Below are 144,179 nucleotides of genomic sequence, written 5' to 3' on the forward strand. Positions count from 1 at the left end.
GCCTTCCTTTGTTGTATTCTCATATGCTTGCCATTTGGAATTTCTCTATGACTATCTTTATATGCTATTACAAATGTTCTCTCTTATAGTGTCCATCACTAAGTTCAATGGATTATTGACATGAATGGTTTGACACATCGATTCCACTTGCATTATTGGATAGGCTTCTTATGAAATGGAATTGTAATTTTTATTTATTTTTGAAAATTGAATCATTAAAAATATTTTAAAATTAATAATAATATATTTTTTATTTAAATTGTGAAAGTAAGGTTATCTTTATATATATGATTTATTATTGGATCTACCAAATAATATTTAGATTTAGAGCTAAGTTGAATCACGTGTCTTGCTAAAAAGTGGTTTTCTTTCATTACTTCATTGTATGATGTGAATTTTCATCTATTAATGCTGATTATGCAAATGCTCCATATAGTGTTGGTTATGAGGAAAAATGTAGCTAGTGATGCATGCAATGTATGGGAAAAATATATTGGTATGGTTGGTAGTATGGAAATTCACATGCAAATTCATATTGCAATGGTCAAGTGTATGCAAACAAGAATGTTTTCTAATGCATCTGGTACTCCTAGTATGTCAAGTATACATGAGCGACTAGTTAACTAGATGCAATGCATATTAGTTGGTATCACTATGCTTAAGAGGGAAAAAGGCCTAGAATCTAGTGGAGGATTTGAGGCAAGTAAAGTAAGAGGTAAAGTCATTGTGTGCTTCTTGGTGAAGCTTCAGCATTTTTTCACCCATGAAAAAATGCTAGTGGATGGAGGAGGCTAATCTAGTAGATTATCCTTAGTGATGCACTTTACCTTGATGTGTTTTAGTTAGAGCTGATTTTGGATCGGGCCCTTTCAAGCTCAATAGAGTATAGAAGGTTCAAAGTATTGCTTGATGCTCAAGGGGGAGGTTACACCTCCACTTCCCTATTGATCGACATTCGAGTAAGTAGTGGATCTCGGATGTACTTTGTTTGCATCCAAGTTACTATATGTTGATAACATTTCTGCCATTGGGATTACTGTTTAGTGCACTAGTCACTATGAGTTGGTATGCACATGTATATGGTTTGCATCTAGGCTTTGAAACTATATATTTACAAGGTTACTAACATGTATGGAATATATGGAATGTATAGTTGGATGTGGTGTACATTTGCAAGGCATGTATGGAATACATGAATGGTATGTAATGTACATTTACAAGTGATGCAAAAGAAGTACAATTGCATAAGTTATATGTGGTTTGGAGTTGATGTATGCTTTATATGACTATCATGTGATACATCATTGCTATGAGCTTCAAGATAGCAAGATGCACCGAAGAAAGAGCCAATATGGCAGTATGATGTTCCAAATGTGGTCATAAGCAAACGACGTTAGTGGGGCATTTGATACATATGCACAACCGACTTAGAAGTGCCAATCCAATGCTTTTTGGATAGCAAGGCATGTATGTAATTATGGGGCAGCTAGGGTACTTGGTGGTGGCACTAGTTTCCATGCTATGGTTTGTCAAGGACCGCATATGGGATTGTATGGCACAAGTCCTTATGGTATGCATCAACCGATGCATGGTGGACAAGGCCCAATGTATTCGAGTATGACTGGTCATATGCATAACCCTATATATAGCAATGTTGGTGTGATAAGTTGTTCTATTTCATACATATATATAAATATGGTCTACTTTCAAAAATTTGGACTCTCATCTTAGATTTGCACTTTGTGGTGTGTTCAAAATCTATACTTTTTTCATTGCCTTCTTCAGATGTCTACCCTCGTCTACAAATATTACCTTATATAAACAATTCAACTATGTCTCAAAGACAAATTCATCTATGTATCGTTAGATTCCATTATGTGTAGGAGCCTTGCTCACGTTGTTGAGTGGCTACTAACTCTCCCCCACATGGATTCATCTAGTCCAACATTTGTAGAGATTCAATTTGGGTCTTATGTCCAGTGTTTCTTTTTGGGGGGGGTTTTAGCCCCAATGGAAGCATTCTTAATTAAAAGAAAACATCCTTCACGCATCTTGCAACATTGGGAACATCATGGGTTCATGGATCTTTCATCCTTGATTAGGGTGCATCAATCGTGCCTTGGCATTATTGTGTCCAAGGGATAGAGATTCGCACATCAGTTTCTAATTCAGGCGACTAAAATTATATTTTCTATTTCATTTCATATCTTCGTTCATACAAGTCTCTTGCTAAGGTGATTTGCATGTTTGTTTTAGGAAAAAGGAAGTTTGGAAATATCAATGTTTGCAACCATGAATGTAAAATAAATATGCAAGCATTGCCGCTACACAATGTCACGGATGCTCCTATGCTTCCATTAACAATGTCCATTTACGAAGGCTCCCACAGATAATGTCCCTTTATGGAAGAAATGACATCTTTTGTTGTCTTTTCGTTGAGGCTTTGCTACATTTCGGTTGTGGTAGTGTTCTTTATCTACAATTTTGGCTTTACATTGATCTATCCATCTATATTTATGGATGGGCTCTCCTTTCGTTGGTCTATAATGTACTCTTTGCATTGTGATTTGAGAGAGCCTTGTAATATTGACCCTTGCTTTGATTTGGAAATATTAGACGCGAACATATATTTTATATTATACGGTGTAATGTAAGCGTTACAAAAAAAAAAAAAAAACTCTAGCAAGGGAAGGCCCTTCTAAGTTGAGGAGGGTGGACGTATCTCTGGCCTCAAGCTGATCCACCATGCATAGGACTTTCCAAAATGACTTGTTTTTCTGAAAGATAGACACCCAAGCAAAATTGGGTAGATTAATGCCTCTAAGCCTATTAGATCTTAACTCCCACAAAGTCTGGAGAGTGGTGATGCGTATCTTCTATAGCCCTAGCAATTTGACGTGAATCTGTGAATCTATCGGACCCAAGACACAGAAATTTCAAGCTTCAGTTGTGTTGTATTGTAGCCCAAGGCGCGGGAGCACAGTGTTCCATGTAGTTCTGGCAAGACACCCATCCCAAAAGACGTGCATGAATGTCTCATTTTCCCCGCAAGGGCATTGAACATCTACAATACCGCGATTACTGATATTTTCAGCAGTGATGAAGGCTCCTATTAGCACCTGCCAGGCAAATACTCTGTCACAGAGGGGCAGGTCCAAGCGACCACAGAGACATGAGAATTTGTTTCAGAAGGTCTTGTGTGAGTTCCAAATCCCATAGCTTTCGAATTCTTTCCACATCTAGTAACTGATATTCCCTTAGGATTAAGCATCCTTTGGAGTTTAGAACTTTGCTTATACATTTATCCTTAGTCCGCGGAGTCGCCAGTGATTGATTTGGAAATATTGCAGGTTGAAGTTTGTGTGTTTATGCGGGCAGCAGCGCACATTTAAAAAGCAACTATTTTCAGAAAAAGTTTTTGCCGGGTTAAATGTGGAGCGAGTGATTCACACCGTGCAAAGCACTTAAAGGGGTGAGGGCACCAGGAATGGAACCGGCTGCGTGCACTAAAAGAGCATCTGCCGGCTACTTGAGCTGGCAATAGGAAATCGGTTTTGGTGTGAAGGGGACCTCGGGGCTGGGCAGCCGTTCACGAACGGACTCGGGACGGAGTCTTGACGGACTCTTGAAAGCGCAGGCATGGGGGACCTTGCGGGGTTGTTGATTGCAGGACCATGTGGCGGGCCAAGTTTGCCGTGCGCGCCTGCACTCCGTTTCGTCTCCGAGGAGGACGGCCTTTCTGCTGCTCCCGAGCCTCGCCTGTGGACGAGAGCTTCACCTCCAAGCACGTCACGCCCGATGGCAGGGTCTTCCAGTTTGCCACCGTCATAACCAAGAAACTTGGACAGGGGGACTCGGCCCTGCCTGCCTGGGAGCATGCCTGCTCCCTCGTCGGTGCAAGTCCTCCCACCCTCGCCGTCACGTTTGTCTCAAAACTCACAAAGTCCGCTCTCGCTGCCGTTCACGAACTCGCGGGCCAGTTCCCCCACGGCAGCACATCATCATCTGCTGGCCTGCCAGATGAGCATTTGCACAATCACGCAGACGAAGCTGGAATGCCAAATCCAGTGCCTGCGGCATCCTTTCCTAATGCGCAACACAGATTAGCACCTTTGCCTCCTTTCGTTGGATGTGTTGCCCGTTTCCATGACAAGACAGCATTGCCAACATCCATTATAAAAGGCAGTACCGAACTAGGAGATGATCTCATATGGTTAGACGATGGCGATGATCCTGACGATACAGGAGTAGGAGATTCGCGTAATGAACAGCATGACGTCCCGGAAGATGTTGAAGGAGGTGGTTCAACCACATTGAAAAGCGATTTAAAACCGGTGATTACTGACAGTAGTGATGTCACACCTGTGTCTGCGAACCAGCTAACTATGGAAGATGAGGGTACATATTCTGATTGGGAGGATTTGGTTCAGGAGTATGAACAATTGAAGCTAGATTCTGAGGTAACACAAGATCCGGAAGAGGAAGATGAGATAGACTTTGTTCTCCAAGAAGTATCCTTTAAAGAAGGTAAAAAGAGTGTGAAAGAAAGTATAGCAGGTTTTTGGAATCAATTTTCTCATGCTTCTCCAGCTGCACACTCAAGGTCTGACAAGGTAATTTCAAATGCTGCTTGTCAGTCTAGACAGGCAGGCCAGGCCATATGTCAATTGGTACAGGAAACTGACAACTTAGTAAATAGAAAGGAGAACCAAGGATTTAGACGAGTGTTGCAAAATGACAAAAACAATTATTCTGGCACAAATGGAAAACTTTGCATTGTACAATTAAAAGGTCTAGAACAGGGGAGTTTTCAAGAGGTCATTGATAACAAAGTGAAGGAAGATAAGAAAGATTCTAACAGGTACACTGGAGTAAATGATGAGATTTATCAGTTAGTACTATGTGTTGGACACATGCCAGGAGTGAAAGCAGCAGGATTCTTCACAAGGACAACGGCACTGCCATGGCTCCCAGACCTGGCCAATGCAGTGACTGTCAATAACCCCCACATGCTGTTGTTTTGTGCTCCAGGTATGGCATAAAAATACTCAAAGAAGGCTAAACATCATGCATTTAGTATGTTCACCAATAATCTAGGGTTGGGTTTCACACATTTCAAAGGACTATGTTTTTGTCTGTTTTAGCCTCTGTTTGAGTCCTGAAATTTCCTGAAATGTGGATCTTTTCAGCAGCATATAGTGAATTTGAAAGTAGTAGTACAAATTTGGTAGCAAGAGATGTTGAAAAGTACAACTCTTAAGCAATGATAGAACCGCATAATAAAGCAAATAGAGATTGACATAGAAAGGCATAGAACACTGTACCGTGATGGAGAATGGGCTTTTCTTTTCATTGGAAATAATAAATTCATGATTTTAAGCTTCCAAAGCCTAGAATTGTCTCTCACTCAGCCTGAATAAAGTTGATGACACACAACTGTGAGAATCCTCCATCACAACATATTCTTTCAAGAGGAAATCATCTCACTCCACTTGAATAGAGTTGATGACACGCAACCATGAGTATCCTCCATCACAACATATTTCTTCAAGAGGAAATCCAATCAAAACTCTATTGGGAGGGGGTTTGGGGGAAGGCATGATGATGGCTCCTTGGTGTGCTGCCATTGCTTCAGTCACTTGGTTGGAACGTAGTAGTCATGTGACTTTGGAACATCCTTTGTAATTAATATACTTATCCATTGTGAAAAAGAAAGAGATCCACATGATAAGTATAATCGTTCGAGGGTATGACTTATTATTGATAAATAAAGAAAAATAAGGCTAAACAATATAAAGGTGATGCAATCAATGTGTATAAGAGTTGTTGGTCTTGAGTTGTTTTGTCATGTCCACTTTTCCTCATATGGTTATATTGGAGGATCTCTGTCACGAGGATGTGAAATTTTATTGCTTTGCTTAGCATTTGATTAAAAGTTAGTCAAATGTGCTAATATGACTTGCACATGTGAGGTACAAGTTATTTTTTTTATAGCGTGGGATCCAAGACCCTGAGATATTAGTTGGTGCCAAAGGTAAAAGTTGTAATAGTTTATGCATGACAGGTACTAGTTGGAAAGATAAGCTGGAAGCAAACTCTCTAATAGCTCCTAGAGTGTGTTGTACCTCGAACAAGTCTCAAAACATAGTAGGTAGTTCTAAATGTATTGATAGTAGTAAACATAGATCAGAGTGGCAAATCTGTCCGGACCAGGCTGATCAGTGAAGGAGGCAGCAGGTGGCCTGCTGGGCAGTGAAAATTCAAGGTAGCAGCTCTGAAAATGCAGGCTGCAATGAAAAGCAAGCCTAGCAGGCTGGGCGACTGATCTTGGATGTGGCATAGGTGCTGGGCACACAGCAGTTTGCTGATGTGGCAGGTGGCTGCGAGCTCTGGACAGGATGGGTAGCAATTGTTAGCTTCGAATAGGGTGGGTGGCAATTGTCCGGAGCTAGCAAGTGACTACTAGCTCGAGATAGGATGGGTGGCTGAAACCAGCCTTTCTCCTTGGAGAGGGTGGTAATAACCTGATTACTTAATAATTACAGCAAGCAATTAAAGCACATAAATTGAAATGCACAATATATCACTTAAATCTTGGACAATGGACAGTGTGTTGACCCTAAAACTGGCACCCCTTGTGGTATTTCTTCCTCTCTTTTATTGCAGATGGATAGAGTATACTAAGATTATTTGATCTTCTCCGATGATGATCAAAGTGGCTCTTGTTGTTATAGATGATCAGTAAGTTTTCAAACCAATTTTGCTCCTTGGTTTGCTCAGGGATTGGCCTTGAATTGTGCTTCTTGGGTGAAAATTTAGGCCCAAATGTTTGGTGGCTGAATGGCCACTTGAATCTCTTGAAATTCTTGATTCTAGTGATTGAAATTCAAGTCTCAAGGCCTTCATTTTTGAGCATGTTTCTTGATGTGGTTGTCAAACCCTAATTTCTGCTGTAAATTAGGATTTATAGTAGAGATTGATCAAAATCTCCACCTCTAACAGTTGAATTTGCTGGAAGTTGTTGAGGAAGAACGAGAATAGGCTAGAGGATGAGAGAGAATGTTGAGAAGAGAGAAAATTCCGATTTTCTTCATGTAGCGTATAGGAGAGGTGAAATTTGCATAGTGTTTTGTTTTCTGGACTCTTTTAGATGTCCTTAGCTTCTCCACCCTAGAACGAACTCTCCTTCTCCTTCCAGTCTCCGCCAGCTTTTCTCATTTGTATGGGCAAGTTTTGTGGTTGCCTTCCAAATCTAGTTTCCAATATTATCTAGTTTTATTAAAATTAATTTGATAAATATTTATGGCCCAAAAAAATAATCAGACTAACCAATAATTAAATTGGCTAGGCTAATTTGTTACCCAAGTAGTCCTAAGCACTCATTAGCCTTGGAACTAGCATTAATTAATTAATTAATGCCAATTCCCTAGTGTCACCGGACACTTCTGGCTAATTGAATGTTCTAGGTCAAATTCAAATACTAGGCACCACTTTATATGTGCCAGGTATAACTTGTTATAACTTTTGTTTGGCACCAACTGATATCTTGGGGTCGTAGGTTTCACATTGTGAAATAACTATCTTGCACGTCACATGTGCAAGCCACATTTGCACATTTGATTTTTTTTAAATCAAATGCTAAGCAAAGCATCAATATTCATATCCTCATGACAATGATAGTTGTTAGATAAGGTGTGAAGCAGTGGAAGCAAAGAGACAGTGTTGTAATAGACTGCAAGAACACAACAAATAGATAACACTGCAAGAACACAAGAACTTAAAGAGAATAGGCTTTGGAAATGAAATCTATATATAAAGGCTCAAGAGCAATACAAAGGTATGGGCAATGAATCAGTGGTAATCTAGTCTCCCTCTCTCCAGATGGAAGCAATTGTGTTGAAGGATGAGTATATGAGTGAATAATTGAGGAGGAGGGAGATTGAGGAGGAGAGAGCTTGCCTATAAATAGGTAGTAATAATGCTAGACAAATGACTAGTCGGCTAGCTAGAAATTGGCACAAAGCAAATTGGCCAGCTTAGAAACTACTTTGGAATAAAAAATGAGATACATTGAAGTGCATAGACTCTAGTACTCACGAGATGTACTTTGCTAACAATAGCTGCACAAAATAAAGGCAAATATTGGTGATGATTAGTAGCTCTGAAACATGGCTATGAAGGCGGGTGACAATTGGAGAAGGCTGGACAACACTTCCCGAACTGAGATATCCACTAATAGGGGTGTGGACAAGAGTGGGATGTAGGCACCAGAGCTGATGGATGATGATACTTTGATGAGGGATGCAAGTGACTATGCAGCCCAATCATTTATGGATGAGGAACATGTGAGAGTGCACAATGGAAAGAGGAAAGTGAACACAGAGAAGAGACAGAGAGAATGCAGGTGAGAGAAGGAACAATGTGATTGCAATGGCTAAAGGTACAAGGCTGCAACAGTCAGCCCCAACATGCAATTGTACGTGTGAAACCAACCTTCCTCCTCGGATAGGGTGGTAAATAACTTAATAAAGCACTAATTACAGTAAGCATAAAATTCACATAAACTGAAAATGCACACTTTACCACTTTAATCTTGGACGTTGGACACCCTATTATCCCCAAAATTGGTGCCCCTTGTAATATTTCTTTATCTTATATTGCAAATGAAAGGAGTAACAACTGAGATCCTTTGATCTCCTCTGCTAATCCAAGTGCCTCTTGCTGTCAAAACTGACCAATAACCTTCAAACTAATTTGCCCCTTGGTTTGCTTGGGGATTGGCCTTCACCTTGCTCCTTGAAAGACAAATTCATCCCCAAATCAAATATTGGCTGGTTAGTCTCTTGAATCTCCTTGAAATTTCTCAATTTCAGTTGCTAGAATTCAAGTCCTAGGCTCTCAATTTTGAGGACACATCTCGAGGCAATTGTTAAAACCCTAATTTCTGTAGTAAATTAGGGTTTGCAATAGAGATTGACTGAAATCTCCTTCTCTGATGGCTCAAATTGCTGGAAAATGCTGAGATAGCTTGAGAAATGGTCGGGAATGAGAGAGAATGCTCTAGAGAAAGAAATTTTAGAGTTTCATAACGAGAAACATTGAAAAACTGCTGCTGCCTTGCTCAAACAGCCATGGAACCTATAGCTTAGGACCACCAGAAAGACTGCTGCCCTATCCTATATGTTGTCATCTGTACTAGAAGGACATTGGGCTGTTGTCACTTTCTCTTGGAGGGCTCCAAACTGCTATCACATGCTGTAGGACTAATTGCTAGTGGTTGTAAATCACAACAGTAGTGTCTCTTTGCTCTCTAACAGATACCTTCTCGCTCACAATGGCTGGAATAGACTCCACTAGCCCCTAAAAACGTTTTTTTCACTTGCATGGGCAAGTTTTGCCAAGTGGCAGCATTCTAATCCCATATTCAACATTATCTAGCTTATTAAATTAATTCTCAGAATATGAATTTTGAAAAATAATTTAATAATTTTTCTAGTGCTAAAAAAAGTAATTTCATTATCCAATAATTAAATTGGCTGGCCAATTTGTCTTCCAAGTATCCTTAAGTAGATATTGACACTTAGACTTGCATTAATTAATTATTTAATGCCTAGTCTCTAATGTCATCACTGCAAAAACGAGTTGTATAGTCCTTTGTCCGTGCTTTCATTTTGAATAACATTTGATGGTACCCCATTGGCACTTGTCCTCAATAACTTTTGCCAATGTATCCCATTGGCACTTGTCCTCAATAACTTTTGCCAATATCCCCCATTGCCAAAGCTAGGATTGTCCATTTAACTTTATGTCACGTGCGCAACTTGAATGATACAAACTTTAGTGTCCAGAGAACATGAAGTTAAAAACTCACGTCCTTGTGATAAGAACCCCTCTCAACCATGGATGTCGATGCCAAAGAAGAAAGAGAAACGTGATGTCGGTCTTTGTGTGGTGCTAAAAACCATAAAGAAGCATGAAGATGAAGCACACTGTACTCTAATTGAAAGAGTTAGGGAGAAGTAGCCATCGTGGTAGCTTTGAGAAATGCCTAAAGATTCACCTTGGGAGGGAAGCTTGCATGCTAGTAGAAAAGCAAGTCTCTAGGTAAGATGGAACCACAAAGGAATGGTGAGCAACCCATGTCTCCAACCTAGGAAGGACCAATGTAAACTTGTATGTTACGCCTATATTGAAATACGAAACCTTGAAAAAGAGATGAGAATTTGCATACTAGAGTCTTATAGTGAGATGCTTTGGTGCTAAAGAAAAGAAAAGAAAGTAAAGAGAAGCTAAAATGAAGAAGTAAATAATAGAGTAATAAATGTATGAATGCAACTGAAGACAAATGAAAGAGAATTCTAGAGTAAAAGTAGCCTAGGGACAAAATAGGCTTGACTCATTAGCCTAAGGAACTAAGAGTGCTAAGGAATGCCAGATGGAGCCTAGGGTTACCTAAGGGTCCTAAAGGATACTAGCCTAATTGTGTGGTCATTGTTGCATATATCCATTAGCAAGTCTTTGTTAGTGAACCTCATGGCAAGGTGGAAAGTGGTCCTAGGTAGAGGTGCATTAGGAGACCTCGGAATGGTCGCTAGAAGTGCATGTGATGAGAATCTAATGTAGTGGGCATTGGAAAAATAGAGAGAGAGATGAAATGATATATTAATGTCTGAAAAAAGGCCAAAATGACCTATAAGACCATATTTTACAATGATATGTATGATGTGTTAAGAAACCCTTCACCATTCAACCGCAGTTTGTGTTTTTGCATTTCTGCATTTTGCGTTTAGGGTTTGCAGCCCCAAAAAGGGGCACCATCCTAGACTGAGTGTGCCTATTTATAGGTCACTCTCTCATTCATTTCTCACGGCAAATTCATTTAGTCCGTCACCTCTTCTCTCAAGACTCTCCATTGCCCTTACACCCGTTCAAGAGGACATTGTAGTTCGCGGTTTGTGGCTGTCATCATCATCTTCCTTGTGCTACGGCACCCTTGTTCCCTTGTATCGCATTCACTCCATTCATCAGATCATCATTCTGTTAGCAGTCATGTTTGTCATGCCTTGTCATCTCCTGCCTGTGAGCCTCAGTCTGAGTCAGATGAGGACTTTAGGAGCTCTGACTTGTCTATCACTTGTTTTGACGGAGGAGGTAGCTCATTCTAGAGCACTCAGATGTGCATTTCCCGGGGCAGTTTCTGCATTCATCAGCCTGCCTCACCTGTTGGACATTGTCCACCCTTTCCGGGATTTTTTTGAGCATTCCTGGCATTTTTACCAGCATTAAATGCTGGTCAGATCAGCATTAAATGCTGGTCGGACATATTTATGGCCTCAAATTTCAGGTCGGCCAGTTTGTGGGTTTTTTGGCTATTTATAGCCATTTCCCACTTGGCAGTCAGTTGTATTATCATCTTCCCTCCTTTGGCAGGTGCACACTCCGACTCCGTCATCTTCCTCCGTCTTCGGTGCTGCCATCATCATCAGCCTGTTCTGGTGCCCTCACTGACGCTCCGGGCTGCGTGCAGGGACTGATCAGTCCATTTCAGTGTATTCAGCATTCATTTCAGTCAGTGCAGATTTTCTTCCTTCATTCTCTGCTTTCTCTCTCCTCTCCTCCGTGTTCGTGTTCTTCTTCCATTGCGCACTCTCACATGGTATCATCGCCAAACTGAGAGCATGGAGGTCTTCATCGACTAGAGAGACACCACACCTATCATCTGTTGCTGCCCCCCTTCTCTCCAACAGCCAGGCGGCCCCTCCAGGTGGTCTGAATATTTGCGTTTGCTGCATAGGTGGTCTGAATATTTGCGTTTGCTGCATCAGCCCCTTCCAGAGGCTGCCACGTCATCAACCAGCCCCTATCTACTTGCGTTTTCAGCTGGGCGGCCTTCTCTTCAGCTCGGCGACTCCAGTACAGGCTGCGTTTTGGTGCCTGGCAACTTTCCCTCCGGATTTTGTGCCCTACACAGCTGCGTTTTCACCTCCTGGTGATAGGCGACCTGATTTCCTGGAGTTTGGTGGTTCTTCTGGTGGTCATTCTTCGGCATCGGCACAGTTTTCTTTGGTGTTTGGTATTTTGCAGATTGGAAGATGTCTTCTCATCAGTTTACAGGCTTTGATGACTCAGATGATGAGCTTTTGTCTCGACATTCATCTGAACGGAGGCGTGATTTCTATCACGAGGACCGTCGTCCGGAGTCTATTCCTCATTCTCGTCCCCCTTCTATTCATGTATCTCAGCGATCCCCTTCCAGTGGGCCGACGATGCAGCCTTTGGTACCCCCTGTACAGGTACCCGTACTTTCTCAGCTGCCCAAAGAGGACCGGTTGGATGGCTCCAACTTTTCTCTATGGTCCTGCAAGGTGGAGTGTATCTTGGACTCCTTCGATCTTTGGGAGCTTGTTTCTGTTCCTATTCCCCGGCCTTAGGTGGATCCCGCAGATGGGACATCTATGGATCGTGCAGCCTTATGGGATCGGCTCAATTCTAGAGCCCGATCTTTCCTCTTTCTGAGTTTGCAGGATTCTATCCTTGTTCATGTTCACAGGTTGAAGACTGCAGCAGATGTGTGGAGAAAGCTCGCGTCTCTCTATCAACAGAAGACGTTTGCCCACCGGATATCTCTTGAAAAGAAGTTGCGGATGCTCGCTATTGATGATAGTCCTTCCATGAAGGACCACATCAACAGATTACAGGATATGAGGGATGAGCTTGCATCTCTCGGTCGGACGATATCTTCTGAAGACATGGCTATGATTCTCTTGACTCAACTGCCATCGCCTTGGTTTGATGTCTTCTATACCAGCCTTCTTACATCGAGGACCCGTGAGAAGCTTCTATGGGAGGAGCTATCCCCGCTTGTCTTGGAGCATGACGAGCGACTCAGAGAGGTCAGTGCTAGTGGATCCGACTCCAGTAGAGCCTTTGTTGCAGTTTCGGGAGGACAGAAGAAGAAGAAGAAGTCAAAGGCTAAGAAGAAGGACAGTTCTTCAGGCTCTGACTCAGATTCAGAGAGACCGAAGTGCCCACACTGTGGGAAAGGGACACATCCCGAGGAGAAATGTTGGAAGAAGTACCCTCACCTTCGTTCGGGAGCGAACGGTGGCTCTACATCGGAGCCTTCTTCTACCTCTACACCAACTGTTACCCATGAGTCAGTGTTCCTTCATATCCATGCTTTGGAGGAGGATCCTTCTTCCGTGGTTGCAGTGTCTTCTGCGCAGCCTTGGTTAGTGGACAGTGGTGCTTCGAGTCATATGACTCCCCGAGGTGATTTGTTACAGGATCTCCGTCCATCACAGGGTTCAGTCACTGTTGGTGACATTTTATCGGTGCCTATTAGTGGTGTTGGCACATTGCCTTTGTTTACCGACCGACCTTCGAGCTCCTTTTCACAGGCCCTACATGTTCCGGATTTGGGCCTTCCCCTCCTCTCAGTTTATGGTCTTACGAGGCTTGGCACACGCGTGGTCTTCACCGAGCATGCCGTTGTTATTGAGGATTCTTTTACAGGAGCTGTCTTATCTACAGGTTGGCAGGAGAGCGGGCTTTATAGGCTCCATTCCCCTTCTTTGATGCAGGGTCCTCCGAGGCAGTCTATTGCTACACCCGTTCCCGCTTGTGCACCTTCTATTCCACAGGTTCCTTCCCATCCCCCACCTTCTCCTCCGGTGGTTCCCTCGTACCTCCCATCCCTTTCAGAGGGGGACGATCTCGGTGATGCGGCTGTGGATTCCCTGGCCCCTAGTGTTTTAGAGGGGGATTCCCAGGATCGTGAGGAGCTCCTTCAGCGGCAGTCTACATCGACGGACTTCATTGACCTTGGCATTCCTCTTGCCACCCCAGGATCCGTTTCTCCCTTGGCCTTCAGCCACATCCAGGATCTGAGAGGGGGTGTTAGCAGTCATGTTTGTCATGCCTTGTCATCTCCTGCCTGTGAGCCTCAGTCTGAGTCAGATGAGGACTTTAGGAGCTCTGACTTGTCTATCACTTGTTTTGACGGAGGAGGTAGCTCATTCTAGAGCACTCAGATGTGCATTTCCCGGGGCAGTTTCTGCATTCATTAGCGTGCCTCACCTGCTGGACATTGTCCACCCTTTCCGGGATTTTTCTGAGCATTCCTGGCATTTTTACCAGCATTAAATGCTGGTCAGATCAGCATTAAATGCTGGTCGGACATATTTATGGCCTCAAATTTCAGGTCGGCCAGTTTGTGGGTTTTTTGGCTATTTATAGCCATTTCCCACTTGGCAGTCAGTTGTATTATCATCTTCCCTCCTTCTTTGGCAGGTGCACACTCCGACTCCGTCATCTTCCTCCGTCTTCGGTGCTGCCATCATCATCAGCCTGTTCTGGTGCCCTCACTGACGCTCCGGGCTGCGTGCAGGGACTGATCAATCCATTTCAGTGTATTCAGCATTCATTTCAGTCAGTGCAGATTTTCTTCCTTCATTCTCTGCTTTCTCTCTCCTCTCCTCCGTGTTCGTGTTCTTCCGTTGCGCACTCTCACACTTTCCATTTATCAGAGTTTCTTCTCTCTTCTCTTCTCTTCTCCATGTTTGCCGAGTTCACTCCATGTTTCTCTTTGCAAACCCTATTGTCTCGCTGATATGTCATCTTTTGACATGGTATCAGAGTTGGATTTGCTCAAACAGTGGCAAAGATCCTCCACTCTAGTGACGGCAAAGACGGGTGGCGGGTTCGGCATCCACTTCTCTTCTTCGTCCGCTACATCAAAATCTCGTTTTTGCAGATTTCAGATATTTTAGCTTGCTGCCCACACCCCCGACGCAGAGGACATTGCGGTCCAAGCTGGCCATTGTTGTCTACAACAGTTTGGTGCCTATTTTCAGCCTATCACACACTGTTCGGAGCTGATTTCAGCATGCTAACTGTTGTTGATGGTTTTTCCTGGGTTTTTAGTCTTTCTCTCTTCTCCTCATCAGAGAAGACAAAGACAGGTGGCGGGTTCGGCATCAACATTTGATTTCTCTATTATTTCCACTGCGCATTGGGAGATATCCTTTTTCTCCCTCCCACTCTCCCTTCTCCAGTTTACCACACCGGTACCATGGCGTCTCCACCGACAGATTGCCAGTCTACTGGGTGTTTCTACTACAGCAAGAACGGTCATTGTATCAATGACTGTCGACATCGACCTTTGCTCCCCATCCCTCGGAGTACATGTGTCTTCCACTAGGCACTCCTTGTGCCACCTCTCCTTTCTAGGCCACAGAGATCGTTCTGCATCGGCTATTGGAGTATTATGCTCAAGGCAATAAGCCGCACCCGACACGCACTAAGTCCTTTCGAGCACACGGAGGCTCTAAGACCTTACGAGGCGATAAGCCCTCTTGGAGACCACCCACAGCGTGGAGGTTTCCTCCTCCTACTTTTGGGTACAGTAGCTTCCACGGCCCACATCTCCTCCACAGTCCACTCTCTTGAGAGCCTGTGACTGTTCCCCACCCTTGGCTCATCCTGAGCCTCCTTCTTCACCCTTTTCCACTCAGGTTCGAGAGGCCACTTCTGGGTGTTTTTCGGCTTCTTCTTCCAAGCCTCAGATACTTTCGGCACAACCGGTGGCACTTCCTTCATCATCAGATGCTTCGCAATCGGTGAGGTATGAGTGGTTGGATTCTCTTTCTCTCTCAGACTAGGATCCAGAGGGGGATTTTCTTACTTTGCCCTCAGAGGGGGGTTTCTAGTTTTTCTTCAGCTTCAGAGGAGGCTCTTACTTCTACTCCTTTTGATTCAGAGAGGGACCCTATGTGCCATGAAGTTCTTCACACACCACCACCTTTCACTTTCAAGGAGTGGCTCTCCTTTGAGCAGTCATTTCCTCTACTCATACCCAGGATCTAGAGGACCTACTTAGTTCAGGGCCCTTGGATCTTCAGCAGTGACTTGGTGACTAGGCCTTCGTATTTCTCCCAGCATGGAGTCACGGACCTAGTGGCTTCTCTCTCGAGGTTGAGTTTCGGGTTCTATAGCTAATCATGTCTCCTAATTATCTTCAAAGGTCTCCTTTCGGATGGTATTCTCCGATTACAAGGTGGATCTTCTTTGTCCCTTGGTCAGCATGGAGCCATCTTTGGAGATTGAATACGGGCATATCCTTATGGTTCTCGGCACTGTCCAAGTGGCACCTGCTGCATGAGCATTCTTCAGCATGTAGCATTGCATCTCCACCTCACTCTTCTCTTGTTCCCCTTTTTGGGCCTGAGAGGGGGTGTTGAGAAACCCTGGACCATTCAACCGTAGTTTGCATTTTTGCGTTTTTGTGTTTAGGGTTTGCAGCCCCAAAAAGGGGCGCCATCCTAGATTGAGTGTGTCTATTTATAGGCCACTCTTTCATTCATTCCTCACGGTTGATTCATTCAGTCCGTCACCTCTTCTTTCTAGACTCTCCACTGCCCTCACACCCCTTCAAGAGGACATTGTGGTTCGTGGTTTGTGGTTGTCATCATCATCTTCCTTGTGCTACGGCACCCTTGTTCCCTTGTATCACATTCACTCCATGATTCAGATCTTCATCATTCCATTCATCAGAGTTTCTTCTCTTTTCTCTGTTGTGGAGCTCAGCTGAGAGTGATAGAAGTTTGAGAAGAGTGTGTGTGTGTCGGTTGAAGAGAGAGAGACAGCAGAGTCAAGTACGATTCGATAAGAGTGTACCAACAATGTGTTGGTACACAAAGAATAAAATATATTTATACTTAGGGCACGTAAAGGTGCATTCACATGTACAATGTGTGTGTACTATACACGGAGGTTAAACCGGGCCTTTATCCCAACATTCTCTTCTCTTCTCCATGTTTGTCGAGTTTACTTCGTGTTCCTTTCCGCAAACCCTACTGTCTCGTTTGGTACATCATCTTTTGACATGATGCAATAATTGTTTGACAATGGTAAATGAAAATGTAATAAACCGTACAAGAAAACTAAAAGTTATGAGGAAGCGAAACTCTAGTTGATCAATAGAAGAACTCTAGATGATACAAGCTCATGGAAATATAGAGGGCTTGTGACTATAGCTCGGGTAATAATCTCCTGTACTTGCCTATGGAAGTGTCATCGATGCTTGTGTTGGGGTTTGGGATGTTTTTATCGGCCAAGCTAGACGGCTCCATCAATCAACACCCCCCCCGTGTATGTGCAGATGATTGAGACTATGGCCGTGTTGAAACCTTTGGGGTGTCTCTCATGTGGAGATATAAGTTGCCTTTGGATGGGGCCTCGACGTCCTAGAGCTACTGTATTCCCAAGGAGCGAGTCACAAAGCCATGGTATCTCTAAGAGGAAGGGACCTGGTCAACGAAATCCATGACACTAGATAGTGGCCCAAATCTGTCCCTAAATAGATAGTGGAAACGGCCTTGGATCTCCTAGTATACTGGGCATTGACAAATATAGTGCTTCTGTGTCTCTAGCTCAGTAACATTTGGCATAGGTGCTCTTTTTCTGGTATCTGTATCTGCCAATCTCAATCTTTAATTGGTGTGAAGAGGTGCATAGTTGACCAATAGCACATTTGATCCCGTGTGAGAGGTAGGTGTCCATGTATCTCGGGCGAATGATAAATCCATCATGTATAGTATGGAGAAGATGATGTCTGTAGAAAGCCATCTTCATCCCTAGCACCTGCACTGGTGCCAACCATGTCCTCTTGACATCTAGCTTGGTGAGATGATAGATCCATCTTGATAACCTTGCCAATCTCTGAGCGACTCAAGATAAGCGATGGTGCATCAAGGGTGTATTGGAAGGGGGTAGCTTGTCAATGCTAAAGCCATGTAGCCCAAACCAAGTTGACATCTGTGCATACTAACATGAAGTGTCATCCTCTTTGGCAAGCTGTCGAGAGGACTCAAGGGCTAGCCATGCATATCTATGTTTGGGCAGATCCCACAGGTTCCACAGGTTGTGTAAATATATGATTGATTGGGTGAGGGCCTCCACTACAACTGGAGTTGTTGCTAGCTCAACTCTGATGATCTCATGTGATACCGAAGCCTTACATCTAATCATCCTAGAAATCATGGATACAAGTGGCCTCTCCATTGACCTTCATCCATCATATGTGCGACCCAATCGGCTCTAGTGATCTAGACTGGAGCTCGATACTTGTACTCCATAAAAGCAATGTGGACGTAACTAGTCTATCAAAGAGCCACATCTTGGTGCGGGGTTTTTGAAATTGCACCTATGAACACATCCTCTCCAAGCTACCTAATGCTGCATAGCCTCAGGTCACTCTAGTATTTGTTGCCTCACTTATAGAGAAAGTGGGACTTGTAAATAGCACTCCCAAGAATGTATATGAATCCACATACTCCAACTCCTCTTGTCCATATGTGAGTTTAGGTGCTAATCTCCTAACCCATTGTGGTGTAGTGTTGAACACCATCACCTTGGTTTTACCAAGGTTCATTGAGAGCCCACTATCTAGTGCTTGAGAGTAGTACATCTAGGTGTCTTTGTAGTCCTTGTGGGGAGTTAGCTATCAATACAATATCATGTGCAGAGGTATCGAAGTGCTAGCTAATGGAGCTTCTCTATCCCCTCCTTGGGATATGTAGTTAGCAATCCCACCAATTTATAGGCCAAATAGCGTCGGAGAGAGGGGACATCCTTGCTTCACCGCAATGGTGGAGTGAACACGAGTTGAAAGGCCCTCGGGTGTCCCTACTCTACCTACAACCCTCTCATATAGTGCCAAAATCCCCCAACTAAGCTCTTTAGGTACTCCCATAGCATGTAGTTAGTGTATCAATTTGTCTCTCGGCACAGTGTCAAAGGCTTTGTGGAAATCCACAAAGCAACAATAGATCCGTCAGCCATGAGCCCTGCCTCCTCAGTGAACTGTGAGGATGTGATCCAATGTAGAGTAGCCTTTCCTGAAGCCAGCCCGGCTTCAGCCCATCCCTGTGCTCTGAGCCCCCACATCTCGGTCCATTTTCTTAGCCCTTGCTCAAGGATGGAAGCATATAACTTAGCCAGTGTGTGTCTAACCATAATAGTCCGCTAGGTAGAGTGGGATCTCCTGACTTGAGGATATGTACAATGGTGTTTATGTTCACATTCTCTAGGAGGCCTTCACATAGCTCTGTTAAACATTGAAGCTAGGAACTTTGCCACCAAGTCTCTAGCATGGATCAAGTGCTTAGCTATTAATCCATCATGGTCATGTGCCTTACCTCTGCTAAGTCTGTCAATAGCCTCATGAACTCTGCTCTTTGTAAAGAAGGTGATGGTCTCTGGGCAAGGCTTTGGTGGATTGGGGAAAGGAGGCTGGCCTACTACTATGTAGAGGTTAGGTGCATCCTGCTCCCATGTACACAGTGATGTGATGGGTGTAGTTGGACAATGCCCTTTGAGAAGCTGCTATGGCTCTCTATAGACATGCCTCAGGAATAGTTGGTATAAGCCTCTCTCCAAGTGGGATAGTAATGTTGTCTTTTTCCACCGTACGAGGCATCTAATGATCAACTGTGCCTACTATTGAGTAGTGGATCCCAATGCTACTTCTCTTTGGAGGCAAGTTTTGGTCTCGTGGCACTCATCATCATACCAACTCTTTTGAGGTATCACTCTGGTGGAGGCCCTATGTGTGGGATTGGAGTGTAGAAAGGCTGCCCTTGCTGTTATGTGTAGAGCCTCACTAAACTGCTGGGTGAGCTTCTGTACTGGAATGTCAGGGTTTGTATCCTGTAGTAGTCCGATGAGCTCTACCTCATAGATATCCTTTGTCTCTCTGGAGGAGAAGTACCTCAAATATCGGTGCGCTATATGATGGGTTTGCACATTGGTAAATTGTGGCTGCCTAGCCTGTCAGATGGACATCTAGCTTGCTAAAAGGCCGCCCAACAATGTGAGTGGCAAAATGCAAATGTGCTGCCTCCAAATTTGGTAATAATGATGATTGGAACCGTGAACAAGTGCTCCTCTTCAAGTTCTCCGGCTCCCACAGGTGGCTTTGATACCATGTGAGAGTGCGGAACAAAAAGAGGAAAGTGAACATAGAGAGGAGACAAAGAGAGAACACAAGAGAGAGAAGGAATAATGCGACTTCAATGTTTAAAGATACAAGGTTGCAAGAATCAACCCCAATACATAGTTGTACGTGTTAGTGTGGATGTTTGACGGTAGCAAGGGGATGAGAGAATGAGGAGGGTTGGCTGATCACGAAGGATCAGTGATGAATAATGGATAATGAAAGTGGGGGGACAAGCCGCCTATATATAGACAGGAAAAACCCTAAATGTGGTCAAATCCCTAAAAAATAGCCAAAAGTGCTAAAAAAGAAATGACTAATGTGCCCTCCATCTAAAGTGTCTAAAACACATAAAATGATAGACAAAATACAATGTCAGAGCTCCTAATGTCCTTGTTTGACTCAAATTGAGGCTTACAGGACGGAGATGACTACACAAGACACACGACTACTAATAGAAACTTCACCGAATCCTTCAAGATTTAGAAGGCAGTTACTTTCTTGAAGGAAAATGCATTGTAGTGGTGGTCCATACTCTTGATGCAAGGAAGAGCACCGTCAACATGAGTACAATTCAAGCAAATGTTTGCATTGAATTGGTTGACAAGTACCTTTGAGGTGGACATCATGACAGCTTGGAATAAGCTTGATGCGAAGGAATGAAATAATTTAGAGCAATACAATAAGGAGTTTTGGGATGCATTGTTGCGTTACTTCTTATCGTCCGGTACTCCTTCATGAGTAAGTGGAAAAGTATGTATGTGGGCTGTCCAAAGGAATCATGGATTTTTGCATAAAATCCACTGTATCTAACTTGTCTCAGCTCATAGAGGTTGTTGCTACAACGGGTGCTTTGTTGCATGGGAAGGATTCCGGTTCATCCCTTGTTTTTTAGGACAAAAACTCTACGAGAAGTTGAATAAAAAATTGTCTAAGGTTGAGAAAAGGGGAAGATCTAAAAATTAGCCTAAAAAGAGATCAAAACAACAAAGAAAGGGTTGGAAATCATTGGCACAACATAGGGAATTAATGACAGTAAATAAATGTTTTATTTGTGAACAAGAGGGTCACATTGCAAAGGACTGTTCCAGTAGGTAGCAAGCTGGAAAATCAGAAAATTAGGGATATTCTATGGGAAAGAAGCCCAAAATATTAGTGGGATTGGTGCTTGATGTTGTTAATGATCGGCCCAATGATGATGCTACTGAGTCATGCATAGCATGGGGCAAAATCAATAGCATGCATTGATATTCTTTGATAATGGTGCATGAGCCAACTTCATCTCTACAGACATGGCAACGTGTCTAGGCATTAGAGAGGATGAAATGCAACCCATGGGGGAAGTTGGAATGGTATGCAAAGGCCATGCAGAGCTTGTCACACCACTACTTTAGTTGCACATTCAAGGATATGTGGGCAGTGAGGGTTGTGATGTGCTGCTTGGTATGTCATGGTGCCATTGTATGCATGCAGTGATTGATTCACATGCAAAGGTGATCCTTATTCAGCATAGGGGCAAGACCTATACACTTGATGTAAAGTTGAAAGGGGAATGTGTCCCTGTTGTATCGGTTGTTGCTATTTTTGAAGTAATGAAAAATAATCTTTTAGCGTACTTGATTTTTACTAAGGATAAGATTGATAATGAAAATGTTGGTAACATATCAAAGTTAGAGAGGGATTGCCTTTCATTTTTGGAAATGTATGTTGATTGCTTGTAATGAAAGAGACCTAGCTAGCCTAACTAAGGAAGAGAAGAGAGAGGACTGCAGGAGAAAAAAAAGAGGAGAGAGAAAGACAGGGAGAAGAGAGAGAAAGAGAGGAAAGGGAGAAAGAAGAAGAAGAAGCCATGAAAGCTTGTGAAGGTGAAAAGAGAGATTCTTGATAATTCCGTGATGCCTCAGAATACCCTCTTACACCTTATATACTGTCAGTGTGACTGGTATGTTCCCATGCCATGTTTTCGTGTCCCCCGGTTGTTATAAACCATCCCGTCTCGTAGAGTTTTTGTCCTAAAAAACAAGGGATGAACCGGAAAAGAAAAAGTGGGAGCTCCCGAGTACGACTCTGCGCATGATACAATGGCAATAAGCAAGGGCGGCGGGACAGAGAAGAGAAATGGGGCGCCAAGGGTGTGAGATATGGGAGACCATATGGGAGGGTCTCGCCCGCATTATAATCCACCATTTCATGATAGACAAGACCCTGGATGGGGTGGACAGCATACTGTCCCGTAGGGGTCTGCTGTAGGAAATCAGCCATAACTTTGTGTAAAAAACTCCGAACGGGACAAGTGAGGTGTCGTTACGAAGCCCACGAGGTGTACTTTTAGCCCATGTGGGTGAAGGGGGGCTGAAAATATGCCAGGACCAAAACCGTTGTAGAACAGATGGCTGTCCAGAAGTAACTAGTGTGCTGTCCAAGACAGTATGGCTGGAGAAAAACAGCCATAACTTCCTCTAGGAAACTCCGATTGGGGCAAGTGAGGTGTCGTCGCGGAGCCCTTGAGGTGTACTTTCAGCCCACATGTGGGAAGTGGGGCTGAAAATGTGTCAGGACCAAAATTGGTGCAAAACAGTTGGCTGTCCAGACCCAGACTGCAGCCCAAAACAGGGGGTTAAGTGTGGTTAAGTTCCAGCCAATACAGCCTCCTTGAGGTGTGGAAACTCATCCAAGATAGAGGCTGGGTGCCAAGAAGCTTCCTCTGTTGGTAGGCCTTGCCATTTGATTAAGTATTCATGAATAGAACGGGTACGGAGTTGCTTTTTACGCTACCCAATGACCGCTTCGGGAATATATTGAATAAGGCCCTCCTCATCTATGGGGGGTAGCTCCTCTGCATAATCTTTGGGAGTGCCAATGAAAGGTTTCAATTGGCTCTCATGGAAGACATTATGGATCTTAGTAGTGGGAGGGAGTTGGAGACGGTAGGCCAATTCCCCAACCTTCTTAATGATTGTGTAGGGCCCATAGTAGCGGTGTGCCAACTTGTTGCAAGGTTTGCTTTGCATTGTTGAAGTAAAGCTTGCATGCGGTCCAACTCTTCTTTTCCAAGGTTTAATTGAAGATCACGGTGGGGAGGGGCACCAGATAACCATACAATGCTTCGAAGGGGGAGACTCCAATGCGCGAATGAGTGGAGTTGTAAGAAAATTCAGCCAAATGCAGCCATACATCCCAAGAAGTCTGCACATTATGACAAAAATGTTGCAAATAAGTCTCAAGCCACTTGTTGACTTGCTCGTTCTGCCCATCCGTTTGGGGATGATAGGCTGTAGACGGAGCCAATTTGGTCCCCATGGAGCTGAAAACTGTCTGCCAAAACCGACTCATAAATTTGGTGTCCCGATCATGTACTATGACGCGGGGCAAGCCATGCAACTTAAATACATACTCCATAAACTGAGTGGCAACTTGAGATGTTGTAAACTGAGATTTTGTAGGTATGAAATGGGCTGCTTTAGTGAGCCAGTCAACTACAACATAGATGCTATTCCAACCCTTCTTGGTTGTAGGTAAACCGGTGATAAAATCCATGGTAATGTGGGTCCATTTGGCTTCGGGAATAGGCAAGGGCTGCAATAATCCACCTGGTTTAAGAGTGCTATCCTTATTTTGTTGACAAGGCACACATCTAGACACGAAGTCTTTAACATCTCGCCATAGGCCTTTCCAATGAAAGCTTTTTGAAATGCAGTCATATGTTTTGAACACTCCTAAGTGGCCAGCAATCGGTGAAGAATGCATCTCTTCAAGTATCCTTTTGGTAAAAGGAGAGGCATGGGGATTTACGATATGGCCATGGATCCAAATGAGGCCATTGTGGAGCTGATATTGAGAGTTGTCATCCATAACACCTTGCTGTAATTTCTGAAAAAGAGGGCTGAATTCAGTATCAAGCAAGTAGGCCTTTTGGAGCTCTTCAATCCAATCATGGTGGAGTTCAGTGATAGATGAGACCTTGCATGCCCACATGTGAGAGAGTGCATCAGCCACTATATTGTCCTTGCCACGGGTGTGGGTGATCTCAAAGTCATAGTTTTGCAGGGTAGCTACCCATCTACGTTGTTTGGGAGTGTGGTTGGGCTGAGTCAAGAAGTATTTGAGCACACAGTGGTCACTTTTCACTTTAAATTTATTGCCATACAAGTAGTGGTGCCACTTTTTGATAGCATGAATGACTGTCAACATCTCTTGATCATAGACGTGTAGCTCTCTCTCTTTATCATCCAATTTCCGGCTCTCAAATGCTATTACACTGTGTTCTTACAGCAAGACTGCACCAATACCCCTTCCACTAGCATCACATTGAATGGTAAAATCCTTTGAAAAGTCGGGGCATACGAGGATAGGGGTTGAAGTGAGCAATGCTTTCAGCTGCTTAAAACTGCGATCGGCCAAAGCATCCCATAGGAAGGTCTCTTTTTTCAGCCTGTCAGTTAATGGTGCTGCAATTGTGGCATAATGGCGAATAAATCTCTGATAAAAAGACGAGAGGCCAAGAAAACCACGGAAGGAGGTAGTGATAGTGGGCGTGGGCCAATCTCGAACACACTGCACTTTCTTAGGGTCAGCTTGGATACCTTTCTTACTAACAATGTGTCCCAAGTACTCAACCTCTGTTTGCATGAAGACACACTTGCTTTCCTTGGCAAATAACCAGTGATCTCTTAGTATATCAAAATTTGTTTGACATGCTTCAAATGCTCATGTAGTGACTTGCTGTAAATAAGTATATCATCAAAGAATACCAACACAAACTGGAAAAGCCATGGCTGCAATATTTTGTTTATTAGGCTCTGAAACGTGGCAGGGGCATTAGTGAGCCCAAAGGGCATAAGGAAATGGTACAAGCCACGGTCAGTCCGAAAGGCTGTCTTAACTTCATCACCCACTCTCATTCTGATTTGGTGGTAGCCTGATCGCAAATCAACCTTGGTGAAGTAGCGTGCTCCCTTGAGCTCATCAAGCAAGTCATCGATTCGAGGGATGGGGTATCTATTTTTGACGGTGATCTTATTGAGATCACGGTAGTCAATGCACAATCGGAAGGATCCATCCTTCTTCTTAACCAATGGAACCGGGGAGGCATAAGGGGAAGAGCTAGGCTCTATGAATCCCATTTCAATGAGCTCCTTGACTTGCTTAGCTACTTCCTCTCGCTCACATTTAGAGAGCCGATATGGGGGTTTATTGATGGGCTTGGCATGGGGCTCCAAGTCAATTGGGTGATCCATGGATCTCTGAGGTGGGAGAGTGGTGGGGGGTTGAAATAGGTCCTCATATTCTGCCAAAAGTGCTTTTAGTGCTGCATTTTGCTTCCCTAAGGTGTGCTGGTCATCAATATCCTTATGCAAATGCAAGACAAAGATTTGTGAGCGTTTCTTGAATTCGTTTTTGAGTTATAAGCTGAAAATCTGCAATTTCTTTGATGCCTTCTAAATGTACAAGCTGCCCATGCATTACAAACTCCTTATACAACTGAGAGAAGTCCATAGAGATTTTTCCCAAGTATTGCAGCCAATCACAACCTAAAACCACATCCACGGGGCCCATATCAAGGGTAATTAAGTCCACCTTTGCTGCATAATTTTCGGCCAACGTAAGAGACACTTGTGTGCATACATGAGAGCTTATTTCCTCACTTCCATTGGCCACTTGAACCTTAAGAGGTTGTTGTAATTCAGTAGGAATACATGTCAAACGGGCAAGAGTCGATTTATTCACAAAATTGTGTGCTACCATTGTCTATAAGAATGTATACATTCTTGCCATCAATGTTATCATATACCCGTAGGGTGTTCGGGCTCCTAGAGCCGGTCCATGCATCCATGGAGATCGAGCAAGCTGATATAGTGGTAAGTGTGGGGTGCAAAGGGTCATTCCCAAGCATGCCATCTATGGGGCAGCCACCGGGGTCAAAAGGGAACCCATCCGGTGAGTCATAAAACTGATCGGTGTCAAGATCCTCTTAGTATTCAGCATTTTCAGCAAGTGTCATCATGGGAGAGGTGTCATGTGAGTCCTCTTCCAACTTGTCACTATCTTCTAACACATACATGCTATTAAACTTGAGAATGGCGTTCTTAAAGGGGCATTTGGATGCATGATTAGTCGTGTACTTATCCCCACATTTAAAGCACAAGCCCTTAGCTTGCGATCCTTGACAACCTCGGGAGGAATGAATTTTTGACCGTTAGAACTAAAGCCATTCCGTGTCTTATTTTCAGCATACTTTGGGTCACTTTTGGAAGGGGGTGCTGTCCCAAAATTGCCATATTTCCTTTCAGCATTAAAAGTGGGGTAGATAGGGATTTTGGGGCTGCCATTTCGTGCATTGTTGCTGCGGTAATTACCAGCATATGGGGGTTGCCTAGTAGGGTATCTTTGCTGTCCTGCAATTGGCTGCATGCCCTCATTGCGACGGTATTTCCGACCATACCGTTCAGCCAATTCTATGGTTGCAAATAAAGTGGCTAGCTTTTGAGCCATTACATTAGCTGAAAGATGCGCATCTAGCCCATAAATGTATTTATGCAATTTGGCCTCATCACTGACGGCCTCAACATACATGGATAGGTTCATAAACTGGTTGGTATACTCCCTCACAGTGAGATTTGGCTGATTAAACTGATACCATTGCTTAGCCAAACGTTCTTTCTCTACCGGGGAGACAAAAACTTGGACCATATGCATCTTGAAATCTTCCCAATCATGAAACTGCTGGTTTCCTCTTTGAATAAATCTCTACCATGTGTGGGCAAAACCCTCCAGGTGAAGGGAGGCAAAAATAATCTTTGCCTCGTCAATACGGGGATAAATGAGAAAATAGGCTTCCAATTTAAAGGTCCATTCCTCTAATTCAGCCGGGGATGAGGACTGCCCATTAAACATAGCAAACACAATCTTGTCACGCAACTCATTTGGGCCTTGCTGTCCATGTATGCCATGTGCTACATGCTGCCCATGTATGTTGTGCTGCTCATACATGCCTTGCTGTCCAAACCCTGGCTGTTCAAAATTTCCATGTGGGCCATGCTGCCCATGCATTACATGAGGACCAAATTGCACATTAGGACCTTGCTGTCCAAAATGACCATGTTGCCCATGCATTAAATGCGAACCGGGCTGAGCATTGGGGCCTTGCTGCCGAAAACTGCCATGTGCATGCTGCCCATTGCCATGTGCATGGTGTCCATGTACACCTTGCATTCCATGCTGCCCAAAATTTGCATTAGGCCCTTGCTGGCCATTCCCATGAGTGTGCATATAGCTTCCATTACGAGGGAGCTGCTGTCCCAAGGATGGGCTCGAAGGGTTCGTAATGGGGGAGGGAAGGATGGGTTCATCATGTCGAGTGGAGGGCTCGCCTGTCTCATAAGTGCTATGGGGAACGCCATGGGTGCCACCAAAACCTTGTGGGTTACGCCCGGTCTCCAAGGGAGGGGGGCGGTTGGCCTCATGGGGAGGGACATGCTCCTTGGGCCGATTCGAGGAGGGTGCGATGGCGGGGATGAGGGTGCCCATGCGCTCGATGAGTAAGTCAATCTTGGCCATCATCTCAGAATGATGATGATCTTGGCGGGTTTCCATCTCCCTATGGGGTTGTTCCAACTCTCGATGTCGGTCGGCATGACGGGTCTCATGTTGGCATAGAGTATGGTTAAGCATAGACAAGCGGTCCATCTCAGGGGCACCATCTTCAAACATGTCTTCACGATCCTCTTGGGCTGAGCTAGGATCATTCATTGAGGCACGGGAGTTCCTTATTTCACACTGGAAGTCCTCTTGGGCCTTTGGTTTACCCTTGTGGCCTGCCATCCTAAGTGCAGTCCACTAGATCCCCTGTTACAAAAATGGTAATATCTTGAGCTAGGAAGCTCCGATTGCCAAACTTTTTGATTCAAATTAAAGCGCTCGATTCCCTCTACGAGGCTATGTAAAAATATATTTGACAGTAAATGATCAGGGCTTTGTTGTAATTGACTTTTGTGGGCTAATTGCGTAGGATTGTTGTCTGTCCCACAGTACCTCTGAGCACAAAATTGGGCATATCTCCCAAACCGTAGGGCGGAATGGGGAGATTTTTGGTTTAGATCAAAGGGGGGGATACCCTCTTCGAATCAAGCTATGGGGCCCGCGCTCAATCACATAAGAAGGCTTTGCTGTAATTGACTTTTGTGGGCTGACTATGTGGGACTGGGTGTTTGCAAAACCCTGTAAGAACTCCGTCAATGAGCATACATTATCCCAATGCTGAGGTGCTTATTTCAAGACATCCTGGGCCTCAATGGTGGTTCTCAATGCCACATAGAGCCATACATCATTTGTATCAATAGTTCTCTTGTTGAGACCATTTCTTGACTGCATACCCTGCCCATCCTGCATGCATCCACCATACATTCCCAAGTGATACATGTCATTACCTATACATCTACAAGGTTGTGGAATGCAAATGATCGGGGCTCGGGCTATTCATTCAAGTGTATCTGCACCTGTAAGAAATTTTGGGCTCCGGATCACCGGGAGGTGGGCAAAGTTCCTCCCAGGCCGGGTTGTGCACCCCTTCAGGGTCTTTGATGGCAAGGGGGAGTCACCCCTCTTTTGTCTTGCCACCTTGCCTGGCATCGGGCTTTTCCTCACTCGTAATATACATGGCAGATATTTATTATTAAGCAACCAGCATGATATGCATTTACAAATTGAGGATTGGACCTTTCATGATATGCATGATCAATAAGGAAAATGGGATGGGAAAAGGGGTTACCTTTGCAAATCAGTAACTCATTGATTGCATGCCTTACCCTTCTTACAAATTTCTTTCTTATCAGTCGGAATCAAGATAAGAGTACGGTTAAGGATTAGAGTAAAATCTTGATTAATGGGGAAAGAAATTTAAAGAGCATTCAACCATGCATGCATTTCAAGGGTGTGGAATGGAGATGGGAATCCAATTGGCACTCTCAAGCTCCAAGAAGGCATGCAATTCTTCCATCTCTCTCATCAAGTGGCTGAGCTCAACATTTGGATGTAAAAGAGAGAGCAAGAATCGATTGACATACCTTATTCAAGCTCGGGGAAGAGTTAATGGTTGCCCTCTTCAAGAAATTTGTGGTTGCCCTTCTTCTTGCAGCCTGTGGTTGTATGGGGGCCTTCAATGTCGTATATCTTTACTTGTTGAAGCTTGTGGCTGCTTCCAAGGCTCCCAGGGGTAAGAAATTGAAGGGGCTTCAGTGTGCCATGAGCTTGGTTGAAGGTTTCATGGCTGCTGCCCACAGTAGGGTTTGAGATATGTGAAGAACTGGTGGGAAATCTCAACAACCGTGCTCAAGCCTTGCCTAGAAGTATGCCAAGAGCTGGAGGATAAAGTAGGGAGTGCTGGAACTGAGCTGGAGCAGGAGGAAGAGAGTAGACCACTCAGCACAAAATGCTCCGTAAATTTCGGGCTGGCCTTAGGAGGCTCCAGGCAGGGCAAACAAGGCTCATGGGTGCTCTAGATGTTGGGCATGAAGTGCTGAAGGTTCCATGGCAGCTTGAAGGAAGGAGAGAGAAGGCTCTCTTGAAAAAGTAACTGTGCTTTTGGTCTTCTCTAACTCTGCTACACTCTTTTTGCCCAAAACCCTCAAGAAACTTACATGGAAATTAGTGACGATCTTTCAAATTTATCTTCGCGCCTCCAGATGCGTCCATGGTTCTTAGGAAAGCTCCAAGAAAGGCTGCCATAGTCTTCAAGAGGGCTGACAACTTGCTTGAGTACTCCCTGTGTACTTGTGAGAAATATGTAATTGAGATTTTCTAATTGTGAGAAACTGTAAGAACCCTAAATCTATGGGAAAGAGAATGATCAAAGACAAAGCTTTGATACCACTTATAATGAAAGAGACCTAGCTAGCCTAACTAAGGAAGAAAAGAGAGAGGACGACTGCAGGAGAAAAAGAAGAGTAGAGAGAAAGACAGGGAGAAGAGAGAGAAAGAGAGGAAAGGGAGAAAAAAGAAAAAGAAGCCATGAAAGCTTATGAAGGTGAAAATAGAGATTCTTGATAATTCTGTGATGCCTCAGAATACCCTCTTACACCTTATATACCATCAGTGTGACTGGTATGTTACCATGCCATGTTCTCGTGTCCCCCGCTCGTTACATTGCTTCTCTCAGTCACTTCTAGAACAACTATCGTTTGAACGGCCTAAAGATCATGACATAGATCTTATGCTTGGAAGGAGTTCACCTAATAAGCTACCCTACAGCGTCAGTGCATCCCAGCATGAGGAGATTGTGAGTGAGGTGAACGAGCTCTTAGAGAAAGGGTTGATTCAGCCCAGATCATCTCCTTTTTGTTCTCTAGTGCCTTCGGTGCAAAAAAAAAAGGTTCATGGCGTATGTGCATTGACCATCGTGCCTTGAACAAAATCATGATAAATAATCGTTTTTTTGATCCCTCGGATCGATGATATTATGGATAGATTGCAGGGGCCAGCCATATTTACCTGTATAGATTTGAAAAGTAGGTGTCATCAGATACGCATTAGACTGGAAGATGTGCCTAAGACAACTTTCAAGAATCTTTTGGGTTATATGAGTTTCTTGTCATGCCTTTTGGACTTACGAACGCTTTTGCCACTTTTAGTCAAATGATGGATTGTATCTTTAGGCCACATAGAGGATTCATGGGCACTTTCTTTAATGACATGATTGTCTATTCAAAGAGTGCGGCAAAGCATAGAAAGCATTTGGACATTGTGTTCAATGAACTGTGTAAGCATAGGCTGGTCATTAGAGACGAGAAAAGTGAAATTTTTATCCACTTCTTGGAGCATATTGTATCGGCTGATGGTATTTGTATGGACCTTGCAAAGGTTGAGGCAATACGCTTATGGCCACCTTTGAAGAATGCACATGAGATCTGCAGTAGCTTCTTGGGTTTATGTTCTTGCTATAGAAAGTATGTACGTGGGTTTGTTGGAATCGCATTTCCATTGCATGCTTTGCAGAAGAAGAATGTGCCATTGATATGGATAGTTGTGGAAATCTTAGCATTTGAGAAGTTAAAAGAAAAGATGACTTTAGATCTTGTATTTGTGTTGCTTGATCTAAGGAAGTCATCTGTGGTTCAATGTGATACATGTGGAAATCGCACTGAGGCTGTTTCAATGCAGAATGACTGAGTTGTGGCTTATGAGAGCTCTCTTCTCCATGGTACAAAGAAGAATTTGTAGATCTGTGAGAGAGAGCTCTTGTCTATAATTCGTGCACTATCTACGTGGAAACATTACTTGTTAGGGGCTGATTTTACAGTGTAGATAGACCATACATTGAGATACTTTTTGATGTAGACAAAGTTGTCAGAGAAGCCTATGAGATAGATAAATTTTCTCTCTCTGTTTCATTTTTAGATTGTATATATTGATGGTAAAGAGAATGTTGTGGCTGATGCACTGTCACGTAAGCCACAAATTTCAACGGCCAGGATTGTTTATCGCACTAAGTTGGATGCCATAAAGAAACAATATGCTGCTAATTTGGACTTTACTAATGTTTTTGATCAGCTTTGCAATGGCTAGAGGCATGAGCACTTTATGCTTAGAGATGGCTGTTTGATGATGCATGGATGATTGTCAAAGGCGATTGAGGACTAGAGTGATCATTGAAAGTCATGCTCCTTTGTATGTAGGACATAGAGGTATTAATGTCACAGTTAAGGCGGCGGAGCATTTCTTTTATTGGCTAGCTTTCAGGCATGATGTAGAGCACTTTGTCTGGACATGTGTCGTATGTTAGAAGGTCAAGCATGATAGGCAAAACATATTGGGTTTGTTACAATCCTTGCCTACTCTAGATTGGCCTTGGCAAAGTCTTGCAATTGATTTTATTTTTGAGCTTTCTAGGACGCCTATAGGAAATGATGGGATATGGACTATCATTTGCCAGTTTAGCAAACAAGCGCATTCCGTGACAATGGAAATTTTCAGACGTTTTAATCTTGCTGGTATCATTTGATTAATTTAATAATCAAATATGCAAGATTGTAAGGCATATGTGATGCACATGGTAATTACTTTATGATTATAGGCCAAGGACCTCGAGAAGTTAGTGGATGTCAAAGCAAAGGTTGTGACAAGTTATTCCAGCTAGGCTTTAGTTGTTAGGTGTTGTCAATTTTGACCCTAGGATAATTATTTGACCATTAAGTGTTTGTGATGACATGAGGGACTAGCATTAATTAATTAATTAATGTCAATCTGGGCGCATTTAATTTAGGACCATCGGAGGTAGAGGACAGCAACTTGGAGACCAAAGGAGGCAAATGACAACATTTATGAGACCATCAGCCTCTGGTAACAACACTTAGAGGCAGGCGACAACCCAACCATTGTTGAAGCTTCTCCGCGAAGAAATTTTGGAATTTCTCTCTACAGCCTTCTCTCATACTCTCCCAACAAATCTCAGTAATTCTCAGCCATTTGGAGCAGATCTCAGCCAAATTTGGTGGATAGCAATGAGAATTCTATTGTAAACCCTAAAATTTTACCAAAATCAGGGTTTAGCAGTCACCTTGGGACCCATGTCATCAGTCAAGGTCATCATACACTGAAATCAGCATATGAAATTCAAGGAATTGTCAGGGATTTCAAATGGCAGTCCATCCATTGTGAATTGGGGTAGCATTGGGCCAGTTGGTGGTTCCATTAGAGCAAGTCGTGGGTGAAAATCAAGAGGCAATTGGTGCAAATTGCTTGCCAAGCAAGGGGCTTTTGGATTAGTAAAGGAGATTGTGAAATCTCAATTTGCACTCAATGCATTAGCAATTCAAGTTAAAGAAATATCGAAAGGGGCACTAGTTTTGGAGCCAAGAGGGTATCCAATGTCTAAGATTGTTAAGGTAAAGTGCATTTCAGTTTATGCTCTTTTATTAGTTGTTGTAATTAAGTGCTTGATCAAGTATTATCACCCTATGTGATAGCTCCGCATTCTAGATAGTGGGCGTAACAATGCTAACTGCCAAGGCATCATGAGAACTCCTCTCATACGTGTCTAGCAAGGAAAGGCCCTTATACAAGGTCCTTGACAAGCGAAGGGTGTAACCTTTAGATCATCCCCTTTCTTAATAGAAAATTCCTATAGCTCATAATTGGCATTGATATGTTGGGTACAATCTCATGCCACATAACGGTCAAGAAGATGACTCCAATGATTAAATGCTAGGGGAAAGTATTGAAATTGTGAGTGAAACTCAATAAGTGCCTCTACTTTCTCTCGACATTTATTGTAGCATTGTGAGCTTTCCATTGATGGATATGGTTAGGGTGGGCCAGTTGAGGGTTCTACATAGGCATGAGTTTTATCCGTAAAGACATTCTTGGCCATAGCAATTGGAGTGTTAATGCCGAGTGAGGAATAGGGTGGGTAGGATAGGGGAATGGATTACATTTGGGAATTAATTTGAGAGTGCCCAATATGCATGTGGGATGTGTGCATAGTGTTGAGCTCAAATATGCATTACTTGCTGATTACCCTTTTAAACAGCCCCAAAACACACTAGAAATGCTCTTTTAGAGTAAAACCCTAAAACAGGGAGTGGTTCGAGAGAGTTCAGTGGAAATCCTAAAATGGGGAGTGGTTCGAGAGAGTTTAGTGGAAACCCTAATTTTTGGGGCGCCCTTCCACATCTGTAAATAGACAAGCTGCCCCCATTCAACGATTATACTTGTTTGCAGGTTACACCAGCCCACACACCCTCTGCTGCTGTTGGTGCCCAGTTTCCAGCCTGCAGCCTGTAGCCTGCCTCCATCTGCTGTCCAACCATCATCGACTGTAGCCACATTATCTTCAGCCTGTCCATTGCTGTAGGCGACAACTCTCAGCTGCTGGCGACTGCTCCAGACTGTTGTTCAGTCTGTTGTCCATCATCTCCAGGTCAGCTAGCTTGCGTTTTCAGCATTGCAGGCCTTGACACTCTCAGATATTGTTTCAACCTGCTGTTTATTGCGGACTGTGCACAGTTTCCAGCCTCTGATCGGTTGTACACTGCTGCGTTTACTAGTTTCCAGCCTCCAGACTGTTGCGTTTTGGTGAACCAGCCTGCTGCCATTCATTATTCAGCACTCCTACACTCTGATTGGTGGTCACAGACTTGGGATCCGTCTTCGGTGGATGTCACACTCTGACATTGCTGTGCCAGCATATTGTACACTCTTACATTCATTTACAGCATTCATTCACTTCAGAGTTGTGTTCTCTCTCTCCCTTCTTCTGTTTGTGTTTGAGTTTTGAGTTTTGAGTTTTGAGTTTTGAGTTTTGTGTTTAGGGTTTGAGTTTTTGAGTTTTGCGTTTAGGGTTTGAGTTTTTCCCTTTGTGTCTGTGTCTGTCTCTTTGTATTTCTGTCATGGTCGTACACTCTGTGTGTCCTCAGTGCAAACCCTAGCAGTTTCCTTCACACATATTTGATCCATTAGTAGGTGTGGATTAACAGGCATGGGCATGGTACTCGCATGAGTAGCCCACGGAGGGTGGATAGAAACACTATAGGTAGAGGATGGAATTTCCTGTGTCAGAGTGACCCATGGAGTGCGTCATGGTGTACAATAAGTAGAGGATGGGTATCCCTGCCTATGTGAGGCTGATAGAATGCGTGGTGCATGCCCAAGAGAAATGAGGGGGATACCTAGCACAGTCATCCCAAGATAAATAGATGTGCTCAATTGTAGGTGTGTAAGGTACAATGTTAATGGGTGGTATTTCCGATAATGATGAATGAGGGGGTAGAGTGGCACTCACCTGTGGGTAGCTAACATGTGAAATTGAAAAAGAAATAAGTGCTAGAAGCATAAACAAATGATCCTAATCCTATTGTGCTTGATGTAGATGTAGGAACCAACCAAACTGGGAAAGTTTGCTTATGGGACACAAAACTCTTGTCATCAAAGTTTGAGTTTTGGGGATGTTTAAATGAGCTAATTAAGATTTAATAAGAAATGCTCACTTTTTAGCTTAACAAATCATAGCCTATAGGTCTACCCCATGTTTTCTTTTCTCTTTGGGATTTGGAGCGATCTCTTGGAGCAACAAGAAGCAGCCTACTCTTGCTCTTTCTAGTATGGGGATGGAGTATCAAGTTGTGTGTTCCTCAACTTCATAGATTGTTTGGCTTTGGAAGATGTTGTTAGAGATCAGGTTTCCTTAGTGACGGTGACCTACTCTTCTTTGGTGCAGCAATTTGGTTGCTCCAAAAATCCTGTCAAGTCCGCACGAAGCACATTGAGAGCATCTCTTGGATGGTGAGTTGGAGCTCGAGTATTGTTCTACAGAGGACAATGTCGTCAGTATCTTCACCAAGGCTTTTCCTTGGCATATATGGTTCATGATTCATCACATGCATCGTTTGGGCCTTCAATAGCTCTTAGGATTTGAGGGGGGATGTTAGCAATCATTAATTTCATTCATGTTCTTTGTATGCATCATCTCTCGGTTATGAGCCCCAATCTGAGTTGTATGGAGACATTTGGAGCTCTAGCACTGTTTGTATTGTCACTTTTGCCCTTTCATGTCTAGATAAGCCTAGCAATAGCTTCCACCATTATGGAGGTGTTTACCAAGCTAGTTCTTGGCTGATTCATCCAACTAGTGTGTATCATTGGACCAGTTTCCTTCTCTTCACCTATTGATAGGTGTTTGCCTTTGGCACCCTTAATGTTTGGTCTCTCCAACACCCATGGATGGCCTCTGTCCATGTGTTTGCCTTTGGCACCCTTAATGTTTGGTCTCTCCAACACCCATGGATGGCCTCTGTCCACTTTATACAACCTTTATTATCAACATTCTGTTCAGATTGTTTTTTCTTCATCCTTTGTGCGCGTGTGCGTGCACGCACACACACACACACACACACACACTCTCTCTCTCTCTCTCTCTCTCTCTCTTGTTTTTTTTTTTTCTTGAAATCATCAGGAATCACAAACTTCCAATCACGCTAGGGAGACAATAGCTGTAACATAGGCAAAGAATAGTACCTCAAGAGTCTTGTCCTGTATGGCCGACCAAATATCATGATGTCCTCTAGGCACCCGAAAGTGTTGATGAATATGCCGAAAAGAATAAAGACGGGCCTGCCCAAGAATCACACACACACACACACACACACACTCTCTCTCTCTCTCTCTCTCTCTCTCATTCAGGCACTCACACCCTCTTGGTTTTAGTGAGTTTTATAAGAACGAATTTTGTTCAACATATGTTACCAATATTTGAAGCAATTTTTGTGACAAATTTATTTTGCATTATTTCTTCTTATTAGAACGATACAAAGTAGAGAACCATTGGGCTGTTACAAGTTTGAATGCCCTTTTGCATATTGTTAAAAGAATATATAGGGGATTCATGCATGTTTCATCCATAGTCAGAAGTGATGCAAAACAGGATGGGGATGGGGGAAGGGTAGGAATTTCCGTCACATGTGAAGATATAGCCACATAGAAAGAAGCTGCCATCCCCACAATCCTCAAGTCCAAAAACGACCATTTCTTCTCACGACTATGATTTCATCAATGGGCAGCATTTGAGCATCATTGTGCTATACTAGACTCTTCGCAAACAATAGGGACTACAAATCATTGTCATCATAGTCACAAGTGACAGCATTTTTGGACTTGAGGATTGTGGGTCTAGTAGCTTCTTTCTGCCCCACGTCGCATTTGTTGTGACTCTATAGTCACAAGTGACAGCAATTCCTCCTTGTTCTCTGTTCTCCATTTCCCATCCCCCATTCCCCATCCCTATCCAGCTTTGTGTCACTTGTGACTATGATTGTCAAAGATGGGAGGTGATTGCTAGCATCATAGCTTGGTGCATTTGGATACCAAGATTTTAGTCATGCCATTGGGCAGCAAGATGTTTGCATAGGAGGAGGGACTTTCTCTAGGATCTAGACAGAAACTACTCAACCATTTCAATGTAGATAGACAGGGAGACTCTGAGCTTATTAGGAGAGGTACCTTTCTTGCTATTTGGATTCAGGCACCTTCTTTCACTTTGATCTGCATATGGTCTTGGCGAGGCACCTTCTTCCACTTGATCTGCATGTGGTCCTGGCATTATAGGCCACTAGATTGGTTTTTTACACAGCCCTTACATTACATGTTCTCTTGTGAGTTTGTAGTGTAGAAGTTCATTTGTAGGGCCTGTATTGTATTCTGATCTGGATGGGGTGGTCATTTTAATAGGATTCTCATTTGATAGAGAAAATCGTTGAGTAGATTAGTGCTATTTTTGGAAGGTAGAAACATCCTTACAATGACATGTCGGGATTGCGATATATAGCCTTTAAACGTATTCTAACATTTACTGTAATCATGTCTTTAGGCACCCAGCTCACATAATTCTCGTATGTTCTTGCTTTTATAGTTGAACACAAAGTGATTTTTGATATACAATGTGTGGCATGCTGCAGCTAAATTTCTTACTTATTTTTGTCAGTCTTGCTGACTCATAGTCTTTGTGGAATTAGTGTGGAGTTAGGCTGCATACATGGTCAATTCTAAAGAATCTAATAGTTTTGGGCTTATCTGTCACCTTATTTGTTTGTTCTTATGCCAGGTTATAATCTCTCAGAGTTGACTCAGCGCCTCAGCAACATGTTTCCTGAAAGTTGCAGGTCTCATGCTTTGATTGCTACAAAGAACCATGAATTATCCATTAGAATATAGTAAAGCTAATTTGCAAATGTTTTCCAATACTGATTTGCATGGGCATTTGCATTGCTGGCCTTTCATTAGATGCAAACGGGCATTTTTAGTTTTTTCTTTCTCTAGATACCTGCCAATGACAGTGCGATACTCATGGACTGTCCTTCAGCATGCTATGATGAACTAAATGAGTTTGGACATGAAGGTCTGCATGTTAACTTTTCTGGAAATAGACATTTATATGCTTGCTGCTGCAGTGATAAAGGTTGTTTCTATGCAAAAGCGTAATGCTTGTTTACCAAGCAAGCATGAGGAACATATCTCATAGGTGAAGATGAGGATTGGATCGGGTCATGCAAGTGAGATGCTTGTCTGATGCACTAGCTAGTGGAATGTTTATCTTTAACTTGAAAGGCTTCTAAGCAGAGCATGTTCAAAGTGTTGTTTGCATGACTTTTTACATCAGGATCTGATTGACAGAACACCCTTACGATTTACTGATATATCAGCATCTGACTAATGGACTACTCATGTTGGTAATTTTTCTGAACTCTTGATTGTTTAGAGCAGGAGCATCCTTGTCAACAGTTGATGGTAAGAATCAAGAGGTTTCAGGAGGAGAACAAGCACACATATTTTGTGGCTCGAAGCTCTTTTCAATTGGTGCTGCTGGGATTTCTATCTCATCATCTGGTATGGCCACCCATGCTTGTTTGTTCAATACTTTTTCTCATGTGAATGTATAATAGTTGGTCTGTTTCTGATTGGCATGATTTGCTTGTCCACAGAGCAGGGGGTTTCTGTACCCCTGGATGCTTTTTCTGAATTTGTGCGAATGTCACTTGGAATGCCGCCTGGGAGCTGCTGGAATGTTTTTTTAGAGTAATAGTCTTAACGCTAAGCGTCCCTGTTGTTTATGTATTGAAAGGAGTGGGCCCCTTTTTTATAAAATTAGATTGTTTGAAGGGATGTTTCCAAAGTTTCAGTTTGACACCAATGGATCTTCAAAGAATATCATGATAGTGTCTCTCAGAGAGTTTAATTTGTTGGATCAGTTCATGCTTGTTCACTGGCCGACATTGAGTGGATTCCTCATGTTCTATAGTGATGCCATATGACTTCACAGTATCAAATTCCTTTTTTGTTTTTTGTTTTTTGTTTTGTTGGACAATTGATATGTGTTTCTCTTTCTCTTTGATGCAGAGAGGCTGTTTGTAAAAGCCTTTTTCTTCCACGAAATGCAAAGATTGACTGGTTGGACACATTTCGGAAAGCATACAAAACAAGTCCCAAATCTGTTCTGGACAAACTGTATTTGAAACTTCATAAAGCATGTAAGTTTGTGTATTACGCTTCTCTGTATTAGAAGCAAGGCTGCTATGTTAATACTGGGATTATAATACAAGTTTTCCAGACAGGGGTCCACCTTCTAAGCAGCCTCAATCAGCATTTCATGCCCGTCAGCAGACACTAAATTCAGATGAACCTGAAAAGTTACCAATTATTTCTGTGAATCAAGTCTTATTTCCTGGCTTCTTCATACCCTTATTCATTGAAAATCCCTGTGACAGGCTTATGGTATGGTTCTAGTTTATGCATGTTACAACCAGATCTCTTGTTAAGTAACATGTAACAGATGCTTGATGATATAAAAGTGGAATCAAGAGCTAAAGGTCACCTTTGCCTTGGCATCCAGGTCAAAGATTGTTTGGAACAAGGTAAACCATTTGGTGTATCAACTTTGTGCTCAGAGTTCTTGTCAGATCCTATTGAATGCAAAGATATAATTGGGACAATTGCGGTATGTATTCACTTTATCTTTTCTTGGGACCTGACATTGTGCTTTACAATATTGAATTTGGTTTGGGATAATGCCATAACATGTTGAGAGTATAGTTGCTCTCTCCATTCTGATAAGTCTGTTGATTTTATGGTTAACTGGGTAGAAAGATGTGACATTGTGTATATGTGTGTGCAAAGTCTCCAGACAAATGTGAGTTGACTCAAGGGAAATCTAGAGTGGTTGTTCTGGACCCTTGTATATCAATTTCAAAGGCCTTTTATCCAGTATGATATTAGAGTGGAGCTTGAGCCTATGGGGTAATTGTCAATGGAAGAGAGAGAATTCCTGTGCGTTCTACCCTGGCCTTATTTTTCAGGATAATTTGCTTGCACATAAAACGATTTGTGTGGATTGCCACTTAGTGTCAGTTCTTTATATCATATTTCAACATTGAAATTCCGAGCTTGATGTTAAACAGGTGGCACACATCAATCTATAAGAGTGAAATTTTTCATATGAATGTACCATACACACATGCAGATACACACATTCTACAATTTGATGAGCATTTGAATGTGCTTCAAAGCTATCAATTTGTGTTTTATGATACTTCTTTATGCTAACACTGAGTTCACTGGTATTCTATTTAAATTCTTGCAGAATATGAAAGTAAATCTTTTTGATAAGGATTGCAAATCTTGCATCATTGCCCATGGTGTACGTCGTTTTCGAGTTATTAACAGGAGGTTAGTTCACCATCTTGTGCCATGATTAGATGACTGTATCTCGTGTCTGCGTGGTCTGGGGTGAATAAATTATATACTACTTGTATTGCGGCGCCATGGTTAGATGACTACATCTTGTGTCAATGTAGACTGGGGTGAGCTTGATGCATTTCTGGAGAGAAGGCCTTCCACTCATAAGCACATAATTTGTCTTTTTGTGTGGATAATGATGTTGAGAAACATATCACAGCTCACACGTCTCTGCTATCATTTGTAATATGTACAATAAACAAGAGCAAATCTGTATCTAATCTGGACAACAAGTATGTGTTTTTCAGCATTTGTACAATGATATGGACGGATGCGTTCTTTGGAAAAGTTAAAAGTTTGGGGTTGTTAAGTACCTTCTTTGTTAGTAGTTACACCGATCGTGTTCCTCTGTGGTTTTGGTGTGAATGCTTTCTTATCCATGGGCACTTTTTATCTTCTAGCTAGAGAAGGTTTTTTTCCCTTGCGAACATCCATTAGTGGGTGTGGTACTTAGTATCTTAGGAACTGGATTGTACTTTCATTATCATTTCCATATTGGATGTGACCTTCCGGCACATTCTTTGCTCTTGCTGTTCACTTGTTCACTGTGTGTGTGTGTGTGTGTGTGTGTGTGTGTGTTGCTGAATCCCAAGCTAGTTGTGCTATTAGAGCCATACCTTCTCCATTGCTGCTGCTAAGCTCGTCAGCCACCACGACCGCCATAGTCACCATTGAGTTCCAGCTCAACGGCAAGTCTAAAGTGCATTCTTCAGCCAAGTGCTTGGCTACACTCAGCTTGTTTCTTATCTATACTTTGTGTATATTGTATTATATGTAAAATAAAAAAAAGAGACTACCAAGAAAACATTTTGGTCTCCATCTCTCTTCTTGTGTTCTTGAGTGAGCTTCCTCCTATGTGTATGGTATGTGTGTGGCGCATCAACTCAAGCAAGTTCCCCCACCACACGATTTGTGACATGGTATTAGAGCCGCACCACTGATAGAGGTTAGTTTTGGAGGCTCGAGTGATGGAAAAAAAACAAGGATTTAAGCAAGCAAGGAATAGGTGAGAAGCTTCCTCGTTCTTCCACTCTTTCTCTTGGATAGTATCTATGGAGACATAGAAGCAGGATAGAGCAAAAATCTTAGATTGCCATATTGCTTGCTGTTGGCGAGTCTTTTCTCGCTTGCTCATGAGTCTTCTGCTACTAATAGTCGCGACACGTTCTTTACGCCTCTCCTTGCTTGATGCTGTGCCGTGCACGTTGTTCCTACCATGTCACATAGCTTCATCACAGCCTCATAGATTCAAACTTTGCATTTCAAATTAATCCGCTGTTGATTAATCAATCTTTGAGTTGCATAGATCCTTGTTTCAACCAACATCTCCGTCTAAGTACAAATTTGAGATAAAATTGGGGGATTTGTACGAATTGCATCCAACAAGCCAAAATTTGTCTCTCAATTTGGGAATTTCAGTTAATTCTATAGATATCTTCATCAAATTCAAGAAATTTCACCGTGGTGTTATAAAAAATTTGGGGCTTTACACTTTTGAGCTAAAATTTGACCAACTTTATCATTAAAATTTTAGGCTTTTGTGAAAATTTTTCAAATTTATCTCATTATAGCGCAATTCATCATTTTGCATGATTTAAGGATAGTGAAACAAAATTTCCTTTGATTTTTTGACATTTAGCATCTCCATCGATGTTGAAGTCATAAAATTGTAAGTTTTAGAGTCTTCCTTAACTTCATTTTTGTGTTGCATTTGTACTTTGGACAATATTTGGTTACAAATACCAGCAATTCGTAGCAAGCAATGGTGGGATAAACGTGCATTTATACTTTGGACAACAGCTAGTCACAAATACCAGCAATTTGCAGCAAGCAATGGTGGGACAAAATGATTTGCTAAACATGTTTGGGGATTCAGATAAATTGGATGGCACAAATTATTCGATGGGCATGCATGATGAAGCATGTTTTGGTTGCCAAGCAGCTTTGGGGTTATGTATTTGGTTGAGAGGTTAGGCCTACAGGCCCCACTGCACAAAATGATGCAAGTTCATCTATTTTATCTACTGTTTTAAGCAATCTTCTGCTCTAGCCCCTGTTGCACCTCCCATTGCTGATCACTAGAGATGGGATGGGGTGAGATGCCCATGTTTTGATTGCACTTTGGTGCAAAAGACATGTTATTCTGTATATTTGATCGTGCATAATAGCCAATGATGCTTGGGATAAGCTTGCTTTAGTGTATCACATTGCAAGGAGGCTCATGCAACCTATTTGCACAAATAGCTTGAGATGGAGCACACGATAGAGGGTGATTCGGTGGATGCCTACATCACGCATGTCAAGGGCATAACCCAAGCTTTCAAATATTGATGAGATAATTCTTGATGCTTCTCTTGTTTCTATAGTCTTGGCTGGCCTACCTGAATCTTATCAGAGTTTTGCTACTACACTTCGCTTGCTTGTAAAAAGAGACGGTGATGCATACACATTTGATACTTTGGTGTCATTGTTATTATAAGAAGAGCAATCATGGGCGAATTACTCTAACATAAGTATGGAAAATCAAGCATTTGCAGCTAGGCATAGGAAAAAAGGAAAGTCACGGTAACCATCAAACTCAAAGGGTAAAGACAAATTCACTTCTTCCACGGACTCTTCAAGCACCAAGGAAGAGAGTGCTAAGAAAAAGAGATGCAAGTATTGGAAGAGAAAGGGACATGTTATTGAAGAATACAGAAAGAGGATTGCAAGTGAAAAAAAGGAAGCAATCGGGCATGACAGTATGTTGAAAATTTAGCAAGTGCAAAGGATGCAATAGCACATTTAGTATGTTTGGTAGTTAGTCTTATGCTTTTGTTGTGCATTGTTTGTATGATCCTTCTTTTTATGCACATGGCTTTTTAGTAGCTGAAAACAGCAATACATGATATTTTGATAAGTGGTGCCTCCAAGCACATAACATCCTTTTGTGACTTTTTTGCATCATATGCAAATGTACAAACAAGGAATTAGTTGTATGTGTAAATAACGCTTCATATACAATCCAAGGCATTGGATAGATTCCCATTGTTGCAGTAGATATTATGCTTGAAAAGGTTTTGTATGTGTTTGGCATAATCCTTTCAGTTTTAGCCATTACATCTGTTGGTTTTGTGGTTAAATTCCATATGGATTGATGCAGTGTCTATGATAGTAGTGATGGGGATGTCCTCATTGTCACTAGCACATTGCACAATGGCCTCTATTAGCTTGACTTAAATGAGAGGAGAGCATCATGTGAAAAAATGCATTAGCTGTGACAGTGAGTGAGTTGAAACAAGAGAGTAGAGTGTACTTGTTGAACCAAAAAAATAGAGTGAATGTATAATCTATGGTGGGGTCAAGGGTTGACCTAACCAACCCTCCACCAACTAACTAACTAACTCTAGTCTGTGTACTCATACGAGATGTAGGAGCAAAAGTTTCCTTGCAATCTATGCACTTCTTTTGTGCATAGCCTTTTGCTACCAAATGTGCTTTGTACTTGTCAATAGTGCTATCAGCCTTGCATTTGAGTTTAACAACCCATTGTGTACCAATAACCTTCTTACCAGGTGGTAAATCCACAAGATCCCATGTAGAGTTAATGGTAATAGAGTCTAACTCATCTTGCATGGCCTGCATCCAATGTATATCTTGTTGAGCTTCATCCAAGTAAGTAGGCACATCATCATCCAACAATGAGCTCATAAATACATATTTATCACAATCATCTGCTTCCATAAAATTAGCCAAATGTGCCCCCCTCGCTCTCCCCCCCCCCCCACAACCCATCATATGCTGCATGTCTAGCAACCCTTCGAGTGCATTGAGGTAGGGGAGCATCCATTTTACTCTCTTGGAGAGTGCATAACAGTCATCTAGGGACAGTTTTGACTGTGTTCATAGCAACCCTTTCATGCTATACTGCATCTTCCACTGCATTAGACAAACCATAATCATAATCATGCTGTATTATGTCTGTCCGGCCATTTACAGCCGGCACGAACTCCAAAGAAAGTGGCAAAAGATCCTGAAAGATATTATTGGCATCATGAGTGGTTGGCATCTGAAATTGATCATGTGAAAATGCAGCATTTCCAGCAAATATGACATCCCTATTGACAAAAACTTTCTTCGTACATAGTTCATACAAGCGATGGTCTTTACTCTCCAAATTGTAGCAAATAAATTGTTGGGGGTAAAGGCACCTCTGCCTAGCCGCCCGTGTATTACTACACTGACAGTCACCGCTACTGCACACTGCAGGTGGTAGGCGCCCGTCACCGTCACTTTATTCTTTATTCTTTTAGTGACAGTTTGAATAAAGGAAGGCCCGGTCACACATTGTGACTGTTGGAGTTTCCATTTCTTGTCTCTCTCTCTCTTGCTCTTACTCTCCCGCCATAGCTCTCGAGTCCAAGCTTTGGTTCTTCTCTTCCTTTCAACTGGTATGAGAGCTCGGCTTCCCGACTCTTGAGCTTGGTTCGTGGCATTCTCAACATCCCATCGACTCCCTACTTGCATTGGGTCTCCTTCCCGGCAGCCATATCCGACTCCTTTGAGCTCCCGTCACTCCCCGGCTTCCCGAGCACCTTTCTGGCATTGTTGGGCACCTTCATGGCATGACATCAGAGGTATTTGATCATTTTCTTTAGGGTTTACTTCAGTTCTCAGGTCTCACAGGCTGTAAACAAGTTGTGGGCAGCCATAGCTCACACCTCTTGGAGCTTCCTTCACCTGGATCTTGCTTCCAGCCCCCCCTTTGGGCCCCATTGTTGACACGTGGGACAGCAGACTCCCCCAGCCAGCTCACATTTTTTTTGCATCTGTTTCAAAATCTGGCCCAAAAATCACTCTTTTTGTTATATCTCGGACATTCAGAATCCAATTCAGGCAAGGTAAGAGTCTAAGTTGTGGTTTTGGCACGCTCCGGACACGATGGTGATGTCGGATTTGCCAAATTCTGATGACAGAATCTTCTGCAACAGATTTCAGGTCTGAGACAGCATGTATTTGTATGCCTATGCTTGTTTGGGCATGACTACATAACCGGTTTGATGCCTATTGCATTCCGATTGATTGGGGGATTGAAGCTACATGTAATGCTATGATTTTGGCTTGATTTTGGGGCTGGAAATACACAGTTTATAACAGTAAATGCATGCTGAATACTCTTGGACTGAAGCTATCTTTCATGCTGACATATGCCTATTGGTTCCAGATGTATGTCTTGGGTTATGCTATGATGTATTGATCATCGAGGGACGACTTTGAGCTTGCCATTGAATCTGGATGTTTTTGGAAGCTTGAGCTTATTTCAGCCCGCACTTATTGACATTGGTATATGCTTTGACAATGATGCTTCTTGGGTTTATGCATACCCGTTGCTTACGGCTTGATGCTCATGTCACGGTTGATTACCCTATGCATACGTTGAGCTTGAGTGCTCATTGAAGCTTCACCTTGGATGCATTTTGGATTATCTGAAGTAGCCTTGGATGTTACTTGGCTTGTTAGAGTTTGGATTGGGATGTATTTGATGTCTTACATGCTTACGAATACTACATACGGATGCTCTACCGCCTATATGTTCGGGATGTACTATTGATGTATTGTCTTGGACTTATGTCATTGGCACTGTGTCTTGCCTTGGCTTGAGCTCTTGAGCTCGTACATACGACTTTTGTGCCAGTGGGAGCATTCTTGAATGCTTATCAGACATTGAGCAGGCGGTACTTTTATGCATTGAGCCGTTACATGCCATTGAGCAGTTACAGACACTTGAGACTTTGAGACTTCTTACCTTTTGGGATGATACATTACATGTCTTGGTTCACTGTATGCTTATGAGCTAAGTCTTAGTTTTGGATCCGTATCTTTGTGAACTGACACCTAATTGTGTCAAGTTTTGGTAGTGGCAGGAACACTTTGCCCTGTTGACTGGGGGGTGTGCCTACTCATTGGCAGATGCTTGTATGATATACTTGGGTGTTGGATTCATGCTTATCGACCGCCATATGCTTATGCTATGCTCGCATGATGTCGGCTTTGGTCTTGGCAATATCTGATTGCCTTGGGATCCGATTTTGGCACTGTTAGCTCTCTTTACTGAAATCTGAAATTTATTACAGTAAGCATATATGTATAGACTGACATGGATTTTTCATGCTGAAACACTCTGAAATGATGTATTTCACTAGTACTTGGTGGGCAGCAGGTTTGGTTTCACTTTCCTCGCCATTTCCCTCGATTTTGGTGATTTTTTGGTCATTTTCTGTAGTAAACAGCAAGCAGTTTTGAACTGTCTACAGTCTTTCATCCTGCATTATGGCGAGTTCGTCCACTGATCATGCTATTTTCAACATCACTAAGCTTGATGGTATGAATTACTCTTATTGGAAGAGCGAGATTTGGCAGGTGTTGGTGCAGAAATCGCAGATCAAACCTTTGAGGTTAAGCGGGTATCCGCTTGCAACTATGCCAGATGAGGAATGGCTTGAGCTTGATGAGTTATGCAAGTCCATCATTGTATTGTCTCTCATAGAACAGATTCACTACAATGTATTTGAGAAAGAACAAAGTGCATGACAGTTATGGGATAAAATCAAGAATCTCTATGACAAGAACAGTCCAGCGAGTCAAATGTATTGGCTGAAGCAGCTTATGGATCTGCGCACGAAGGAGAATGTGACTATGTCTCTCACTTGAGCCAATTCCATGGTATACTCAAGAACTTGACTTCGGAGGACATCACTTTTGTAGAGGATGTCACTCCTCTTTTCTTGCTTGGTACTCTTAATGAGTCATGGGATTTATTCTGCACTGCATTATGTGCCTCTATTGCTACCTTGAAATTATGTGATATTGAGAGTGCTCTTCTACAGGAAGAGGTTAACCGTAAGAATTTGAATGCCTCTCGTGTGTCTCATGCTATGACAGTTAGAGGCAGGAATGATGGAAATGGAAAGCATGGTAGTGGTAGTGGCCGTGGACGGGATTCTCAGAAATCTCGGTCCAAGTCTCGTGGGAAGTCACGTAGCAAATCCCGTGGCAGGAATGCAGATGTTACTTGTCACCATTGTGGGAAAAAGGGCCATATAAGGCCACAATGCCATGAATTGCGCAATGAAAGGCGCAAAGATAAGGGGAAAGACAGTGCAGGATAAGTCTTTTGATCGCAGCATAGTACCTGCATAGTCCAGTGTTAAAATTGAAGAGATCAATGTTATGCAGCCTGAGGATGTTGATGATGATGATTATATTCTTGCAGCTTCTTCTAGTGCTTCGCAGATAACAGAGATACACTCTATGTATGCATAGTGTTGGCTCTTGGACTCAGGTGCATCCTTTCATGTGACACCTTGCCGAGAGTGGTTTCATTCATACCGTACTGTTTCGGGTACTGTGCGCTTGGGTGATGACAACTCTCTTGATATTGTGGGCATTGGTGATGTTAGGCTGTAGTTTTCTTCTGACAGTAGTTTTGTTATGCAGGATGTACGTCATGTACCTGCTTTGACACGCAGTCTCATGTCAGTTGGACAGCTTGATGACGTAGGCTATCATGTATCTTTTGGAGACTCTGCATGGAAGATCACTCGTGGCAGACTTGTGATTGCGAGAGGTGCCAAGGCTGGCAGTCTCTATCCCTTGATTGTATCAGCTTCTTCCCTTGATCATGTTTTGTCTGTGGGTTTTATCCCACATGTATCTCTTTGGCATGTCTGTTTGGGCTATATGTCTTTGAAGGGAATGAAAATGCTTTCTGTTTTGCAGCACTTACCGCCTCTTGATTATGCATGTTTTGATTCATGTGAGCAGTGTCTTTATGGCAGGCAGACTAGGTCTACGCATAAGAAGTCTGGTAGGCCACGCATGAGTGAGCCCTTAGCATTGGTACATTTGGATGTCTGTGGGCCCATGCCTTGTCAGTCTATGGGTGATGCAAAGTATTTTGTTACATTCATAGATGATTTTTCACGGAAAGTTTGGGCTTATCTCATTAAGCTGAAATCCGATATCTTGGCTATGTTTTAGAGATGGCTTGCATTGGTTGAGAACTAGTCTAGGTATAGGCTAAAATGCCTAAGGACAGATAATAGGGGTGAGTATGTCTCACGTGCTTTTGGGCAGTTATGTGATGAGATGGGTATTAAGCGTCAGTTGATTGCCCCCTACACCCCCCCAGAATGGTTTCGCTGAGTGGATGAATAGAACCATCCAGGAGCGTATACGCAGTATGCTTAGTTATGTAGGCCTACCACAGAGCTTTTGGGCTGAGGCAGTTAGTACAGCTGTGCATGTCATAAACAGATCACCTTCTAGTGGTTTGGATTTCTAGGTTGCAGAGGAGGTATGGATTGGAAAACCCCCTCTTATTCGCATCTCCGTGTCTTTGGATGTGAGGCATTTTGTCATGTGTCCAGGGACAAGAGTCGGTTAAATGTAAAGCTGCAAACTTAATCTTTTCTTTTTCTTTATACTTGTCGCCGAGAGCTCCCGCACAGCCAGTTGGACAGCCTACAGCTGCAGCAGATGCTCATGGTCAGGGTGTTGGACAGGCAGCTGGGCACGCAGCAGACCCTGCCTTGAGACGGTCTACTAGAGACAGACGTCCACCTGATAGATTTCAGCTCTCGATGCATTATGTCTTGGTTACAGATGTATGAGAGCCTTTCACTTATGATGAGACTATGCGCAGGGGTGACAGTCACTCCTGGGAGAGGGCTATGCAGTCTGAGATAGACTCCTTGCATAAGAATAACACTTGGGATTTGGTTTCCTTGCCTACGGGCAAGAAGGCTTTGCCATGCAAGTGGGTGTATAAGCTAAAAAGTATCCATGGACACCCCAAGCCGGCATACAAGGCTAGATTGGTAGCAAAGGGTTTTAAGCAGGAGCATGGTGTGGACTTTGATGAGGTGTTTTCTCCTGTGGTTAAGATGACCACCCTGCGCTTAGTCTTGGCTTTGGCTGCTCAACTTGACTTGGGTTTATACTAGATGGATGTCAAGACGGCTTTCTTACATGGGGATTTGCATGATGAGATTTATATGGAGCAGCCTAAGGGCTTTGCAGAACCTAGCAGGGAGCACCTAGTGTGCAAATTGAAGAAAAGTCTTTATGGCTTGAAACAGACACCTAGGGAGTGGTATCATAAGTTTGATACCTTTATGCAGTCATAGGGGTACAGCCGGAGTGCTATGGATCCGTGTCTTTATACGAAGAAAGCTCGTGATGGTTCTTTATTGATTTTTGATACTCTATGTGGATGATATATTGATAGCAGGGAAAGCTCATGATGAGCTAGATGCTCTTAAGGCTCAACTCAAGAAGAGCTTTGAGATGAAAGATCTGGGACAGGCCGCTCACATACTTGGTATGCGCATTACACGCGACAGGCATCAGGGACTCCTTTACTTGTTATAGAGGAAGTACATTCATAAAGTCCTTGAGCGCTTTCGCATGCAGGACGTAAAGCCTATTGGCTGTCCATTGCCTTCTTATGTAAAGGTATCAGCCACTCGTCCAGATATTGCCTTTGCAGTTGGTGTTGTGGCACGCTATATGGCTACACCTGGCAAGAAGCATTGGGATGCCATGAAGGGTATCATGAGGTACCTGAAGGGCACTGCAGATATGTGCATACGCTATGGCAGCCAAGATACAGGAGTCGTGGGGTACACTGACTCTGATTATGCAGGACATGCAGATAGTAGGAAGTCCACTTCCGGCTATGTATTCACCTATGCTGGAGGTGCTGTTTCTTGGATGTCTAGGATGTAGAAATGCACGGCTCTTTCTACTACAGAGGTCGAGTATGTTGCAGCCACTGAGGCTTGCAAGGAGGCCATTTGGTTGGGTCGTTTAGTTGCTGACCTTGGTATTGATGCTATCCCTACGCTGCATTCGGATTCTACGAGTCCTATTCAGTTAGCCAAGAATCCTGTCTTCCATGCGAAGACGAAACACGTTGAGGTGAGGTATCACTTTATACGTGGGGTTGTTGAGGACAAGTCTGTTGATCTTGTCAAGATCTCGACTGACCAGAATCCTGCAGATTTGCTCATGAAAAGCCTCTCTACAGAGCACTTTGCCTTCCTCAGGAGGTTGATGGGCGTGGGATGAGATGACGTCTTTCCTCATCTTGTTGTACATGTGTACATGTTGTACTGTCTTTTTTCTTTTTCTTTTCACTCCTCATTGGGGCAGATTTGCCTTTAAGTGGGAGGTTGTTGGGGGTAAAGGCGCCTCTGCCTAGCCGCCCGTGTATTACTACACTGACAATCACCGCCATTGCACACTGTAGGTGGCAGACGCCCGTCACCGTCACTTTATTCTTTATTCTTTTAGTGACAGTTTGAATAAAGGAAGGCCCGGTCACACATTGTGACTGTTGGAGTTCCCATTTCTTGTCTCTCTCTCTCTCTTGCTCTTGCTCTCCCGCCATAGCTCTCGAGTCCAAGCTTCGGTCCTTCTCTCCCTTTCATAAATATGCATTTTACAGCCTTGTCATCAAGCTTTCCTCAAAGCTCTTTGGGAACATGTGCATAAGCGATGCATCCAAACACCTCAAAGTAGTCAACTATGGGTTTCTTGCCATGCCAGGCTCAAACGGTGTGATCATCTTCAGTGCCTTAGTGGGTGACAAGTTAATACATGATTTGCACATTGAAGGCCTTCTAGCCAAAACTTATGAGACAACCCCTTGCTTTTTAGCATATAACTAGTCATCTCCATAAGTGTTTGATTTTTTCTTTCAGCAATACTATTTTACTAAGGTGTCATTCTAACAGTGGCTTGATATGTAATGCAATGGTTAAGCAAATATGTCTTAAAAGCATGAGACATGTACTCTCCCCTCTATGCGCGTGAAGTATCTGTACTTTCAAGCCGGTTTCAGCCTCGAGCTTTGTAGCAAGGTGTTTGACATGCATAAATATATCAGATTTTGCTTTCAATCCATACACCCATGTATACCAAGAGTAGTCATCAATAAATGTGATAAGATAAAGATGACCCCCAAGTGCACGTGTCCTCATGGGACCACAAACATTAGAGTGAATAAGCTGTATTTTCTGGACAGCATGCATTGCACCATCCTTCTTGAAAGCAAACATGTGCATTTTGTCCAAAATACATCTCTCACATGCACGAGGAGGTGGGATTTCCGTTGGAGACAATGCATCTACCATTTGACACCTTTGAAGGGTCATTAGACAATCAAAGCTCATACGTACATAGTGGGCATGCCATAGCTTTGCATTCTACATTGCGGGCGAAAGAGTAGTAATTGCTAGAGCATCATGAGACTATCTATTATATGTATCCAACAGAAAGAGACACTTATACAGGGTGCTGGATAGCTGGAGTGCATAATCCATCTCTTTGTCTTTGAAAATGGCTAGCTCTTTGCGAAAATAGGATATCTTGGCCTCATTGCATATTGCAAACATGCGGTCAAGTACATCCCAAGTAGACTTTGAGGTTTTATAAGACCGAATGTGTGAAATAATTGTCCTTTTCATTGACAAGGCAATCAAAGATAGTGTCTGTGGATCCTTTTGTTGAGAAATATGCAATCACACCATGTGACAGTATCTTTGTATGGAGCAATAGGGCAAGAAACAAGCAGTCTGTCTTGGTCATACGGTTGCTGCCACGCACATAGCACGCCATTGCTTCTGTGAGCTTAGGGCAATGGAAGCCCACTAAAAGAGCTTCGTACTCACCAAGCGACTCACCAGAACAGTCACTCTGCGCACTGGAAATGGAGAAAAACCAGTTGGGCTTGTTAACTCTAATTACAGGCAGCCATAACTAACTTCCTAAAGCTTCATTTTTCACTTTATTCTCTCACTCCTCCAAGCTCATTGGAGTTCTTGCCACTCTGACTCACTGGCCTACTTATTTTCTAGCAAGTTCTAATCAGTAAAGAGAGGAAGTTCTTGAAGTTTTTGAAGTCTGGAGGACCTCAAACATCAACACCATAGCCATTAATATTTAAGCTTCATTTTCTGTGGCCCAATCTTGGTAACTCAAGTCTTTGCTACTGAGAATTGCTCAGTCTTCAGCAAACACAATCTCATTTCAACAAGCATTCAAGTGATTTACCAGCAAGGAAGGGACTCAAGTCGAAGGACAAGACAAGCATCAAGAATCATCATCAAGCGCAAGTCCAGACATAGTATCTCTTGATACTACAGAGAAGACATGAAGTTGGCTATACTTAAGTACAATCAATGTTTCCATTTGAAGATTTTGAAGATATTTCAGCTACCCTGGGCATCATGCAAGTCTAAAAAATGGTGATATCTTTGCTTGAGGGGGACATGAAGATTAATGCAAGCAAAGTCAATGAAGACCATAATGAAGAAAAAGACCAAACAAACCAAAAAGAAAAAGACCAAGAAAAAGAAGACCATGAAGACAAAAAGATCATCAAACAAAGCAAAATGGACTACGTCAAAGAAGTGGACAAAGAAAAAAAGATCTACTATGCCCACCATGACACATCTAATGAAGAAAACCACAAGGGCTTGTCGGTCCTTGTCTCTACTTTTCACTATATCTTTGTATTGAATGTCCTTGCCATTAATGCTCGTGACATATGCCTTGTAAAAATCCTCATGTAAGCCTATGCATAATAGTGAGGCCTTGTAACAGTCCCTGGATGTTAGCCATGTTTTTTGGTATCCACACTTAGCCTTTTCTGCAACAGCCTCTGGTGTTTACCATGTTTGTGGCATACCCACACTTAGCAAGGTTCTACTCATGACAGCCTCTGTACACTTAGTGCATTTTTCATGGTTGTGATTGAGGAGGGGTGTTTAGAAATATGCAATCACATCCATGTGATAGCCTCTTTGTATGGAGCAATAGGGCAAGACACAAGCAGTTTGCTAGAAAGGATGCTTGAAATACAGGATGCATAAATCCTATAAGCATAGTGGAGAAAAAGGAAACCATCATGAGTCTATAAAGTGATGTATCTTCTTATCATTCAATGATGGAATACTATTGTACTTTTTCCTTTTAGTCATAGTTTGTGTCATACTCAAGATTGTGTTTATGAGTCCAAGCTTCCATCTTGGAACCTAATTCACTTGAGTAATAGTTGGTCTCTCCAGTCTATGTCATCATGAACATTGTTTTTGTGTTTCATCCACCATAGCCATGCTCTAGATCCACACATTTTCAACACCTTGGAGTCCTATCTCCACACATCTTCGATAGGAGGGGTAGTAACAGCAGCACGAGCAACCTTGAGCATTGTGTTGAGGTGTTTGAGGTGCAAGACCTCTTGGTCGTTGTAGATCACTAGTGACATAGTCCCATAAGTCCTTTGTCACGAGAAGGTTGTGTACCATAAAAGTCCACTGCGATCAAGTTTGCCCTCTTAAGTGAGGACACCAAGGATGTTGCTTTGATCATTATGTCCTTGTTTTGCCATGCTGTCAACAATGCACAAAATCAATCAATAGCCAAATACTTCAATGCTGAAGTATAGAATGTACTCTTCGGAGTACCAAAAGTCCCCACATGATTACAATGCAAGTACCAAACTGTCACAAATATGCCAAATGTGTCCCCAATGTCACACAAATTAGTACTCAGCCTGCAAATTAAGTGAGGACACCAAGGATGTTGCTTTGATCATTATGCCCTTGTTTTGCCATGGTGTCAACAATGCACAAAATCAATCAACAGCCAAATACTTCAATGCTGAAGTATAGAATGTACTCTTCGGAGTACCAAAAGTCCCCACATGATTACAATGCAAGTACCAAACTGTCACAAATATGCCAAATGTGTCCCCAATGTCACACAAATCAGTACTCAGCTTGCAAATTACAACAATGCACTGCTGTATTGCACTTGCCTCGAAATGCATTTAAAAAAAAAACAATTTACAGCAATTTAATGCTAAGTCTCACCAAATTTTACTGCCAAATATGACAGTCACAGCAATTTAATGTTGCTGTACCACATGTTATCTTCCTTGGAATGCGTATTAGGCAAGGCCCTAAATTTCTTCACAAAATTTCAAAGAAATTGAAGAAATTTATATCTTACATTTCGAATTTCTGTAGAAATGCTGCCTCGATCCGCCTTGTGATGCATGTTGGAGCCCCTAGACCGAAAAGCCCCAATTTTGGTATGCAAATTGGGAAGAAATTGCACAATGTCGGCTTGTCGAGTGTCAATTCGCACGTTGGAAGCCGAATTGAGCAAAAGCCCCAAATTTTGAGCACCTCGGGAAGCACATATTGTGTTCGGGACTTGCTGGTGGCTTAGTCGACCAAACAAGTGCGGGATGTAGATCGGCAGCTGAGTGGCGCAGTCAGTGCTGACCAAGAAGAGGTGGAGCAGTATAGGTGGCGGTGGCACTTGTTGGGTACTGATGGTGGGTGGAGTAGAAGCCTAGGGTAGAGCAATTGGTGGTGCTGTTGATCAAAGGTGTTGGTGAGCCAAATGCGGCATTGGCGCAAGCGGACGTGAGTTGCAGGTATGCTATCCAGAACATCGGCGGCGCATGCATCGTAGGTATGGAGGAAATAGGTAGCAGGCAGGTGAGGTGGATTTGGGCAGCGTTGGTGCTGGTGCTAGCCAAGCGGATGGCAGCTATAGAGCACTAGTGGTTGGGCACAACACCGATGCTGCGCTAGAAGGCGGAGAGCTGAGCGGACCGGGTGTTGTAGGTGAGAGGAGCAGCGGGTGGTTTTGGCAGTAATGCTAGTGGTTTTCGTAGTAGGCAGCAGGCTGGACGACGGTGGATTGAGCATCGTTGGCAGCACTGGAATGGTTGCTTGCTGACTCAGTTAGTGAATATTGGGCTTGAGGCAGCATAGATGGGTGGTGCTAGAGGCTGTGTAGACAACAACTCAGTCTTTAGTAGCTGTTCTCTTCCTTGCACGAAGCACGAGCAGAGCCTGGTTGTAGCATGACCTCAAGTGGAGTGGCAGCGGCCGGTGGTGGTTGATCGGAATTTGTGTGGGAGCTGCTCTGATACCAAATGTGAGAAAATGCAGCAGTTATGGAGGAGAGTGATTAAGAGACAATGACAGTGAGTGAGTGGAAGCAAGAGAGTAGAGCGTACTTGTTGAATTGAAAGGTGCGACCTAAGTTAGATCAAGGGTGACCTGACCCTCCACCAACTAACTAGAGTTAGGCTAACTAACTTTAGTCCCTAGTGCCACTACTTTAATGTTAAGACACTAGGTACACACACACACATAAAATGGACATTTATTAAAGTGTTTGCACCACACGAATTACGTGGGCATTGCCTAGAATTGACAAATTCTAACACATCAAAGGATGTGTTGCAGGTCATAAATTTCAAGACACGGTTGTCAAATGCATTTTCATTGGCTACAGTGTAGAAAGTAAAGGGTACCGCTTGTATCAACCCTCCACGAACGAGATTTTTGTTAGTAAAGATGTGGTATTCGCTGAACATGTTGTTTAGCCCTTATGGGCTGCAAAAGTCAGCCCAATGTTGAGCTTATGGATATGTTTGGAAGTTTATTACCATTGTTTCAGCAAAGTGCAACCGGTTTTCGTCTATTTCAGCAATCTATTGAGGGTCTACAGCAGCAACCACATGTTGAACAACAACCTGATTTTCAGCCCATTGATCATGGCATCTCTGATAATGAAGTGGCCGATGAGAGGGCTGCTATTGGGGAAGCTAAAACAATCGCTAGATTGCCCTTGGATACATTATGGGACAACAAACAATCCGTTCCACTTTCCACTAGAACCAGAGTAGCCACTCGCCATGCATAGGGTAACTTTGTTGTGTATGAAATTGTAGCTACTACATGCAATGAGGAACCTATTTCTTTATATGATGCTTTAGAGGATGAGCATTGGATGCCAACTATGTAGTGACTCTATTCATAAAAATGACACATGGGAGGTATGTGACTTGCATGATGGTAAGTGTGTGCTATAGGCACAAAGTGGGTTTACAAATTGAAACGTAGATCTGGTGATAGCATTGATCGCTAGAAGGCATGTCATGTTGCCAAAGGGTATACCCAATAGTATGGGATTGACTATGATGAGATGTTTATACTCACTTCACGTATGAATACCATTCGCAGTGTCATTGCTTTAGCTGCCCATCTTGATTGGCATGTGCATCAATTGGATGTGACAACTGTTTTTCTCAATGGTGATCTTCATAAGGAGGTTTATGTCATACAACCTCTTGGATTTGTTCAGAAAAGGTTAGAGAGCAAAGTGTGCCGGTTGCATAAGGCCCTCTATGGTTTGAAGCAGGCACCTAGGGCATGGTACAAAAAGATACATGCATATTTGATTACTCTTGGCTTTAGTAATTCACACATTGAAAGCACACTTTATGTTCGCAAAGATGGGGATAACCTCTTGATTCTCATTCTTAATGTGGATGATATGTTGTTGACTAGACCTCATGAGACATACATTGCAGCCTTAAAGGCTGAATTGCAGCATGCCTTTGATGTCATAGAGCTTGGCCACTTGCACTTCTATCTTGGCATATAGTTTACTGTAGTTGAGAGGGGCATTCTTTTGTGATAGTCTAAGTACATTGGATAACTCCTTGAGCGTCTTTAGATGCAAGACTACTAGTCTATCTCTACTCTAGTTGAGATAGGCCACATGTGTACACTTGAGGATGCATGAGATCCATTTGATGCTTTGCTTTATCAGCAAGTTGTTGGCTGTCTATTGCATTTTTGTAATACATGGCCAAATATTCAATTTGGGGTCTCCTAGTTGGCACACTTCATACACACTCCTGGTATCAGACATTGGCAAGTGGTCAAACCTATCTTTAGCTATCTTTAAGGCACTCAAACATTGGGTCTTTTCTACCCTAAAGGCACTTCTCTTTGCTTGTATACATTCACAGACAGTGATTGGGTTGGTTGTTTTGACACATGGGTGTCTACTAGTGGTAATTGTTTCATGCTTGGTGATTCATGTGTTTCTTGGTTGAGCAAGAAGTAGTCTACAATGGCCACATCTAGCTGTGAAGCTGAATGCAGGGCAACATTTACAATTACATTGGAATGCGTATGGCTCGGATGCCTTTTGGTCGATCTTAGTGTGGGACGGCAGTTCCCCACTCCTATCTATATTGACAATCAAAGTGCCATGGCAGTTGTGAGGAATCCAATATTTCATGCTTGCACTAAGCACTTGAGCTGCATTACCATTATGCCAGAGAGAGGCTCCACGCATGGGAGATTGACTTGGTTTATGTTTGGTAGATGTGTTTACAAAAGCTCTCTCTAGAGAGATGTTTGAAACCTTTTGCAAGGCTCTCAGCTTGATAGTGTTTTGGGGATTGATTTGTCTATTCCTTGTGTATGCTCACATCATTCACTCAAGGGGGTTTTGTTACACTTGTCGTGTTCCTCTATAGTTCTGGTATGAACGCTCCCTTAGCCATGGACACTTTTTACCTTCTAGTTGGAGAAGGGTTTTTTCTTCTAGCACTCCTCTCTCTTGCTGTTTACTTGCTCACTGTGAGTGTGTGTGTTGTTGAATCCTAACCTAACATTCTTCAAGGACACGATTCTTTTGTTCCTATTGGTGAAGCTCATGTGGAGTTTGTTAGTATGAATGCAAAATTTCGATAACCCAAAAGTCGTGCGTTCTCTAACTGTTTTGAGGTATTTCTGTATATGCTTGACATCTCTTTTACTTCTCAGCGGGAAATTTATAGTAAGACATTTGAAAGGGGGCTTAGACCTTTTTAATGTGATTATGATAAGCTATTTGTCTCTCTTTTTTTCGGGAGGATATTTGAATATATAGTCTGTGTCAACTGACACGGTCAGGACTAAATAAATCTTTAAGTCACTAGTGTGCCTCCTCTTTTATATGGGCTTTAGCTGTGCTTCTCATAGAATGAGAATGCTTTCAGGCTTGATCTGCAACCTGGGACATTTGGACAACTTGTGGGCAAGGTATCGTCCTTCAGTAACCATTTGCTCTTCTAACAATGTGTTAATCTCAGATGTGGTCTGAACATAAACCAGTTTCGGCTGATCAGGTTGAGTTTTTGGATGACTTGGAGTTGGAAAACGAGCTTGACAAAGAGGAAGTTAAGGAACTTGCATTAAGAGCATTGGACCTCTGTCAGCAACTGTTTCCATCAGTAAGTGATAATCCATCTTATCAAGACTATAGGCTATTTCATTTGCCTTCCTCTATATCTGTAATCTTGTGTATTTTTAGCTTAGTCTGGTTTGGCTATGGTACCACTAATTCTGCACATTACTATGGCAACCTTGCCCTTTTAAGCTTGACTTTCTTGGTTTGGCTACTTGTTCTGTCATTGTATTCAGCAGCTGACAGTGATGGTAAATTAAGGTCTCACTGATCTAGTGGTAGTACACATATAATATCAGTTTCTTTGCATCTCACTTCCATTATACCATTTAAAGAGAGAATATTTTTGGTTCTTTATCCATTTGCTTATGTATATGCAGGCAGCTGCAATGCTGAGCCCTGGAAAAGCTTCACAAGATCCCATCATTACTTCGTTTGCTGTTAGCCACATCCTTCCAGTCTCTGTAAGGGTTCTTTTCTAGGGACTTTCCTTGCAGCCAATTTCTATATTAGGAACTCGTGATGTAAGTCATGTCTAATGTAGTGCTATGTTTAGTTGATATGATTTCAGTACAAGAACGAAAGAGTCGAAGGTTGTCATGGTAACAAAAGAGATCCATATGCTTTCTATCAAACTGGTTTTAAAGTAGGGGAAAGGTCCCTTTCTGTTTTGCAAATGGAATGCCTCTAGCACCTCATTTTGCTGCAAATTTCATTGTTGAAGTGTGTGCACCATTTCACAGAACTTGCCCTGTTTTGGGAACTAAGAAACAGGGCAAGTGTAGGAGAGCATATGTACCTGGCCTGGGGCTCATGAGCAGGAGATGACTGTAGTGGTAACATAAAGTTTCATCAACTAGTGTTTCATGGAAGGGTGTTAGCCATGAGTTAAGACATTTGAGCAGGGCTTTATTTGACATGCATGATTTGTGTGACTGACAAGTTTTGTTAGCCTATATGCCATGCTTTTATGGTTGTGCTTGTGATCATACTATCACTATCTTGTATTTATGGATGATGAGACTTTACTTTCCATATTCTCTCTCCCAAACCTCGGTTTTTAAGTGGAAGTTTTGTTTATTGTGCAGGCTGAGGTAAAAAGAAGGTGGCTAGGTATGGTAAATACAAAGTACAGACTTAAGGAACAGATAACATTCCTACATACTTAGTCTTATACACTCCGGGGATCAAGTAAAACAGCAAAAGTCTTGTTGCCTTGAAGCAAAACAACCTGAGCTTAAGAAGGCTTGGAGAATGACTAGTATACAAAAGAAAACAAGTTAAATAAAGCTGACAAGATCACCGCACAGAAGCTCTGCAACCAACCAGGATAAGCTTTAATTTTTCTTTTGGGAGAACACTTTCGAGCAGACAATGGGATAGATGGCCACAGCTGCATTTGTGTGGCTTTACAAAATTTCAGTCATGGCCAAGTTTGATTTGCAATAAAGTTCATGCTCTAGCTACAACTGAGATGTATCACCATACTGGGTATTGGAGCTGTGTTTTGATTGTAGTCTTCTTTTTTGTAAGACTTTGATTTCACATAACATCAAGGTCAAAACCATTGCCACTAAATCTTTGACAACAATGCAGCCCCAGCAGGCAGTGTGCAGCATTTGTGCTCTTTCCTGCCTAAAAATTGCAGCCATTGATCGAAATTGTTGGCTTTACCAACATTTTTGTCAGTAAAGCTCATGATTGTTATCTCATTCTGTTATGTGGAAGTCAAGGCATGTTGTTTGCCTTAAATATCTAAGTAGCGCATAGGACTGAGATGTTCTTTTGTGCATGAGCTTGTGATAGAAGTCCACAGATTGTCCTTGCCAAATGGCTGGATATACTGGTGGAGCAGGACTGAATGTGATGGTACTTGTCATAATGAGCTAATTGTGCTAATTGTATGGTATCACCTCCTGGACCCAATTGTCTTTCAAAAAAGGCTCAATTTCACTTTGACATTCTCTGGAAAGTCGTGGGTAGGATTGCCGGGTACATATAGAAGCAAGCAAAGCGATCTCATTCCATAGGATTGATACTACATAACGGTATCAAGTGATTTGCATGCACAAGTTTAACTTATTTTTATCATTCAAAATTTGGGGATGATGAGGCTTGCGTGTTGCTTGGATACTCCTGGTGTATTCTGGAGTGCCACTTGGTGAGGGGAGGATGAAAAGGTGCCAAATTTTGGTGACAGGATGGTGACGACTTGTTAGAGATACTCTACCTTGTAAGTTCTTGGTTCTGTAATCTACCGGCATATAGATATCAAGTGGTAACACATGCACAACTACCCCTCACCCTCATGCCCATGTAGTATAACCAGGGCAGCCAGCTTTCTTGGTCGTGTTCTTGCAGTGCATACGATTGTTAAGAGCAAAATGAAGCCTTCAAGTCTAGAGCAAGGAGCTTCAATTGATGAATGCTAGTATAATGCCATGATTGGGTATCACATGAACCATGTGTATCGATTGTTGGGGTGCAGATCAGCTCAATCAAGAGGCTCTCTGACAGTAGCAGTGTTGTAATTACGTCCATTATAAATTCATCATCAAGAGTGGTAACCTTTTATGGTTGCAAGTTATTCGGATTGGATTAGAAGGGGAGGTCTTGCTGTAAGTCTGTTTGTCCATATTGTGTGTGTTAAGCTTGTTGAAACCTCCACCAGGATGAACCTCACGATAGTGGATCCTTGGATTTCATGTGACGTAATAAGCAAAGTATTGGTTGTGCTAATTCAAGTCGTAACGTTCAAGTTTGGGGCAGATTTGTGAAGATAAAGATGACGATTTGCTGGAGGCCTTAAGACACGAGCCATGGTCTCTGAAACGACTAGCATGGCTTTTCTCGCTCCATTGCATATGGTTTTTGGGTCGTCTCCACAATTTTAATTTAAGTCTTTCATAAAATTAATGTTGGTTTAACGCTTCTAATACCCCCTCCAAATTGCATTATTCTTGTTATGCTTGTTTGCTATTTTATCATGGCTCGTGTGATGTTTCAAGATTGCGGTGGTTTTGTAAATCTCGTCTGTTCTTAACGGGATCTTGTCTTAAATAGGATCAATGTAACATCTACATCAATTAATACTTTGATGCAACTCACACTTGTTTTGTCACTACACCTGTGAACTGAAATTGTTCGTTATAGTGGAACTGTTGTCACTACACTTGTGAGCTGAAAATGTTCGTTATAGTGGATTTCCTTGCTTGATATTATTATTGCTCTCCGATTCTATAGATTTATGAAGGTCGAAGAGAGCTCCACAAGTGCGACTCATATATATGGGTCATTTAGATGTACAGCTGCTTCTCTTTGTCTCTACACACACACACAAGCTTGTTGCAATGGGTAAACAAAAATTTTCATTAGTTTGACAGCTTAACATCATAATGCATTGCTTATTGCTGTGGCATGTTTTTGTGATTGTCAAAATCGGTGAATTGCTGAAAGCAGTATGAGAGAGAAAGAAGCATTTATGTCTAGCCTATTAGACAAAGAAATGAGTACATTTGACTATGTTGTCTCGATTGGAGAACAATGAAAATGAAAATGATTGACTATGACTTGCTACTATAGGCTACCGGCATGTATAAGAAGATTTCTTGACTATCCTTCAACTAACTTGTAGGATATCACATACACACACACACAAAAGAGAGATTAATATCTTTTGAGGTCCAAAAATCACCTATGAGATAAGACCATGTACAATGGTGATTGTCACGAGGCATTTAAGTGTGATGTGCTAAAAGATAATTGGTGATATATTATGCAAAGAAGCTACAGTGATGTGCAAGACAATGTCCATGTAGGAATACAAGAGGATGCTGAGGTGGATATGTAGGGTAGTATATGTCTAGCTCTGTGGTTGAATACGATATACCTTGTTAACTAATTCCACACGATCAAGATCAACGAGGTAGAGCATGTCGTGTATTTGTGGTGAGATAGTATAGAGGTAATATCTTGGATTGCTCCTTTAGCTTTTTTAGGTATTGCTCACATTGTTGGTGTATCTCCCTCATCTCTCTTATGGAGCTTTTGTGTTTGGCACCCTTGTACCTATGGTCAATGTGTTGCTTTGATATTCTCAGCTCTCTAAATTGTCACCTCTCTTTGTATAGGTGCTATATGTGTAGTTATTGTTTGGAAGAAATCGGTGAGTTGAGATTGTCACCCCCTTCTTTCAAGAGTGCTTGTAGTAATGATGTATAGAGCCTCTGAATCTCACCTAGGAACTGGCCCAAGTGATGTTGGTTTGGGAACTCCATGACTATTTTGAGGGAGGTGTCTCCTTTGAATAGTATGGAGTACCTAGCTTGGACTTTGTGTGTGTGTGTGTGTGTGTGTGTGTGTGTGTGGTCCTTGCTCTCCACCTCTTGGCATAGTTTGTAGATCCACTCAACTTTGGGGATGTGGGATGCTCTCCTAGTCTCGATCTCAAGCTAATGAGAGGAAACCTTGAGTTAGCTAATGGATACTTGCATCTTGTGTGGCATGTATATATCTAGGTATCTAGGTCTCTCAATGAAACCATTTGGTATAGCCCTCATAAAGTGGTCCCTATAGTATGACATCTTTGAGGGAGGAGGTTGTTGGGGTGAGATTTATGTATACTATATACACATAGTTGGGAAATATCTTATCACATGACAAGTCTTCTTTGAGTGTGTGAGCAGTATATGAAGGGAGAGTCCAGGCCATACTGAAAGGGAGGAAAGTGGTTCATGTCAATTCCATATCCTATGAGCTATTGCTCGACCTGTGCATACTAGGAGGTCTCATCTCTTGCTCAACCTAGTTGCCCAAAGGCCTCAAAGGTTCCCCTAAGTACTCTTTGGGTGCATGTTGCATACTTTGTATATGAAGCTAGTGGTGTGAAAAAGAGCCTTCATCATCATGGGGAGTGCAAGGAATTGTCTTAATGAGCTCATGTGGTACTAATGGTTTGCCATGGATCATCCTTAAAAGCATGATGATATGTAGTCTCTCAATTTGTGTCCATAGATATGAAGACATGTTAGGGGTCAAAATAGGTTAACCAAACATGGGTGGTGTGACCAATGTGTTAATAGTTGTCTTTCTGTGCCTTTTTGTGGTGTTGGGCTAATGAAAGTGCACCTGGTGGCACTACCTTTCTAGTTTGGCCAATGTTGCACAATATATGTAGTGAATGTGACCTTTAGGTAGACATTAGTCCATAACCTCCACCTACTTGGCTCCTAAAGTAAATATTTATGTTCTCCTTACTAGGGTTGATGTGTGGAAGATCACAATCTTGATTTTTCCACAATTAACCAGTCAATGCACATTGCATAGAAGTCATGAAAGCCATGGAAATGCTGCCGTAGACCCTCCTATGATGACTGGAGACTAGAACAATATTGTTAACATAAAGCATAATAGAGATCAATGTACATGCTATGTCCACTCCATGTCCTTGTGTGATGTGGTTTTCTATCTTGTCAATGTAGTATCCAAAGAAGGTAGGGGAGAGAGGACATCCTTGCTTCACTCTTATGGTGCTAGAGACCATGTGTGAAAGTTCTCCCGAGCATCTCACTTGACTTATTGCCTTCTCATACAATGCATACATGCCCCAAAGCATGTCTAATGGGATTCCCAATGTCTACAACATCTGTAGAATATATTGTGGGATTAACATATCAAGCATGTAAAGTCCTTGCATCGACCTTACATTGTTCGATGTTCTCACAACCTCATTTTTAGGAAAAATCTTATAGCTCAAAGATGTTTATTGTCAAAGTGAGCTTGTAATCTGCCTTTTAGTTCAACTATCCCATCTCTTTCATGTCAATCTTGATAAGATTCTCAATATAGATTACTATCAATAGAGGACATGTAGAGTGATCCCACATTGCAACTTTGAGTCCAATACCCTAGAAATGTTTGATGATCTTCTCAATCCAAGCTTGGTCCTTCCTTAAGCTGCAAAATGCCCTCTTGGATTTACATATGTAATCATTATACTTTGGATAAAAAACCCTCAACTTATTTCATGTATACTCCCTCTTCCAAACATTCAAAAGCATTTAGTATATTTGCTAAAAACCCAATCCTTTTGCAATTGTTCGAGCAATCATACTTGCCATATTCGCAACATGAATGTGTGTCACCTCATAATTTAGACCATACACCTTTGCATACCTTTAGTAACCAATCTAGTTTTGTGTCTTGAAATTAAACCATGTAATTTACACTTGAGTTTATAAATTCTCTTTCATTCAATGATTATTGTCTTTAAGCAACATGAACGAATCCCAAGTGACATCTAAAGCAATTGCATCTATATCTTAATCCATTTCTTTTAGTGAACATTCATCCTTAACTACCTTGACAATATTTGAATCTTATTTTTGCTTCAAGATATTTGACATAAACTTTAAATTCTTAGCAATAGAGCTATCATGTAAGTCAAATGAGTTCGCCAAATCTATTCGACGTGACCTAAACTTTGTATTAAGACATCTATTCCCAAAGTAGCTTTCCCTTTGTATCTACCCCTCGATGACATGCCAATGTTACTAGACTAAGATGAGATGCTCTTGACTCATGCTAATGAAGCGGTTATAGTAGACACATCAATTATATGCCCATAGCAAACTAACACATTCTTGCTAATTCTTTACAATAGAAGATTTTCCTTTGTTATTATAAGCAAATATTAGTGGCAAAGTGTTGCAACATGAAGCCAACTTGTCAAATACTATATCTCTGCCATCTTCCTACAACTTTTGTGACATTTTATGCTCCATAGCATACCCAATGAAGATACACTTTTCAACCTCAGGGTTCAATTTTATTCTATTCTCATTAGGAACATGCACATAAACCAAAAATCCAAAAACTTTCAAGTTACTAATATCATGCCTCTTGCCATAAATCTTTTACCATTGGAGTGATTTCATTTATCCCAAATAGTAAGCTCCATATGGAGTAGCCTAATAAGAGTTAGGTAGATTAGCATGGGTTGATTAAAAAGAAAACCCTATTTTTTTTCTTTGCCACACAATCATGTTGCCCTAATATGTATAAATCTTACAAATTGTGTACCACATTAAAGTCCTATTCATCATCTAGGGTAGCTGAACAAGCCATTTATATAAAGGATCAATATTCATTAAGCCATCTTTATGGGTAATGGATCCAAGTGCATTACAAGTTGAATCCCATGCTTATTTTAAGACTTGTCAAGCACATTTATGCATACCCTTGACCTCCATTGCCTTGAGCATCCAATGAAGAGATGAAAAACTTTTCAAACATTTTTCTCAAAGTGCTTAGGCACATCAAAGAGTTGCTTGAGAAAGTAGATCCAAGTGTTCTTGTAAGAATGAAAAAGAGAAGTAGCATGGTTTTTAGATCCTTCAAGTGACATAGTTTGAGGTAGACTCTATTAAGTATTGTAGTGTATCAACTAAAGCAATCCATTTCTATTCTTGATATGTGTAGGAGATGGTGGTCTGGCTTGCTTGCCTAACATATAAGTTGAATAAGTATAAACCTTGGCAAACTTGTAACTATCCCTTTCGATTGCATATCCTTGAGCCATTGAACATTTATATGTCCAATCCATTTGTGCTAAACCTCTAGGTCTTGCATTGCTCCACCATCACGAGCAACTATAGTTACTTTCTACTTAGGGATTCATGCATAAAGGTGAACATTTGACCATATCATTTGCCTCTAACTTTTATTGCCTTTTCCCATTTCTCTACCTATTTATTGAAGAAAACTTGCACACTTTGATTAGCCATTTATACAATAAAGCATAGGTTTTTATGATAGAGTACACATGCTATACATCTTGCAACGTCTTAGTTTTCCCATCATGCATGACAAGTAGAACCAAGTGTCATTTCTCCAAGTGGCACCATATGATTTGAAGTACCTTAAGCTAATAAACTATACATCATATGAGGCTTTGTATCAAGGTTGATGACCCCTAACATGGGTCATAACAAACAACCAAATTGCATGTCCATCATGAATTTGATTAGCAGATGCACAATGATCATGCTAAACTTCAACTATTTAATAATTCTATTCCTTATGGAACTCATGAGACTTTTTGTCCATATCTATTAGAATGATGATGCTTATAGCAATGAAGCATGTTGTTGAGGTTGTCCATGTTCTCCACCATGAAATCTTTATCTCCTTGAACTTTAAAATGAGCCTCTACCACATTGATTTTGATTGCCTTTATTCCAATTGTGAGTTTAATGTTGACTATCAAATCTATTATCACATGGAAATTAAAATAGATAGAAGAGCAAAAAGGCATCAAGGCATTGCACAAGTATAACTCAAGACAAAGTTGAATTTAGTCATTGTGTCTGTCATACGTTGATCACATAATATGACCCTTTGATTGATACAATTACTGTTTAGATATGAACAAACCCATAGTTTTTGGGATTTGAAATCAGATACTAAGCCAATTTAAGTGCCTAACAATTACGACAATCAATTGGATTTTAGGAAAGATAATGATTCACATCATATATAGTGTATTCAATTGTACTTGAATCTAAATTAGAGAACCATCCCCAGTAACAACTAGCTAAGGTTTAGAATAAAGAGTTTAGTGCAGTACTAAGGATTAGAACATAACTCATCTAAATAGTGGGAATCGTCTTTTCAATCTCCTCCCCTTGCTAGTACATATTGCCCCTTTGCAATTGCATGCTTTTTCCAAAGCTCTTTATTAGAAGGCCTTCACCCTTTGACATCTAACCCATTAATGAGAGTAGAGTAGATCATCTTTGGTATTAGAACCACTAGGATGATGTACAAGTAGTCCAAGTTTCACTTTTTTATATATTAACATTGCAACCAACTCATCAAAGTCATGAAAATTTGTAGGGGTATCAAATGACTTTTATTGGATGCTCTAATAATTTAAACACACATCTACTTTATTATCATAAAATACAATGTGTTGAATGGATTCAAGTTTACCAACAATGGTCTTAAAACCTATTGCATCCATTTGAATTTTCTAGCCAATTACAAACTTTTACTTCACACACAACTTTCTAGCAGTGGTAGTTCCACAAGGATACCCCATACATCATTTGGTGATTTGCAATACATAATATGCATAATCGTTTTATAAGAAATACATGTGCCTAGTTTAGTCATTTTCAGGTATGTAGACAATATGGATGAGGTTACTAGATGTTGGGGCCTGAGAGACGTTTACCTTTCATAATGTTCTTTGTTCTCTCTAGATTCTTAATATTTGGTTATTTATTTTTCACCTTGAGGTTTGATTATTGTTTGAAATACATGAACACAAGATTTGCTTTCTTGAAGGTAATAGCTTGCCTCTATTTTGATCCAATGGATTTTCTTGCTTTGTAACTTGACACCTTAGTGAACTAATACATGAGTAACAATATATCTCTTATTTAATGCACAATACTATATGTGGTTCCACAACGGCTACCCATATTGATATACTTGCCTTTTTTTATAATGTAGTTTTCATTTATAGTGGTAAACTATTTATATCTTCATGCCAATGTTGGTGCGATAGGTTAGGCCTTGACTCTCAACAAGCTTACAATGCTCACATTAGGGAGCTTAGCTTCCTAGAGAAGAGTCTAAAGATCCACTACTTAGGAGAAAAGACCTTAAGAATATCTAGGCAATGTGTTTCTAGCCAAGCCCCCTAAAGGCACTTTCATTTCTCTTGATTGCAATTGCTAAAAGGTTGCTAATGAGCCTCCAGGATTCTACATTAAGTGTGCCTTGGTTCCCAAAAAGTGCAATGTTGATGCTAAAATTAGTCTTGAGGTTGGGATCTTTTAGCCACACTTTGATTTGGTGCCATATTGGGCTCGTAGTGGGGCAATCCCAAAACAGATGCTTCTGATCTTCTTCGTGCTTTTTGCAAAATATATAGAGTGGAGTGATGGGGATTTTCTTGACCAATGTTTCTCTCAATGGTAGCTTCTTAGACATTAGTCTCCACTTGAAAAGGTTTAGTTTGAAAGAGGGTGTAGCATTCCACACTCGCTTCAGTATATGTTTCCAAGTTGACATTCTTGCCAGAGGACAAGATCTCCTCCACCTCTAAAAGGTTGAGTGGGATCATACATTAGGGCCAAAAAAGCTTCAAAAAAGATTGTTGAGAAACATGGGATCTAGAGCATGGCTATGGCGGATGGAACACAAAAACAATGTTCATGATGACATAGACTGGAGAGACCAACTGTTACTCAAGTGAATTAGGTTCCAAGATGGAAGCTTGGACTCATAAACACAATCTTGAGTATGACACAGACTATGAATGAAAGGAAAAATTACAATAGTATTCCATCATTGAATGATAAGAAGGTACATCACTTTATAGGCTCATGATGGTTCCCTTTTTCTCCACTGTGCTTATGGGATTCAGGCATCCTGTGCTCCAGGCATCCTTCTAGCAAACCGTTAGTGTCTTTTGCTATTGCTTCATACAAAGAGGCAGTCACATGGGTGTGATTGCATATTTCTCAACACCCCTCCTCAATCACAACTGTGAAAAATGCACTAAGTGTATAGAGGCTGTCATGAGTAGAACCTTACTAAGTGTGGATTCCAAAAGCCTACATGCATACAAGCACTAAGGTATGAAATAGTACTAAATAGATGATGGACTTCAAGCCCTAACACTTGGCACAGCTTGGTGGATGACTGGGACAGTGAGGACTCAAACCCACAAGCATGCAACTAACTATCTGAAAACATGAAAACTAAATATGATGAAGAGTAACTTAGAAAGCATAGTTATGCCTTGCCAGAGGCCTTGCACCATGACAATCCACACTGAGCAGTAGTGAGTAGAGCCCCTCTAGGATACTTACAACTCTCAGGTGTAGTTGCATAACTAGCTCTAAGAGTTAGCTCTAAGAGTTAGTGAAATGCACTAAGATATGTCATGGAGAAAACAAAAAAGTACATCAAGGATAAACCTAAGAAGCTCTAGAAACATAAAGGACAATGTCCATGCAAGTAAACATTTGTAGACTGAATCGTTAGTACCATGAACTACCATAGGGTCATGATCCATGGCATTAAACCCCTCATAAACTTATGAATCACTTCTTGAACCACATCACTATCATTAATCTCATTAAAATGCTTATGTGGCAGGAAAGTAACTACATAATCCTCATTGTGTCTCTCTACCTCAAAGCATCCTGTAACGTTAACTCCAAATCCCTACACTTAGTTTCTAGCATAGATGCCTGCTGAGTCAATGCCTCTATTTTATGAATCTTAGCGTCTTGCTCCATTGAAACAAAAACATCCTTAAACATATTATAAGGCCTAGAGATCATGACATCAAGCATGAGTTTCATGAAGCACTGTAGGCTGCTCGTATTCAGGCACACACCTTCTCAATACATTATCAAGTCCTCTCATGTGTAATGTGTTCATAATAACCTAAAATGCTATGGTCTTCAGTACCAATCTTCTTCTTTGATCTGTTGTAAGATGTGCACGCATAACCCCTTCCTGTAGGAAATGCGAAAATTGATCATAGTATGAATCAAGATCTATTACTTGAACCTCAAAGAGTTTAGCATCAAGAAGCTAATTAAGAATTCCTACTTCCACATCATCATTCTCCAACATGCACAGATAATTAGCTACAACATGTTCTTTTCCTAGAACATGGATAACCTTGAAGTCAAACTCTTGTAACAAAACAACATCCATCTTGCCATTCTACCTGTCAACAAATGAGGTTTATTGATTAGGAATAAGAGTGCCTGATGATTATGACTTGATTGCTTAGTAAAAAATGCATGAATTTCTGCAGTGAATAAACCATTCCAAGTGCTTCTCTTTCAGTTACACAAAATAATTCTTTTTAGCAGCACTCAATCTCGTGCTTGAATAATAAATTGGTCTATACCAGTCAAGTACCTTATCTTGCATAAGCACATCTCCAATAACTAGGTCAAAAGCATCAACAAAGACATGGAAATGTAAATCCCATGCTAGACGTTGTAGTATATTGGAGCTATGACAAACATCTTCTTGAGAATATTGAAGGCTTTCTCCTAATCTTCCCTCTAAATAAATTGCATCACTTTCTTAGTTAAAGTTGTAAGAGGAGAACAAATATGTGACAAGTACCTTAAATACATGCTATACCACTTCACTTGCACCACAAACCTCATAACATCTTGGATATTAGTTGGAGACTTAGATTTTTGAATAGTTGCAATCTTTCTTGGATCTATGCTCATGCCTTCTTCAGACAAGATGTGGCCTAAAAGCACACCCTTTTTTGCTGCAAACACGGACTTGAAAGGGTTCAAGGACATTCTGAATCTTTTGCACCTCTCAAAACATAACCTGAGATATTTTAAATGGTCTCTCCTCTTGCTACCAAAAACACAAAAATAATCAATAAATTCCCTCATAAAAGTTGTTAGATATGGCTCACATGTCTTATAGGTAGCTCCCTGAAACTTAGGAGGTCCATTCTTTAGTCTAAATTTCATGATTGTGCTAACATATGCTCCCCACTCAGTGATGAGGTTGTCTTATCTATATCTTTCAGATACATCCTAATTTGATTATATCCTAAAAAACCATCCAAAAAATTGTACATTTTGTAGCATACCACATCATGAAGGAGAGAGTTGGTAAAAGAAATCAGGGATGGATCGGTAATGGTAGCTACATTTAATTTCCTATAATCCACAAAAACTTTGATCTTCCCACTTTTCTTGGGCACCACCACTATAGGGGATAACCAAGTAACTTCATTAAGTGGTTTGTTGAACCCAACCCTCAAAATCTTGTCGATTGATTCTTTGACTTGTTTGACATAGTTAGGGTTCATTCTATACCTTTTTTGAATGATTGGCTTAGCATCTTTCTTTAAATTTATCATGTGCTGACACACAGTTGGATGAAATCTTTTCATGTTCGTATAATCCCAAGCAAAAATATCCTTAAACTCTTTACACAACTTGACAAGATCTTGCTTGAAAAATTTCTTCCATAAAAATAGTGACCTTAATGGGTTTGGCCTCTCCTTCCATATTCAAATTAACCTCTTGAACCTCATCTTCAAATACCCTTATAGATATTCTCATTATGTGCTCATATCTCAGCTGAGTAGCTTGAATAATGGCTTTTTGTCCTTCTGTATCCAATACATCAAAACTGTCCATAAAATTATCCACACAAGTTTGCTGATTTTTAGGTATTTCTTGTAGAGAACTTTAGGATGATCGATTCCCTGGTCTCAAATTATTTTATATTGCTCATTCCCTGACCTCTCTTGAAATTCAAGCTGCTCCTGACCTTCTAGAAAGCCTTGAGGATACTGTCATGATCAGTTTTGGATTGCAATTTGAAGAGCTTGGTGTTCTAGAACTTCATTTTTTGCACTCATAGGAGGATCCTAATACTCTTGAATAATACTATCAACATCTATTTCAAAGATTGGAACCACATAAGGATTTGCTTGAAGAAATAATTCCTCCTCATCATCTTCCACTTCATGTTCAAGGTTGACAGTCTGAGCTACTATAGATCTAGAGGAACTCTTCAAGATAATCTTATTACTATTGACAATATGATCTCCTTGAGTCTTATGGGGATACATACATAATCATTTCCCCAGTTGCGCTTCAATTTGGCCAATTTAAATGACGGTTTACCCAAGAGCATTGTATAAGAATCCCCGATTTTTGACATTCTTAACACAACAAAACTCACCTTGAATTTCAAGCCACTCACTCTAATTTTTTGATTTCTAAGAATTCCCAAGGGCTATAACCTCCTCTAGTCTGTCATTCTGACCTGAAATGGGGCAAGTAGTAGCTCCTCTTGCTTGGTTGCCAAATATCTACTTTCAGGAAGCATATTGACTCCTGAACCCCCATCCATCTTAACATTATCATGCTTTCTTCTTGCATACTCAACTTGAATGGTAGGCACTTGATAATCCACAACTTGTATGAGTGTATTGATAAAAGTGAGGCATTACTCTCAAAATTGGATTTTCATGGGGTCAAAATGAAGCGTTAAAAAAAAAGAGATGTCTTGGCCGATGCCTCTATGGGAGGCTCAAAAGCCAAATTCTCTCTGAGAAACCATGTAGGAAAACATGTTGGCATTACTTGGGAGTATTGGACAGAGCTATTTGTGATAATGACAAATATTGCAAGCACACCATGACTTGATTTTCTAAGGATGGATGTTTAAAGACACCTTGATGTCTTTCTAAAGCTCCTCAAGCAACAAAAGACAATATGCATATGTCCAGAAGAGTCCAAATGTTCAATTAGAAATCTTGTTCAAGCAATAAAGAAGGCACATTATTGGGGAGAAAAGGATATCATGTTTTATTTAGTAAGGCAAAAAATATTTAATGCAAGTTTTCTTTGACAAAATTTTCAATGGTGTAAAATATTTGTTACTCTCTTGTATTGTATCACATCCTTGATATCCATGGCTCTTACTTTGTGGAGGAGCAAGACCCCCTACTAACTTATAGTGGCCAAGGCATGGAAAAATCTCACTATCACGTACAAGTTTCTTTCGAAGCATAAGGTATGGAGGAGTTATGAAAAGCAATACTCTTGAGGAGCTATTCAATTAGTTTTTTCAACAACTTCAAAGAATGAATACTAAAGATGATAATAAAACCTAGGAATTCATAGTATTTTTTAATATAGAAAAGTACAAAGCTATCTCTCAAGAGCTTTCATATCCTCTTCCTCCTTAGGGATCTTTCCTTTGTAATGCAAAAATTTTCTTCTTTTGTAGCCAACTATGTAATTTATATATGTTCAATTTGTTTCCAAAGCATAAGATAAGAGGGCCAAGAAGTATCCTGCTCCAAAAGTAGAGTAGCCAAGATCATAATTAAAGATCCTAATTGCTAACTGTCTTCTCCAAAAACATAATATTGTGGGCATTATATTATAACCTAGTGAAATCAAGTAGCCTTGTAATTGCCTTAATACATAGTATAAGCCATGTTTCTTCCTTTGAGAAGGTGTCATGGAATACTAAGAAAACATGAGATCAATCCTAGCGAAGTAACTCCCAAGTGTAATGTCCTTCAATGAGCTACCACCAACTCGACCCTTTGCCATGTCCCAAGAAGTTATAAAAAATTGTCATCTCCAACTACAAAAAAGAAAAATACCAAACAAAAGTTGATCAATATATCTTACAAAATTAGAGATAGTACTATCAATTTGTTTTCATCGTACTCTAGTTTAGTTGGATTCCATAGATTAATTGACGATGATGTCTCATTGGTGTCTTGCAATTCTTTAACATAATTCGATTGCTTTATTCCAAAATTGAAAATTTCAAGTTAATCTTGAAGATGGTTAAACTCCTCATCACAGTAATCCTCAACTCTTTGCCTTGTTGAAACAAAGAGAAAGGGTACCCCCTACATCAATAAACTTGTCATTTGCAATTTCTGTGTCTAGTTTAAGTAATTCTTGATTGGATTCATTCTCAACATCAACTATGCCATTTTTAGTGTCAAATGCCTATATAATGATATTTAAATAATAATTCTCTTTGAGATTAAAGAGCCATTGGATGTCTGATAGTAGTATGTATTCCTTGTTCTTAATAGGAAAAGTCAGAAGAGAAGGAACATTATAGCAAGAAGGGGAGTCAGAAACAATATCTACATTTGCATGGATTTCTTCAGTAATGGTCTCAACTATAAATTGGGTGACATCTAATTTGTTAGTGATAGATGCTTCGTGTTGACGGTCCATAAATTCCTATGTATCCTTCTCATTTGCCACCTCATCCCATAGGCAAAAGCTAGAAGACTTTGCTGCCTCCAATTGTCGTTCATAAGATTTAATAGGATAATTAACAAGAGTATACACAATAAATCTAGTTGACTTTGACATAAGCTTGCATTCTCTAAAATGAGAAGAACAAAACACATATGTTGCACAAAACTTGTCAAGAGAATGAGTTACACACTTCCTTGTGAATGGTGCCTTCTCTAAAGGTGAGGTCCCAATAAGTATATGAACATATACCTTTATATCCTTTTCAACCACATGCAATGCTAGACTTTCAAACTCAACAAAGCCCTCCATATAATTTTTTTTACAAGAGTTTACCACATGATAAAGATCTGATTACGGTTGAAAACATCCTTTGCAATTTCATAATAAGATAACTCCATGCCATTTTGAAGAAGAAAGTTTAGGAGCCTTTTTGAAGGAGAAAGCTTTGTGATTTGAGACAATCCAAGAACCCTCATGGGTGACTTACCTTTTCCTTGAAATTTCTTAGGCATTTTGACACTTGTTACCAAGCATGGAGAAGAAGCTAAATGAATTTTCAAGAGCAAATGATATTGTAGCACAAAGTGAATCCCTTGACCTTGTAGACAACCTTATTCTTTTCCTCTTATGTGTCTCCACATCTAGGGAGCCTCAAACACTTTTGGGATCAAACATCTCAAGTTCCAAGATATGATGTGAATAATTGTACCTAACCACATCAAAAGCTCATAATTGCTTTATATCTTGACGAAGAGATAGAGCAAATGCAAAAAACTACAACAAAATAGGTGCAATTGGTTGATTGTGACAAGATTGATTGTGTCTCCTCGTGCTGTATCATTTTTCTTTCCATCGTTTTCTACCTTAGCTTGCGAAGCACCTTCCACATCTAAAGATATGGCATGATTGGTTGATTGCGAAAAGATTGATTGTGTCTCCTCACACCGTATCATTTTGCTTTCCCTTACTCTCTATCTTGACTTGTGAAGCACCTTTTGTATCTAATGATACATCGCAATTGTTTGATTGCAAGGGGATCCATTGTGTCTCCTTGTGTTGTATCGCGTTATATCCTCTCATTACAATGCATTTTGATTTTCGGATCGGCTCAAAGTGTCTTCAAAATACGAGACGACTAGAGATTTCCATTTTTGTAGGCCTATATCTATTGCATTGTATCTTCACTCACTACTTAGTGAGATAAGGAATGCCTAGAGAGCCACATAGCATGTCATTCCAAAGACAACTTTTATTAGAGTTGTCAAATATATTTTCAACAGATTATCAAGAGTATCTACTAAATCTAACCTTCACAAGAAATGATATCTTGTAGCAATTCTTTGTCTTTAGGAGATAGGTGAAGATTTCGTTATTAACTTTATGAATGATGCCTACATTGCCACTACTCAAGCTCATAGAATCACCTTAATTAACAAATATTTCAACATGGTTAGTAGAATCAAGTACATGTTGACAAGATATTGAGGCCCTTTCCCACTAGTGATAAAAAAGGCTATGAGATCCTTAATATTTTTCCAAAAAATTTCAAAAAAATTAAAGAGCCAAATCTTGAAGATGTGACTCATACTCAACAAGGGGTACATCTCAACAGGGGTTTGTCTTGGAAGAAAAAATGCAAGAGGCCATAGAAATTGAGAACAAGATTTGCAAGAGAAAAATGGCTTTGCTTGGCCCTATTAATTATGAGAGGATGGGTAAAGGTGTATGGCCAAATGGTTGTCAATTTTTCTTGCTCTTCTGAAGAAGAGAACTATCTTAAGATATCTCTTGAAGATAAGTCCATACTAGAAAAAAAAGATATTCAATTGTCTGATTATGTAGTTTATTATTGTATAAGGTAAGGCATTTTGGTTCTAAAATTTTTTAAGTATTTGGAATGATTGTGTTGTTGATTGTAAATAACTTCCCTATGTTTTTACTATTGGCTATAGGGCCTTGGTTGCTTCTCTTAGACAAGATATCTTTAAAAGTATATTTATTGTTGGTCCACTACTATTAGTGGAATCGTTTTTGAGATTTGGTCAAACATAGCAATGTTTTTTAAATCTTTCAATTGCATCATAGAGTACTATATCATTTTTCCTTACATTAAAAGGTATGTGATTTTTCAAAAGGGTTAACTTATACTTATTTTTTGTTGTATTTATTTCTTATTGCTATCTACTTTATAGAGGGTATTATAGTATCATATATATCGACATACTTGCTAGAGAAATTATCCTCATGAACTCTCTAAAGTGGTATTTATGGCCAAGCAAAAATGTGCATTGAATGAAAAAGTGATTGCTTTTTTGTTAATGGTTTATTTTATTTGTTTGTCTTTTTTAGTTATAAGCTTCCATTTGCAATGCTGGCATTTTCTCATGACTACCTTTTTGGACACCACATATGAGGATATTGCTAATTGTGGAAAACCATATAACTTTCTCTAACAAGAATTACATTACAAAGTGATGCACATAGTTGTGGATGGAGAGTGATTTCAAACGTCTGTAGGACAATAGATTCAAAGCTATTGAAGATAGATATAGTAAATGTAAGTCTCATTCCTCTTGTTCATTTTTTAAGGAATCCTTATCAATTCATTGACTTGTTACATTTATTTCTAAAGTGCTAGGATTATCCTAATTCATATATGTGGTGGATAAGAAAGCAATGTATTGAGTTGATTTTGGATAAGGCAATCACACTAGTCGATCTTGACTCCCATCCACCAAACTCTTCAACTAAGGGCGAGGACAAGGTAATGGTAGTGATAAGGGCAAGTTAACCACAAAGACCACTAATATGAACTCCAAAAAGAAAAGAATGCCAACACTTTCTCCTATAAAGTTTGATCCATCTCCTCTTAAGAGCCTGACGAGAAGAGAGTACCTCTTAAAGTTAAATTCTTCCAACAACCAAATGAAAAAGCCCTTGTAAGAAGACTAGAGATATTTGAGGAAAGTGATGAAGAAGAAGCTACAATACAAAATAATGAGAAGGTGCCAAAGACAAGAGAAACATAGAAGCAAATAGAAACTTAGGAGGATACCTTATTTATTTTATATCCTTGTATATTTACACTTCAATTTTGTAACTCATGATGTAATGAAAAGATTTTTATTCTATGTAAATGTAATAACTTCATTTTTATAGATTTTAAAGGCAACTTGCTTTACAAGGGCTTATAAGTTTGTACTGAATAATATCTTTTTAACAGTCACTCGATAAGATTAGATCCTGTAAAGTTTTTATATTTATTAATCAAACTTACAATTGTGGGAGGTAATCAACTTATACAAGAGAAAGAGCATTCAACTCTTTTCCCAATCATTGTACCATTGATTTTGAACTTATATCCAAGGGATGTATTGTCTAGCGGCTCCAAGGTATCATACTTTAGACTCCAACTCTGGAAGTAACAATTACCTCCTTTGCTTGTTCATGTGCTATAACTTGCACCTTAAGTTTAAAAGACATGCAATCTGTATCAAAATCCAAGGAAATTCAAATACCCAATCTAAGTTTGTGTCTCCTACAATCGAAGCCCAAAGCAAGAGTTTATTGAGTGATGTTGTTAAGACATAGCCAATGATTGGGAGCATACACTACACCTCATGATATCAATCTTATGGTTGTACTCTCTAGATTTCCAAAGTATTCCTATAATGTTGTTTAGATTCTCTTTCGTGAAATTTTTACTTAGCCAATATAAATTTTCCTTTTTAAATATGCTATTTTGAAGCAAGCCACAGAGATATCTAAGGGTATAAACCATGATAGACATATTTTTCTTGAGATCTTGGCCATCATGGACTTTTAAATATCTTGAGATATTTTGAATTTGAAACTTTGCATTGTTGCCTTGTCAGGAATCTTCTAATTTAGAAATGAAAGACTTGGCAATGGTAAATCCTCAATATATCCATATATACCTACTCTAGAGGGAACTATTTACTATGCATAAAATATAAAAACCCTACTCTTGCTAAAAAAACCCATGGTTGGATCAATATAGATAATGTCTACGAACATCTTATGAATCACACAAAATGTTCAACTTAGACTTTTCATATATTTCCATTTAATATTTATTGATGGAAATGTATTTATAACCAAGAATTTATTATTAATACTTAAATAAAAAATATATTACATATATTATTTAACTAAAGACTTATAATATGTTTTCCCCAAAAAACATTTGTTTGGAGGTAAGTGCATATCCTTGGCCATGTAAACATGTTGCACTTTGACAAACCACCCTTCAAACATAATTTTGAGGGGAATGATATGTCCCTTCCAGTGATGTTTTATATTCTCTTGTTTTTTTATTTTCACCTTGTAACAGTCCTTACAAGAGGGTTGTATGATAATCCTATAGTTTATGCTAAAGGTTTTGGGTTCCCAATTTTCATCTCCTTCTTGGCTATAGTTGTATAAGAGTTTACTAAACAAGAAGGATGCCTTGTGGATGCTGTAAAGAGAATGAACTTGTAGAGAAAAAAGCTCAAAGAGAAAGATAAATGAACTAAATAGCAACATCAAGAGAACTAATGAAAATATATTGAGTACAAGAAAGAATAGTGAAAGATCTCTTGACTTTAAAAAAAGTAATTATTAAGTTCACCCCATATTTATCATGTCTCTTGTCAGATTATATGTAAATAAGGACTTTGAGACTACTAAAACATGTGAGACTTTGGAGATTTTAGCTAAAAAGAAAGAGAGAATCATGAAATGGACTTTACTATCTCCAAAAAAGAGGAGTCAAGAATACCATATATTTTACATATGTGGAAAATTCTCTTTGGCCCTTTTTTTAATCTCGTGATTAACAAAAGTGTATTTTTTGAAGCACTTTTGGCCCTAACGAGGTGGTGGGGCTTCAAAGTCCCTCCTTCTCTTGTAGTTGTCAAGCTGGTTTTCTATAGGCTCTCTAGGTATTATACTAACAATGAAGGTTGTTGGAATACAAAGGTTGGCCATTCAGGCCTTCTGTATATCCGAGGATGTTCAGCCATAGTTGCTCCTTTTGTGAAAGGTGAGAAGGATCGAAGCTTGCCCTCGAGAGCTATGGCGGGAGAGCAAGAGTAAGAAAGAGAGAGACAAGAAATGGGAACTCCAACAGTCCCAATGTGTGACCGGGCCTTCCTTTATTCAAACTGTCACTAAAAGAATAAAGAATAAAGTGACAGTGCGGGTGCCTGCCACCTGCAGTGTGCAATGGCGGTGACTGTCAGTGTAGTAATACACGGGCGGCTAGGCGGAGGCGCCTTTACCCCCAACAACCTCCTACTTAAAGGTAAATCTGCCCTAGTGAGGAGTGAAAAGAAAAATAAAAAAGACAGTACAACATGTACACATGTATAACAGGATGAGTAAAGACTCTTCCTCCTGAGGAAGGCAAAGCGCTCTATAGAGAGGCTTTTCGTGAGCAGATTTGTAGGATTCTGGTCAGTCGAGATCTTGACAAGATCAACAGACTTGTCCTCAACGACCCCACGTATGAAGTGATACCTCACCTCAATGTGTTTCATCTTCACATGGAAGACTAGATTCTTGGCTAACTGAATAGCACTCATAGAATCCGAATGCAATGTAGGGATAGCATCAATACCAAGGTCAGCAACCAAACGACCCAACCAAATGGCCTCCTTGCAAGCCTTAGTGGCTGCAACATACTCGGCTTCTGTAGTAGAAAGGGCCGTGCATTTTTGCATCCTAGACATCCAAGAAACAGCACCTCTAGCAGCATAGGTGAATACATAGCCGATAGTGGACTTCCCACTATCTGCATGTCCTGCACAATCACAGTTTGTGTACCCCATGACTCATATATCCTGGCTGCCATAGCATATGCACATATTTGCAGTGCCCTTCAGGTACCTCATGATACCCTTCACGGCATCTCAATGCTTCTTGCCAGTTTTAGCCATATAGCGTGCCACAATACCAACTGCAAAGGCAATATCTGGACGAGTGGCTATCATGGCATACATAAGACTGCCCATTGCAGATGCATAGGGAATCTTGGCGATCTCGGCCCTCTGCTCATCTGTCTATGGAAAATCATCCTGTGATACCTTCACATAAGAAGGCAATGGATAGCCAATAGGCTTTACGTCCTACATGCAAAAGCGCTCAAGGACTTTATGAATATACTCCCTCTGTGACAAGTAGAGGAGTCCTTGATGCCTGTCACGTCTAATGTGCATACCAAGTATATGAGCGGCCTGTCCCAGATCTTTCATCTCAAAGATATTCTTGAGTTGAGCCTTAAGAGCATCTAGCTCATCATGAGCTTTCCCTGCTATCAGCATATCATCCACATAGAGTACTAAAATCAATAAAGAGCCATCATCACGGGCTTTCTTCCTGTAAAGACATGGATCCATAATACTCCTGCTGTAGCCCTGTGACTGCATAAAGGCATCAAACTTATGATACCACTCCCTAGGTGCTTGCTTCAAGCCATAAATACTTTTCTTCAATTTGCACACTAGGTGCTCCCTGCCAGGTTCTGCAAAGCCCTTAGGCTGCTCCATATAAATCTCATCATGCAAGTCCCCATGTAAGAAAGCCGTCTTGACATCCATTTGGTATAAATCTCTTAGGCTGCTCCATATAAATCTCATCATGCAAGTCCCCATGTAAGAAAGCCGTCTTGACATCCATCTGGTATAAATCCAAGTCAAGTTGAGCAGCCAAAGCCAAGACGAAGTGTAGGGTGGTCATCTTAACCACATGAGAAAAGACCTCATCAAAGTCCACACCATGCTCCTGCTTAAAACTCTTTGCTACCAATCTAGCCTTGTATGCCGGCTTGGGGTGTCCAGGGGTACTTTTCAGCTTGTACACGCACTTGCATGGCAAAGACTTATTGCCTATAGGCAAGGAAACCAAATCCCAAGTGTCATTCTTATGCAAGGAGTCTATCTCAGACTGCATAGCCCTCTCCCAAGAGTGACTGTTACCCCTGCGCATAGCCTCATCATAAGTGAAAGGCTCTCCTGCATTTGTAACCAAGACATAATGCATCGAGGGCTGAAATCTATCAGGTGGACGTCTGTCTCTAGTAGACCGTCTCACGACAGGCTCGGCTGCCTGCCTGCCCAGCTGTCTGTCCAACAACTTGACCATGGGCATTTGCTGCAGCTGTAGGCTGTCCAACTGGCTGTGCAGGAGCTCTCAGCTCCTCTTGAAACATGACCCTGTGGATCTCAACAACTCTCTCAGGCTGCCGATGCATCTTATCTTCATGGAAGACTACATCATGACTGCGGATGACTTTCCGTGCATGCAGATCCCAGAGACGGTAACCCATCTCGCTTGCATCCCCATAACCAAGGAAAATGCATTTGATACTTTTAGGATCCAGCTTACTTCTCTTGTCCCTGGGCACATGGCAAAATGCCTCACATCCAAAGACACGAAGATGTGCATAAGAGGGAGGTTTTCCAGTCCATACCTCCTCTGCAACCTGGAAATCCAAACCACTAGAAGGTGATTTGCTTATGACATGCACAGCTGTACTAACTGCCTCATCCCAAAAGCTCTATAGTAGGCCTGCATGGCTAAGCATACTGCGTACACGCTCTTGGATGGTTCTATTCATCCGCTCAGCCAAACCATTCTGGGGGGGGTGTAGGGGGTGGTCAATTGATGCTTAATACCCCTCTCATCAGATAACTGCTCAAAAGCACTTGAAACATACTCACCCCCATTATCTGTCCTTAGGCATTTGAGCCTATAACTAGATTGGTTCTCAACCAATGCAAGCCATCTTTGAAACTCAGCCAAGACAACGGATTTCAGCTTAATGGGATAAACCCAAAATTTTTGTGAAAAATCATCTATGAAAGTAACAAAATATTTTGCACCACCCATAGACTGACAAGGCATGGGCCCATAGACATCAGAATGTACCAATGCAAAGGGCTCACTCATGCGTGGCCTTCCAGACTTCTTATGCGTAGACCTAGTCTGCCTGCCATAAAGACAATACTCACATGAATCAAAACATGCATAATGAAGGGATGGTAAGTACTACAAACTAGAAAGCATTTTCATTCCCTTCAAAGACATATGGCCCAAACGGGCATTGCCAAAGAGATACATGTGGGATAGAACCCACATACAAAACATGATCAAGGGAAAAAGCGGATACAATCAAGGGATAGAGGTTGCCAGCCTTGGCACCTCTCGTAATCACAAGTCTACCACGAGTGATCTTCCATGCAGAGTCTCCAAAAGATACATGATAACCTGTGTCTTCAAGCTGTCCAACTGACATGAGACTGCGTGTCAAAGCAGGTACATGATGTACATCCTGCATAATAAAAGTGCTGCTAGAAGGAAACTACAGCCTAACATCACCAATGCCCACAATATCAAGAGAGCTGTCATCACCCAAGCACATAGGACTCGAAACACTATGATATGAATGAAACCACTCTCAGCAAAAGCTCTCACATGAAAGGATGCACCTGAGTCCAAGAGCCAACACTGTGCATACATAGAGTATATCTCTGTCATCTGCGAAGCACTAGAAGAAGCTACAAGGATATAATCATCATCATCAACATCCTTAGGCTGCGTAACATTGATCTCTTCAATTTTAACACTGGACTTTGTAGGCACTATGCTACGATTAGAAGACTTATCCTGCACTTTGTCTTTCCCCTTATCTTTGCACCTTTCATTGCACAATTCATGGCATTGTGGCCTAATATGGGCCTTTTTCCCACAATGGTGACAAGTAACATCTGCATTCATGCACGGGATTTTCTATGTGACTTCCCACGAGACTTGGACCGAGATTTTTAAGAATCCCATCCACGGCCACTGCCACTCCCATGATTTCCATATCCATCATTCCTGCCTCTAACTGTCATAGTATGCGACACACGAGAGGCATCCAAATTCTTACGGTTAACCTCTTGCAGAAGAGCACTCTCAACATCAGATAATTTTAAGGTAGCAGTAGAGGCACATAATGTGGTGCGGAATATATCCCATGACTCATTAAGAGTACCAAGCAAGAAAAGAGGAGTGACATCCTCTGCAAAAGTGATGTCCTGCAAAGTCAAGTTCTTGAGTATAGCATGGAACTGGCTCAAGTGAGCAGACATAGTCACATTCTCCTTCATGTGCAGATCCATAAGCTGCTTCAGCCCAATACATCTGACTCGCTAGACTTTTCTTGTCATAGAGATTTTTGATTTTATCCCACAACTGCCATGCGCTCTGTTCTTCCTCAAATACATTGTAATAAACTTGTTCTGTGAGAGATAATACAATAGTGGAATTGCATAACTCATCAAGCTCAAACCATTCCTCATTGGCATAGTTGCATGCGGCTGCCTGCTCAACCTCAAAGCTTTGATCTACGATTTTTGTACCAATACCTACCAAATCTAGCTCTTACAATAAGAGTAATTTGTACCATCAAGCTTAGTGATGTTGAAAATAGCATGGTCAGTGGGGACGAACTTGCCATAATGCAGGCTGGAAGACTGTAGACAGTTCAAAACTGCTTGTTGTTTACTCCAGAAAATGACAAAAAAAACACCAAAATCGAGAGAAAATGGCGAGAAAAGTGTAACCAAAGCTGCTGCCCACCAAGTACTAGTGAAAGTACATCATTTCAGAATATTTCAGCATAAAAAATCCATGTCAATTCGGAGTTATATGCTTGCTGTAATAAATGACAATAAGGTACTGTGAGAGTTAATTTTTGACCAAATCACTGCACAAAGTTAATAAATGACAACAAAGACATAACCAGCCATAAATAAGCATAAATCAGCACCAAACAGTCATCAAGACCCTAAGCAAACACCTAAACATGTCACCAAAGCATCAGTTAGTTGAGTAGGCATATCCCTTGGACAATAGGGCAAAGTATACATAACACTGGCAAGACTTGACACCAGTAGGTGTATGCTCACAAGAGTGCAAAGCCCAAGCTCAGGTCAAAAGCAACTCCAAGATATCAGTGCTGCATGAACCATGTAACATTTAAGTGTAAGAGATCCCAAAGTCTCAAGTGTCTGCAAAATGCTCAAAATAGCATAAACCTCTTGCTCAATGTCGGTCAAGCATACAAGATGCTCCAACTAGCTCAAAAGGCGGATAAACGAGCTCAACAGCTCAAGCAAACCAAGTCAAAGTACCAAAGACAGGTAACCAAGACAATGCCTCAATAGCATCCAAGGTCGTAATGGAAAAAGCCAAATCGTAATGGAAAAATCCAAGTCAATGTCCAACTACTCAAGAGAATACTCAAATGAATGTTGAGACGAGCTCAAACAACTGCCATCCACAGCCAAAGCATAAAGCATTCACCAAGACATCATAACCCGTATTGGGTAGCCAAGGCATAAACCATGTCATAGATGAAATGCCAGCTGTAAAGAAGTGATAGCCAAACCCAAATCAAGCTCTAATCTCAGCTCAAAAGCATTCCGGAGCATAAACAAGACATGTGGCATAGCCCAAATACATCATGACATCATATCGAGTAGTCGGGAGCACCCCGTAACCAATATGCATAACCCAAATGTAGCATAAATGGCTTCATCCCTGAAGTTTCCAGTAGTATATAACCTATGTAAACTGAGCAAATCAATGCTTAATCCGATCTCAAATCCATAGGCAAACCATATGCATACATTCCCGTATGTATAGGCACCAACTGGGCATAATCGGGCATCAAATGCCAAGATCTGTAAGCATAAAATTGAAGTAACAGGTGGCTGCCCTGTTTTGGATAGATCTGGGATTGTTCAAAATAGTCAATGGCTGAGCTAAATTAGCTCCAAATGCATCTCACATAAGAGTCATAACATCCACAAGTGATCCGGTATCAATAGACATCAGTAGAAGCATCACATAAGCCATAGGCATACAAATACATGCTGTCTCAGACTTGAAATCTATTGAAAAATATTATGTCATCAAAATTTGGCAAATCCGACATCACCATCGCATCCGAGCATGCCAAAACCCCAACTTAGACTCTTACCTTGCTTGAATTGGGTTCCGAATTTTTGAGATATGACAAAAAAAGTAATTTTTGGGCCAAATTTTGAAACACGCGCAAAAAAAAACGTGAGCTACCTGTGGGGTATGCTGTCCCACGTGTCAACAATGAGGCCCAAAGGGGGCAAAAATGGGGGCCAAAGAAGGCCTACACCAAGCCTCAGCAAGCCTTGATAGGCTGGAAGCAAGATCCAGGTGAAAGAAGCTCCAAGAGGTGTGAGCTATGGCTGCCCACAACCTCAATGTCAATGCCCTGATGGTGTCTCAATAGGCCTGGAAGAAGCTCGGGAAGTCGAGGAGTGATGGGAGCTCAAGAGAATGAGCTATGGCTGCCGGGAAGGAGACCCAATGCGAGTGGGGAGTCGATGGGAAGCTGAGAATGCCACAAGCCAAGCTCAAGAGTCGGAAGCCGTGCTCTGATACTAGTTGAAAGGTGAGAAGGATCGAAGCTTGCACTCTAGAACTATGGCGGGAGAGCAAGAGCAAGAAAAAGAGAGACAAGAAATGGGAACTCCAACAGTCACAATGTGTGACTGGGCCTTCCTTTATTATAAAGTGACAGTGACGAGCGCCCACCACCTGCACTGTGTAGTGGCAGTGACTGTCAGTGTAGTAATACACGGGCGGCTAGGCGGAGGCACCTTTACCCCAAACATTTTGCGCCAAATTAAACTAGCTACTAACTTCTTGTATTGAAATCCATCAAACTTACTCTTGGTTCTACATTTATTTTCATTTTCTTAGACTCTTCATATGTAGCTTCTTGGCCATGATGTAATTGCTTACAACTAGAGCCACAAGTGGTTCAAATGCAAATGGATTCATCCAAATATTAAAGTTGAGAGATGTGTCCTCTTTCCTATTGGTAGAAGAAGGCCAGCTAGATTGAGCAATAACCTATTGTTAGCTCTTGACCAAGGCTTGTGCCAAGTCTGATTGGAAGCTTGATTGCCCACTAGTAGTTGCATATGATGTTCTACCAGTAGATCATGTATTAGTGCTCCAATAGACTCCATTATCCATGCTTGCAAGATCTAGGACAATGGTTGTTGATCAATAATCCTACACATGATGCAAAATGATATCTTGTTAGCTTTATTAGATACTGATTCAAGTCCCACACCTCATTTTTCTCTATATGTAGTGATGATTTCCCAGCCAATTTAGAAGTATAACTTCTTGCCATCTCTGGTCCAAAGGAAATCTCTGAATGATTTCTCCATCGACTGCCACATAATTTTGCCAAATGAAAATAGTGATGACATATAGACAGTTGTTGATGTTAGAACATTCTTACGAAATTTTGCCAAAGGAAAATAGTAATGACATATGGACAGTTGTTGATGTTAGAACATTCTTACATAATATTGCCAAAGGAAAATAGTTGGAAGTTGCAACATCAATTATCTATACTTGTTAACATATTGTCTCATCTTCCCTTGTCCTAGCCTGAGGTTTCTCCACTTGTTCTTGACCTTCGAAATTTCCATCTTCAAGATGAAGTAATCCTTAAGATCTTCATGTAGTTCCTCCCATGAGAAGATGTTGTAGCCTTGTTCTTGCTCCAACAAGTAGCAACTAGCAACATCCTCTTCAAGATAGATGGCTACCACTTCTCACTTTCTCTCTTTAGTGATCCTACTATACTTCAAGTATCTATCTACCTCTATGATCCACTTCTTCAAAATCAATCCATCTCTCTCTCCCTTGTACTTGGTGGGTTGGGTATCGTGAACTTTCCATAGTCATATTTTGAACTCTGCTCTCCTTTCCATCCTTGTTGCCTTGTCTCTTGTCCTTCTTTTTGTCTCCTACTTCAGATTCCTTCTCTTTGTCCTTCTACATCCCTTGAGACCTCCTAGAGGCTTCCTCCATAGCTAATCTATTTTCCAATCTATATATCTCCTCTTGTACTTTGCATATCTCCTCCTCCTATTGTTGTTTCATTCACTCCTTGTACCCTTGCTCTTCTTCAAATTTTTTTCTCCTTTCCTCCTATTCTTCCTTCATATGTATGCTTTTTCAATTTTGAATCTAACAATCATGACTACCCTCCAACTACCTCTCTAACCTAGCTACTTTCTCTTATTGATCTTCTCTCCATTCTTGACCTTGGCTCTTCTTCCTCTCTTCGACCACCAATGGTGGGATACTTAGATTCTCTTAATCGTCTTCCATGTTGTTGTGGGAAACCATGCCTTGGTTCCGGGTGTTGGTTTACAAGGAGTGGGAGGGGGTACACATCAGCTCCAGGGGTTGTTGACATGTTGAGAAATGTGCAATCACACCTACTTTATAGCCTCTTTTGTGTGGAACAACAAGACAAAGGATCACATTGTAAATAAGACTTAGATTAGAGAGGTCACTTTATGCATGTTTGATTAAAACCACGATAGCTAGAATATCATCATCCCTTTCCACTCTATGCCACCTACCAATACCACATATTGTAAGCCTATAAAAGGCACTCATCCCCACACTCATTTCAACCCATCACTCTCATTCAGTTGTACTTGTATTATGCTTCAGTAATATTAGTTGTTCTCTTTTGTCATTACTCATGGTCCATTATGATTGTCTTTGTTCTCTCATTTAGTGATCCACCCTAGCATGCATCCTCAATATTTTTACATGGCATCAAAGCCATGGTAGTTCTAATCCTTCATTTGTTACATTAGTTAGGTCAATGGATTTGTTGTAGTTTGAATTTTTGGCTTCCCTCTCTTTTTCTTGATTTTCTCACCTACCTCCATAGCCACCCACCTCAGTTGGAGGACCTAAATCTCTCAATCTAGGAAAGTTCTCCACGAGCTCTCTTTTGGATAAATCTTCATTGACTTCAAGAACAATAGCCTATCGCCGCGAATCACAACATTGGTTCTTTCCCATGCTGTCATTGCTCGATTTCTAGCTCACTACCTATTTTGCATCCCTGCCTTGGTTGTATGTTTGTTTAGATAGCATGCAACATGATGTCACTCATTACTATAGGGCATTCAAATCTTGCCACCTAAGTTACCTCTCCACCTAAGTAATTACTATAGGGCATTCAAATCTTGCCACTTAAGTTACCTCTCCACCAAAGATCTCATCTAACGATTGCTGCATCAAGTTGCTGCGGAAAAAAAACTAGTTGGGTCCCTATCAAAACCCTGATTAGCCATAGCCATCACTCACTTCTCTAAGCTCAATCATGACCTTGATACTTAGATTTGCCACAATACTCAGTTCTACAAGCTATTAGCAAGGAGGGGATTCAACTCAAAGATCAAGCATAAAAAATCAACATCAAGCTTTAAGCATAGTATCTCTTGATACTCAAATAGTGTTGATTGACACTAATGCTCTTATGTCCTTTGACAAAATCAATCTCATCCCTCTTTCTAATCTAAAATCAATCATTTGTTGCTGTCTCCCACAATCAAATTGGTCAAAGATTCACCTTCATGTTGAGTCAAAGGTGTCAGGTTCCACACTTGGCATGCACGAATCGAACTCATCTTGATGAAGAAGGGCTTATGATCAATCACAAGTGGCCAAGAGAAGAAGCCAAGGGAAGCTGCACTCTCAATAACATGGGAGAAAAATAATGACAAAACATAAGCTATTATCAAGCTTGAACTCGATAACAACTGTATTCATCATATCCACATTAGATAAGAAGCTTAGTTCTTCAAAGACAATCTCAGCCCCTCACTGTAATAACTGAGTCAGTCATACTCAACTATAGCTAGTAGTATAGTCAATTAGTGACCTAGTGTGTTTATTAGTTATGTGTGATTAAACTTTAGTAAGCTTATGGAAGAATGAGAAGAAGAGAACAAGAGAGTTCACTACTCTTTGTTACAACTCCATGTCTTTGTCTCTCTCTCTCTCCCTCTTCGAATCTTGAACACCAACAACCCCCCACTTAAAAGCGAATGTGCCTTAGTGAGGAATAAATGAAAAAGAGAAAAGTGTAACATGTACATAGAGTACAACAGGACGAGGAAAGACATCATCTCATCCTATGGCCATCAACCTCCTAAAGAAGGCGAAAAATTTCTCAGAGAGACTTTTAATGAGTAGATTTGTAGGATTCTCGTCAAGTGACTCAATGGACTTGTCTTCTACCACCTCCTTGACGAAGTAATAGTACACTTCAATGTGCTTTGTCTTTGCATGGAAAATTGGAATCTTGGCCAACTGAATAACACTTGTAGAATTTGAATGCAATGTAGGAATAACAGGATGAGGAAAGACGTGATCTCATCCTATGGCCATACCTCCTAAGAAAGGTGAAGCATTTCATTGAGAGACTTTTAGTGAGTAGATCTGTAGGATTCTTGTCAATCAACTGAATGGACTTGTCTTCTACCACCTCCCTGATGAAGTAATAGTGCACCTCTGTGGGAGCTTTCGCTCAACCGCCAAGACCCACGGACCGCTTATTGTTTCAAGCGTTCCAAGCAAGCTCTAATGGCTATCTCTCACCTAGCCGATGCGCCGTCGATCCTACGAGTGTAGTGAGCTTACCTTGATGCTCGATCGAGTATCCTCCTCCCTCTTGCACTCCAGTAGCTCCACGATCCTAGATGCTAGCTCAAGCATCCTCAAGCCTCCTCCATCTCCAAGCTCCATCCTCCATAGCCGCGCGCGCAAGAGGAGAGAAGAGAAGAGAAGAGAAGAAGAGGAGAGGAGATGGTGAAGAGCACACACAAGCAAGAAAGAGAGAAGAAGAGAGGAAGAAGAAGACTCCTTTTGCCACTCACTCTCACACACACTCACTCCCTCACACTCTCACACTCCCTCTCTCAAGAGCACACACAAGCAAGAAAGAGAGAAGAAGAGAGGAAGAAGAAGACTCATTTTGCCACATACCAAAGAATGAGCTTCTCATTCACTTTTCAACTTTATATACAAAACCCTAAATCCCTTTTGGGCGGTCATCCCCTTTTCCCCTTTTTACATGGCCGGCCATAGCCTAGGCCCCTTTTTCCATTGTCCTTCTATCTTCCTAGCTTCCTTTTCACTGCCCATCTACATTTACAAATTGCACGGGTGAGAGTCCGGCGCTCTTTTACAAGATTTCAGGGTGCGCCTTTTTATTTAAAAATGCGCCTTTCCCCTTTTGTATTTGCCTTGGACTTTTAAGGTTGCCCTTGCGCTTTTGGCCTTTTCTTCTTTTCTTTCTTCAGTCGAGCTACCTTTTTTCTGCCTTTGCCCTGCGTCTTTTCCACTTCCTTTTGCTTTCTTCATGTTGGGGTTAACATTACCCCCCTCCTAGACGAGTGCCAGTCCCATGGCACTCATTGTCGTAGGTAGCAGGTGGTAGCATGCATCGAAGACGTGGGTGACAAGGACGCCTGTGGTTTTCGTGGGGTTTGCTGGCCGGCACACGTGTTGGTTTGTTGGGGATTCTGCACAGGACTATTCTTTCCAGGCTTGTCGGATGGTGAGGGGTAAGCAGTCAGAGTTGGGTGTCGATGAAGAACGAATGACACTTCCGTTGTGGTCTTCAACACTTGCAATTGAAAACCTCTCAGGTGGTCTCTCCCTAAGGGTAGTGCTAGTCTTCTCTATTGTGCACAAGACATATTTGATTAGTTTGGGAGACAGGTCGAACTCTAAGCAAGCTGAGAGTATTGTCCTGCACTTGAGGACCCAAACTATGAATATACTTCAGTGCAGGCATTATGTGAGTGCTTGTGCATACTTAGATATTACTTAGTTAGAAGACTGTCGGCCTGGTTCCTTGTATAGCGAGGGGTCGGTGATCCAAGGGGCGAAGTTGATGGAAAAATGGGTCAATGAAGACGGGGAGTACACTTGAAGATTGCTGGAGACGTCATTATGGTTGTTCCATTGTCTTTCAAGCCTTGCTTACCACGGTGGGTTGTAATGGCATTGAGATGAGTGCAAAAGAATATCATGGGCGAGGCGAGCTCCCTAGGTATGTCCTGCCCTTAATGTGCCCTCGACAATTATGGGGGATGTATGAAAGGGCTAGGGATTAGGGATGGAGCCAGCCGACCAAGGTCGCTAGACATATCTAATTTGAGGACCCCTAGGTGCGGTGCTGTGATCATGTGTGCTTTTTCTTTCTTTCTTTCTTTCTTTTAAAAAAAAAAAAATTTAAAAAGCATGAGGAGGCGTATACATGGAGGCAACGGTACAAGGGCATGACAGGAGTTTACTCCTCGTCATCTGAATAGTGGGTAGGGGTTGGTGGAGGGCGGGGGGCCTTGTTAAGGAATTTTCGACTCAACAAGTAGCCTTTGATGTGGAGGCGGGTTTTGAGGGTGGTGGTAGAAAGAAAGGGGTGGTTGCACTGGGTGAATTTTTTGTCGTTCATGTCTTCGAGTAGTGCACCACAGAAAGATGGCAAAAGAGAAGCACGCATCATGAGGCGAGTCATGGTGTTGCTGTCTATGGCGTTGGGGTCAAAATAGAGGGGTGGGAGGTGGCGTTCTTGGGGTGCGGGCTCTTGGTGGACTAGGATCCTAATTAACCTAAGATAATTACAAGTGGTGATGAATGCGGGGTCGGGGCAAGAGGTGAATTCGCTAAGAAATTTATCTATAGAGCTATACAAGTCGGGGAGGGTGAAGAGGAGGGCGTTTCTATGGGAGGTGCTATTGGTATTATAGATGATGGGGAAATCGAACCTGCCGTGGATGGACGGATTGAAGTCCACTCCTATCCTTCGAGGATACGGCATGAAAGGTGGGTCATTTCTTTCTGAAGGGAGGGTGTTGCAAAATGCCATCCACGCTTCCAGGTTGACGTCAAAAATGCGTCTTCTCCAGGTGGGTTGGCAATTATAGCCTTCCACTGATCTAGGCACCTGGAGGACTTTATCTTGCCAAAACTCGCGGTCCTCGGCTCCCCAAGCAGTTGGGTGAGCCTCACGCTCCGCTAACCATTTGGCTTTGAGCCTTGCCCCCATGGTAATGACATCCTCCACCAGTTGAATGGGCAGCACCCTATTCAAGGCAGCGGGAAACTCAAAGCGCAAGTCAAAGGGGTCGCGGTTATACTCCTGCTGTTCCCAGATAATCAATTCGGCACGGAATTCGGCAGGGGAGTCTTGGGTGCGCAGTAGAAGAGGGACAGGCTGTCTCGGGACAGGTCTGGCATTTAGCTTTCTTCTTGCCTTCTCCACCATCTCTTTCCTACGGTTGCTTTGGGCCGCTCTTCTCTCGGCAGATGTATCAGGGGGCTGTACTTCGGCTTGTTGTGGTTGAGGGGATGGTGGGACATATTCCTCCTTCTGAGGTCCCAGATCGAGCTCTAGTTCACCCCCTTCTGCTTGCTCGTCTTCTTGTGTTTTTTCCTCTGTGAAACCGAGGTCATCTATCTCCTGCGCCGTCAGGCCTACCTGTGCAAGATATCTTCTCTGCTCTTCTCGGCAATGGTTAGTTTCCTTTGCAGCTGATCATTGGCTTCATCTCCTTCTGGTCTGGTGGCGTGGAGTAGCGTATTGAGAAAGGTGTGCTGCTGGGCTATCATGGAGAGTTGGGCTGCTTCTGCCTGATTCTCAGCTAGCACCCTGTCTCCTTCGGCCTTGGCTAGCCGGCGTGCTAAGTCCCGTACTCTATGCTCGTTATGATCCGACCATTCTTTTGCCCTTCTTTCCATATCTCCCAGGCTCTCCCCCTGATGGAGGGTCATTGCCATGAGTTGTTGCTGCTGGGCCTCGAGCTCACGGTGCAGGCAGGACTGCTCATGGCGTTCCTCTGCGATTTGCGCATTGAGCCGGTCTAGCTTCACCTGCATCCTTCGCACCTGTTCTGCCCTTAATTGATCCAGCTCTGCAACCTCCTGTCTGATTTTGTTAAGCTGGCTTTGCGCTTCTAGGTTGGCTGCAGATAACTGATCATTCTTGCGCCGAAGGTGGGCATTCGTTTCCCTCTCCCCGTTGAGACGCTCCATCAAGATTTTCCTTCTTCCCTCCCAGGCAGCGCCGCGTTCCTTCAGGGCTCTTAGTTCTTCTGCCTTCTTAGTGCTGGCTTCCTCCCTGAGCACAACGATTTTCCTTTGATATTCTGTTATCTGCTTCACTCTGTCCAGCTAGAGGGCGGCTTGTGATTCTCATTCCGCTGCCAGCTCCTCCATGGCTATCCTCCTTTCCTGTCTGGCTCTTTGCAACTGTGCGAGCATCTCCTTCATGTACTCGTCGTAGTGGCCTGCTAGAGGTGGGGGGTGGGGCATGGTTGTAGTGGTGGCAACATCTTCTAATTTTTGTCTTTTCAATTCCGACCTTGGCTCCAGTTCGGCTGTGGCTGCCCTTTTGGCTCCTGAAGCTGGGGTGGCCACGGCCGCTTCCCTTGCCAGCTCCCTTTCCACCAGAAACTGCAGCCAGGTGACCACGTTGCTCTCGTCGACTTTTGGGTGTGCCCCCGGGTGGCGGTGGCAGGGGGTGTCACCATGATAGGGGTGGCTTGCATGGGTGGCATGAGGAGAGGGAAAGCTGGCCTGATTAGGTCCTTTCCTTTTCCTTTTGCAGGGGGCAGGTGCACAATTTTCGACACACCAGTATTGGGACCGGGTGCCTCAGGTTGGTGCGAACCCCCTGCTCCTTCCACATCTCTTCTTTGCTGTTCCTCGATGGAGCGACGGGTTGCCAGCTCCAAATCTTCCTCTTCCTTTCTTCTCAGCTCCTCCTCGGCCCTTTTTTTTATTTCCTCCTTATCCCTTACCGACTCCCTTTGGGCCCATTCGAGCTCTTCCTTCTCTTTCTTCTTTCGCTCCTCCTCTCTTTTTCCATGTAGGGCCTTAGTTCATTGTTCCGCCTTCCTTTTTGGTGTAGCCTGGGGTTCTCCCTCCTCGTCGGTGTCTGTTTCGGTTTCATCAGACTACTCTTCCGCGTGAGGCTGGGACTATGACGGTGATTCGCCACTTTTCTCGTCACCTCCCTGTTTGTCTTCTCCTGCTTGTCCCTGCCCTATCGCTTCTTGAATGATTGCGGTAAGGACACCTCCAAACCCTATGGTGTAGGCCTTAGAGGATGAGGCTTTGTGGGTCGATCGGGGTGAAGGGGATTCTCTTGCCATGGCTCTTCCTCCTATCGCCAGGGCCTTCGCCGAAGCCTCAATTGTCTTTCTTACGAACCCATTGAGGTTCACCTCGTCCACCAGCGATTACGTTGCGATGCTTTCGAGCAGAGGTACATTGATTCTGGACATAATGTTGTTGTACCGCTGGCTTGAGAACATGGCATGCATCATCTTTGCCTGCAGCTGAATCTCTTGGTTGGGGATGTCCGCCAGGCTAATTCCGTCATTGGTGTGAACCTTAACTTTATCCATCCCCAACATGGCATAGACGTCTCTTTTTGGTTTCCTTTCCACCTTGTTTGGCAGCCCTAGTGCCCTTTCCACCAGCTCGGGGGTTAGCTCGTGACCTGCACCTGTCTGATAGCTTCCCTGTCCCGCACTGTGACGGTGCCCCTGTTTCTGTTGAAGGTACGCAAGAATTCCGCGCACAGGGTGTAGTTTATCCTCTGGCCCACTGCGTCCAGGTACCTCTGTAGGTGGCATTGCTGTATATTTTGACGTACCGCCGGTTCTTCGATGACTACATCTTCCAGGTTGAATATGTGGCGGAACTTCAGCTGGTTGAACGCTCTTGTTTCCACCGTGAGGCCGTACTTCACTTGTTCTTTCTCCGAGAAGGGGAGCTTGCCTGCTTTGTCTTGGCTTGCCATGGTCGCCACCTGTACATTTAGCCAATTCCCTTTTTAGTATTTTTTTGGCAACTAATTTGCTGGACGACCAAAAGCATAGCAGATTTTATTGCCCATAGCCCTAACTTTTCCTTTCAGACTTCTATCACCTCCTTTTATATGGCATTTCAATTTTGAGCCTTTCACACTTGGTTTACTTTTTAGATTTAACTTCGTTTATCCCCTTACAATTTTGAGCCTTTCACACTTGGTTTACTTTTTAGATTTAACTTCGTTTATCCCCTTACTGCCCCTTCCCCCTTTTGGAAAAGAAGAATCTGTCCCAGGATTGGAGGTTGTGGGGCCAAGTTCATGCTTATTTGTGTAGGAGCCAAACATAGAAGTTGGGGTTATATTCCAGGTGTGCAGCGCAGTCTAGGTCACAGGCTCGAATGCCTACATGTGTGATGTACGTGAGGACATCTGTGAGCAAATCATCGGAGTCGACCCGACTTGTGATGTGGAGCTCTTCCTTTGTTAAGAGGCGGTCGAGATAGGGGTGCCCTGAGATATGATTGTCCATGGACCGACCCCGAAGAGTGGTTAACACTCTATACGAGGTAGGCGCGACGTAGGTGGGATCATACTCGGCCATTTTGATGGCTCGGCATTATTCAGCGTTGGTCATTATGCGGCATCCGTCGACTTCCCATTTCAACCTAAGAGAGTACCACTGCTTCAAGAAGGGTGATCCCATATCCGCCAGGTGGGATAACCTTGCGCTCTCTTGGTCAATGATGGCAGACGTTGTCCGTGGGTCAAATGATGTGATGAGGCGTTGCTTAATGGCTTGCTCTTTGGAGACCTCGCTAGCGAGCAACTCGGCGGTAGAGCAAGAAGCCTGTGCAAAGGCGAATTCAAAAGTCTCCCAAGAGCAAGGCATATTGTTCACGTCTGTTGCAAAGGGTTCTGCTAATAGTCCCAAGTCCAGGAGATCATAGCTGAGGGCCAATGCAACAAAGGTGGCATCGAGCTGTTTGATACAGTCCACCACATCAGCTCCAGTGTCCTTTGCAAGGTTAGCGGCCAGCGTTAGAAATGACTTTCGTTCATAGGAGGGCTTAAGGCCGGCGGGTGGTTGAGGTTTGCTGGAGCTGGAGGTTCTGACAGTACAGAGTTGCAGCTGGGGGTCCGTTTGAGTCAGCAACCTGGGTGTTGGCAAGATGGATGGGTCGGGTTTGATCTCAGGGGCTATGCTGCTACAGTCAGCTAGGCTGCGGAGTGGCGGGTTGAGTTGGTTGGATGATGCCACTTGTGGTGATGGCCGTTGTTTGGGTCGATAGGCATGTGCGGCACTCTTGGGTTGACACGTAGAGGGGTCGGATGAGTGGGGTGAGCCCTGGGATTCATGGTCTTGAGGCATGGGGGGACAAGGACTGATTAGTCTTGAGGTCGACGTAGAACTAGTGCGTTTGACAGTTGGGATTTTAGGGATCCACAGCGAGGCATTCCCCTCATAGTAGCCTTGTGCACGCAGGAGGATTTTAGGGACCCAAATTTGTTTGATCACGCGGCACTTGCGATGATGGCATCTTGGTTTCCGAGGTTTAGATTTGTAGGTCTTCTGCAGACATGCACGTCTAGTTCTAGGCGGTTCTCGAGGCTGCTTAGGTACCCATTGCAAGTGAGGCTGTTGAGGTTTTGCTTTGGGTTCTGCGGGCTGCGGTTTATGGGGATCTGGGTGCGGTAGATATGCATGGCCCCCCTCCTTAGTCCTAGCTACGGCTGTTTCTATCAGTGGCCCTGTGAGCGGTGATAGGGTTACGAGGCCCTTGCTGAAAGTCGTGACAAGTGGTTGCGACTCATAATCAACATTGCAGTGGGTCTGCTTTTTAAAGGTTTGCCCGAGCAATGACTCTGTGCTTGCATCCATGGTACTTGGCAACACGTAAAACAGCATGGGGATAGTTTCAGACTCGATAGAAACGGCGACTCGGCATGTGCCGAGAATCGGGTAGGATTGAGCCCCGTATGGGCTTAATTTGGCTGTTGTGGGATGAAGTATTGGCGTGCCAAGATGGATCCAATGCTTGTGTGTTAAAACGTTAAAATCCGCCCCCTCATCAATCAGGGCGTCGAAGGAGCACGTCTGCTTGGCAGTGACCGTGACACGGAGGTAGGCGGGTTCTACAGGCTCCTCCTCATTCTCGCAGATTTCCGTAATTGTGGCTACTCGTATTTTGATGGTGGTTCTACCATTGGTGGCTCATGCAAGGGATGAGTGGGCAGGTAGTACTTCTTGACCCGGCCGCCATTGAAGAAGCCCATCCCTTCACCATCTAGTGTTTCCAACTCGACATTACCAGTTCGGCTGATTGCCAGGACCTTGAAGGGTCCGAGACCTCTGAATTTCATCTTTTGCTTATGTCCTTTAACTGAGTAGAGGAGCACTAGGTCACCCTGCTCAAACTCCCGTTGCTTGACATGTTTGTCAAACCATCTTTTGCGTCAGGCTTTCTCGCAGATAAGTGCGTGGGTGGCTAGAAGATGAACCTCTGACAGGCGTTCTAGCTCAACCAAGCATTGTGTTCATGCTTCCTTCCCTTCCCATCGTTCTTGGAGCACTATCCTCAGGCTAAGGACGAAGAACTCTAATGGGAGAATGGCTCAGTCCCATAGGTTAGCCTAAAAGGTGTTTGACCGACGGCCGTTTTATAAGCTGTTCGGTAGGCCCACAAGGCTGCCATCAACTTGTTATCCCAGTCGCTTCGTGAGGCTGAGACTACTTTAGTCAGGACACTGATGAGAATTTTGTTGGTTGATTCCGCCTGGCCATTAGCCTGAGGGTAGTATGGTGAGGATTTGCGATGGATGATGAGAAAGGTGGATAGGAGATGGGCTATCACTTCGTCGATGAAGTGCATTCCCTGGTCGCTAACCAGTTCGATGAGGCAACCAAAACACGAGATTACTTGCTCCCATAAGAACTTGGCAGTCGTCCTAGCATCGTTTCTCCGCGTGGCTCTCACCTCCGCCCATTTGGTGAGGTAATCCGTGGCCACCACGATGTACCTAGCTTGTGAGTATTGCGCCGCGGGGCTGATGGGTCCTATGAAGTCAATCCCCCATTTTTCGAAGGGTTGGCGAGCAATAACAGGGGTTAACTCCATCTGATCTTTACAAATCGGGACTTTTGTCCGTTGGCACTCATCACAATGCTTGACGAATTGTGTCGCATCGTGGAAAAGTGTGGGCCACCATAGCTGGGACTGCAGCACCTTCCGTGCTGTCGTGTCTCCGCTAAAGTGTCCTCCTGCAATACCGTTGTGCGCCTCTGAGAGCACATCGTGCATCTCATACTCACATACGCACCTACGTAGCAATCCGTCTTGCCCCAGCCTATAGAGATGGCCTGCAATCAGCTGGTAGGGCTGGATTTTCAGGATCAAGCGCCTAAGCCGTGCCCGTTCTATTGGTCGTTCGGGCAGCCCATGCTCGAGCACTTGGACTATGTCGTCTGCCCAGTACGGTGTTAGATCAGCCCTGAATAGGTCTCCTTCGCTGGAGAGATGGAATAAGTGGCTGTTCGGTAACTCTCCATGATGCCTTGTCCAGCGGCTTCTCCTGTGGGTATACGGGACAAATGATCAGCCATGTAATGTTGTTTTCCCTTCCGCACCACCACGGAGAAATCGAACTCTAGGAGCAGGAGAAGCCATCGAGCTATACGTCCTGTAACACAAGGTTTGTTCACTAAATAGAGTAGGGCTTGATGGTCTACGAAGAAGGTGAAGGGGGTGGCCAGCAGGTAATGCCGAAACTTCTTCACGGCAAACACCATGGCTAATCCCTCCCTTTCCGTTGTCAAATAATTCATCTCCGTCTCAGTGAGTTGCCTGCTAGCAAAACTCACTGGGTAATCTAGATTATGCTCACCAGGTTGGCACAACACTACCCCCACGGCAAACTTAGAGGCGTCAATGTGTACGTGGAAAGTAATGGTCCAGTCTGGGGGCTCGCAGAATAGGTGCCATTGTTAGAGCCTTTTTCAATTCTTCGTACGCCCGTTGGCATGCTTCGGTCCACTCGAAGACAATTAGCAGCTTGTACAATGGCCTAGCGATCAGTGCGTAGTTCAGTACAAACCGCCGATAGTATCCTGCGTGACCTAAGAAGCATTGAACTCCCCTGTAACTACCTGGGGGTGGAAGGTCAACGATAACTTTGACCTTCGAGAAGTCCATGGCAATGCCGTTCTTTCACACCACGTGTCCCAAGATGCATCCGTGCTTCACCCAAAACTGACATTTCAAGGGGTTCAGGGAGAGACGGTATAAGCGACACCGTTCAAAGACCGCGCGGAGTTTGTCTAGATGTTCAATCCAGGTCGAATGGACACACAGATCATCGACAAAGACCTCTAACTCCTTGTGAAGCATGTCCTTGAATATGGTGCACATGAGGCGTTGAAAGGTGGCGGGGGCATTGGTTAACCCGAAGGGCATGACTACGTACGCAAAGACGCCCCACTCAGTGGCAAAGGCGGTCTCGTGCCTGTTTGCAGGATGCACTTGCACCTGATTGTACCCCGAGAAGCCATCCAGGAAACTATAGGCTTCCTTACTTGCCACTCTCTCAAGCATGTGCTCGGTGTACGGCAAGGGGTAGTTGTCTCTCTTTGTAGCAGCGTTCACCTTCTTGTAATTGACACACACTCAAATCTTGCCGTTTTTCTTCATCACAATGACTATGGGTGACACCCAGTCTGTGTGCTCAATTCCGTAAATGAATCCAGCTCTCATCAGCTTGTCGATTTCCTCCTTGACAGCATGAGCGTTCTTTGGATTCATGGGGTACGGTCGCTGCTTGACCGGCGTTGCATCCGACGTCCTGGATATGTTGTGAGTCACAACACTCAGATCTACCCCTCGTAGCTCATCTAAGGACCAAGCAAATACGTCCATGTACTCCCGCAAAAGAGTGACAAGACTGGACTCTTCTTCAGTAGTCAAGTCCTCGGCAATGAACACTGGTCAGGGTACTTCCGCTTCCAGGGCTAGGTTTACCTCCTTGACCTTGGCTGGCCCTTCGATTGGTTCGCTGGTTTGCCCTTGGAGCGTGGCACTTAGCAGAACCACTACCCTGTCCCCTTTTTTGAACTTAGAGAAGCGTTTAGGGAGGTCTTGCCGCTTCCTTTGTTCCTCTGATCGCGCATCCTTGGGCTGCTTTGCCTCATCCTGCCGCAACCGTCTATGCCTCAGGTGGACCGGTAAGCCCCCCTTGGTGCGTTTGGTCGTGGGTGGCCTAGGGATTTCTGGGTCACTATCCGAAGTAACTTCCGATTCAGAGTTAAACCCCCCATTTTCACTAGAGGAGGTGGTCTCCCCTGGTGGCCGCAGTTCAGATGGCGATTCGGTTCTAAGCAGTGCTGCTGTTCCTGGTTGGGCTAGGCCGGCTTGCTCAAGGTCTACTACTCCTATCGGTTCCAACCAAGCACGATCACACTTCGTACACATTACTCCTTGGTCCACTCTAAGGGCCTGTCTCTTCTGCGACTTAGCATCTGCCCGTATCTGCTCAATTTCTCGCCCTTCTGTGTCGTATTCTATGGTATCCACCTCACCCTCACTTTCATCATCGAAGGATTGGCAATCTTCATATTCATCACAGGAATTTTTATCGCTCGACTGCTCATCGTCTCCCAAGGCTTGTTCTGCCACGTCTTGTTGGTCGGGAACCAAAGCCCAGTTATACCTGAGGTTCAGTTCATGTACCTTGGTCCACTTCCACTCGGACTCTTCCAAGAGGTCGTGGAGTGGCTTGAGGTTGGCGGCTGTGTTGCCTGCCAGTCGGTCTATTAAGTGCTCCAGTATTCCCTGGAGTTCCCTCTTGTTGGTAGGCACTTGGAAGATGACATGCTTAAGCCCTTCATGGAGGCTTGCTGCCATCATGTAGACAGGTGTAGGGAGTGTTTCTTTTGGCTTGCCAATTGTTTTGACAGCCTGCTCGTACACCTCATGGTCTGAGAATGGCAGGTCAAGTGTAGCAAGAACGTGCATCCAATCCCGCTCGTCCTCTGGGCATGGGATATACTTAGTTAAGGACCCATAGGGTTCCTTGTCCTGAGTGTTTCCTTTGAGCATAGTAGAGATGGCGTCTAGGTCGACTGGCGAGGTCTTCCAAGTGTCCATCTCTATTCTCACGGTGTCAGTTCGGTTGCCAAGGAAGATCAGGCTGTTACCCCAATCTTCGATAACTCTAGCATTGGGCATCCAGGGTCGACCCAATAGGATATCATAGTCCACTCCCTTCATGACTATAAAGTCGACAGAGAACTGGACTCCTGCAATCTTTACTGGCCAATTCTTCAAGACCCCGAATGGCTTCACTCGCATACTGTTTGCTAGCGTGACATTAAACCGAGCATCTTCGACATGCGGGTTTCCCCATGTCTGCAGCATTGCGTGGCTAAGCACACTAACCCCAGCTCCTGTGTCTACAATTCCCTTCCTCGTTGCATCCCCCAGGGCTAGGACCAGCAGGACTGTGTGCATCTCCGAGCCCTCCCAGAAGGCGTTGACGTGCAAGGATTTAGGCCCGGAGTGTAGCGTCAAACTTGGCAATTGTGTTTTCGCATCTTGGTCTTGAGGATCTGCCGGGCCCTGCTCTTGCAGTCCCTCGACCCACTGCTTGAGGTCTTGCCATAGGGTAGGGTGCTGCTTAAGCAGATCTCCCAGGCCAAACGTTATAGGGGTGGTCACAAGCGTGGTCAGGAGATTGCTAAACACTCATCCTTCCTTTAGCCTAGACTGTCCGGGCCAATGGCCGCAGCTAATCTGCGGCTCTGTTGCATCTAGGCTTGGCCTCAATGGCACTGCTTATGGCATTGTAGCCTCGGCCGACTTAGGTTGAGGTGGTGATATTGGCGTGCTTATGCTGGAGAGATCATCGATCTCGTCCTCCGTGATGGGTTCAACATCCTTGAGGTGTTGTTGAGCCTCCCTCACCCATTCCTTCACCTTTTCTATGGCCTCTAATTGCCGCTTGGGGTGTGGGTATTTCCCTACCTTACTGCTTCCCTTTTGGGCTATTTTAGGGGCTAAAGTCTCTGCCTCCGCGTCTAAGACTTTCTTCCCCTGAGGTAAGGTCGTAATACTGTCGGTTTTTAGTGCGACCTTAGCCTCCGGTCTCTTCTTTTTTCGCCTACGGTTTTTCTTTCCTACTGAGGTTGCGTCAAGATTGCTAGGTCCTGGCAGAGAGATGCCGGCCTGCTTCGTTTGTGCTCGGGTCATAACTCACAAGGGAATAGGTGTGGCCTCCCCATCGGGGTTTTCAACACCAAACAACCCTAATGGGACGGATGGCAAATTAGCTGAACTGGAGGGCGACTTCTGTTTTGGGCAGTCTATGAAAAGATGGGTGATTCCGCACTCTGCGCACCTTTGGTCAGCTTTGTCCCTGTTTTGCTGCTCTCTTTTGGGGCAGCGCGATGAGACATGACCGGGATGTCCACACGTCCAACAAGTGACCGGATCCTGTGGCTACCCTCCTAGGCCTCTACCCCTTCCTCGTCCTAATGCCATCACCGGCACGGGTCGATAATCCATGAGGACCACGTTGCCCTCGTCGTTATGCGAGACGTAAGGGTATATGTAGGTCTCTTCGTCACTGGGCTCCTCCACGTAGTGTATGGGAGCGTCGCTCGGTGGGTGGGTCACATAGGGACCAGGCGGTCTCGGAATGCCGGTAGGATTTATGTCCAGCCTAGGGACAGCTGGTTTCATATCGTTAGGTGCATGTAGGGCTAGCGGGGCTCCCCGTCCGAAGAATGGCTGCGGCTTGTTAGCCGGATAAGGTTGGCCGTAGGGTTGCGCGTATGGTAGTCTTCGTGGTAGTCTACAGTGTGCGACATCGTGGCCGAACCTACCGCAGTTAGCGCAGGGTCTTGACACTCTGCTGGCAGGTGGTTTCCTCCACAGTACACGCACTAGATGTGCGGATGCATTGGTTGCCTCAACATGTCTTGTATTTTGGCCAATTCCGTCTTGACCTCGGCCAAGTCGTGGTCATCTCGGTGGTCTTTCCCTTATCTTGGAATGATGGGTTTGATCGCTCGCTAGAGGTTGACGTTTGCTCTAAACTCCGTGGGTTGGTTTCTTCTAGGTTTGAGCTCCTGGAGCTCCGCTCTTTCAGCTGGTCATCGACCCTGATGGCTTCCTCAAAAACCCTAGCCACCACGTCTCGTTGCAAGCTTGAGTTGCCTGCCACTGCCTTGTACAATTCCTCATCTCGAATTCCGCTGATGAATATAGTCGATACTGCCCTGTCAGTCGGTCTCTCGCCTAAGGGGATTCTTTTAAGGAGGCTTCTCACGTGGGTCACATAGTCGCGGATGCCCTCCTTCTCCTTCTGCTTGACATTCATCAGGCGTACTAGCAGGTTGTCAGAGTATTCGGGTTTGGCAAACCTCTTGACAAAAAGGTCCTTGAGGTTATTGAAGTTGGCTCGTTCTATGGCGTCCAGGCTTGTATACCACGTCCTACCCTTATCGCTTAAGCAAAGTCCGAATGCTTGCAAACATTGAGCCTGGTCATTGAGGCCATTGGCTTCGCAGACTTGCTCAAAATGCTCGACAAAGCTGTACGGGTCGTCAAGTGGCTGGTACTTGTCGAGTTGCTCGGCGACAATAAGTATTTTGGCTTGGCTCTTTGAGCCCTAGTTTGCCCCCAACCCTGCAAGTAGCGATGTTGCTAGCCCAGTGGCACTCTGCTCTACCGCGGTGTTATCGAGCAGCCATTTCATGAGGAGCTCGCCCAGCGTCAGGTCTTCCTCTAGTGCTCTTTCCTAGTCTGTCCGGTTCCGGCCAGCCAAGTTCAGCACTCGTTGCACCTCATACAGCTCCATGCTTTACCTTAGGCTCCTGGCTTGTTGGTCCCTATTATACTCGGGTATGCCCTGCAATGCCTTGCGGGATAGCCTTCTCTCCTCCTCTAGGTCCACAATGATTGCATCTGCCGTCCTGCCACGGTGCTCGTACCGGGCATGTGCATCGTAACTGCTCACCATCTGCTGTATAGCGTCTCGGAATGCGCTCACATCGAGCTCCCCTGTAAACCGATGGTCTGAGCCTCCCTCTGTCATGGTTGAATTCTTGCGCCCGCTCGTGCGACAGATCCTTGTCGTTGATGCTCCTTGCTTGATTCTACCCTGCGCTTCGCGCGTTTGCCTACACCTTGGGTCTTCCCCTATTGGTGGGTTTTTTGGGCGATTTATCTGAGTGAGTTCCTTTAATTTTTGAATGTAGTGCTCAACTTATGGTCACTCGTGAGTGTGTTGTTTCTCGTGCACTTGTGCTCAATCAGGCTTTCAGCTTTCCTAAGTGTACTTCAAGTGCGGAAATTCGACATGAGTGCTGCGAGCAATTCCCCGGCGTCTCACTCACTCTCGCTTGTTTCGGGCCTGATAGGCTTTGCTACTCTAGTCCTGGCCATTCTACGGGTTCTAGGGTCTTGTGCTGCTTCCTGTTGTTCAGCGGGGGTGGGTCCTTGGGGAGTGCCCCAGTGTGTCCCTGGATGGGTCAGGTTTTTGTTTTGGTTTGACTCTGGGAATCGGACGTCTGATTTACCAGTGGTCCGATTTACCAGTGGTCCAATTCTGGGAATCGGACCAGGTGTATCAGGGCTAAGTAGCAGTCTCAAGGTCCGAGTGTCCGATTCTCAAAAATCGGACAGGCAAGTGTTCAATGAATCGGACAAGGGGGGTCCGATTCTGGGGTGGTCCGATTTTGGGTGGTCCGATTCGTGCGAATGGTCCGATCGGACAGGGTGGTCCGATTTCTAGAATCGGGCAGACTGGTCCGAGAGTCCGATCCTAGTGGTCCGATTATGGGCGGGTCTGATTCCGAGAATCGGACCGGGCAGGTGGTCCGATTGGTGACGTGTATTAATTCGTCCGATTGGACAGGGTGGGTCCGAGTCAAAGCGTCCAAGTCGGACGGGTTGGTCCGATCGGACGGTTGTCTGAGTGTCCGATTCTAGGAATCAAACACTGGGTTGGACATCCGAGTCTGCTGGTCCGATGAGCTTGCGCACATGGATTCGCCCAAATATCTCCAGATGTCTATTACTATTGACCACGAAATTCACCAGCGATGGAGTTGGAGTGGTGAGGGGGAGATCGGTTACCTGGGGATCGCCAAATGCAATGTCCTCCGTGCCCTGGTTGATCGGACGGTTGCCAAACTCGCTCTCTCTCTCTCTCTCTCTCTCTCACTCTCCGTTGGTTGGAAATGGGGGTTCTCTTGCCCTCCCAGAATTTATACCCTGCTGGTTCTTCCCTGAACACTACAGATCCCTTTCCTGGCATTTCCTACGTAGTTACCTTCGCATTTACTCCATTTTCCCCCCTGTTTTCTGCGATTTTCTCCCTGTTTCATAGCAGCAACCCTCTGCCTCTTCGTGTGTGATTTCCTACTGTTAATCTACCCTAAACACAACATAAATCGAAAGCAAAACACTGAACTAGTTTCTCCATGTTTTCCAATCATCAACAACCAGAATATCCCAAAATACTTACCTGTTTAGAAGATAAAAAACACCCAACTTTCTACCTATCTCAAGCTCCATTTCGGGGATGAATACTCTACTTCGATGCTCGATATGAGGCGCGCAAGTGCTCAAGCTTGAATCCATTGGTCCCGGCAATGGAACCAAAATGTGGGAGCTTTCGCTCAATCGCCAAGACCCACGGACCGCTTATTGTTTCAAGCGTTCCAAGCGAGCTCTAATGGCTATCTCTCACCTAGCCGATGCGCCGTCGATCCTACGAGTGTAGTGAGCTTACCTTGATGCTCGATCAAGTACCCTCCTCCCTCTTGCACTCCGGTAGCTCCAGGATCCTAGATGCTAGCTCAAGCATCCTCAAGCCTCCTCCATCTCCAAGCTCCATCCTCCATAGCCGCGCGCGCAAGAGGAGAGAAGAGAAGAGAAGAAGAGGAGAGGAGATGGTGAAGAGCTTCACCCTCTTGATCCCTCACTCTCACACACACTCACTCCCTCACACTCTCACACTCCCTCTCTCAAGAGCACACACAAGCAAGAAAGAGAGAAGAAGAGAGGAAGAAGAAGACTCCTTTTGCCACACACCAAAGAATGAGCTTCTCATTCACTTTTCAACTTTATATACAAAACCCTAAATCCCTTTTGGGTGGTCATCCCCTTTTCCCCTTTTTACATGGCCGCGGTCATAGCCTAGGCCCTTTTTTCCATTGTCCTTCTATCTTCCTAGCTTCCTTTTCACCGCCCATCTACATTTACAAATTGCACGGGTGAGAGTCCGGCGCTCTTTTACAAGATTTCAGGGTGCGCCTTTTTATTTAAAAATGCGCCTTTCTCCTTTTGTATTTGCCTTGGACTTTTAAGGTTGCCCTTGTGCTTTTGGCCTTTTCTTCTTTTCTTTCTTCAGTCGGGCTACCTTTTTTCCGCCTTTGCCGTGCATCTTTTCCACTTCCTTTTGCTTTCTTCGTGTTGGGGTTAACAACCTCAATGTACTTTTTCTTCACATGGAAGATTGGAATATTGGCCAAGTGAATAGCACTTATAGAATCTAAATGCAATGTAGGAATAACAGTAATATCAAGGTCTACCACTAAATGGCCTAACCATAGGGTCTCCTTACAAGCCTTAGTGGTTGCAATAAAATTTGCTTTGGTAGTAGATAAGGCCGTGCATTTCTACATCGTGGACATCCAAGAAACAACACCTCTTGCAAAAGTAAAGAGATACCCAGAGGTGGACTTCCTACTATCTTCATATCCTGCATAGTCGAAGATTGTGTATTCCACAACTATAGTAACATGGTTGCCATAGCAAATGCATATATCTGATACTCTTTCAAGTATCTCATGATACCCTTCACAAAATCCCAATGTCACTTGTTAGATGTAGCCATATAGCATGCCACAACTCCCATCACAAATGTTATGTTAGGACGAGTGGCTATTATGGCATATATAAAACAACCCATTACAGATACATATGCAACCTTGGCTATCTCGGTCCTCTCATCATATGACTTTGGAGTATTGGTATTACGTCCTTCACATGAGAAGGTAAAGGACAACCAATAAGCTTACCATCCTACATATGAAACCACTCAAGTACTCTGTGCATATACTCTTTTTGAGACAAGTAGAGAAGTCCCTTTGGGAAATTTCATGTAATGCATATACCAAGTATATGTAAGGCCTATCCTATGTCCTTTATCTCAAAGCACTCCTTGAGTTGAGTATTTAAAGCATCTCAACATGAGCACTCCTACCTATAAGCATATCATCAACATAAAGAACCAAAATAATAAGGCTACCATCATGGGGTTTCTTTATGTATAAATACAGATCCATATAATTGTGAGAATGCCCCTGTGAATTCATGAAAGCATCAAACTTATGATAACGCTCCCTAGGTGCGTGCTTAAGTCAATAAAGACTATTCTTCAATTTACACACTAGGTGTTTCCTACCTTTCTCTGAAAAGGCCTTAGGCTGTTGCATATAAATTTCATCATGCAAGTCCCCATGTAAGAAAGTTATCTTAACATCCATCCGATAAAGCTCCAAATCCAATCGAGCAACCAAGACCAAGACCAAGTGTAGGATAGTCATCTTAACTATAGGAGAAGAGACTTCATTAAAGTCAACATGTAAATAGCAATATTGGCTAAAGAGACTACCATAATGACTACAAATGACAAGAGTACATGCTGCTGTAAATCCAGTAAAACAACCCCAAACTAATCCAAAAGGGAAAACCAAAGGCAGAAGCAAATGAGGGTATAGTTTTCCACAAATTGCAATCAATAGAGTACCAAACAAACTGCTTGCTCTCCAAAAGAATGTTAAAAACTATAATTACAACAATGCTAAAATAAAGATAATAATAAATGTCAATCACACTGTGGGAAAATAGCCAACAAAACAAGCTCCCATTACACACCATGGGGATATTCGAGTAGCAATCTAAGATACAAAGAATGCAACTAGCAGTGAATTGAGTATAGACCACCAGTATCAAAGACTATTACAAACAAAGTGTTAGTAAAACATACATCCCATAAGCATATGCATCATGCATGTGGAAGATCTCAAGAGCAACTGTAGATATCAATCAAATGAATAAATGACTAAGCAAAGAGCAATGGTGCTTAGTATATAATCAATATGCATGTATACATCACTAAAAAATTGATAATAGAGGTAAGTGCCGATGTCTAAAGCATACAAAAACAAACTAGCCCACAAGCAGAGGAATTTGCATTCAGACCAATAGCATATAAGTGAGCATGTACATAAGCCAAGAGTCTCATTGTCTCAAAGAACCAAGCTTTGCTAAGTATAAGCATCTCCTACTAAAAGAAAATTTAGAATGCAAAGTGAGCAAGCAAAGCATAAGACATATACATCAAAGCATCCAAGAAGCCCAAGTGCATCATAAATACATTCGAGAGCACAAGTGTTCAATGAAGCTTTAATAATCATAATTAAATAAGTATGTAAAATCAAAGCAACCAATCAAAGCCCAAGTATATCAAATGTAGCCAAAATCCAAGTGCCAAAGCATATCATAACCATATCTGAGCTCATACATCAATGCTAGACATCACCATAAAAATGCAATATACCCAAAATACAATATAAGAACAATAGGCATTCAAAGTATGAAGCTCATTGTTATATGCCATTTTGGGGTGCCAATTTGAATGGAAAAAAGTATTAAAGTTTTTCGACAAACTTATATAAATTGTTCTTATCTAAGAATTCATTCTTGCTATGAAAAATTGCAACAAAATAGTAGGAAAATTGGTCAACCTTAGACCCAAACTGATCAAACGCTTACTATCCAAACCAAAACTTATTTGTTTTGTGTAAAAGAAAGAAGTGAAAAGTACATAGAATCAACTCTACAAGTACTTAATAGACCATAAGCATTTAATAGACCATAAATTGATCAAACACTTACTATCCAAACCAAAAATTATTTGTTTTGTGTAAAAGAAAGAAGTGAAAAGTACATAGAATCAACTCTATGAGTACTTATTTCTATAGCTTTCATCGCGCTCTTCCTTTCTAGCTATAGAACACCTGAATCTGATATCATATGCAAAAGTTATGGCCAAAATACAAAAGTGCTATCAAGCTTCCATAGTTGTCCATAGCTTCTACAGTATGCTCTGTGTCCATTCAAAATGGATTGAATGGCTACTTCTCAGTTCAATAAGCACTTGACAAGACTCAACTAAGCCTTGGAAAGCTCCTCAATGAGCTAGGAGCAAGCTAGAACATATTGGGAGAAGGGAAGACTCAATGCATACCTTGGAAGGAAGAAATAATGATTGCCATGAAATTTTGAGATTAAGCTTTTTCACAGGTTGAAGCAAATGGTTATTAGTGAATCTCCTTGAGTCCAAGCTCTAATACTAGTTGAAAGGTATAGCCCGAGTGGAAGTACACAACTGAAAGAAAGAGCAAATAAGAGCTATGGTGGATGGAGCAAGAGAGCAAGAGAGAGACATTGTATGTGAGAACTCCAATAGTCATAATGTGTAACCAGCCTTCCCTTATTCAGTAGTCACTAAAAGAATAAAGAATAAAGTGACAAGTGATGGGTGCTCATCATTTTCAGTGTGTGTATAGGTGTACGTGTACAGTGTATAATGAGTAAATGTGGGTAGCTAGGCACATGCGCCTTTATCCCCATAGATAAACCCTCAACTGAAGCATTGTTATTAGATTCCATATCCTCACAAAATATGTTATGGGCTACAAGATTACAAAATAACAATAGGTAAATAATATTTATTGTAGACATCAAAGAATAAAAGTGTTTGTACAATGAAGGTAAAGGCAGATGTAGATGTATATCCATGTTCAACTAATGTAGCATAACCAAGCACAAGTCATGACATTCCCATCAACACAAGTGAGGAGGCTTTCTCATTGAGTGTGACAAGGACATAACAGTCTCGAAGATAGGAGATGCCACATAGTAATATTGCATGTATCACTTGTAAATAATCTCAAAAAAGAGGCATTCAAATCTCTAAATAAATGATATGTTGGGGGTAAAGGCGCCTCCGCCTAGCCACTTCTGTATTACTTCACTAACAGTACCCACACTTGCACACTGCAGGCGATGGGCACCCATCGTTGTGACTTCATTCTTTATTCTTTCAGTGACATTTGAATAAAGGGAAGGCCGGTCACACATTGAGACTATTGGAGTTCCCACATTTGAGTCTCTCTCTTTCTTGCACTTGCTCCATCTGCCATAGCTCTCATCTCCATGCTCTCTTGCTCGATCCTTCTCACTTTTCAACTGGTATTAGAGATTGGATGTTTGAGGTCTTGAATGTGGTTGGACATTCCTTTAGCATTCATTTGAATACCTACACTCTTGTCTTCACTCTTGGTAGACATAGCCACACCTTTCAAGCTTTTGATCGGGGTCTCATCCTTCTCGGGCAAGCTTGGGCCTTCTTGAGCAACATCAGAGCATTCATCTACATGTATTGAAGGCTTGAGCTTGGCATTGAAATTTGGGTTTGATATAATTCAGTCTAGGACTATCATAAGAGTCCATAGGAAATTCCAAACAATGCTACATTAGCATTTGATGTTTATGCTTGCTTGGTACTAGCTATTGATGCCATTTAGTACTCGAATCATGCCCGGATGTTATGGGAAGCTATGCATATGATATGCCATTGATTTGGTGCTGATTTTGGCCATGTTTATGCTTAGTTTGATAATGAATTTATTGCTGTAATAGAGCAAGGCTAAAGCTATTTAACTCAGGTTATGTTATGCCTATTGGTTTTGGGTGCTTCCCAGATGCTTATTATGACTATTTGGATGCAAATGGAGGTTGGCAAATGTCTTGGATAGTGTCGGAATGTATTTTGAGCATCATTTGAGCTTTGTATTGGTTGGAAATTACTTAGCATTGGTCTACACTAGCATGCTTTGTGACAGAGGTTATAACTATGGCCTATGCATGATCCGTTGGTACATGCTTTGAAGCATATGTTAGTGATGCATGCTACCTACATTGTTTGAGCTTCTTTGCCACTTAGAGCTTCAGTTGGGCTTGTACTTGGATACATTGAAACATTTTTTGGATATTTCTTTGCTTGTCAAATATTGCAGCTATGACGATAGAAAGAAGAGGCTACATGATGTACTACATGTACCTTCTATTACCAAGAATCTATTGTTGATTGGACAGATGGCAGAACAAAATTTGCAAGAATCTACTATTGATTGGATAGACGATTTCAATTGATACACATGGCTGTACATTTGGAAGTACAAGGATGAGGTACTCGATGTCTTTAAGCAAATGGGTTTATAAAGAGAAATGCAAGTCAGATGGTTCTTTGGAAAGGTATAAAGCCCGGCTCGTTGCAAAGGGATATGCATAGCAATACGGCCTAGATTATGAGGAGACTTTCAGCTTGGTTGCCAAGATGGAAATGGTGAGAATAGTCATTGCATTAGCGGCTTCTAAGGGTTGAAAATTATGAAAAATGGATGTAAAAAATGCATTTCTAAATGGTGACTTGCTTGAAGAGGTATATATGGAGTAGTGTGAGGGTTATGTATACAACCTGAGGTGTATATGGATGCTAGCTAGCAACCCCGTCTATCATGCTAGATCCAAACACATAGAGATTCATTACAATTTCATTAGAGAAATGGTACTTGCAGGACAGATTGATCTGCTTCATGTGAAGATAGAAGACCAGGTAGCCGATATCTTTACCAAATCACTTGGTAAAGAGAAATTCGTTCGTTTCAGGAATCTACTTGGAGTATAGCAACTAGTCTGAGCTGAAGAAATGGAGTTTGAGAAGGGGGAGGATGAGCTTTATTCTTTTGATCTTAAAACACCTCCATCCATTGAGATTGAGGGTGAAGACAAGAAAGAAGAGATGGAAGATGACTTAGACGTAGGTAAAAACAAAAAGGAAGAAGTAGAGCTTAGAGACACTATCACTCCCTATATAAGTGTTTCTGGCTCCAACACCATGGTATAACTCTTACAGATGTCCAAATGCTCTCCCAAAAAGACCTGAAAAATTTTGGAATAAGCTAGAGTGAGCAGAAGATCAATGTGACTTATTCATACCTCAGGGTCCTAACTATAATGAAAGCTTGAAGTGAAGCTCTTTTTCTTGGGCCTAACAATGATAAAAAAGCTCCTTGAGTAATACTTTTTTGAATTGATTATATCTAGCTTTTGCAATCACAAGCTCTTTTTCTTCTCGGGCCTAAGCAAGTGATGAAAAAGCTCCCTGCGAAATACCTTTTCGAAATAATTATATCTAGCTTTTGCAATCAAAGGATTCAAAATTTTTAAAAAAAATCTAATACACAATTTTTAGACATTAGATGTAGGTGACATTGGCAAATGAATTATGCAAGAATATTTAGTGCATATAGCTAGAGGGCACCTAAATTTTTTCCCCTCTGTAACCGTCGGTATTTGTGTTGAAAATTTATTCTGCAACCGTCGCTATAAGCGTTGCTACTTGCGTCGCTAACCCAATTAGCGACGCAAATAGCGATGAATCGATCGCTCGCTAATAGCGACACGAATAGCAATGACGGGGGTAATTTTTTCCATGAATAATTCCGTCGCTTTAAATGCCACTATTGGGTCTATATGTTGTAGTGCAAATGGTTGACCTGGATGCTCTCCTCAACTTGGAGTGCAACCCCGACCTTTATGACTAGTGGATTCTGGACCCTTCTCTCATTCTATAGAAATAAAGCCCTTCTTCAATTGTACATAACAAGAATATTAATTTATAAATAAAACCATTCCACACACAATCTGACCTTCCCTTCTAAGCTGGGAAGCTTGCTCCTTTTTTACAAGAGGGCTTTGCAAAATCTTTGCAACCTCTAGAGGTGGTAGAGAATTTTAGGGGATAAAAGTGAAGTCAAGAAGGTACGTGAAACCTTAGAAACTGATGAAAGTGACTCAGCCATGGAAAGATCCTACTCTTGGCTAGAAGGGAGCATTGTTATTTGGTGTACAGGATGAGGAGCTAAGGGTCACCGCACATGTGTTTCATCATTTATTCATCTACAATAAGCCCTCAAATGGCCAAACTAGGATACCCACATGGCTTATGGAGTACAACCTAACATGGAACCTAATGAAGCAATATTTGAATGCATTATGGATCAAGCGCATCACAGAAATCCTGACCAAAGCCCACAAGGTCTACTCGATGGAGACAACTAGCAAGCTGAATCGTATGGAAGCTAAGAATACTATCATTAATTATGGCGGTGTGCTATCGCACCTCAGAGAAACTCACATGTGCTAATTTGTAGGACCCAAAATTGTCCATCTCCCACCATTGAGCATACAAGAGCTAAAAAAGGAACAACAACAAAAGAAATCAGGGGGGCAGCTAGAGCAAGAAAAAAGACAAAGGGAAGAGGATGAGAAGGAAGAGGATATAATTCTTCTAGAAAAATCTCTCAAGAAATCCAAACATAATTATGAAAGAAGGGAATAAGAAAAACAAGATGAATTGAGAAGGGAGTAGAAAGAGTATAATCAAGTTATAAGGCTTTCCTTTAAAGAGTCCTTGTACAAGCAATTGGGTGAAATCTTGATAGAAAAAGGAGAGGCTAGCTCTGAAAAAGGAAAGAAGAAAGTAGAAGAGCTTCCACCAACCGAATTGACTCTTTTTCTCAACCTGTAGAGCCAAATGGAAGACCTAACAAGGCAGCTACAAGCAATTGCAAACATAGATATCACAACTAGTCAAGGTCAAACTCATGGTCAAGATAACCAGTACAACAAATTGGAAAAAAACACTAGCAAGGTGAGAGTACTCAGAAACAACCCAAGCAACAAGGCATAGTGGGTGGTGTAGAGGCATTAGAAAAAATTTGTGAAGAGCTCAAGGAGAGCAAAGAAGTAGCACTTAAGGAGAAGTAGGAGGTCTAAGGAAAACTAAAGGAGACTCCAGAGAACTATAAAACTCTCATCATTCATACAGAGAAATAAAAGTTAGAATTCTAAAAGTAGTAGCAAGAGAAGGATAATGTCTTGTAGGAGAAAACAAAAGAGGTTACTAACAAGGAAGCATTATTAAGGGAAGAATTCCAAAAACAACTATAAGAGAAGGACAAATTCTTGCTAGAATGGGTTGAGAAACTCAGCAAAAAAGATGCGGCCTTAAAGGAGGAGCTATAGAAGTAATTGTAGGAAAAGTAGGTTATCTTAGAGATACATGCCATGGAGATTCAAGAAAGTAAGATGAAATTGAAGGAAAATTTTGTAGAAATAAGCAGGATGAGCAATCAAATTGCTTATCTGAAGTGCCAACTCACAACATTCCAAATCATGCTTTGTTAAGTGAAGGTAAAAGTACATCTTTGAAAAAGAGAGCATAAGAACCACTTGCATAAGAAAGAACAATGTAAGGTCATTTATGAGGAGTTGCAAAGGACAATGGCCCTAGGTTGACCCAAGCAAAAAATTCAATAGAAAGGGAAGTGCAAAGATTGGGGGAATCAACACTAATGAAGCTATCCATTGACCTAGGAGCTACTTTATATATGGAGAATACTAGAGCAAGGTCAAACTGGATGCTTATAGGTTCATCCTCACTAAGATATAGGAGATCTATAGGGAAGCAATAGTTAAAGCTTGCACTCTATAAATTGACAATCCTACAAACTCAAGGCCGAACTTGAAACATGCAGAATCATATTTGAAGGCATGGAATAGGCCGATGAGGTCAACCTTAACTACAAAACCAAATAGACAAAACCTCATACATCAGGTGTAGCAAAATGGGTATGAGCACCAAGAGCTACATGCCTTTGCACTCTTACAAGGTGAGCCTGCCCTAGTAAGATCTCCTCTTGCCCTAGAGTCACCTACCATCATGACATTATCAACAGATCTGTTTTATCTACTAAAATTTGATCTTGGAGAGTCAATGAAGCATCCGATTGAAGAAAACCTTGAGTAGAAGGAAGCATATAATTCCATGATTGAGGACCTGAATTAGAAAATATGTAAAATGACACAGATTCCCCCTTCATCTAGCTTGTAGTAGAAGAAGAGTGAGGAAACCTTGAGGAAGTGACACAAAAAATTCAAACACAGTAAGAATCCACTAATGCAGTGATATTTGATTGGAAGACGGATGAAGGAAATAGATTCAAGGAACCCTTCTCTCCTAGAACAATACGGGTATTTTTGAAATGGCAAAAAACATAGCAAAGTAGTGGACATTGTTGTTGGACATTGAGGTCTTCAAGATATCTTATCAAGCCACAGGCGCTAGAAGGAGATAACTTACCACCATGAAACCATGGTAAGCCTAGTTTTAGGATAGTGAGAATGGAGATATCCCATCCTAGGAAATGACAAGGCAATGTGGCAAGACTTTTTTTACTCTAGTATTAGTGCAAAGATAGACCCACTCCATTGCCCCTATCCTCATTGGCATGGCAAGGAATACAATGAAAGAGAACATGGTAGATACAAATGTCTGAAGATTGCATAAGTCAAAGTTATTGAGAAGAAAAGACTCTACCTATTCAAACAATTTGACCTCATTCCATCCTTCATTCATTTTGTGAGGCAATTTACAAACTCCCTAGATCCTTCCTTCATAATCACATGCAACTACTTTTTCCTTCTCATCACATCACTCCAATAACCCACCACACCATATGAGGAGAGGATAATGCCACTATTCTTTGATGTAAATGTAGGTATAGATTGAAATGGATAGTCGATTCACACTTTGCACCCACCCCTTCTTTTTAGAATCATGCCTATAGTTATAAAACCCATTAAAAGGGCAGATGCTTAGTAAATGATACATCTAGTATGCATTTAGGCAAGGCCTTGAGTAGTGGAAATGCCTGTCAAAGTTATTCCAAAAACCAAATAAAAAAATACAAAAGAAAAGAAAAAGAAAAAGAGAGAAGCACAATGACATAGTCATTGCACCCACACTACATGAGATAGGTAGATACGCCCCTCAAGGAGAGCACAACTACATGATAGGTACAATAGGTGCATCTAAAAGCATCAAGATCAATGGATAGCATCTTCTAATTTATGCAAGCTCTTGCACATTTGATGGAAATTATGAAAGGTTAGAAGGATTGAAGCTTGCATGGGAGAGCTGTGGCGGGAGAACAAGAGGAAAAGAGAGAGAGACTCACAATGTGGGGACTCCAACAGTCACAATGTGTGACCGGCCTTCCCTTTATTCATGTATCACTAAAAGAATAAAGAATAAAGTGACGGTGATGGGTGCTCATCACCTGCAGTGTGTAGGTACGGGTAGTGTCAATGTAGTAATACACGGGTGGCTAGGTGGAGACGCCTTTACCCCCAACAACCTCCCACTTAAAGAAAAATCTACCCCAGTGAGGAGTGAAAAAGAAAAAGAAAATATTGTACAACATGTACACATGTACAACATGATGAGGAAAGACGTCATCTCATCCCACACCCATCAATCTCATGAGGAAGGCAAAGAGTTCCATGGAGAGGCTTTTGGTGAGCACATCTGCAAGATTCTGGTCAGTCGAGATCTTGAAAAGTTCAATAGAATTGTCCTCAACAACCCCACATATGAAGTGATATCTCACCTCAATGTGTTTTGTCTTCGCACGGAAGATCAGATTCTTGGCTAATTGAATAACACTCATACAATTCGAATGTAGTGTAGGGATAGCATCAATACCAAGGTCATAAACCAAATAGCCTAACCATATGGCCTTCTTGCAAGCCTTAGGGGCTGCAACATACTCAGCCTCAGTGGTGGAAAGAGCCATACATTTCTGCACCCTAGAATCCAAGAGACAACATCTCCAACATAGGTGAACACATAGCCATAAGTGGACTTCCTACTATCTGCATGTCCTGCATAATCAGAGTTAGTGTACCCCATGACTCTTGCATCTTGGAAGCCACAGCATATGCACATATTTGCAGTGCCCTTCAAGTACCTCATGATAGCCTTCATGGCATCCCAATGCTTCTTGCCAGCTGTAGCTATACAGCGTGCCACAACATCAACTCCAAAGGCAATATCTAGATGAGTGGCTATTTGATGGCATACATAAGATTGCCGACTGCAAATGCATGGGGAATCTTGGCCCTCTTGGCCCTCTGCTCATCTGTTCGTGGACAATTGACCTATGATACCTTCACATAAGAAGGCAATGGAAAGCCAATAGGGTTCACATCTTGCATGCAAAAAACACAATATTAGCGAGTTTGGGAATCTCAAGATTCCCATTTTTTGAATACTAAAAAGGTGGCACTTGGATAACATGCCCATAAGTTTCTCAAAACCATATGAATTGGAAAGTGCTCGAAAAATGGAATCTATTGAGCCATAGAGTGCTTGATTTGAAATTATAATGTTCAAGTTATGACAAATCTAAAGATTTGACCATGTGTCCCAAACTTATGGGAAATTCCCATATTCCCTAATATGGTGTTAGAAGCGCTCAAGGACTTTATGAATGTACTCCCTCTGTGATAAGTAGAGGAGTCTCTGATGCCTATTGTGTCTAATGCACATACCAAGTATGTGAGAGGCCTATCCTAGATCCTTTATCTCAAAGCTCTTGTTGAGCCTTAAGAGCATCTAGCTCATCATGAGCTTTCCTTGCTAATAGCATGTCATCCACATAGAGTACTAGAATAAGTAAAGATCCATCACGAGCTTTCTTTGTGTACAAGCATGGATCCATAGCACTACGATTGTAGCCTTGTGACTGCATTAAAGCATCAAACTTATGGTACTATTCCCTAGGTGCCTGCTTCAAGCCATAAAGACTTTTCTTCAACTTGCACACTAGGTGCTCCCTACAATGCTTTGCAAAGCCCTTAGGCTGCTCCATGTAAATCTCATCATACGAATCCCCATGTAAAAATGCCGTCTTGACATCCATTTGATACAAGTCCAAGTCAAGCTACACGACTAAGACCAAAAGCAAGCAGAAGGTGGTCATCTTAACCACAAGAGAAAAAAATTCATCAAAGTCAACTCCATGATTCTATTTAAAACCCTTAGCAACAAGTCTTGCCTTATAAGCTGGCTTGGGGTGTCCAGGGGTACTCTTCAGCTTGTACACCCTTTTGCATGGCAGATCCTTCTTGCCACTAGGCAAGGAAACCAAATCCCAAGTCTCATTCTTATACAAGGAGTCTATCTCAGACTACATAACCCTCTCCCAAGAGTGAGTGTCACCCTTGCACATAGCCTCATCATAAGTGAAAGGCTCTCCTACATCTGTAACCAAAACATAATGCATCGAGGGTTGAAATCTGTTAAGGTGGCGTCTATCTCTAGTAGAATGCCGCATTGCAAGCTTTGTCACCTGCCCAACATTTTGTCCAACACCCTGGCCATGAGTACCTATTACTACTGCAAGCTATCGAGCTGGCTATACATGGGAGCTTGTGGCTCCTCTTGAAATATAACCATGCCTATCTCCACTATTTTCTCAGGTTGCCTATGCATCTTGTCTTCATGGAAGACTACATTATGACTATGGATGATTTTTTGTGCATGCAGATCCCATAGATGGTAAACCATCTCTCTTGCATCTCCATAGTCAAAGAATATGCATTTAACACTCTTAGGATCCATCTTGTTACGCTTGTCCTTGGGCACATGGAAAATGCCTCACATCCAAAGACACGTAAATACGCTTATTAAGAGGGAGGCTTTCCTGTCCATACCTCCTTTGCAACCTAGAAATCAATGGCACTACAAGAAGGCAATCTATTAATGATATGCATGACAGTCATAACTGCCTCAGTCCAAAAGTGCTGGGGTAGGCTTGCACACTAAGCATACTGTGAACCCTCTCTTGGATGGTCCTATTCATATGCTCAGCCCTACCATTCTAAGGAGAAGGACATACTCACCCCCATTATCTGTCCTTAGGTATTTCAGCCTATGCCTAGACTAGGTTTTCGCCAAAGCAAGCCATCTTTGCCAATACATCAGATTTTGCTTTATGGGATAAGCTGATACTTTACGTGAAAAATCATCTATGAAAGTAACAAAATACTTCAAACTACCCATAGACTGACAGGGCATGGGGCCACAGACATCAAAATGAACCAAAGCCAAGGGCTCACTCATGCATGACATATCAGACTTCTTATGCGTAGGCCTAGTCTGCCTGCCATAAAGACAATGATCACAAGAATCAAAATGAGAATGGTCAATCGGGCGGTAAGTACTGCAAACCAGAAAGAATTTTCATTTCCTTAACAAACATATGCCCCAAACGGGCATGCCAAAGAGATACATGAGGTAAAGATCCCATAGACAAAGCATGATCAACTGTAGATCTAGAAACAACTAAGGGGTAGAGGCTGCCAGCCTTGGCACCTCTCGCAAGCACAAGCACAAGCCCACCATGAGTAATATTCCATTTAGAGTCTCCAAAAGATACATGATATCCTGCCTCATCAAGTTGTCCAGTGGACATGAGACTGTGTGTCAATGTAGGTACATAATGTACATCGTTCATAACAAAACTACTGTCAGAAGGAAATTGCAGCCTAACATCACCAATGCCCATAATCTCAAGAGACATGTTATTACCCAAGCACGCAGAACCCAAAACAGAATGGTATGAATGGAACCACTCTCAACAAGGTGTCACATGAAAGGGCACACTTGAGTCCAAGAGCTAACACTGTGCATACATAGAGTGTATCTTTGTCATCTACCAAGCACTAGATGAAGTTTCTACAAGGATATAATCCCCATCACTATCCTCAGGCTACATAACATTGATCTCTTCAATTTTAACACTTGACTTAACAAGTGCTATGCTACGATCAGAAGAATTTTCCTGCACTTTCTCTTTCCTCTTATGTTTGTGCCTTTCATTGTGCAATTCATGAAACTGTTGCCTTATGTGGCATTTCTTCCCACAATGATGACAAGTCAAATTTGCATTTCTCCCACGAGACTTATTGCGCGACTTGCCATGTGACTTGGAATGAGATTTTTGTGAATCCCATCCACAGCCATTACCATAGTCATTCTTTACATTTCCATCATGTTGGTCTCTAACTATCAAAGCATGAGACACACAAGAGGCATCCAAATTCATATGGTTTATCTCTCCTGTAGAAGAGAGCTCTCAACATCAAGTTAAGGAAGAGCTTGAAAGGACCACAACTTTTTTGAATTTCTGAGGTTTATCATTATTTTGAAAGATGTAAAGAGAGCCAAGGCTCCCTCCCATGCAATTTGTATTGAAAGATGAGTAGCACTTGAGTTAAAGATAGAAATCAACAACTAGTTGCATGCAAGGAGGTGTGATTGTTCACTTGGCCAAAAAGAGGGTTGACATTCCCAAGGGGGATGGGAAATGATAACCCTAAAAAGTTGTATAAAAAAGGATGAGAAAGAATGGAACAAGCTATGGGCCTATGTGTACTAACTTTTGGGTCTTGCTCTCTTACTTTTGTCTTGTGGGAGAGAGAGTGAGGAAGAGAGGTTGAGATTGAGGGAAAGAGAGTGAGACTATGGTGAGGGATCAAGGCTGAAGCCTCCTCCTCTTCTCATGTACTATCTCATGCCTTATCCATGCTCTCTTCTTGCATGATGAAGGCTATAGAGAGTGTGGGAGCCTAAGGAGTGCACCTTGGATTGTGGGACCCATGAGAGTGTTGTTTGATGCCAAGATGATCTATGCCCCAAAAGAAGCTATGAATCTTTCCAAAGTCCTCATTTCTAATAGAATATGTAAAACACTTACCCATAGATATGTAATCACTGACCCCAAATTCATAGAGAGCAGGATTTCAATTGTGACCTATATGTGGAGGAGTGTATGTAAGGGGCACATGGTGGGATGTGTGAGGGTATATAGACTGGTCCCCTATAGAAGCAAGAGAGAACATAATAATTTCAAAACAAGTAGAGAGCATTACACTAGAAAATAATAGGAAATGCTTACAAATAAATCTCTATCAAGACTCTCCTGTGAAGATAAAACCATCGAGGGCTCAACAAACTCATCATGTACCCCAACTGTCAATAAAATATGGAATGCTTTCAAATGGAACTCCTTGCCGTTCAACCAAAAATAAAGGAATTCATTGAGTACCTACCTATCTCTTAATGTTTTCCTTGCATATGGAGATTTACCTTGCACATTCACCAGAATTGAATGTGAATTTGTGTGCAAGAAACTATGTGAGAGGTAGATTCATGAGACCTTGAATCTAATGCTAAGTATCTGTATGGATAAGGCTTCAAAGAAATTCTCCAATCTTGGTTGGAATGAGCATGGTTTATGTCCATCATAGAGAAAGAGATATTGTGAGAGATTAATTAGACAACATAAACCTCATGTAGTATGTTTGCAAGAAACCAAACTAGTCAAGAATGATGGTCTAGCTATTTATTTGTAGAATAATCTTTCCTTAGTATTATTGAATTCAAAGTTAGAGGTGGTACCCTAGTGACGGTTCATTAGGATGCACAAGTATTGAATTGAGGTTGCAAAAGTGTAGCTAAAGGGTACTTAATGGAAGATGTGCCAAATTCAACATTTTATAACTCAAGACCAAAGAGCAGTGGGAAAATATTGGGGTGTTCAAGGATCAAGACATAAAAATCTTGAAGGATGATACATAGATAGCAAAGCTTTCACAACCCACTTAGCTACAATTGTCACACTAGATGCCAATTGGCAAGTTTGATTTGGGCTTAGCAACCAAAATCAACGATCCTTTTGCAAACATGTAGTTGGCTAGAGGGTGTCCATTTGGTGATAGGCCATCCATTCTTTCTCGTATTAATAACACAACTAAGCCACATAACCTCCAAACCATTAAGCTTGAACTTCTAGATAGGCTAATTTTGGACCAATGATGTCCATACTATTACAATCACATACATTGCTCCACCTGATCAGTCCCTTGTAGCAAATGTTCTTGACTAGCCTTGATGAATGATTAAGAGGACAAAACTCATCACTAATGCTACATTTTGTATCCAAATCAGTTCGCTCAATGAAAAATTGAACCTTCTTTTTAGATAATCCTTCAATTGAATGTAGAGGGGACCTCCTTCCAAGAAATAACTACTAGGAATTTTGGTGGTGTGGGTATTGAGCCTCTATTTAAAAAATCTATCAAAAAATCCTTTAACCTACTTTGAAGATTGGATGAAGTCCAACCTTGGGTTGCATTGACAAGGAATTGGATTGTTAGTAGCAAGGGAATCCACTCAAGGGTAAAACAATTGACACACTAGGATATACTTTTTTGAAAGAACCTAAGGTTAAATATTAGTTAGTCATCCATATCTCATATGAAGGGGAAGATAGTTTCAATATCATTATGGGATGAAGAATCATTGTGAGGACTAAGTGACCAAGAGAGACCAATCTCCAAGTTTCTCCTCTTCCTAATATTTTCATTAAACTTATGTTGCAAATATTTGATAATTGTGATGCAAATTGGCCAGTTGGTTGTTTGGTACAAGGATGCCTTTAATAAAACTATCTTGAATCTCATAATCAATTTTCTCCAAAAGTGGATGTGTGACTTGAGCAAAAAGAAGTGGGGATAGAAATGCCCTTGTTGGATGGATCATTTCAGATCAAATGGAATAGTGAGATAGCCATTTATGATGATCATAGCTATACGGTTAGAAAAAAGACTTAGAATATTTCTTGCAAACAAATATGCCTAAATCCAAACCATTGTAATATAATCAAGATGAACTCCCGAGTGATCACATCATGCACTTTATCAAAGTCCATGTTTACATGACATTAACCCCCACCAATCACCATTTCTCTATCAATCCCAAAAATAATATTGAGGATAGCATCATGGATTTTATGATAATAAAAAAAGCCATATTGAGCCTTGATGAGTACCTTCGGCTAGAGGCCCTAGTACCTCTTTACTTATTATAGTTGCCTCTAGACTTGCCTTAGAGCAATGGCCTTAGCCATCAACTTATATGCCAAATTCAACATTAGTAATGAGATGGAAATGGTTAGGTTTTCACCTCAAATCATTCTTGGGAATGAGCTTGATGACACCTTGATTCTCTTAGGATCTAGTTCCTAGAGCTACACACCATCAACCTACATGAATTATCACCACAATGGTCCCAAATTATAGTATAAAATTTAGCAAGAATTTCATTTGGGCTAGGAGCTTTTCCTTTCTTTATGTGAGAGATTGAAAAAGAGAGTTCCTCCCATGAAAAGGGTCTATCCAACAAAAGGGAAATTTCCTTAATAAGAAAACACTTGGTGGGCCCAAAAACTCTTTGACGAGATGGTTCTTATCAACATTGTCCTTAGGGACCCTCCTTACAATAGTAGACAAGTGGTTATGAATAAAAAATGGATTATTACCTCATTCATCACCTTTATCCCATCTCCATTCTCAATGGAAATAATGGAATTATTATTTTTCTTATCCCTTAGTAGTTGAAATACCTTCTTACTAGACAAGTAAAAGTTCAAATGTCAAATTCATCTTACCCCATACTTGTGAACAAGCCCCATCACCAAGCCATTTGAACTCATCAAAATTTTGTCTCCCGCAACGGCAAGAGATTAGGTTTTAGCATATCCAACCACCATGGATTATTCTCAGTCTCATACCTAGAAAGCCCATCCATGTCATCCCCATACATAGTACATTGCTTGTTTGTAATGTCAACCCATGGCTTACAAGTAGCTGGTGATTCAAATCTCAACGCAAGATCCCTTGAGTGCAAGAAGTTCTTGTCATTGAAACATAAAAACAAAAGGTATGCATTCACAATAACATATCTACAAATCAAGGAGACATAGAAAATAGCAGCAATGATTCACTTATTTTAGTTTCATACCTATAAAGAAAGCAACAAGAGGCTGCATCTAGCTGACACTATGCGTTGTTGAGTGATAGACAAATGATGTATGCTCTAGGAAGAGATGACCTGAATCCCATATGCACAGTGAGGAGAGTGGAACAACTCAACTTCTATAAAGCATTGTACTTGACAATTGAACGAACACAATATTATGATGCTTTGTACTTTCACTTAGTATATTGTCAATGTCAATTAGTTCATTACACAAGATCGTCTTTATGAGTCCAAGATAATATATCTTGGAACCTAATTCACTTGTGTAACAACTGGTCTCTCTTTATCTATGACAACATGAACATAGTCTTCTTCTTCCAACCTCCATAGCTGCCATGCTCTAGATTCATGATCTTCAACATGCATGTCCATCATTTAGTCTTATCCTCCTTTGAGCCAACCTTCTTGATGGTTTCAAAGATGTATTTTTTGCCTTCATAATGTATTTGCAAGAAGTAATCATGGAGAGAGGGCTCAGGAGGAAGGTCTAGAGGGCTCCCTATAGTTGCTACCGATTTTACCTCATCCTCCAATGTCCTCAATGAGTTTTTCTCTATTGTATCTAGCAACACCTCTCTAGATAGCCACTTGCACCAAAATAACCGTAAGATGCGAATTCAAAGAACACATTCATACTAATTGCAATTTAGATTTCCAATTCAAAGGAGTAGGCATGATCTTACATTCTAAATTTAGCATTTTTGCTTTTCATCCCATGAGCACTCCACATTGCTCTTGAGCTCTCAAGCATCCTCAGCCATGTGATCTTTTTGTCAATGGAAACTAATGAGATTGCTATTAGGTTCAAATTTTCAATGCCTACTATTGTCTCAAGGCCATCCAACCTCAAGGAGAACAAAGTCTCCCTCCACTCCCTTCCTAATAAAGGATTGATTAAGTTGAGAAGCTATGGATGGTAGACAATCCAAGTAAGCAAACATGCATATGGAGTCTATAATGTAGCTCCAAAAGATAGGCAAAAATCTTACCTTTTGCACACGATCATTGTATTTATTCTTTATATAAGCCAAAATCTCCTATTCCTTGGTCAACTCTTGGTCCTCACTAAGATTCCTTGTTGCCATTCTTTTTGAAACTGAACTTTACAAACCTAAAGATCAGGAATGTTCAATCCTCAAATTTTGAAAAGGTTAGTATACAAAATAGCAATACCTAATAAAATAATTGTGCCATGTCCTCTTTGGCTAGTGGATACCATGATGGTAGCTTTTTGCCTTAAGCTTATTTTTTACCTTCAATGTCCTGGAAACTTGTGATGGTTTTTCTTGCAATTACATTTTTATCTTACAATCACAAATGCTGGCAGCATTGACCAATGTGACTTTGAGATTTGTAACTATGAGTGCTTGCTTGTTAAAATTTAAAGATAGAAAATATTAGAGCCAATATACAATCCAAAACACATATGAACAATGTAATACTTACTCATTCATGCACAAAAGACTGATAAGCAATGAAACCACACTAAGCCTATTGGGATGAATCACAGTGCTTACAACTCTCAGATGCCATAGCCACACACCTTATGTTTCTTTAAGATAAGCTCAATCCAAAAGGAATTGTGCAATGGTTCCCTTCCTAGACATAAACATCTTGTTTGAGAGAAAGTCAATATGCCTTTTGCCTTTCAATTCATGCTCAAACTCCCTATCCATGTCTTGCCAATGGGCATCCCACCTTGCACAGACCTCATTTTTCACTAGCATGTCTTGATCGGTGGGAGAGACAATCAAAACATAGAAAGTGCCCTTCTCAAGACAATAGGTCTCTCCCTCAAGTGCAATCTTTATAGGAGACACATTGCTCCTTAAACCACAAACCATTGGGTATAGGTACATGCGGCACAAAGGGATGGGTGGAGATTTTGAAACATCTAGAATTCGGCACTTGGACAACACATCACCCCCTTTCATGATCTCTAGAGGGTCAATCAACTCCCCACTTGTTTCCTTGTTGGCTTCACTGGAGCATGCCAAACTTTTTGCAAGTTCATGATCAGAGTATTCTTGTTGTCTTCTAGTCAACACCTTTGATAAAAATTAAACATTCAAAGAATAGGATAGTTTAATTCTCAAATCTTATGGCAACATGCTCTCATGTAGGTGATAGATCTAGTTATTTTATACCTAGGTGTCCATGAAATCATTGTTTTCATCATCAAGAGGCATGGCACTAGATACAATTTGTTCCTAAGCTTGAACTCTTGGCTATAAGAAATTGACACATCAACAAAAGCAAACAATCAAGAAAATTGCATGATTTTGACCATACACTAATTGTAATTTCCTCTACTTGCAATTATTTTCTTGATTGTCTCTTCCACTTAGGGGCCATTGAACTCAAACTGTATGAAAATAATAATCAATGAACCAATGCATGATGAATATAATGAACCTACATGATCATCATATCTATACAAACTAATGATAAATCCACATAAAGCACTTAACACTTGCAACCATTTCTCCACATGTCATGTGATCAATCAACGCATGAAAAATGACAAGTGTTCACACTTGGAGTATGTACAATGAAGACCATGGTCACAATGAAGACCAAATTATGTGCACAGAGTAGGGGTCTAGTACAAGGCTAATAAGATAACTAGTCGATTGTTCTATAATGTCAAAATATGTAGGGGTGTCCCACACTAGAAAAAGGGGTTTAAAACTCCAAAGTATGTAAGGTCTTGGGTAAGGGTCTTAACAAAGTGTTTGGCCATGAAATTGTGTCTAACATTAACCTCATGATGATTATTGGGAAACTTAGTGAATGAAGTTAAATGATGGAGGCCTTGTTTTTAAAAGGCTAGCTTTCTTATGACCTTTCTAGAAAAACTAAATCTTTGGATTACCAGTGGAGGCTATGAATTTTCTTCTTATCTCCTTTGAATTAGGCTATATAACATGTTAGTTATCATGGTGTGCTCACTCTTCATTGGCAATGACACACTATGCAATATTCTTCTTGTAATGCACATAATGGGCATTTGATGATCATTCAACCAATAAAGTAGATTAACTTGAGAAATGGAGAGATAAGGATGCCCATACAGTTTTTGCACGGGATCACTTGAATGGTGTAGAGACCAAATGCCAAGCTATAGAGGAACACATGCATCATGGTCATGATCATCAATTATTTCATTTTGAGGTGGCATGAGCACACAATGCATGGCTATTGTAGAACCATGCCTTTTGGCTAAACCAATGAACATAAAATGCAAACTATTATGAGTCATAATACATATGCTCATGCTCAAAGTATTTCCAGTACAGAGCTTATGAAATCATCTTAGATACATATGAGTAGCCATAAAGTAGAAGAGCATGGACTAAAATAGATAGGCAACTAGAACATATCTACCACATATAAAAGGGCTACATATATGCCATATGAACATATTCGTAGAATGAGTTGAAAAGAAAGGAAGGCAAGTTTGAAAGGAGTAGCAATACTTGGAAAACAATGACATATTCAACAGTTAGTTGATAGGAATGATGGCTCTATTATAACAATACTACTAATAGGAATACCACGATCAATAAAAGAAACATCAATAGATGGAAAGAAACCCATTTTTGGAGTTTGAAATCAGTAGAGCTAGCCTTGAGCAACAACAAAATAGTGGTAGTTTCAGTATGATTGCATGCCCAAAAATCGGTGCATATTTTGGGGTATTATGAGTTTCCTTAATTTTCATTTGCATTGATTGTAGGCCCAAAAATTCAATGCATTCTGGGGTAGTAGTGGGCACTATATTTCCATTCATCTTAGTGAAATAACCTAAGATGAAATTGTGTTCAATTGGTGCACATAAATTGTGTTCCCATTTTCGCTTCATCGTGTTCAAAAATAATGTTTAGATGGAAATAATGATTTGAACCAACTTCATCATGCTAAAAAATTGTGCTCAATAGGAAAGAATGAGATGAAATTGTGTTCAAATAGCATTTTTTTGAAACAACACCTATGAGGCAAGTGGGCTCTTGTTTAGCACATCATACGGGGAGGAAGGCGACGTATTCCAGAGACACTAAGAAAGTGTGAGGATAGACTCAACCAATAGAGAACATCAAGCCTAAACCTTAGTGCAACCTTCAGAATGCACCTAAACCTTATCAATGAGGCCAAGTGCTAGCACTTTCCCTTGCAAGCATCAAGTTACACCCTTGCAACAACCAGATTACACCTGACCATGAGGCCAAGCACTAACGCTTCCCATTCCAAGCACCTATTATTAATCAAATTGATTCAAACCAAGTAATAATAGACTAACCAATTTTAGTATTCATGTGAAGCCCTATTGCAATTCGGATTCACCCTTCTAAGGCCAATTGTTAGCGCATAAGTATTCCAAACCTTATGAACATGAGCAAGGAAGCTACATAGACTCAACACTATACATATGCAAATTGAGCACCCCCCCCCCCCCCACACACACACACACACACACACACACACACACCCACACACACACACGCACGCGCACGTGCACACGCACGCGCACGCGCACGTGCACGCGCCCGCGCCCGCGCCCGCACACGCACCCGCGCCCGCACCCGCACCCGCCCACGCCCACGCCCACACGTGCACACGCGCGCGCGCGCGCACACACACACACACACACACACACACACACACACACACACACACTTAGTCCCTTTACATACACTATTCCCATGCACATAATAAATGTGTGTCTAGGTTCATAACTTCAAAATTTCTAGCTAGATAGATGGTGGAGACTTCATTCCTCTTTGTTGGCAATTATGCAAAATGAATGCACATCTATTCATGCATCATTGCTTGGATATTTTCAATTTTTTTTGAAATTGAATAAATTCATGTACCGTGTAGGATTGTTTTGCTATATATGTTATTTTCATCTCGTACCCCTGTTAACCACATCCAAATACTAGAAATGGTACACAAAATACACATTAGGAGTGATACCTTTGTTCAAGTTCTCTCTATAGGTTTCGAATCAATTGAGATAATGGTAATAGAGAAGAAGCTCTAGGAATATTTTGATCTTGGTGATAGATTCTTATGGAGGGCAAGCAAAGTAGTATCCTTGGCCTCTCAGAAGGTTGCCTTTGAATGACTCATTGCTTGTTGGAATGATGAATGGCTCTGCTACTATGGGAGTTCATGCATTGCCTTCTCAATACGATGGAGACATTGTCTTTGAGCTACCTACATCCCTAGAGGGTAAGCCAATGTCAAGGATGGAGCAAAGAAATGATGGTCATGTTTGAGTGGAGTATAAAACTTGCACCAAGGATAATGTTAAATGTGTGGTTTGGCATAGCTCCTATGCAAGACACTTGAAATGTTTTAATTTAGAATGCCCATATTATGGATGCACTAAGCAACACAATCAAACATAGTGGAAGGGAAAGTGACTCCAAGTGCCTTATATCAATATTTTTACACAAGTAAATAGGACATTGGTGTGCCATCACTCTTCCACCATCCCAAAGTGTTTGGTTGTTCATGTTGCATGTACTAAGATAAATGTCATGTAAGTTTTTGAAGTAAGGAGTTGATTGTGATTGTACCTCTTCAGTGTGGAGTTGGAAGTACTAAATAGATTAATGGGCATTGATGAAGAAGTTGGAGATGGAGGTCGTAGAGTGGTAACAATGAGAGCCGTAGGGGAAGTATTGCTTGATGTTCAAGACATTATTGCTATGCAAGCAGACCTTCAAATTTTGTATTCTAAAATGGAAGAGGATGGATGTAATTGTAGAGTGGAGGCATTGAGAGGATTAGAATTCTCTTGATGATATGGATCATGTATGATTGAAGGATAAGAGGCTTGATGTTTATATAGTGTTTCTGTACCATGTAGGGAGCTTCCAAGCTGTGGGGAAGGTAGAGAATGGGGTTGAGGTGAAGTGTGAAAATGGTTTTTGTCAATGTTGCCAGGTTGTTGGCTTGGAGAGGGATTAAACAAGCTTCCATGCTACACCAATTGTTGCCGCATGTGACTCAGTGAAGACACCTGCGTTTCTGTGTTGTTAAGTGGAGTAGCTAGTGGCTTGTGAACTGAGTGAAGATGCATGTTGCTATTGTCAAGATTGTGGGAGAGAAGGAAGGAGTCTCACTTGTAGCTTTCTTGCTTGCACAATGGGGGAATACACACAAAGGTGGAGGCTGAAAACAGTTTTCCTCTTCTTAGTTGTGTAAGCCAAAAAGAAAAGTCTCATACAAAGAAATAGAAGAACCCTATATATGGGTCTCAAACCAAAGACAACTAACTAAGGTGACATACTAACTGAGCCACGAACTAGAGTAGATAATGATAGCTGTCGTCTAGCTATTATTCATGGGTGGTGTACCAACCGTATCTGCAACTGACAAGTCGGTGACATAAGTGCACAACGGTCACCCTGGCATATCGCGAGTGGAGCTCAATCTCTCAACACTCCCCCTCGAGCTCAATCCCAATTCCTGCACACCAAGCAGGTCTCTGAACTTGCGCAGCTTCTCTGCGCCCAATGCCTTCGTAAATATGTCAGCTACCTGATCCTCTATGCTGACATAAACTAGATCAATAAGACCTAGTAAAACCCTCTCTCGCACATAGTGATAATGTACCTCAATGTGCTTTGTTCTAGCATGATAGACTAGGTTATTTGCCAAGTGTATACTACTCATGTTGTCACAATAAATGACAACTGGCCCATTTGTAGGCTGATGCATATCATAAAGTAGCTTATGCAACCAAGCTACCTCACATGCAGCCATTGCTGCACCCTTGTACTCGGCCTCTGTGCTCGATAAGGCAACTGTAGGCTGTTTCTTGCTGCTCCAAGTGACTGCAGCACTCCCAAAAGAGAACACATATCCACTGAAAGATCGTCTATCAGAAATGCTACCAGCCCAATCAGCATCAGTGTATCCATGTAACTGTATCTGAACCCCAGTCTCATAAAATAGTCCATACTGCAATGTGGACTTCACATACCTGAGTATGCGTCTAGCCGCATCCAAATGCGATTTCCTTGGAGCATGCATAAACTGACTTACCAACCCAACATCATAGCTCAAATCTAGCCTGGTAATAGTCATATAAATCAAGCTTCCTACTATGCGTCTGTACATAGTAGGGTCTTCCAGAAGCTCACCTGCATCTGTGCTCAGCTTCACATTCTGCTCCAAAGGAACTGAAATAGGCTTACAGCCTGTCATCCCATATTTGGACAGCATGTCCAATCCATACTGCCTCTGTAAGAGCTGTATCCCACTTGGTGATCTAATCACCTCAATGCCCAAGAAATAACGCAGCTCTCCCAAATCCTTCATCTCAAACTTCTGCTTCAATAGCATTTTCACATGAAGGATATCTTCATCACTGTCACCTGTCATAATCAAATCATCAACATAAATGACAAGCAGCATAATACCTTTCTCTGTTTTTCTCACATAAAGTGAGAAATCTGCCTTGGAAATCTGAAAGCCAATAGTGACAAGATACTGTCCTATCTTGTCAGACCATGCTCTAGGTGCTTGCTTCAAGCCATACAAGGCTTTCTTCAACCTGCAAACAAACTCAGGATGAACAGCATGCACATAACCTGGTGGCTGCTCCATATAGACCTCTTCTTGCAAATCACCATGCAAGAAGGCATTCTTTACATCCATCTGATGTAAAGACCATCCCTTTGATGCAGCCATAGCAATGACTGCTCTTACGGTTGCCATCCTTGCAACCGGACTGAATGTTTCTTCATAGTCAATGCCATATGTTTGTGCATACCCCTTGACTACTAATCTTGCCTTGTATCTGTTCACAGAACCATCTGCATTGTGCTTCACTTTATAAACCCACTTACAGCCAATTGTATTCTTACCTTTAGGCAAAGGTACCAATTCCCATGTAGCATTTGCTTCCAAGGCATCCATTTCTTCATCCATGGCTTTCTCCCATTTTTCTTTTCCCATGGCTTGCTCAAAAGAAGTGGGTTCTGGTTCCTGTATCACTTTGACCATATATGCATAGTGAATGGCTGTAAATCCATCATATTTCAGCCTATCCACAAGATACCTAACTGTGGTTGACCTGCGCAAAGTAGGTTCACTCCTAGGTGCTCTCAAAACATCCCTCGTCTTCCTTACTCCAGGTGTAACAATAGAAGGAATACCCAACTCATCATCAATGCTCTGTTCTGAGCCACTGGATTCACCATCCACATAAGAGTGACCTGCATTCACATCAAACATGGGCTGATCTACCTTCTCTTTTCCTTTTCGTGACACCTGCATACCACTATTTGCACTGCCTTGAGAAGATTCCCCTAATCTCAATCTGCCTGTCCATGGTGAAGAATGTGAACCACTGCTAGAGGACGCTCCAGGTCCACTAATATCTTGTGACTGCTGTTGAGAATTCTGTGCAGCATTACCATTTTGTGCATCTACATCATCTATCACATTTACTGGTTTATACCAGCTACTCATCTCATAAAAAACAACATCTCTGCTCACTGTAAAGTTACGAGTAGAAGGGTTATAGCATCTATACCTTTTTTGTTGCAGAGAGTAACCAATAAAGATGCACTTCTCAGCTTTTGGATCCAACTTGGATCTCAACTCATCTGGCACATGTACATAGGCAATGCAACCAAAAATTTTCAAATGAGAAATATCTGGTTTCCTACCAGTATACCTCTCCTCTGGAGTCATTCCATGTATTGCTGCAGTGGGAGTCCTGTTCATTATGTAGACTGCTGTAGCAACTGCTTCAGCCCAATAAAAATCTGGCAAGTCTTTTTCATTGAGCATGGCACGAGATACCTCTCCAATATGCCTGTTTTTCCTTTCTGCAATTCCATTTTGTTGTGGGGTATGACTGCATGAATATTGCTGCTTTATGCCATGCTCCTGCAGGAACCTTGCAAACTCATTTGAGAGGTACTCTCCCCCTCCATCTGACCTTAGGCATTTTATTTGCAGGCCTGTTTCTTTTTCAACCATAGCTTTAAGAGTTTTGAAATGCCCAAAAACTTCACTTTTCTTTTTCATAAAATACACCCAAACTTTTCTGCTATAGTCATCAATAAAAGTGACAAAATAATGACAGCCTCCAAGAGATGCAGGTTTAGTAGTCCACACATCAGAGTGGATTAATTCCAATGGCTTCTTACTCTCTTGAACATGTCTAGGAAATGGTTTCCTTGCCTGTTTTCCAAACTGACAGGCTTCACATACCTTATGCATTTCTGCAACCTTGAATTTAGGCAATCCTGCAACAATATTTTGGGCCTGCATTGATTTAAGTCACTGTACATTAACATGACCAATGCGTTTATGTCAGATATCAATATCTGCAACTACACCGGTCCTATGTGCAAACATTGCTGCACTCAATTCAGGCATGTCTGCATCCAATGTAAACATTCTTCCCTTCTTCTTTCCTTTTGCTATCAAGCGACCTTTATTTTTCATATCCTCAACAAAGCATCCATGAGGATTAAATCTGACCTACAAGCCCTGCTCAACCATTTGACCAACAAAAACCAGATTCTTGGTGATATTCGGGACATGAAATACATCGGACAGGTATTTCTTTTTCCCATCCTGCATAGACAAGGGAATTTTTCCAATCTGCACAATAGGATGTGCAGTATCATCACCAGTCTCCACAAATCCTGGTTTTTCCATTTTCCTTGCATCCTCCATCCATTCTGCATGACCTGTCATGTGGTTTGATGCACCTGAGTCAACATACCATACATCATTGCTTTCTTCTGCACTTGTCACAGAATTGTTCATGTGCTGCACCATGAACAAATGCTCATTTCTGTCATCACCCTGTCTACTAGAAGATGCATAATTCCCTTGTTGCAGTTTTCCATTCATGATGTCATTCTGCTTTTTATAGCAGTCTTTAGCCATATGACCCATTTTACCACAGTAGTAGCATTCAACATTACTGTTTGCATTTTGACCTCTTTGCCATCCACCACGACCTCTTTGGCTCCCCTGCCTCTAGAGTTACCACGTCCTCCTCCATAAGACTGGTTTTCTTGAGTTTGCTGCATATTCTGATTTCTACCACGGCCTCCAGATCGGCCTCCTCTACCTCTGCCTCTACCTCTTCCAGCATTTGAGTAGAAGACAACTTCTTTTGAAGTTCCTCCTGAAGAAGATGCACCACCATTTCTCTGCTCCTCAGAAATTAGAAGAGCAATCAACTCCTCAAAATCAGGAAATCTTTCACGGACGGAAATGGATGTTCGGAACTGTACATAATCCTTTCCTAGACCATTCAAGGTCACAGAAACTAAATCATCATCTTCCACTGGCGACCCAATGGAAGCAAGTGCATCTGCAATCTTCTTCACCTTCATGTGGTAGTCATTGATGCTCATATTTTCTCTTTGCACATTATGCAACTCTTGCTTGAGCTGCATTTTCCTGGCTTGCGTATTTGTGCTATACATTTTTGACAAAGTATCCCATGCCTCCTTTGGCGTACTTGCATCCTGAATATGCACAATCATAGAGTCTGAAATACTGATAGACAGCCAGTACATAACTTTCCTGGCTCTCTCATGCCATGCTTTGAATGCCTGCATTTGCTGTTGATTGGGAACATCAAGAAGAACTGGTTCTTCTTCATTTCCTGCAACAAATTCCCAATATCCTTTTCCCATAAGGAAATTCGTCATTCTAAACTTCCATGCCTGGAAGTTGTTCTTGTCAAGTTTTTCAGTGACAATCTGTGAAAGAGAATCAGACGCCATTACAGAATACTGCAAAAAATTCTGTCACTGCAAAAAGACACAGCTTTACCCTCACAAGGGCAAATGTGCAAAACTGGCGAAAGTGGTATTTGACCACACAGTCACTTCCTAGTGACGATTTTGCATAAACAGGAACCAAGGATGATTCTGAAACTCCCAATGTCTCTGCGCACAAGCATACAATGCAATTTCTACAGTAACTTTTCACCAACCTGTAGAACAGTGGCTGCACAGCATAAAACTGAGCCTTTTGCTGAGTGCATGCAGAAAACTTCCGCCTCCAAAACAGGCCCCGAAATGGCCTCAAATAAAAAAAACAAGGTCGCCAAGGGCTATAGCCCTCTCCCGCAGCATATACTGCCCTCTTTCTTCACCGCGAAGGGCGTCTCAACCTGAGACAATGCACTCTTGCAATTTCCGGCTGTGCTTCCTGCAGAGATATGCTCCCAAAACAGAAAATGAAAGCAATACTGCTCCTCTTACCAGAACACCGCGAGCTTGGCTTGCTTTCTTGAGCTCCTTACCACGAACAAGGCTCTGATACTATGTCAAGATTGTGAGAGAGAAGGAAGGAGTCTCACTTGTAGCTTTCTTGCTTGCACAATGGGGGAATACACACAAAGGTGGAGGCTGAAAACAGTTTTCCTCTTCTTAGTTGTGTAAGCCAAAAAGAAAAGTCTCATACAAAGAAATAGAAGAACCCTATATATGGGTCTCAAACCAAAGACAACTAACTAAGGTGGCATACTAACTGAGCCACGAACTAGAGTTGATAAGGATAGCTGTCGTCTAGCTATTATTCATGGGCGGTGTACCAACCGCATCTGCAACTGACAAGTCGGTGACATAAGTGCACAACGGTCACCCTGGCATATCGCGAGTGGAGCTCGATCTCTCAACAGCTATGTGTCATTAAATGGAGTGCCAACTGCTCCTGCATGGCATGAGGTGGAGGTGCAAGTTGCTGCTGTGTGGCATGAGGATTCGGTGCTGTTTGGATAGATCTGCCCATGTGACATGGCATGATTTGCGCTTCCTAATGAGGTGGCTCATTTATACCTTTTAAAATTTGTGCTAAGGTATGATTTGATGCATTAAGGATAGAGGCTTTTGGAGGTGAGGGTTGTTCATATGAACCAAATAACCTTGGACATCTAGAATGAGATTAGGATAATGATAATGGTGAAGAGCTGGAGTGGAGAGAACTAGAAAGAGGGGATTTTGTAGAAGATATGGTGTGCCCTACTTGAGACATGTCTAATGTCGGAGATTTGTTATCATAGGGGACGATGGGATAAAGTTTGGGAGATTGAGATTGTGTTATGTTGGATGGAAGAGGATTAACTTCATGAAAGATGGCACTTCGGCCATAAATAAAGACCTTGTTAGTTGGATCAGAGAATCGATAGGTCTTGTGACCATATGGCTCACCATATCCTGTAAAAATTAGTTGTGTGGCTCATGGAGAAAATTTGGATTTGTGATCTTGGTTGACAAGAACGGCAGTGCATATCCAAAGACTTTTAGATGTGATAAGTCAGGAGGGTGACCAAACCACAATCCGTAAGGAGTATTATTGTGTAGAGAGTTTGAGTACAGCCTATTTTGAAGATATGTTGCAACAGCAATTGCTTCCTCCCAATATTCTTTTCCCAGATGAACTAGTGATAGCATGGCTCTTGTAGCATTGAGTAGTGTATGATTCTTGCGTTCGACAACTCCATTTTGCTATGGATGATGTGGTATGGTAAGCTCATGTTGAATGCCAAAAGCGTTGCAATAATCTTCGAACTCATTTGAAGTATATTCTGCTCCATTTTTTGTATGGAGAGCTTTGAGTCATAACTCATGCTTATTTTCAACTGATGCCTTATATTCGTGGAACTTAGAGAAGAATTGTGACTTCCTTGTGAGAAAATATACAATAATGTATCTTGAATAATCATCAATAAGCACCATAAAGTATTTTGCTCTAGTGAGAGATACAAGTTTTATTGGACCACAAATGTCGCTGTGTACTAATTGAAGTGGTTGAGTCATCATAATCGAGTAAGATTTGGGATAAGGAAGATTTGTGGCTTTACTAAGAGCACAAGCTTGACAAAATGGAAGTTGAGATAGGGAAGGTGGAATGTCGGGGACAAGTTTCTTGTGAATATGTTTCTGGAGAACATTTTGAGAGGCATGACCAAGCCTAGAGTGCCATAAGAGTGTGTTTTGTGGTGTAATTGTGAGTGAAGTGGAGTTAGTTGAAGCATTTAAAGAAGGTTGTAGAAGTGAATACCCAAGTGTATAAAGCCAACCTAGTTTGGGGAAGGTGAGTTTGAGAGAAGGTGAGAGTAGCTATAAGATGTAGTGGTCTTTGTAGAAGTGAGCAGTGAGAGAGGATTGAGAAGTGAGCTCACTGATACTTAATAGATTTTTCTTGAGATTGGGAACATAATAGACTTTATGTACCTTGATCATGTGATTGGAGGGAAGCTCCACTTGAATTGTGCCATAGCCTTGAGCTTGTTGAATGTTGTTGTCTCCCATGGCAACACTAAGTGGAGTGGAGATCTCTTTGAAGTTGACTAACCATTCCTTGTGAAAAGTCATATGATGAGTAGCTCTAGAATCTAGAAACCATGTATATTCTTCTTTGGAGTTTGATGAAGGTGCCCAAACACTTTTGGCTAGGCTGATGATTGTTTCTGGTTGCTCTTCTATGTCATAATTGTTGATGCTAACAAAGTGAGCTTGACCTTTTGATTGATATTTATTGAATCTATTTTTTTGATGACAATCCTTTTCAATATGACCTTGTCTTTTGCAAGCATTACATATGAGATGTTAATGAGGGTTTCTTGTTAAGGATAGGGATTGATAAGATTGGTAAGAGTTGTGCTTATGTTGAGAATTACCAAGAATCCCTTTGAAGTTAGATCAAGAAGAAAACTTGGGCTTTTGTTGAAAGTGTTGAGCTCTTTTGTGAATATGTTTTGGGTTGTAAGCAGTTACAGCTAGAGCCTTGGATTCTTGATTTGAAGAAGTAGAAAGTCTCTCATGACTTTCTCTTACTTGATTATATTAATCAATGGATGAAGCTTGAGTTTATCAGTGGAGGTTTGAGTAGTAATAAAGGCTCTCCAAGATAGAGGCAAGGAAGAGAGGAGCAACATGGCTTGTAATTCTTCTTAGATGACTAAACCATATATTATGGTTTCATCCAGCAAATATTGCCATTGTTTTAAGAACTTAGTGGGTAGACTGATCTTCATGCATAGTGGTAGTAGTAGATAGTTTTCTAAACATGGTCATTTGATAAACAATATCTGTGTGTTCATATGTATTGTTGAAGAATTCCCAAATACCTTTTGTGGTGGGTATTGTTCTTACTAATTGTACTTGTTGATCTCCACAATGGACAAGCATTTCCATTCTCGCAGCTATATCTCTTTTCATCTAATCTTCCTTTTCTACTCCTTCTTGTTCAGGGCAGTCTTCCTTGCCATTGATAATATTCTATAGGTTTTCTTGAGATAGGTAAAGTTCCATCCTTAGCTTCCACACTTGATAGTTGCTTCCATTGAGTTTGTTGATCTTGATGTGTCAGTTGTAGGAGGTAATAGCATTGACAAGAGCCATTGGAAGAATGAGAGTAAAGGAGGACTAGTGGTTTGTGATTTTGAGGAGAGTATGATAAGCTAGAAAGATAGGACTTGGTGCTCTGATACCATGTTGTGAAAACCAGGAAATTGTTGATAAGAGAATACTATGCACAATAAGGGAAACAGACAGAGGCAATATAGAAATGGAGTCCACATACTGACTTGTCCTTATCTTATCCAAACTTTTATCCTTATCCACAACTTTATCTTAATAGACATGGCATGTATGAATGTCACTATGATCATGTATTGGTCTCTACATGTGTTGGTATAAGTATGCTATGATTTGGGAAAATTTTGAGCTTGGATTGCCCTTTTTTTGGCTTCATATTGGCTTATTATTATTAACTAGGAAGATATTTGGCATTTGTACTTATTGTACATGTACTACAATGTGCCCAAAAGGTCATGTATGGACACTTGCATATAGTGGCAAATGTATAGGATGTTTTGGGACATGTTTGACCTATAAATATCTCTATTTTGAATGAGAAAAGGATGTTGGTAATTTATTGGTTGCTGATTTTAGACTGTATGTTTCTCCACTGTTAGTAATATTAAATGTACATAGCATATGCAACAACTACATGCTCTATGAACTGGTTGATGTACCTACATTTTGTGCCACTCGATTGTGGATGTATCTAACATGTTTGTGGGGTGAAATACTATGATTTTAGCAAGGATTTTGCTGCATAAAATTATCATGAAAGTTGAAGGCTGAAATTGGTTAATAAGACATCTTGACTTGTAGGGATTCAAGCATTGATTACAAACTATTTGCTACAATATGGAAAATGCTAAGGGCACTAATAATATGACCAAATTGTTGGTGATAATCTTGATAACAAGAACTTCGCACTATGGAAGTTTAGGATGTAAAATTTTCTGATTGGCAGAGGATATTGGGATTCATGCATGGGGATTGAAGCTATACCCAAATTACCTGAACAAAATCCAACACATGATTAGTGAAGAGCTCATCGACAGTGGTCAGAAAGAGCTCGCAACATACTACATCGGTTCTCTTTGTGCATTTCTAATTCAATGGCTATGCAAATTACTAGTTATCATTCCCTGAAAGATGCTTGGGATATACTCATGAAAAATTATGGTAATGTCACGCATGCAAGGAAGATACAGCTTAAGAAATAATTTAATAATATGTCCAGAAATGGCATGAGCATTCAAGCATACATGATGGAGATAAAGACCATAGTAGACTAGCTGGATACTATTGGGTCTAGTGTTTCAGAGGATGATATGATTGCAATGACATTGAATGGGTTTGGCAAGGAGTACAAGGCATTTGATACTTCTACTTCTCTAAGAGTAGAACCCCTTGATTGGGATGAACTGCTTGTATTAATACTGTATGAAGAAGTAAAGCTTGGTCTTAACATAGGTTCTAGTTCATATCAGGGTAGAGACACTATTCTCTACTCTAGCCACCGTGTGGTAGAGGTGGCAGAGGAGGCCGTGAATCTTTTCAAGGTCTAGGAGACGCTCGAAATACCTATGGACAGCAAGAGCAGAATGCATCAAATAACTCAAATATGTAGGGCCAATGAGGATCTGGCAGTTTTAGAGGCAGGGGGAGATAACTAGAGGCAGAGGTGGTGGATCTTGGTAGTCAAATGAGCAGCCTAATATGGACAAATATTGTCATTATTGTGGAAGATATGGGCATATGGCCAAAGATTGTCATAAGAAGCAAGTAGACATGAAAGTGAAAGGTAGACAATATGAAAATTATGCATCTTCCAGTGGTGCTTAGGATGATCAGGGAGATAGGTTGTTTGCTATATAGCATGTATCAAAGAATGTGCCTAAGCAAGGCAAATATGAGAAATGGTACATATATTCAAGGGTCTCTAATCATATTACATCCCATAGAGACTGGTTTGATGAGTTGGTTGTAGGTCCTCATGGATATATCTACACTTGGGATGATACTTAGCATGATATTTAGCATACAGGTGTGGTCCCATTGCTTATGCCTAATGGCAAGAAAAAGAGTCTACATGATGTGCTTCATGTACCATCGATCACTAAAAATATTTTGTCATTTGGATAGATGGCAGAGCAGAATCTATAAGTCAGATTCAATAAGGACGTATGCTTTATTGAGGAATATTGTAATGGCTAGAAATTGATTGCTAAAGGTAGAAGGGATGGGAGAATGTTTATGTTGGATGCATCTATTCCGGAATTGAAGGAAGCTATGTTTGCCCATGATGATGGAGTTGCATGAGATGTTGAAATTTGGCATAAATATATTATCCATGTAAATGTTCAGAAGCTGAAATCTATGCAGCAAAAAGAGGTTGTACTTGGGTTACCTAAGTTCAAATACAATAATCTTTGACATGTATGCTCTGCTTATCAGTTTGGGAAACAAGGTTTCCTTTTATGAGACATGTCAAGAACATTTCTCATCCATTGCAATTAGTACACTCGGATGTATGGGGTCTGCCACATAATGCTTCTTTCGGTGATGCTCAATATTATGTCTCTTTCATTGATGATTTGAGCAGATACACATTGATGTGCATTATGAAACACAAAGATGAGGTGTTTGATGCTTTTAAAGACTTCAAAAAGTATGTTGAAAATGAACTAGGCTATTATATCTCATGTTTAAGATTAGATGGAGGCGGAGAATATGTATCCGGAGAGTTTGACAGGTATCTTGCCAAATATGGTATAAAAAGGCAGCTTACTTGTAGTTATACACCACAATAGAATGGTGTAGCAGAGAAGAAAAATCGTGTGCTTATGGAATTGGCAAGGGTAATGCTTAATGAAAAGAGTTTTCCAAATGCTTATTGGGCTGAAGCAATGGTTAATGTTGTTTATGTGCTAAATAGAACTCCTATAGCAGCTGGGATTCATGATGTAACTCCCTATGAGAAGATGTATTGACATTAGGCATCTTAAGATATTTGGTTGCATTGCTTACATGCATGTTTCTGATGAAAAGAGGAAGAAATTGGATCCAAAAGCTATTAAGAGTGTTTTTTTGGGTTATGCACAAGACAGGAAGGCTTACAAATGTTATGTATCATCCACTTATGATACCTTGATCCACATAGATGTAGTTTTTGATGAGCTAGCTTCATGGTATGGTAATACTACTACAATGGTTTGTGATGGATCAGCCAACTCTACTAATGCTAATAATTCTTCTTCAACGAGTACTTCTATAAGTGGTCCTATAGATGATGCTTCATCTAGAGTTAGTCCTTGGATAGGACAACTATGTAATCATACTCCTACATCCATTAACATAGATATGTTAGTGAGGGGAAGATTGGATAAAGGAAAGGAAAATATATTTGATGATGTGGCTGGTCCGCTTACAACAGGATATGAGTCACTTTGCAATGATAGTTTGGACATTGAGTTGGGAATACCTTCAATTATGACACCTAGTGTAAGGCATATCAGGCATGTGCCACCTCATGAGAGGCAAGCTTAGAGTGAACCGCAGTTAAGAAGGTCTGAAAGAGTAAAAAAACCAATTGACAGGTTGACATATAGTAGTGGATATTCAGCCCCCGTCATTGTGCTTACATGACTGCAATAATATGTTTCAAAGAACCTACAAAGTTTAATGATGCAGTTGCAGATGAGAATTGGTGTCCTACCATGGATGAAGAATATGCAACACTAACTAAAAATGAAATATGGGATTTGGTCAAGTTTCTTGAAGACAACGTACCCATTGGTTGCAAATGGGTCTATAAAGTAAAGTGCAAGTCAAATGGTTCACTAGAATAGTATAAAGGCAAGCTAGTTGCAAAGGGATATGCACAGCAATATGGCTTGGATTATGAAGAGACTTTCAATCCACTTACCAAGATGGCAACAATGAGAATGGTCATTGCATTGGCAGCGTCTAAGGGCTAGAAATTATGGTAGATGGATATTAAAAATACTTTTTTGAATGGTGAATTGCTTGAAGAAGTATATATGGAGCAGCCCCTGAAAGCTATGTTCATCCTGATTTTTTGACATATGTGTGTAAGCTAGAAAAAGCTTTAAATGGGCTGAAACATGCACAGAGAGTATGGAATGCTTGGATAAGCAGTTATTTACAGTAGCATGGATTTCAAATAGCTCATGTAGATCATAGTCTATTCACAAAGAAGAAAAATCATGGTTATATTTTTCTAGTGGTTTATGTCGATGATATTATCATCAATGGAGATGATGATCAAGGGATTTATGAAATTAAATCATTGCTACAAGCTAAATTTAAAGTTAAAGATATTGGAGAGCTGAAGTATTTTCTTGGGATTGAAGTTATACCTACACCGTAGGGTATATTGCTGTTGCAAAAATAGTATGCTCATGATATGTTGCAGAAGTATGGCATGACAAAGTGTAAAGCTATGGAGACACCCTTGGATCAAAATGTCAAGCTAGCAATTGATATTGGGATTGAAATAGAGAATGTAACAATGTATATATAGATGGTGGGCAGCTTGATTTACCTTACTATCACTCATTCTAACTTGAGTTATGCAGTGGGGCTGATCAGTCAATTAATGCATAAGCCTTTTAAGCCACATCTAGATGCAATCGGGAGGATTATGTGGTACGTGAAGAGTACTGTGGATTATGGGCTATTTTATGAGTATATGAAATCCCTTGACTTGATAGGTTACACTGATGCTGATTGGGCTGGTTGTGCCTATGACAGGAGGTCAACAACCAATGGTAATGCATTTGGTTTGGGCAACAATATGATTAGTTGGAGTAGTAAGAAATAGCCTACCATTGTTTTGTCTAGCACGGAAGTGGAATACAGGGATGTAGCATTAGCATCATGTGAAGAAGTTTGGTTGATGAAACTCCTAAATAACTTGAGGATATAGTTGGACAACAAAGTCAGATTGCATTGTGATAATCTCAATAGTGTGATGTTAGCTAGCAATTCCATCTATCATTGAGATTCATTACTATTTCATCATAGAAATGGTAATTGCAGGGCAGATTGACTTGTTGCATGTGAAGATCGAAGACCAAGTAGCAAATATATTTACCAAATCACATGCTAAAGAGAAGTTTATCTACTTTAGGCAACTACTTGGAGTTTAGCAGTTAGTTTGAGCTTAAGGGGGAGTGTTGAGACTCCAAGCTCAACTGCTCATATGTATGTGTGTGTGACTGACATTACCTACAAGTGTGTCTAGTTGTACTCATGTGTGGGACATTAAATAAGTCGATGTTGACCTAACCACAGTTAGTCATGGTTAGTGGTAACCTAGTTGTACTATCTCTTTCATGTTAGTAGAGATTGAATAATGAATATGAATGAGATGAGTTGACCGCTCACTCTTTGGCTCCACTCTGCCTCTCTTATGTTTTAACACTCAACCCCTCCACCCCCTACATCACAAAAAATCGATAGTGCCCTTGCCAATTCCCCTCCCTCTCACTCCCACTTCACATCAGGCTCAACGGTTAAGTTCAAACTTGTCGCTCTACCTCAAACCAGACTACCCACACTCTAGATCATTTTTTATCGTCCATTGAGCAAACATGGAAAACAAGTCCAAGCACTCACTACACTAGAAAATGTAAAGTTTCCATAGAGGAGCCTACCATAACCTTGAGTGAGGAAGATGCATCGTCACTAGCCCCAACTCCAGACTTCTTGAACTTCTTTGTGGGCACCAATTTCATCGACCCCATGTGGCAACTTATGGTGGAACATTGCAAGGCACTGGAGCAATAGAATATGAAAGCAGAAGAGTGGATCCAGGTGCTTCACCAATCAGTGCTAGATCTTAATCATGAGTGGAAGGAGGAATAAGACCTTGCCTAGCACCACATCCCAAAGGAAGAATAGGCTCAAGTGGCCTAGAAAATGAAGAAGGT

The 144,179-nt window shown here is 41.8% G+C and overlaps 1 protein-coding gene across 1 annotated transcript; it reads left to right on the forward strand.

The window, feature by feature from the left end:
- Positions 1 to 3,531: 3,531 nt before the first annotated feature.
- Positions 3,532 to 60,162, forward strand: LOC148023013 (uncharacterized). The gene is made up of 12 exons (XM_087696000.1): positions 3,532 to 5,031; positions 37,584 to 37,641; positions 38,238 to 38,365; positions 38,461 to 38,554; positions 38,876 to 39,006; positions 39,087 to 39,250; positions 39,369 to 39,473; positions 40,116 to 40,201; positions 58,179 to 58,221; positions 58,308 to 58,412; positions 58,747 to 58,830; positions 59,455 to 60,162. Exons 1-12 carry the CDS (start codon positions 3,675 to 3,677, stop codon positions 59,533 to 59,535), a joined length of 2,436 nt encoding a protein of 811 aa, XP_087552126.1. The 5' UTR covers positions 3,532 to 3,674; the 3' UTR covers positions 59,536 to 60,162.
- Positions 60,163 to 144,179: the final 84,017 nt, after the last annotated feature.

This window comes from Lygodium microphyllum, chromosome 16 (genome assembly GCF_053477565.2).
Source record: "Lygodium microphyllum isolate KBCC chromosome 16, Lygodium_microphyllum_v1.1.10, whole genome shotgun sequence".
In the NCBI taxonomy this organism is placed as follows: Eukaryota; Viridiplantae; Streptophyta; class Polypodiopsida; order Schizaeales; family Lygodiaceae; genus Lygodium; species Lygodium microphyllum.

Coding starts and splice junctions, on each gene's coding strand:
- LOC148023013 (XM_087696000.1), top strand. CDS start 3,675: ATGTGGCGGGCCAAGTTTGCCGTGCGCGCCTGCACTCCGTTTCGTCTC. Junction 38,366..38,460: donor GATTTCTATCTCATCATCTG/GTATGGCCACCC, acceptor GCTTGTCCACAG/AGCAGGGGGTTTCTGTACCC. Junction 40,202..58,178: donor TTTCGAGTTATTAACAGGAG/GTTAGTTCACCA, acceptor GAATGCTTTCAG/GCTTGATCTGCAACCTGGGA.